The sequence below is a fragment of the Dendrobates tinctorius genome, unplaced genomic scaffold, assembly GCF_039654945.1.
Source record: "Dendrobates tinctorius isolate UK_male_01 unplaced genomic scaffold, ASM3965494v1 ptg000083l, whole genome shotgun sequence".
Classification (NCBI taxonomy): domain Eukaryota; kingdom Metazoa; phylum Chordata; class Amphibia; order Anura; family Dendrobatidae; genus Dendrobates; species Dendrobates tinctorius.
Window position 1 is genome coordinate 30,145,323 of NW_027361751.1, and position 144,179 is coordinate 30,289,501.

A 144,179-nucleotide genomic window follows, 5' to 3' on the forward strand; every position below is an offset into this window, starting at 1 on the left:
AGTTATGTCAGTGAACGGCATATAGGATGAAGTGTGGTAGTAACTTGTTCCACATGCTGATGTGGAAGCATCCTGTTGTGAGTCTACTAATAATGATGAGGAAGAAGCCGTCTGTTGTTGGCGGTGATGGCGTGTAGAGGCTTCTTCAGCCAATGTAATAGATTTAGAGTTAGGGGATTCATGTGTGAGACAACGGCTTTTATAAGCCTTAATCTTGTCAAGTCGATGCTGTTTTTCCTCAGGAGTCTCATTAGCACGGCGTTGTTTTTGTCGTAGTGCTAAAGCTGCTTTCCTTTCACTGGCATTGGCATACTGTGCATCGGTATTGAATGGTGGTATTGATAGGGCAGAAACAGATTGCTGATTAGTTATGTCAGTGAACGGCATATGGGATGAAGTGTAGCAGTAAATTGTTCCACATGCTGATGTGGAAGCATCCTGTTGTGAGTCTAATAATAATGATGAGGAAGAGGCGGTCTGTTGTCGGCGGTGACGGCGTGCAGAGGCTTCTTCAGCCAATCTTATGGATTTAGAGTTAGACGATTCGTGTGTGAGGCGACGGCGTTTATAAGCCTTAATCTTCTCAAGGCGATGGTGTTTTTCCTCAGGAGTCTCATTAGCACGGCGCTGTTTTTGTCGTAGTGCTAAAGCTGCTTTCCTTTCACTGGCATTGGCATACTTTTTGTTATGACTCATGTTGGCACAGGTAAAGGAGTCTATTTGGCAGTTATCTGGCAGTGAAGAAGGCGTCCTGGAGTATTGTAGAGTAAACAGATACTAATTGACCCTGTAATTGCCCAGCAGTAGTTATGAAGTGGTAGTGGCAAATTGGCCCTGTAGTTAGACACCGGCAGAGGAGCAAGGCAGCAGTAGTTATGGCGGTAGAGGCAAATTGGCCCTGTAATTAGACACCGGCAGAGGAGCAAGGCAGCAGTAGTTATGGCGGTAGAGGCAAATTGGCCCTGTAATTAGACACCGGCAGAGGAGCAAGGCAGCAGTAGTTATGGCGGTAGAGGCAAATTGGCCCTGTAATTAGACACAGGCAGTGAACAGTCAGAGGAGCAAGGCAGCACTACTTATGGCGGTAGAGGCAAATTGGCCCTGTAATTAGACACCGGCAGAGGAGCAAGGCAGCAGTAGTTATGGCGGTATTGGCAAATTGGCCCTGTAATTAGACACCAGCAGAGGAGCAATGCAGCAGTAGTTATGGCGGTAGAGGCAAATTGATCCTGTAATTAGACACCGGCAGAGGAGCAAGGCAGCAGTAGTTATGGCGGTAGAGGCAAATTGGCCCTGTAATTAGACACCGGCAGAGGAGCAAGGCAGCAGTAGTTATGGCGGTAGAGGCAAATTGGCCCTGTAATTAGACACCGGCAGAGGAGCAAGGCAGCAGTAGTTATGGCGGTATAGGCAAATTGGCCCTGTAATTAGACACCGGCAGAGGAGCAATGCAGCAGTAGTTATGGCGGTAGAGGCAAATTAGCCCTGTAATTAGACACCGGCAGAGGAGCAAAGCAGCAGTAGTTATGGCGGTAGAGGCAAATTAGCCCTGTAATTAGACACCGGCAGAGGAGCAAGGCAGCAGTAGTTATGGCGGTAGAGGCAAATTGGCCTTGTAATTAGACACCGGCAGTAAACAGGCAGATGACCAAAGCAGCAGTAGTTATGGCGATAGAGGCAAATTGGCCCTGTAATTAGACACTGGCAGAGGACAAAGGCAGCAGTAGTTATGGCAGTATAGGCAAATTGGCCCTGTAATTAGACACCGGCAGAGGACAAAGGCAGTAGTTATGGCGGGATAGGCAAATTGGCCCTGTAATTAGACATCGGCAGAGGAGCAATGCAGCAGTAGTTATGGCGGTAGAGGCAAATTGGTCCTGTAATTAGACATCGGCAGAGGAGCAAGGCAGCAGTAGTTATGGCGGTAGAGGCAAATTGGCCCTGTAATTAGACACCGGCAGAGGAGCAAGGCAGCTGTAGTTATGGCGGTAGAGGCAAATTGGCCCTGTAATTAGACACCGGCAGAGGACAAAGGCAGTAGTTATGGCGGTATAGGCAAATTGGCCCTGTAATTAGACACCGGCAGAGGAGCAAGGCAGCAGTAGTTATGGCGGTAGAGGCAAATTGGTCCTGTAATTAGACACCGGCAGAGGAGCAAGGCAGCAGTAGTTATGGCGGTAGAGGCAAATTGGCCCTGTAATTAGACACTGGCAGAGGACAAAGGCAGCAGTAGTTATGACAGTATATCCAAATTGGCCCTGTAATTAGACACCGGCAGAGGACAAAGGCAGTAGTTATGGTGGTATAGGCAAATTGGCCCTGTAATTAGACACCGGCAGAGGAGCAAGGCAGCAGTAGTTATGGCGGTAGAGGCAAATTGACCCTGTAATTAAACACCGGTAGAGGAGCAAGGCAGCAGTAGTTATGGCGATAGAGGCAAATTGGCCCTGTAATTAGACACCGGCAGAGGAGCAAGGCAGCAGTAGTTATGGCGATAGAGGCAAATTAGCCCTGTAATTAGACACCGGCAGAGGAGCAAGGCAGCAGTAGTTATGGCAGTATAGGCAAATTGGCCCTGTAATTAGACACCGGCAGAGGAGCAATGCAGCAGTAGTTATGGCGGTAGAGGCAAATTGGTCCTGTAATTAGACACCGGCAGAGGAGCAATGCAGCAGTAGTTATGGCGGTAGAGGCAAATTGGTCCTGTAATTAGACACCGGCAGAGGAGCAAGGCAGCAGTAGTTATGGCGGTAGAGGCAAATTAGCCCTGTAATTAGACACCGGCAGAGGAGCAAGGCAGCAGTAGTTATGGCAGTACAGGCAAATTGGTCCAGTAATTAGACACCGGCAGTAAACAGGCATAGGACCAAGGCAGCAGTAGTTATGGTGGTACAGGCAATGCCAAGCGTCCGCACAGCAAGTCGGCGTGAGGTAAATGACGCAATTTCACGAATGCAAGATGGCGTCGGCGAAATCTCGTGAGATTTCGCCGACGTCGTTAACACCTCTTGCCATGTTAACCCTCAACACACCACACCGCCTCAACACACACTCCTCTCACCTTTCACCTCCACTCATGTCCACTCACTCTTTCACTCCACATACGTTCCTTTCTCTCACTCCGTTTCTCATACTCACACCGTCATCGTCGCTGCCCCGACATCTTCCTCCGCCGCCGCGATCCAGGATCCAGACGTTCTCCAGGCCGCCGACATGTTCTTGCGGGACGCCATCTTGGATTTCGTGAAATCCCGCGATATTCAAGATGGCGTCGCCGCAACAACATGTCGCTGGCGTGGACGACATCGGGATCCAAAAAGATGGCGTCGGCAAAATCTCGCGAGATTACGCCGACGCCATTTTGGATCCCGATGTCGCCCACGCCAGCGACATGTTCTTGCGGGACGCCATCTTGGATTTCGTGAAATCCCGCGATATTCAAGATTGCGTCGCCGCAACAACATGTCGCTGGCATGGGCGACATCGGGATCCAAAATGGCGTCGGCGTAATCTCGCGAGATTTCGCCGACGCCATCTTTTTGGATCCCGATGTCGTCCACGCCAGCGACATGTTGTTGCGGCGACGCAATATTGAATATCGCGGGATTTCACGAAATCCAAGATGGCGTCCCGCAAGAACATGTCGGCGGCCTGGAGAACGTCTGGATCCTGGATCGCGGCGGCGGAGGAAGATGTCGGGGCAGCGACGATGACGGTGTGAGTATGAGAAACTGAGTGAGAGAAAGGAACGTATGTGGAGTGAAAGAGTGAGTGGACATGAGTGGAGGTGAAAGGTGAGAGGAGTGTGTGTTGAGGCGGTGTGGTGTGTTGAGGGTTAACATGTGCGTGTGTGTGGTGACGTCACCGGTTACAACTGGACGGAAGTTGTTACAACCGGAAGCTGGTTAGGGCATTTACTATTATAGATGAAATTATGAATTTATATAAATTAATGTAGACATACCCAAATGTACAAATATATATTTTTGAACATACTGATCGTGTTTCTTCATCATTGCCCAATAAAGTACTTTACTATGGTCAGTAATGTCCCTGAAAAAAAATATGTCTGCCAAGGTGAATGTAAGGGTACATTAACCGGTTTTCTGAGATCACAAAGACCATGACAATTATGCTTAGACACTGCAAATAGATTTTTATCATCATTTGGAAAGAGAGGTTGAAAAAATTATTTATGGCAAAATTCATGGTGCACAGTGTATATGTAGAGGTATTGAAACATGAAATTGAGCTCTGCAGTTTATAGGCTTTCATTGTCTAGTCCGTCTTCTGCAGCCTGCCTACAATTTCCTTGTTGATTACATTTCATAAAATATAAAATTCAGTGTAAAGTGTAAGTACGTCAAGCGATTTTCTTGCTTTAACCATTCTATCTATACAAAACAATACACCAACACTCTGTGCTCGCTTAAATGTATGCAAACATGGACTATATGAAATGTAGACTGCAATATTGCTATATAAAACATATTTGTAAAATGAAGGAACTTATTGCATAAATTGGCCAATTCATGAGAGCCCATCAGCCATGACAAGGTATATCTTTCTCTGATTGGACGCTAAACCTAATATTTACCAAACATGCCTCACTTGGGATAAAAGCCTATAAATTTAAAGGGCAGGTAGGATACTTCCCTATTAGGTATGAGCAAACGTGCTCAGATAACAAAATATTTCAAGAGTATATACTATTTATTATTATTATTTTATTTTTTTTGTAACTACAAATTTATTAAATATACATTTTGCTGCACATCCTTATTTGGTGTTCCTGCTCTGTGATATATAGATGTGGGGATTCTCTAACAAACAGACTGCCTCAACACATGCAGAGATTGTCTAACAGCCGCAAATCATTCAGCTGTGATGATGACTCAAACGTAATATACAAGCACCTCCAAGATACTCTGATAACACCTGATCATGCTTGGATAAGACGTTATTGGAGCACGTTCGCTCATCACTAGTGTTGAGCGATAACATTCGATACCCAAAAATATCGTATCGGATGGTATCGCCCGATACGAAAAAAATATCGGGTATCGCCGATTCCGATACCGGAAGTCCCATTCAAGTCAATGGGACTTCCGGTATCGGAATTAAAAAAAAGCCCTTTATTTCCTTGTTGGCTAATTCTACATAATTGAAAACAAATAAGAATCATGTAGAATGTATTGTGGGAGGTGGAGGAGACATTAAAGGCATAGTGGTTTATTCAAATCACATGGCATAGCATTAATTCCAATTTTTTTTTTCAAGACGTTGGGAGTTAAAAAGATATTGACTATGTTAACCTTTTTTATATTTTGTCAGATATGTATGTTTCACAACTTCCATGCTCTTCACCTTCTTTTGTACTTCTCCCACACTTTCTCCTTCATGATCCGCAGCAGTAGCATTTTTTTCATCAACTTTTTCTTCACCTTATTCATCTTCTTCTTCTTCTTCATCTTCTTCCCATTAATTTTTTTTTTCCATTTTTCATATTCTTCTTATTCAGCTATTATTAATTTTAATATGCTATTTCTTCATCTTCTTCCTATTCTTCTTTGTCTTCATTTTCTTATGGTGACAGGCATTCCTGTAGTACTTATCTATAAAAGTTATAAGATTACACCTTACGTTCTGCCTGTCACTAAAGATTTACAACAGGATTTGTCCGCGTTCAGTTTGGCCTGCAGCAGCAGGCATTTTCCAGGGGCACCACGAGGAGGAACGGACTCACCCCCATTTACTGCTTAGTCTTCTTCTGCTTATAATTTTGATTTCTTCTATGCTGATTTTTAGTCTTATGCTTAATGTTCTTCTGCTTTCTGTTCTTCTGCTTTTGCTTCTTCTGCTTCTTGCTCTTCTGTCTTTTGTTCTGTATCTTGGTGGTTGTCTTCATGTTCTTTGTCCTCTTGGTCTTATTATTTAGGGTCATATTTATGGTCTTCTTTGGTGTGGTCTTCAGGGTCGTTGTCATCAGGGTCGTCGTCATGGAGATCAATAAGGATTACCAAAGACAATTTCAAAAAGCTTGATCTTGGAAATGTAGCAGAAGGTACAAGAAGGCTGAGAAACTGGCGAGAACCAGCAGACAGTGCTGGCACCCGGATGGGTAGCAGAAGGAACAAGAGCCAATGGCACTACCGAGGACCAACTGACGGTGCTGGACCACGGTTACTAAGCAGAAGGTACCTGTGCTAAAAAGCACTACCAAGGACCAGCTGACGGTGCTGGACATCGGATACCGAGATGGAGGCACCTAGGCCAAAGGCTGTTGCGAGAACCAGCAGACAGTGCTGGCACCCGGATGGGTAGCAGAAGGAACAAGAGCCAATGGCACTACCGAGGACCAACTGACGGTGCTGGACCACGGTTACTAAGCAGAAGGTACCTGTGCTAAAAAGCACTACCAAGGACCAGCTGACGGTGCTGGAGCTCGGATACCGAGATGGAGGCACCTAGGCCAAAGGCTGTGGCGAGAACCAGCAGACAGTGCTGGCACCCGGATGGGTAGCAGAAGGAACAAGAGCCAATGGCACTACCGAGGACCAACTGACGGTGCTGGACCACGGTTACTAAGCAGAAGGTACCTGTGCTAAAAAACACTACCAAGGACCAGCTGACGGTGCTGGAGCTCGGATACCGAGATGGAGGCACCTAGGCCAAAGGCTGTGGCGAGAACCAGCAGACAGTGCTGGCACCCGGATGGGTAGCAGAAGGTACCCATTCAAAGCAAAGTAGCCAGGCCGCAAGCCGGCCGCAGTTACCGAAACCCACAGTCCTACAGGGGGTCCATGTCCCATTGGCACTACGGATCCAGCCTTCAGTGCCAGTTCCCGCAGACCACATAGGGGTCACCTAAACTGCAGGCACCGTAGAGTCGGCTAACCCGGCCGCAAGATCACAGGACAACGGATTGGTGGCATAGTGACCTTGACACTACCCGGAAACAGCAGGCGTGCTGAAAACAGGCTGGGCAACAGGGAGTACCCGTGCCAAAGACACTGCCGAGCACCAACTGGCATTGTTGGAGCCCAGGGACAATCATGGTGCAGGCCGAGGCCTACTTGGTGGCAGTTTTAGATTGTTTGTAGGCTACAACAGACTGTCAACGTGCTCCAATTAGGCATCTGTCTCCACTCTGTTTCCAGGATTTCACATGACCACCAACACCGCCAGTTTATGCGTACAGCAGCCGTCTACCCAATCCACACGTGTTCGTGGGTTACTGGGGTTCTGTAATGTCGGCAGATCCCCTGATGTGTGTCTGCCACTGTCTCCTGCTCTGTCCACTTTCCCACCGCTTGCAGTGGGAAGGTGGACAGCGCAGGAGACAGTTGCGGACACACATTGGGGGATCTGCTCACGTAACAGAACACCAGGAACACAGGAACATGTGTGGAATGCGTGGACGGCAACTGTGAGCAGGAACTGGCGGTGTTGGAGGTCAGGGGAAATACTAGAGACAGAGTGGAGACAGAGGCCAAATCAGAGAATGTTTAAATCTGAAGTAGTTACAATTTGGAGGCAGCAGCACTTTGCCCTCCACACAGGAGGGGATCAGCTGACGTTACTGACCCCCACTTTCACATGAACAAGTGTGTTTTTCTGTGTGGACAGCACTTCCGAGCACCAACTAGCATTGTTGGAACCCAGGGACAATCAGGGTGCAGGCCGAGGCCTACTAGGAGCCAGGTGTAAAGCTGAGGTATTTTGACTTTGGAGGGAGCAGGACACTTTGCCCTCCACACAGCAGGGGATCAGCTGACGTTACTGACCCCCACTTTCACATGAACAAGTGTGTTTTTCTGTGTGGACAGCACTTCCGAGCACCAACTAGCGTTGTTGGAACCCAGGGACAATCAGGGTGCAGGCCGAGGCCTACTAGGAGCCAGGTGTAAAGCTGAGGTATTTTGACTTGGAGGGAGCAGGACACTTTGCCCTCCACACAGCAGGGGATCAGCTGACGTTACTGACCCCCACTTTCACATGAACAAGTGTGTTTTTCTGTGTGGACAGCACTTCCGAGCACCAACTAGCGTTGTTGGAGCCCAGGGACAATCAGGGTGCAGGCCGAGGCCTGCTTGGTGGCAGTTTTAGATTGTTTGTAGGCTACAACAGACTGTCAACGTGCTCCAATTAGGCATCTGTCTCCACTCTGTTTCCAGGATTTCACATGACCACCAACACCGCCAGTTTATGCGTACAGCAGCCGTCTGCCCAATCCACACGTGATCCTGGGTTACTGGGGTTCTGTAATGTCAGCAGAGCCCCTGATGTGTGTCTGCCACTGTCTCCTGCTCTGTCCACATTCCCACCGCTTGCAGTGGGAAGGTGGACAGCGCAGGAGACAGTGGTGGACACACATTGGGGGATCTGCTGATGTAACAGAACACCAGGAACACAGGAACACGTGTGGAATGCGTGGACGGCAACTGTGAGCAGGAACTGGCGGTGTTGGAGGTCAGGGGAAATATTAGAGACAGAGTGGAGACAGAGGCCAAATCAGAGAATGTTTAAATCTGAAGTAGTTACAATTTGGAGGCAGCAGCACTTTGCCCTCCACACAGCAGGGGATCAGCTGACGTTACTGACCCCCACTTTCACATGAACAAGTGTGTTTTTCTGTGTGGACAGCACTTCCTAGCACCAACTAGCATTGTTGGAGCCCAGGGACAATCAGGGTGCAGGCCGAGGCCGACTAGGAGCCAGGTGTAAAGCTGAGGTATTTTGACTTTGGAGGGAGCAGGACACTTTGCCCTCCACACAGCAGGGGATCAGCTGACGTTACCGAACCCCACTTTCACATGAACGAGTGTTTTTTTCTGTGTGGACAGCACTTCCGAACAACAACTGACGATGTTGGAGCCCAGGGATAGTCATTTTGTAGGCTGAGGCCTACTTGGAGGCAGTTTAAGATAAGACGTTGTTTGAATTTGGAGGCAGCAGGAGAGTTTGCCGTACACACAGCAGGGGATCAGCTGACATTACCGAACCCCACTTACACATGAGCGAGTGTTTTGTCTGTGCGGACAGCACTTCTGAGCACCAACTGGCGGTGTCGGAGCCCAGGGAAAATCAGGTAGTAGGCCGAGGCCTACTTGGTGGCAGTTTGCGATTGTTTCTAGACTACTACTAACTGTCAACGTACTCCAATTAGGCCTCTGTCTTCACTCTGTTTCGAGTATTTCCTCTGGCTTCCAACCACGCCAGTTGCTGCTCTGAAATGCCGTCTGCACAACCCACACTTGTTCCTGTGTTACTGGGGTTCTGTAACAGCAGCTTCTCCCTAGAGGTGAGTCAGGCAATGTCTCCTGCTCTGTCCACATTTCCACTACAAGTAGTGGGAATATAGACAAAGCAGGAGACATTGCCGTGCTCACCTCTGGAGATGAGCAGATGTTACAGGACCCAGGTAACACAGGAACAAGTGTGGATTGTGCAGATGGCACTTGAGAGGAGAAACAGGCAGTGTTGTAGGCCGGAGGAAATACTCAAAACAGAGTGGAGACAGAGGGCAAATCAGAGAACATATTAAATCAGAGGTAGTCAGAAGTTGTAGGCAGCAGAAGAGTTTGCCGTACACACAGCAGGGGATCAGCTGACGTTACCGAACCCCACTTACACATGAGCGAGTGTTTTGTCTGTGCGGACAGCACTTCTGAGCACCAACTGGCGGTGTCGGAGCCCAGGGAAAATCAGGTAGTAGGCCGAGGCCTACTTGGAGCCAGGTGTAAATCTGAGGTTGTTTGACTGTGGAGGGAGCAGGACACTTTGCCATACACACAGCAGGGGATCAGCTGACGTTACCGAACCCCACTTACACATGAGCGAGTGTTTTGTCTGTGTGGACAGCACTTCTGAGCAACAACGGGCGTTGCTGTAGCCCAGGAAATAAAGTTCAGGTCATAGAAACATGAACACAACAGGAGACCTGGATCCTGTTGCCAGCCAATTATTTATTCTGGAAGAGGACTGGCAAATTCAGGTGAGATCCAGGCCTTGTTCATTTTCAGAAAAGTAAGCCGGTCAACATTATCGGCGGATAGTCGCGTGCGATGGTCTGTTACCACACCACCTGCAGCACTAAAGACACGTTCCGATAATACACTGGCAGCAGGGCAAGCCAGCACCTCCAATGCATACTGGCTAAGCTCTGGCCATGTATCCAGCTTAGAGACCCAATACTTGAACGGGGAAGAGCCGTCTGGGAGAACACTAACAGGGCAAGACAAGTAGTCTGTCACCATCTGATGGAAACGTTGCCTCCTGCTGACTGGAGCCGTCTGTGATGGTGTAGCCGTTTGTGGCGGTCCCACAAAACTTTTCCACATTTGGGACATACTGGCCTTGCCTTGTCCTGCGGCACTGCCTCTGCTACCTCTTTGTGCAGAGCTTCCTCCACTGCCTCTACCCACATGGCTGCTTTGAAAAGCACTACCAGCAACACTTGCGGGGGGAATGGAGAACATGATGGCCTGCACAAGTGTTTCTTGGTACTCCCGCATTTTTCGCTCCCGGTTCAACTGTGGTATGAGGCTTTGTAAGTTGTCCCGGTAGCGAGGATCTAGGAGGGTGTACACCCAATAATCAGCCGTGTGGAGAATGTTGGCGATGCGGCAGTCATTTAACAAGCACTGCAGCATGAAATCAACCATGTGCTGCAGACTGCCAACTGGACCGGAAACGCTGTCCCCTGCTTGAGGCTGCATCTCTGCCTGCTCAGCATCACCCCACCCTCTCTGTACACACTGACTACTAGAGCCTTGTGTACCTCCCTCCTCTGGAGAGATGTGTTCCTCCTCCTCCATTGACTCCTCGTCATCCTCCTCACTAAGTGTCCCCTGCCTGGGCCTTTGTGTGGAAGCACGTTGCGCAGACTTGCCAGAAGCAGATGGCATTTCTGACTGCTCATCCTCGACCTCTTCAAAAACCTCCTCACTTAGTGCTTGTAACGTTTTTTGAAGCAGACAGATGAGGGGGACAGTCATGCTGATTAGTGCATCATCTGCACTGGCCATCCGCGTGGAGTCATCGAAGGCACGCAAAACTTGGTAGATGTCCCTCATAGTGGCCCACTCAGTGGTGGTGAAGTGTGTCTGGCGCACAGTGCGACTTGTTTGCGCCTGATGCAGCTGGTACTCCATTACTGCTGCCTACTGCTCACACAACCGCTCCAACATATGTAACGTTGAATTCCACCTGGTGGGGAGGTCACATATGATGCGATGTTCTAGCAGGCGGAACCGGCGTTGCAGAGATGCTATGCGCGATCTTGCCATGCTGGAACGCCGCAAGTGAGCACACTCTAGGCGAACCTTGTGCAGCAGTGCATCAAGATCCGGATAGTCCCTCAGAAAGCTCTGCACGACCAAATTGAGCACGTGTGCCAGACATGGTATGTGAGTGTGGTTGCCTAGGCCCAGAGCTGCCACTAGATTTCGGCCATTGTCACTCACTACCAAACCTGGCTGGAGATTCGCTGGCACAAACCACACATCGCTCTCCTGCTCTTGGCATTCCAGAGCTCCTGTGCTGTGTGGCTCCGATTCCCCAAAGAAATTAATTTAAGGACGTTTGGCCACACCTGTGCTCATATCTGGCCTAACAGGCTCACGCAGTGCTGATTCCGAGGAACTAGAGTAGGAGGAGGACTCAATATGTACAGACTGCATTCCTGCAATCCTTGGAGTTGGCAGAATACGTACAGAGCCACTCTCCAGATCTGTACCCGGCTCCACAACATTGACCCAATGGGCAGTGAGGGAAAGGTATCATCCCTGTCCATGGCTACTGGTCCACGCATCGGTGGTCAGGTGGACCTTGCTACTGACGGCATTTAGTAGCGCATTTTTAATTTTTCCCTCCACATGCTTTTGCAGGGCAGGGACGGCTTGCCTGCTGAAATAAAAGCGGCTGGGCACATTGTATTGTGGAACTGCCAATGACATAAAGTTCCGGAAGGTGTCAGTCTCCACCAGCCTGAATGACAGCATCTCAAGGGCCAGTAGTTTGGCAATGCCGGCATTCAGAGCCAGTGCTCGGGGATGGTTTGCCGAGTATGGCCGCTTTTTCTCCCATGCCTGTGCTACCGATTGCTGGTGAGTGGCCTGGGAGTGTGCTGATGACTGCGAACGTGGTTCAGTGGGTGGAATTTCACTGGGTCTCTGGACAACAGTGGCAGTGGTTCTTCCATGGCGTTCCAGTGAGGAAGCCGAACCAGCTGTGTGTGAGCTGGAGGAAGAGGCCCCAACACGAGCTGAAGAGGTGGTAGGTGCTGCTGAAGGTTGGCCTACATCTTCAGTGTGTCTGTGTAGCTCCACCTCGTGCTTGGTACGCACATGTTTCCACATATTTGTGGTATTGAGGTTGCTCACATTTTTCCCTCGTTTCACTTTCTGATGACACAGCTTGCATTTGACAAAGCAAATGTCATCTGCAACTGTGTCAAAAAAAGACCACGCACTGCAAGTCCTGGGAGCGCCCGTTTTGTGTTTTGGAAGAGGATTGCTCCTCACGGGTGCCAAAGTGGAGGCTACAGGCAACCAAGTCTGCCCCCGCCCTCTCCCTCCTCTTTTGGCCGTTCGGGGAATCTCTTCCTCAGAGCTGCTCCCACCACCTTCCTGTGGCTGATGCCATGATGGGTCAAGGACCTCATCATTTCCACTCCCCTCTTCAAGCACCGGCTGGTCCTGGGTTGTCTCGCCAGCACCGTACGCACCAGAAATTGGCAACTGAGTCTCATCATCATCAGATGAGCACTGAGGTGTGCTGACAATAGGCACTGGCCCACCCGCCTCTTCAGATTCAGAGGGACAAAGCAGTTGCGCATCACTGCATACTCCCTCTTCTTCACGCTCTAGAATGCTGCTTGGCTGGCCACCTCTTTCCAAGCCAACAGATTCTGAGAACAGAAGTAAAGATTGAGATGGCTCCTGTCCAGGGCTCTCAGACTGCCTGGGCAATTTGGCAGGTGGTGAAGAGACAGATGGTTGCTCTTCAGTGCTCTGGCCTTGGGAGGATGCGGAAGTCATTGAAGTGGATGTGTTAGCTGCCATCCATCCGACAACGGCTTCAATTTGTTCGTCACGCAGCAGTGGGGTACGGCGAGGTCCTACAAAGCTGCGCATGAAGGACTGTTGCCTGGTAAAAGTGGGGGATGCCGGGTCACTGGTGGCCGCAGCAGACACCGAATCCCCACATCCTCTCCCTGCTGAATCCCCCCGTCCTCTCCCTGCTGAAACTCCGCGGCCACGACCACGTGCCTTACTCCCTGCCTTCTTCATCTTGGTAGACTGATAAAGATAGGCAGAAAAGTAAAAAAGGGGTGGCTTAGTGTTCTTATTCCTGAACACCTGCTAACCAGTATAAGAAACACTAATTTGGCTAAGAGTGTGTGTACTACACTTTAATATGATCTAATGTGGCCTAGACAACTGTAAAGTGGAGTGTTTGGTGAACTTTGTTTCCTTTTTTTTTGGGGGGGGGGGAAAGAAAAGGATGTGACCAAAGTTTGAAAGCTATAGTATCACAAACTTTTTGGAGCGATTACAATGCAGGAAGCTAACCTACAATGCAATTGATGAGGCTCCAAAAAATAGGGTGATACTAGTCTGGCTGGCTCTGAAGGGCACAAGCCAGCAAAAAGGCTCCTCTATCTAATCCTATATAGTGTTTGCAACCAACCAATGACAATGGATGCAGTTGGAAGCACACTAATATAGGAGCAAAAATCTGGCTAAATTAGCTGCAAAAAAAGGACTATGTAGGAGGCAGTGACGGACTACAGCTAGCAGTGGCTATAGAACACACTGCAACGTGAGCTGCACTCACACACAGAGAGACCTATCAGACAGCCAAAAACAGTGCAGAGAAATGGGCTATAGCACTGAAAGGCTGCTGAAAGGCTCCGCTGTCCACTCCTTTAGTGTTTGCAACCAACGTATATGGATACGTATGGAAGCACACTATACAGGAGAAAAAAAAAGCAGCTATAAAAGAAAAATGTGTATGAGGCAGAGACACACGCTGGGCGGCCTACAAGCAGACGTGCCTTCAGGACACACTACACAGCGTGGGTCTGCACTCACACAGCCCTTGCAGACAGCTATTAAAACAGCGCTGCTGGGCTACAAAAATGCTACAGTGGTGGATTATGTAGCCTGGGTAGAGCAATAGATATTTTGGATGATCGCTATTTCTAACTGTCCCTCACAGTCTTCAACAGCAGCCTGTCCCTAACTGAATTCACAGCAGAGTGACCAGAAATGGCGGCTGCAGCGGTTTTTATAGTGCATCATGACATCATTTCAGCAGCCAATCACAGCCATGCCAGTAGTTAACATGCCTACATGCCTAACAGGATGTGCCCACACTTCTGAGGATCCCCATTGGCTGAATCAAATCGAGCGGGCTCCTAGCATTATGGGAACTTCCGATTCCGGTATTCGATATGAAAAAAGTATCGGAACTAAGTATCGGAATTCCGATACAGCTAATATCGGCCGATACCCGATACTTGCGGTATCGGAATGCTCAACACTACTCATCACTATTCGCTATCTCTCTATGAATCTAGATATCCAGAGATTGAGGGCAGCACACCATTCAGAGTGAAAAAGACTTCTGTTTAATGGCCCAAACAGAGGTCTTTTTCACTCTGAAAGGTGTGCTGCCTCCAATCTCTGGATATCTAATTAAGGTTTGGTGGTTACCTGGTGAGGGACTTTGCACCCGTCTTCTGATTGTTATTTCTTCAACATTTTTTAATCTATTTATCTAGCTAGCTAGCTAGCTATCCCATATCTATCTATTTATCTATCTATCTGTAAGGGGATACAAAAAGGGTTCCAATACCCTTCCCCCTTAAAGTAGAGTATAATGTGTTGCTGCTATATACTGTACACTGCTCAAAAAAAAAAGGGAACACTAAAATACCACATCCTAGATATTTCTGAATGAAATATTCCAGTTGCAAATTTGTATTCATTGCATAGTGGAATGTGTTCAGAACAATAAAACATAACAATTATTAATGTAAATCAAAATGAATGTCCCATGGAGGTCTGGATTTGGAATGACACTCAAAATCAAAGTGGAAAATTAAATTACAGGCTGATCCCACTTCAGTGGAAATGCCTTATGACAAGGAAAAGATGCTCAGTATTGTGTGTGGTCTCCACGTGCCTGTATGACCTCCCTACTGTCCAACACCTGGGCATGCTCCTGATGAGGCGGCGGATCCTCTCCCTTCTGGACAGTCTGTGGTGCAACATGACGTTGGTGGATGGAGCTAGACATGATGTCCGAGATGTGCTCAATCGGATTCAGGTCTGGTGAACGGGCGGGCCAGTCCATAGCTTCAATGCCTTCATCTTTCAGGAACTGCTGACACACTCCAGCCACATGAGGTCTGACATTGTCCTGCATTAGGAAAAACCAAGGGCCAACCGCATCAGCATATGGTCTCACAAGGGGTCTGAGGATCTCATCTCGGTACCTAATGGCAGTCAGGCTACATCTAGAGAGCACATGGAGGGCTGTGCGACCCTCCAAAGAAATGTCATCCCACACCATTACTGACCCACTGACAAACTGGTAATGCTGAAGGATGTCGCAGACAGCAGATCGCTCTCCACAGCGTCTCCAGACTCTGTCACATCTGTCACATGTGCTCAGTGTGAACCTGCTTTCTTTTGTGAAGAGCACAGGGCGCCAGTGGCGAATTTGCCAATCCTGGTGTTCTGTGGCAAATGCCAAGCATCCTGCATGGTGTTAGGCTGTGAGCACAACCCCCATCTGCGGGCAAAAAGAGGTCCATGTGCCTGCCCCAACGCGCATTTCAGAACGCCTTCTTGGGGCGGGCACATGGACCCTCTTTTTGCCCACACTTGCCCATTTTATCAGGTGATGTTTTCTGTTATCTTATTTTGTTCCTATATGTAACATGGAGATTAGTCTTATACTATTTATACAATATTTTGTGTTCAGCATTTGCTTCAATATAGTATGCAATCTAATGTACTTATCATGTTTAATTAATCTAGGGACTATATCATATGACTTGCACATACTATGGGCAATTATGGTCTGCTTTGCCCTTATTTTGGTGGATGATGTATCGGTCGTATCGGTCCTTTTAGCATGTAAAATTATTCCTTGCCCTTCCACGAATAAAGCAATTTTAAGTACTAGACCTATGGTTGTCGTTTTGGATTCCCCCATATATACAGAGGAGGTGACATACAGGTATATACTATATACAGGGGAGATGACATACAGGTATATACTATATGCAGGAGGAGATGACATACAGGTATATACTTTATACAGAGGAGAAGACATACAGGCATATACTATATACAGGGAAGATGACATACAGGCATATACTATATACAGGGAAGATGACATACAGGTATATACTATATACAGGAGGAGATGGCACACAGGTATATACTATATACAGGAGGAGATGACACACAGGTATACATTATATACAGGAGGAGATGACTTGCAGCAACAATTTATGTGTAATGTAATCATTATAATTTGTTATAACTAACCCCAGTTAGTCACTATGCCGGGGCAATGCCGGGCTCTTAACTAGTAATAATAATAATAAAAATATATATTCTTGAAATGTTTGGGCACTTTAACTTGCAATGCTCTCTTCTCTCTAATCTACAGCATTTGGTCCATCTCTTGCTCCATAAGTGTCAGTCTGCCATAACTATTGTTGGGGTGTAAGACGGCGAGGGTGGTAGTCGTGGCAACTACCTGATCTGTCTCCACACCCTAGCACCCCACAGATGAACTACAAAGTTCCTTCAGCTGCACCTGCAGCATAACACTCATAGTTGCTATCAAGTTTCCCTCAGCTACTGTCCCGCCAGCTCCATATCCATGAGCCCCATAAATCACTTCAGAGTTAAGGTCTGTTACCAACAGATTAACTTTACTGAACAGCAGTGTATTCATCACATAGGCAGCACAAGTTAAACACAGAGACATCTTATCTGCATTCATCACACAGGCAGCATAAGTTAAACACAGAGACATCTTATCTTTCCCTGCCTTCCGGGCAGACTCGGTTCTTCCTGTGAACTCTGTCTATATCCTTGCAGCCTCTGTCTTACTCTTGGTCAATCTCTGACCCACTATTGGACAATCCCTGTCCCACCAGCTTCCTACCAGTCCCAGGTCCCGCTGCAAGTTATGGGGTGACGGGTAGAGTTGAGCGACTTTGGTCGGATCGGGTTTCATGAAGCAAAATTTGTTTCAGATGAACTGGTCCGACCAGGGGAAAAAAGTCGGAGTTTCATCCGAAACCCGACCCCAATGCAAGTCAATGGGAAATAAAAGTGGGCATTGAGCGGATGACATTCATCCACTCAATGCCGACTTTTAATCCCCATTGACTTGCATTGGGGTCGGGTTTCGGACGAAACTCCGACTTTTTTTGCCCTAGTCGGACCAGTTTCATCTGAAACAAATTTTGTTTCATGAAACCCGATCCGACCAAAGTCACTCAACTTTAGTGACAGGCTGTCTGACATACCTGTGTCCTAATCCCAGCCATTAGCTTTGAATCCTTCCTTGGAATGGTTCTGTCTAAGATGGTGACTGCCTGCACGATTCTCAGCCTGAGGCCCCTTACTGCAACAGCCTTATCCCCATGGCCTGTAATACTCTGCTTACATGTCCTGCCCTTGGGCAAGCTGCCCCGGCATCTGACAGAACCGGGAAGTATCTGTCCTATACCCCTCTGAAGAACAGAGAGGGAGAGAAAGAGAAAGAAAGAAAAAAAGAGGGGAAAGAAAGAACAGAGAGAGAAAGAAAGAGGGGAAAGAAACAACAGAGAGAGAGATAGAACAGAGAGAGTTGAAAGAAAGAGAACAGAGAGAAAGAAAGAGCAGAGAGAGAGAGAAAGGAAGAGCATAGAGAGAGAAAGAACAGAGAAAGAAAGAGAGCAGAGAGAGAAAGAGAGGAAAGAAAGAATGGAGAGAGAAAGAAAGATTAGAGACAGAAAGAAGGGAAAGAAAGAACAGAGCAAAAGAAAGAACAGAGAGAGGGAAAGGAAGAGGGGAAAGAAAGAAACAGAGAGAAAGAAATAAAGATTATATAAATATACTATAGCAGCCCAGCTCCCATTGTAGTGCCCACCTGAGCCTCCCGATGCAGGACATATCATGATCCGCTCACATGGCCAGCATCCCCGAGTCCAAGGCGATCCCGCTGTCCATGCAGTTGGAGGAGGACACGGTGATGGATCTGAAGCATTCCCCAAAGTGCCTCCATGGTTCCGTCACAATCTCCTCCCAAAATTACCTAATTTCCAGTCAGCTTCCAGCATGTCACTTCCGGTGGAACGTCACGTGCGAATTTTAAAGTGCTCCTCGGGGCTCCGCCGTGTACTCCTGTGTCCACAGGAAAAGTAACCTCCTGGCCGGGGCAGTGGGGCAGACTCAATATCAGGACTGTCCTGCTGGATCCGGGATGGTTGGGAGGTATGAATGCTCCCCACCATACATCTTGCACATGCATGGCTCCACACACCTCATACACACACGGTTCGGCTTTGTATGACTCATACACACATGGCTCCTCACCGTACACCTCGCGCACACACATGGCTCCACTCCATAAACCTTGTACACATGTGGCTTTGCTCCATACACCTCGTACACACGTGGTTCCACTCAGTACACCTCGTACACATGCTGTTCTGCTCCATTCACATGCAGCTCCACTCTGTACACCCCGTACACACACGGCTCCGCTCCATACACATGCGGCTCCACTCCGTAAACCCCGTACCCACACGGCTTTGCTCAGCTCCGTAAACACATGGCTAAGCTCCATACACTTTGTACACACAGGGCTCCGCTCCGTACACCTCGCACACACGCGGCTCCATTCCGTACACCTTGTACACACACGGCTCCACTCCATACACTTCATACACATACGGCTCCGCACACGTCATACACACACGGCTCCACTCCGTACACCTCGTACACACACAGCTCCACTCCGTACACCTCATACACATGCGGCTCCGTACACCTTGTACACATGCGGCTCTGCTCCATACACCTCGTACACATGCGGCTCCGCTCCGTTCACCTCGTACACACGCGGATCCTCTCCATACACCTCGTACACAAGTGGCTCCTCTCCGTACACCTCGTACACACATGTCTCCGCTCCATACACCTCTGCTCCGTACACCTCATACACACACAGCTCTGTACATCTTGTACACACTCGGCTCCGCTCCGTAAACCTCGTACCCGCGTGGTCCGCTCCGTACACACGCGGCTCTGCTCCGTACACCTCATACACATACGGCTCCAATCCGTACACCCCGTACACATGCGGCTCTGCTCCGTACACCTCGTACACACACGTATCCGCTCCGTACATCTCGTGCACACTCGGCTCTGCTCTGTACACCTCGTACACACACGTCTCCACTCCGTACACCTCGTACACACTTGGCTCTGCTCCGTACACCTCATACACACATAGCTCTGTACACCTCGAACACATTCGGCTCCGCTCCGTACACCTTGTACACATGTGGCTCTGCTCCATACACACACAGCTCTGCTACATCCACCCTGTAAACCCCTTCTAACCCCACACATAAACTTCCCTCATCCAGCACCATGACAACCAGCACAGCAGAGTCCAGCAGACACCAAAGCCCCTGATCATGTGACCCCTGAGCCCTGACTCCTCCCCTCCTATGACCTCATCACAGGTCCTGTGCACATAGAAGAGAACACAGCCTAGCGACATTGTTGCAGGCTGTGAGGGGCTGCGGTGTGGTGGGTCTCTGGGAGGGCGAGGATGGGGTCAGTGCATGGGGGTGTGTGCAGCTTATCTCCCTGCAGTGCGAGAAAATTAGAGTCCCGGGTGGGACAGCGAGTGGGCGGGGCAAAAACGGGACTGTCCCACAGAAAATGGGATGGTTGGGAGCTATGCTATTGCCCTAGATGTGTCCTTCCCCCTGTGCACCTTCACGTGACTAAACCCTGACTGGCCCTAAGTTTTAGCTCTAGAACATGAGCTGGGCAGCAAGACACTGGTCTTAGGCTAGTTTCACATTTGCGCCATTTTGCGCAGCGTTTCGTGGGCACATAAAACGCAAGCAAAAAACGTTTGTAAACACTGCGATTTTTTTAACGCATCAGCGTGCGCATGATGACAAAAATATGCAGCAGCTGTATGCGTTTTCATGCTTTTTAGCATGCGTTTGCGTTTTTTATGCGCATGTGAGGTCTAGGTGTCACATTTTACAGGAGGAAAATCCTTGCAAAATTCTTGAAACAGACTCCACCAATGAGACATCAGTGGGCGTGTCATGGGAATTCTTTATATATACCCTGTTTACAGCTGAATTCTTCAGATTTACTTACTTTTTTCCTTTGTGAACATGGATCTGCTTTGGAACACTTTTCACTTCAACTTGGATCTGGACATCGTGCTGGCTAAGTCTTTTGCATTTGCTTGCCAGCAACAAAGGGAGAGAGAGAGACAGCGAAGACAGCAGCGGGGTCGTTTGTGGATACATCCGATTATTGAACTCCGGGAGAGCCGTGGAGCGTACTACACCCTCTACAGCGAGCTCCAGGCAAACCCGGAGAAATTTAGTGACTATACCCGGATGTCCCAAGAAAGCTTCAGGGATTTGCTTGCTCGTGTTCAAGAATCCATCCGGAGACAGGACACACAGCTCCGTCGTGCGATTCCGACTGAGGAACGACTCCTGGTCACATTACGGTACGTAATATTTACAAACCAATGCCTGCATAATTTTCTTTGTTCTGCCATGTACTATTCTCAAGCCTGCAGAATTATTGTTCTGCCATGTAGTAAACAAAAGCCTGCATAATTATTGTTATGCCATGTAGTTAAAAAAAGCCTACAGAATTATTGTTATGCCAGGTACTATTTTTTTTTTATTTTATTGGTTTAAAAAAACATATACATAAATAGTAATTTTTGTTACAGTATCTCTCTGTTTTGCAAATTCCTGGCTACTGGAGAGACCCTCTCTTCACTCCACTTCCAGTACCGGATTGGAATATCCACCTTGTCGGGAATAGTTGCGGACACCTGCCAGGCTTTGTGGGATGTTTTCTGTCCAGAATTTATGCCCCTGCCCACCGCGGAAAAGTGGATAGATATTGCTGAAAAATTCTGGACAGTCTGCAATTTCCCCAACTGTTTGGGAGCGGTGGATGGGAAACACATCTGGATTATCAAACCCAAAAGAATAGGCTCTGAGTACTATAACTACAAAAAGTACTTTTCTACAGTACTCATGGCCATTGCGGATGCAGACTGTGTATTTGTTGCAGTGGACATTGGGTCATTTGGCCATGGGAATGACTCCCAGGCTTCTAAGAACTCGGACATGGGCCAGAGGTTGTATGGCAACCATTTCAATTTCCTCATGCCACGGCCTCTTCCCCACACCATTTGTAATGGTTGGGGATGAGGCCTTTCAAATGTGCCGAAACCTTACTCCAGCCCGAACATGGATCACAACCAAAAAATCTTTAATTACAGACTGACCAGAGCACGAAGAACTGAAGAGTGTGCCTTTGGTATTCTTGTCTCCAGATGGCGCATTCTCGGCACAGCCATTAATCTGAAACTGGAAACAGTGGATGAGGTGGTAAAGGTGTGTGGTTCTTCATAATTTTGTGATGGCTAAAAAGCACCCTAACTTTGAACTCGATGATGCAGCTCCAAACCCATCGCCTGAATTCACTCGGCAACCCACTCCGGTCATCCGTTGAAGTTGGCCAAATGAGGGACCAATTTGCGGCCTACTTTATCTCAGATGTAGGACGTGTGGAATGGCAAGATCAAATCGTGTAAAAATGTTTTCTTGTGTGTATGTTAATAAAAAACCTGTTTTGATACTTGTACTGAGTGTTTTTATACACTCCAATACAATAATCACCTGCCCAGGTGTACCAGTGAATTCATGATGCTGTGGTTTGTGCATCATGAATTTACTAGTACTCCTGACTAGAGATGAGCGACTTTGCCTTTTTTTTTTAGGGTCGAGTCGGGTTTCATGAAACCTGACTTTCTCAAAAGTCGAGTCGAACGAAATCGGCCGACTATAGTCGGGAAACACGAAACCTAATGCAAGTCAATGGGGAGAAAAGTCGGCAGTGAGTGGAGGACTGTAAACACACCTGGCATGAATTTTAACCCCAGAGGTGGCGAAATCTCTCTCTTCTCTCTCTCCCTCTCCCACTCCAGCTACGCTCCCGCTCTTCTCCACTCCTCTCATTGTCTGAAAAAAGTCACGTGCCAGCATTCGGCGAAACCCAACTTTGACGCTTGGGTCGCCGACCGCATGGCCAACTTCACACTGTGGTCGAGTTTCGTTTCATGAAACCCGACTTTGGTGAAAGTCGGCGACTTTTGAATCTGACCGACCTGTTTCACTCAACTCTACTCCTGACCAGGTGACTATACATACACACAAATTGTATGAACTTTATCATCTCTCCAATTTGTGTTCAATTTGCAGCGACGGTGGAGATAATGCAACTAATATTTGTATCACCTGGCCTGATGTTAAAAATAGTGATTTTGCGATGCACTAGCATCCTTCACTCTTTATGACACCTGACCATGTGAGTATAAATATTATTTGTAGGATCACCACTGTGGCTTGAGTATGAATGCAGACTGGAGAGATTATAAAGTTTATACAACTTCTACAATCCCCAGGCCTGGTGTCATGCTGAAGTGAGGATGGCCAAAATAGCACATCCTGACTTCAAAATGTTATCACAAATGGGCAGGTGAATACACATATGAGTGAACCTCCAGCATCTCTCCAGTCTGCGTGCAATAAATATGAGTTAACCGGCAGCGTCACTTCAGTCTGCATATGTGCATTCACCTGCCCAGGTGTGATAAATAGTTATGATACAAGGCCAGGGTATTGTACATATGACGTTTATTTTCTCCATCATCTCCTCAGTTTATACACTGCACACTGAATAGAGGATGTGGTTAATTACAAGGTATATCTAGAATCCTCTGGCCTTGTGTCACAAAGAGTGAAATGATGATGGTAAAAACACACCATCGTCAATTAACTTTTTTTGATAACTGGCAGGGTAACAATAGATATGCCTTGCACTCAACACCATCCTCTATTCAGTCTGTGCAATATTAGCAGACTGAAGAGACTGTTGGTGAAAATACAAGTCATATTTTTGTTTTTGACAACACATATCTCCAGAAATGACTCAAGAAAAATGGGTCATTAATGCAGCTATGTGGTGGCAAAAAACACAAAGTGTACAGTGCAGTGTGTGTATGGCGCAGTGTGTGTAGGCGGCGAAAAAAAACAATCAAACAGTATTATGGGAAACCATGTTTTATCATTTTTTTTTTAAATTAAAGGTTTCATTGGGAACGACGGTGGCACGTTGGGGGTGTGGAGAGACGAGGAATGGCTGGAAGGCGAGGAAGGGGTGAAAAAAGTTGGGGGGGAAGGGAGCTCAGGGATGGAACGAGAGGCAGGTTGAGACAGTGGTAGGTGAGGGGGGAAAGACGCTCAAACCTCTTTCTGTCTCTTTTTGGTTTGTGTGTCCTGCCTGGACCTTTTGGAGCTGCCTGACTGCCTTTCTGACCGCCTGGAGCTGGGGGACCTTTGCTTCATTGGAGCAAAAAGAGAATGTTGGTCCCCACTTTGCTGCTGCTGGGTGGTGGTGGCAGTGCTGGTCCAGGCGGTAGGATTGGTGGCGGCAGTGCTGGTCCAGGCGGTAGGAGTGGTGGTGGCAGTGCTGGTCCAGGTGGTAGCAGCAGTGCTGGTCCAGGCGGTAGCAGTGGTGGCAGCAGTGCTGGTGCAGGCGGTAGCAGTGGTGGTGGTGGCGGTGGTGGTCCAGACAGGAGCAGCACTTGCCATGGTGGTGGCTGTGGAGTGTCCAGCAGCACTCGGACTTGGGGTGGTGTTGTGGTGTCCGTCTTGGCTTGGAATGCAGGTGGCCGTGCAGTGGTAAGCAGCAGAAGTCGGTAGTGAGGTGAAGCGAGTCAGTGGTGGCACGGTTGGAAATGACACCACTGACTGCTGCCTGTACTGACTCTGCTGCATAGCCTGCAAGAAAGCAGTGTTGCAGGCCTGCATCACAGTCAGCTGTTGATCAGGACTAAGGTGTTCCGCCATGGCCCGTTCAATTTTGCTGAAAAAATGGTGCGCTGGTCTGGTGAGGTCGGCTTCCAAATGGTCAAGGCGCCTGTCGACAGAGTGGAAGCGGTGGTCAATGTGGTTAAAACCGCGTTCCATGAGGGAAAAACTGCTTTCCACTCTGTCTGCCAGCGCCTTGAGGGCATTCTGAAAGGCCGAGCTCAAGTGAGGGAACTCGGGCATGATATTCCTGTCCGAGGCCCTCTGCTGCTGGCGGGAAGTGCCCGCAAAACCAGTGGCAGAGACCTGGGACAGGGGAAGACCTGACATACCAGCTTCCTGGTCTCCAGTTGTCTGTGTTGCCGACCTGCAAGCTGCTTCCTGGCTGTCGGATGGTTGGGACGGATCCGAGGTCGTTCGATGAAGGACCACTCCAGGGACAGGTTGCAGGGTGCTGCTCCAGGTGCTGTGAAAAGAAAATTAGTATCATGCATTTACAAGCGCCAACTGCTGTGGAATAGAAAAGCACAGATAAAAACAATACAATACAACAAAATACTTACGCTCTGGTGGCAAGGACCGGTCTAAGGAACGCCAACTCCCGATGATATCTGTATTTCGTTCTCGTCCTCGCTGCTGAACCACTCCGAACCTGTCCCTCAGCACGAACATCCCTGTTGAAGTGGTCCTTCATCGAGCGGCAACGGGTTCTGACTTTGTTCACTGTGGGAAAAAGAAAGAAAAAAAAAATTATACAATGCACTGATGGCAAAATCTCTATCATCACACACACCTGTGTGAGCACAGCCAAGAGTCAAAGTGGCATCACACAGCAATACAATAGACAATGCACTCACTGTTGGCCATGATAACACAATTGTGTATCAGGCTAGAATATATCTAGTATGACACATACCTGTGTGAACATGGCCAACAGTCAATGCGGCATCACACAGCAATACAATAGACAATGAACTCACTGTTGGCAATAACACAATTGTGTATCAGGCTAGAATACTGTATATCTAGCATGACACACACCTGTGTGAACATGGCCAACAGTCAATGCGGCATCACACAGCAATACAATAGACAATGCACTCACTCTTGGCCATGATAACACAATTGTGTATTATGCTAGAATATATCTATCATCACACACACACACACACACCTGTGTGAGCACAGCCAAGAGTCAAAGCGGCATCACACAGCAATACAATAGACAATGCACTCACTGTTGGCCATGATAACACAATTGTGTATCAGGCTAGAATATATCTAGCATGACACACACCTGTGTGATCACAGCCAAGAGTCACTGCGGCATCACAGAGCATTAAAATACTTACAAAAATCCTTGCGGACCCTGGTACAGGTGTTGTCCCAGCCATCCATCAGTGCTGCGGCCACCTCATTCCACTGCTGCCGGGTCACCGTGGTGTCCATGTGCTGCGGATCTCTGCTGTCCCACAACAGGACACGCTCCTGGACCAGGCGAATCAGGGCGTCATTATCCAGAACGATGTCTTCATCCCGTTGTGGAACCTAGGAAAAAAAAAAACATTAGAATCTTTGAAATATTTGTAAATGAAAAAGATAGAAAAACATGCAGAAAAGAAGAAAGATTAAAGATGAAAAACAGGACAGAAAAAAAAGCAAGGGGAATTAAAAAAAAAAAAAAACAATGGACACTCACAGTCAGTCTATACTTACACGCCGTCTCACCGCCGGCACTTAGCTTGGCTGCTCCTGCACTGCGGACTCTGAAACTGTGTCCGATGATGTCTGAAAAAGAACAAAAATTAATTTTCCACATGTGTAGATGCAGCAGCTATACTTACACAAAATGTCGGGCAGGAAGATACTCACATCACACTCTGTTTGGGCCAGGCCGGGACGGCCGATATTCACCCCAAAAGACATGCTGCAATAAAAAAAATAAAAGGCATAAGTACATAATACATTTAAAAGGACAGGCAGACATTAAGTTTTAGAATACTTACATTCTTGATGTTGCAGCTTTGCTCCAAATTCAGAAAGGACTCTGGTCTCTTGCAGGCTGTAGAGTATTGTTCTGCCAGTGCAAACACCTTCTTTTATCTACACAGTCACCAAACAATGTTGCTTTGTGTAGGAGGAGGTTTAAACCAGTGTCTAGACATTGTTTACTCAAAAATCGCATGCGCTCAAAAGCGCTGGAGTGCGCGTGACCAAGCGCATGCCTGCGCTCCCACAGACTGTAATGTGTTTCTTTGGCGCATTCCGTGTGCATGCGATCGCATGCATTTTTTTACGAGGTTGGGTGGAACAAAAAATGCAACCTGTAGCGTCTAGACGCACAACTGGAAAAAGCACATGCACATGAAAACGCTGATGAACGCGTGAAAGCGCTAAACCATGCACCCGCCATGTTAAACATAGGGGCGCATGGCGCATGCGCCCGATAGCACACTATGCACTGCACGCAAAAACGCTATTGTGAAACCAGCCTTACTACTACAATAAGACAACACGGAGAAAGGGACAGACAGAGGAAGCTCACAAACAAATGGATATTCACAGGAATCAAAAGGAACACAAACAACTTCTCCAAGAATGCTACAACTTCTCGTGGAACACAACAGCTACTCCAGGTAGGTAAGGCACTGTTAGGGCTGGCGGAACGCACCAAATAAAATAGTAAGGTGCGTTCGCAGCCTGGGGTCCACCGTGCACGGGTGGTAAACTGCTGCTCAGTAATGGCGGAAGTATAAATCGGTATACAAAAGGTCACACGTGGGTTAACGTCACCCAGTGTGAACAGGGAGAACTCTGTTACCTCACAGAACCGCATTACCGCAGAACATAAATTCCGGAGCCTGTTTAGCTCACAGAGCTCGGCAACGTAACGCACAGAATGCGGTCACAGATCTCTGCCCCAAGGACACGGGTCAGAGTCCCTCTAGACCTTCTGAGCACGCGGCATCGCACCTGCGGACGTCACTATAGACACTGACTATGGTGGAGTGTCGAGCACATGCATCGTGGCGTGCAGAGCCACCGGTGGACACTGATGCCAGTCTTAGATTCTGTCTCTACCTACACTTAAGCCTGGGCGCTTAACAGGCTAGGCTGCACAACACATGCTTACCAAGGGTAGGGGTTTCTTAATGAGCCATTCACCAGAGACATTCATACATGCATACAACACTCACTCCTCATAGTCTGGTAATGCAGTCTATACTAGCGCATGGCCAAGCGGCCATGCAAACCTTTTATAGCAGCGTCCTTCTGGGATCTTCCTGACCTTCCAGATGGTCCAATCCGAGCTGGAGAAGGACCTGAGCATGTGACCTCCAATCTCCAATGAGAGATCGTCCTACGGACATGCTCAGTGGACCAAAAGGAGGACTTAGTCCCTGGAGTAGCTCGCTGCTGACCAGCATGCGTTGCTATAGCTGGACCAGAGGTGGCAGCAGCAACCAAACCCACAGAGCTGGTCTGAGCAGCATGCTGGGATCGACGAGTCTGCTGAGCAGCCTCCTCTGCGGCCGGAGAGGAATGGGAGACTGCCGAATGGAGATCATCAGCTGATCAGCTCCGGTTTTCACGCAATGGTGCCGTAAGTGAGAGCACTGGAGCTGATGAACTCCAGTGAACTCTCATGGCAGCGCAGTGATATACTGCGAGAGCAATTACCTCCTGTCAGTGTATCACTGGTGGCTGGGTAGAGCGGTCACATCTCCAGATGTATAAACAAATTAGAACATAATACATTGTAAATATATTGCAAGTGATCCACAATTGGATCAAATTACATGGGGACAGGGACATTTCCCAATTGGTACACTCCTTCAGACACGATTACCAAAAAAACTGAGTGTAAATCCAAATTTTATTTAAATAATAAGTAAATCATACAAAATATAAATAAATATACATACAGACAAGTTCATGAATAGGGAAAGGACAGACAAGCAAGTAAATAAGACCGGGCCTTAGAAAGACATCAAGAGGTGGGAAGGTGGTTATAAAATACCACTAATCTCATATAAAGTTATACACGGCTTTAAAGTGCATGTGCCCAAATGTAAACCATGAAAAAGATAATCAATCGATATGCCGTAACATATTACAGGATCACCCATCCATAAGGGTATGTGCACATTGCATCTTATTTTAGGCGGATTCTGCCTGAAATCTGTCTGAAAATGTACCAAATCACCACTAAAAATGAACACAGCAAACAGCAATATAAGAACAACATTGTTGTACACATGTTCTGTCTCTTATTACCTCTTTTAACCACTTCAGGGTTCAGAACCCGTGAACTGATTAAAAGAATTAAAATGTCCATTCTTGGATAGTTAAAACACCACTATAACTATGGAATAACGGGATGGCCGTTATGCTGCTTCTTTAGGACAAAAATTGTCTTATTGGGAAAAATGTGTCCACTTGTTCTTGCAAAGTTGTTGGAGCGGGACAATGTCTTGAATCATTGGGTGAAGGTGTCTGCCTCCAGAAATAGACTGATTGGATCTATAGTGGATGAAAGGGATAGGGCAAAATGGATGCCTTTTGAGACATAAGCCAACTTTTATTTGCTCACTCTTTAGATCAAGATTAGAGAACAAGAAAAAAAAAGAAGGGGAACGTATCATAGTATGTCCCTTCTTGTAACATCAAACACAATAAAGCATTTCTGTAAAATTCTTTTCTCTGCAGCTGCATTTTGTAGTATCCTCTGCTATGCGCCAAGCAAATAACTGTTTTGCCTAAAAAAGATGGAAAGCTCATAGAGAAATAAAAAAATGAGGCCTCGATACTTTGTAGCCGTCCGTATGGAATGCAGAGCGCTGAAGATAAAGGAACGACTTTAACTGGCAGCCATAATAATAGAAATTAAGTTTTCCTTTATTATCACTTTTACAAAGACCATGGTAAATAAAAGCCTAAAGAATAGAAATGCAAAGCCCAGCAAAGAAGAAAGAGGCATTTACAGCTAGTCTCCACAGCAGTGTGCAGCAAAGGTATAGCAATTCACCGGCAGTATGGAGAGCATTGTAATGCTGGAGCTTGTAGAGCGTAATACAGCAGATAACATTTTAGCAGGATGCAAACATTTCCCCCATGAGACCAAAAGCAATGTCTTGAAGATGAAATGCTTTTTTCTTATTTTTTTTCTACTTTGTAAGATGTCATTTTTTATTACCGTCCGTGTACACATACATGTGCTCGGAGACAAGTGGAGATCAGCATTTTAATAGGATTGGAAAACTTCTTTTAGATGCAGATGAACATTTTTAAAAGCTTCCACAATAGACTAGTTGCTTATTTATTAGTCTCAAGGCTCAGGGTAAGGACAGGAATATTGTACCATTTTATATCCAGCTAGGCTCCTTGTAGAAATATGGATAAGCTGTATGCACACACTGGTCATAAATTGGCATATGGGATAGATACGGTATAAGCAGTATATGGCGGCATACATACAAGTTTGAAAAAAGGTAATGTGCCATGTTTCTTGCGTAAAAAGTAAGGTGATCATATTTATATTTTTTTATATGGCTTCATTTAGCGTATGTGCCATATTGCAAAAACTGTGCCTTTTAAAAGTTTATTCATAGGTTATAAAATAGGGCTAGACGTGAAAACTGTGTTATAATAAGCAAACTGCAATTAAGTTGCCTTTTCTATATTGCATAGTTCTCCTGCTATCTTTGTTTAGTATGCCAAGAAGACCAGCCATCGCTGCTATCTTGGAGAGGTAGTCATACTTGTTTATTTGCTACAATACAATATGCAAATTGCCTCTCCAAGGAGGGAGAGGGCTTGAACTCTGGTTCCAACTACCGAATGTAGCAATCCTGAAAGTCAAGTCCACCCTTGCCACATAGCTTACGATAAAAGCCAAACCAGATTCTCTATTTGCAGAAACATGTTTCAGGTTGTTTGCTCCTCTTCAGTGCAAAGAAAGAGATCTGGTTTTACTGATTCTTAAGACTCTGACTGAAGTCACTGCTTATACTGGCATGTCAGGACGTCACTCTCCACAAGGAGAGAGTTGTAGCGCTGCACAATTTTACATTGCAGCCAGTCGACATATTAAGAGAGCTTGCTTCTGATTCCAAACACCTCTCTTCTTTACATTGATTTCTTTAGATCTGCTCTCCTCTCACTGTCAGGCTGTGTGCCCACGATGCGATTTTTAAGAGTTTTTGCCGCGATTTTCGGCGCAAAAACGCTGTGAAAACGTTTAAAAATCTTGTACATGACGCCCCCCATGCATTCCTATGGCATTCCGCACATGCTGTGCTAATGCTGCGCTTTTTTCCGCGGCGGAATCGCATCGCGGAAAAAATCGCAGCATGCTCATTGTTTTGTGCGGAATCGCAAAGAATTGCCGCGATTCCGCACCCATAGGAATGCATGAGAATCGCTTACTTCCCGCATGTGGCTATGCCCACCATGCGGGAAGTTAAGCGTCTCATGTGCGGTTGGTACCCACGGTGTGGAAGAGAGGAGACTGTCCTCCAGGCCCTGGGTACCATACCCCTGTAAAAAAAAGAATAAAAAATAAAAAATCGGGGTATATTTACCTTCCGGCGTCACGCGCTGCATTCCCGGCCTAAGCGTTCCCAGTAATGCCTTGCGGCAAGGTCCTGTGATGACGTGGTCTCGCGAGATCGCTATAGTAACGCGAGACCAACGTCATCACAGGTCTCGCAAGGCATTACTGGGAACGCTGTGGCCCGGGATGGCAGCGCGGGACGTCAGAAGGTAAATATACCCCGATTTTTTATTTTTTTTATCATTTTTAACATTTTATCTTTTACTATTGAGGCCGCCTATGTAAAAAGCTGCTCACACTTGTCAAACACTATGTTTGATGAGTGTGACCAACCTGTCAATCACTTTCCAAGCGATGCTTCAAATCGCTTGGAAAGTGCTTGAGAAAATCGCGGCAAAATCGCGAACAGAATCGCGGTAAAATTGCGGTGAGATTGCGAGATTTCTGGGAAGGAGTCCGGTTTTCATTGTGCGTTTTAAAACGCTACATGGGCCCATAGCCTCAGCTTTGCATATCCTCCCCTTCTCATAAATGATCCCTTAACCCCTCTTGTGCTCCCCCATTAACCTGCTGCTTTGGGCCATCAGCCTCTGAGTACTTTTGACAGGTTTTACAGGATAGTACACCATATCCATGAGGCTTACCATAGTGGGATATCACAATAACAATGCTTGTGATGCTACAGAGGCAGATTAGGCTGCTTTTTACAGCAGTATCACAGCACAAGCAGTTCAAGCCGGCAGCACGATGATGCTTGCAAACTGAGCTGTCAGACAGGAGTGCCTGTTCCTCCAACAATCAGGAAGTTTGCTGGCTATGGAGTTGGGTGCTCCTGAAGACTGACGATGAGAACATTCCTTTACCATCTATTCCTATGATAAAACAGAGAAATGGAATTAAGGGGTCTTTAAAATAATAACTTTAAACAGTTGAAAAATAAGAGATGGTGATGCATACTATTGACCTATTTAGTGCATACATTTGGAGCGTATTTTTCCTTGTTTATAGCCAGTAAGTGCAAAAAAATTGATGGTGAACGTGTGAACATTTGCCAATGTCTGCTTTGTAATGTTGTTTATAGAGAAACATGAATTTAACTTTCTTTTCTATCTAGTTGCCATGGACTTCCACTGTGAAAAAAACAGAATCCTTCTTTTCACCAGGAAACACATACATATATATATATATATGTATATATATAGGTATATACTGTATATAACTTTATTACAAAATCTTCATTTTTTTTCTCAAATTAATTGATGCAAAAATAAATACACCCTACCTAAAAACTACTACATCTAGTATTTTGTATGACCAGCATGATTTTTAATGACAGCTCAGTCAATGAAATGTTTCTCCCCGACACCAGCAGCACTCTTGCAAACCCACGTAAGAACACTCACATCACCATCTTTCACTGTAGACTCCATGTATTTTTCTAAATTCATTTTTATAAATGCATGAAGCCTACATGCCTGCATGAGCGCTGGTGGTGTTGGGGAGAAACATTTTATTGATGGTATCATGAATTCACAATCGTTTTTATAAATTCATGAAGCCTACAGTGAGACATGGTGGTGGAAGTATCCTTATGTGGGGCTATATGAGCGCTACTGGTGTCAGGGAGAAACATTTCATTGATGGCATCATGAATTCACATTCTTTTTTATAAATACATGAAGCCTACAGTGAGACATGGTGGTGGAAGTATCCTTATGTGGGGCTGCATGAGCGCTGCTGGTGTCGGTGAGAAACATTTCATGGATGGTATCATGAACTCACAGGTGTACTGCTCTATATTGAAAGAGAAGATGTTGCCCTCACTCCGTGACCTTGGTAGATGTTCACTTTCCCAACATCACAATGATTCAAAATATGCATCTGTTGTATTTCTGAAGTAGAACAGGGTGAAAGTGACTCAGAGGCCAAGTGTCTCCTGATCTAACCCCAACGGAACGCCTATGAGGAATACTGAAGAGACAAGTTGAGCATGACTCTCCATCCAGTATCAAGGCTCTAAAAGAGATAGATGTTGCAACATGTCACCAACTTGTTAATTCCTTGTCTAGAAGGCATGCTGTATTAAAAAATACTAGATGTAGTAGTTTTTTGATGTGGGTTTTCAGAATTCTTTCCAAAAAACATGATGAACACTGCAAACAGAGCAAAAAGAGTACCACACATATGCAGCCATATCAACAGCTACAGAGCTGGAGGCTTGTAGTGCACAATCAGTTTCAAGATTACAGTTTTGTTATTCCTGTTTTGGAAAAGTCACGATGTTGGCAGTTATTTAGTGCAAGCTTGTGATCTTTCTTTTGTGCAGTACATCAGATGTATGATGATCTGATGAATGACACCATCTGCTGCCACTGTTTACTGCCAACATAGAGATGAGACTAGTCCAGCTGTGCTAGAGGCCATAGCTTCCCGGCACCACTGCAGGTGATTGACAGGTCTCTCCTTTATGTGTACCTTCGAAAGGATCTATCAACTACCTTCAGCAGTGATGGGAAGAGGTGGCCAGGTGCAGAGCCGGACTGGCTTAGTCTCCAGCTTTGGTCCCTTGCTAGATCATTAAAGTATATCTTTTCTGAAATGCTGGAGTATGTCAGAGAAAATATTCCTGGCTGCAATTTGTGCTGCCACGATGCTATTCATGCTGCTGGCGGTTTAAGCAGCATGACAGTTCCCCTTTAACGCATAGATATTCAATAAATCCATGTTACATGTGGACGTCTTGGAAATTATCTGTGGCTGTTCTTTTGTTTATGTCGTTAATCTTTTTAATTGTCTGGTAATTTTGTTCATGTTTTTATATTATTATTCCCCTTGACTAAAGGTAGATATTACCCCCCACTCAACATTCGATGTGAGCGACTCCCACCTTGCTACGTTGAAGCTTTAAAATCATAAGAAAGTACGTTATATTGGCAAAAAAATATTCCAACAGTCAAGAAGAGGTAGCGCAATGTAAGCAGATCAGAGCATTGATAGAATAACAAGCGCTTACTTCTGTGCCTAGGTTCATACTTGTATTCTGTGGATTCATGTCGCAGTTGGATTTCCCGGGGTGTGATTGACAATGCTATTATTTTTATTATTAAATAAATATATTGTAATGGAGTTGTGTCTATTATTAAACATAGATTTGCAATTTATCTCTTTTGACTGCTAAGTCGGAAGTGATAGTTGAAGGCTTTATAACATGTGACAAGAAATATAAGATGCTTTATTATCTGGTTTATTCTTTTTTATTTATGTTATATGTTAATTAAATTGAGCCTGTAGGATCTTGTGAATTTCAATTTTCCCTGAATAATTTCATTACATTGCAAAAGGCGATGCATTTTTCAAATTATAATTGGCATTTTCAGTAAGGTTTCCTTAAAGGGATTTTGTCACTGAGAGAGGTCCACTTTCGATTCAGACATTTGCTGGTACTTTTATTATTATTATTATTATTATTTAGAGGCCTTCGGCTTGATCTTGAGCCATGGCAACTTGATGGATGAATGATCTGTCAGAGGATCCAAATTGTGCAAACCTAGATAGGTTCACCAGGGTTTTCTCTGCTGTTATCGTTATCTTGATAGTATCCAGCAATTGGGTTGTTGATCTTCCTCTTCACCTTGTTCCTTCTATTCTTCTGACCTTGATGTGCTTCTTCAGTGATCGCTCTTTTCGTATGATGTGTCCAAAGTAGGTAAGTCGTAGCTTGTTGATCCTTACTTTGAGTGACATGTCTGGCTTGATTTGTTCCAAAATTGATTTGTTTGTTCTTCTTGCCATCCATGGTATTATTATTATTATTTATTTATATAGTACCATTAATTCCATGGTGCTATACATGAGAAGGGGGGTTACATACAAAATTATAGATATTGTTAACAGTAAACAAATTTACAATGACAGACTGGTGCAGAGGAGAGAGGACCCTGTCCTTGCGGACATACATTCTACAGGATAGTGGGAAGAGACAGAAGGTCGGGGTGCAGCAGCTCTGGTGGTGATGAGGCGACAGCTCAGGCGGTGGTGAGGCGGCAGAAAGGTTATTGCAGGCTGTAAGCTTTCCTGAAAATATGGGTTTTCAGGTTCCGTTTGAAGGATCCGAGGGTGGTAGATAACCGGAAGTGTTGAGGCATGGAGTTCCAGAGGATGGGGGATATTCGAGAGAAATCTTGGAGGCGGTTGTGTGAGGAACGAATAAGTGTGGAGGAGAGTAGAAGGTCTTGGGAGGATCGAAGATTACGTGAGGGAAGATATTAGTTCTGAGATTAGTTCAGAGTTCAGAGATATAGGGAGGGGACAGGTTGTGGATGGCTTTGTACGTCAGTGTTAGTAGTTTGAACGGGATTCGTTGGGGAATTTGGGGCCAGTGAAGGGATTTGCAGAGGGGAGAGACAGGGGAACAGCGAGGAGAGGGGTGGATTAGCCGGGCAGCAGAGTTGAGGACAGACTGGAGTGGTGCAAGAGAGTTAGCAGGGAGGTCACAGAGGAGAGTGTTGCAGTAGTCAAGGCGGGAGATGATGAGGGCATGTACAAGAGTTTTAGTAGATTGAGGGCTGAGGAAGGGACGGATTCTGGAAATATTTTTGAGTTGGAGGCGACAGGCGGTGGCAAGAGTTTGGACGTGTGGTTTGAAGGACAGAGCAGAGTCGAGAGTTACTCCGAGGCAGCGGATTTCAGGTTCTAGAGAGAGCTTGATGCTGTTTACCATAATAGATAGATCGGGTAGGGAAGATACGTGAGATGGAGCAAAGATAATGAGTTCAGTTTTGTCTACATTGAGTTTTAGAAAGCGAGAGGTGAAAAAGGAGGATATGGCTGAGACTCACTCCGGGATTCTGGACAGCAGAGAGGTGACATCTGGGCCAGAGAGGTAGATCTGAGTGTCGTCCGCATACAGGTGGTACTGGAAGCCATGGGACTTTATGAGTTGTCCTAGGCCAAGGGTATAGATGGAAAAAAGTAGGGGCCCCAGGACAGAGCCTTGGGGGACTCCAACAGAGAGAGGGTGGGATGAGGAGGTAGTGTGGGAGTGGGAAATGCTAAATGCGCGGTCAGAAAAGTATGAGGCAATCCAGGACAGGGCAAGGTCTTTGATGCCAAGGGAAGAAAGAATCTGTAGCAGTGGGCAGTGGTCGACTGTGTCGAAGACAGAGGACAGGTCGAGAAGGAGGAGGATGGAGAACTGTCTGATAGCTTTGGCTGTGAGTAAGTCATTAGTAATTTTGGTCAGGGCAGTTTCAGTGGAATGGTGGGGGTGGAAGCCAGATTGAGGATGTCAAGGAGGGAGAAAGATGAGAGGTGGGAGGAACGTTGAGCATGGACATGATGTTCAAGGAGTTTGGAAGCAAACAGGAGCAGTGATATGGGGCGATAGCTGGGCATAGCAGTTGGGTCAAGGTTTGTTTTTTTGAGGATGGGTGTGATGGTGGCATGTTTGAAGGCAGAGGGGAAGGTACCAGAAGATGGCGATAGGTTGAAGAGCAGGGAGCAGGGGAGCAGGTTGGAAGGGATGGGGTCAAGTGCACAGGTGGTGAGGTGTGATTTGGAAAGGAGATGAGTAAGCTCTCCTTCAGTGATGTTGGAGAGGGAGGTTATTAGGGAAGGGCAGAGGTCTGGTATGTGGAGTGGGTGGTTGGGGTGGTGGAACAGTAAAGGTTTGCCTTGTTTGGTCGATCTTGTTTTTGAAGTAGGTGGCAAAGTCCTTGGCAGAGATAAGGGGAGTTTGAGGTGGCAGTGGTGGGCGGAGGAGAGAGTTAAATGTGCTGAACAGTTGTTTTGGGTTGTGGGATAACGAAGATACAAGGTTTGAGAAATAGGTCTGCTTAGCAAAGGTGAGGGCTGATTTGAAGGCAAGTGTAGATTGTTTGAGAGCAGTGAAGTCATCCGGCAGGTGTGCTTTCTTCCAATGCCGCTCCACGACCCTGGATGCTTGTCGAAGTTTTTTGGTGATGTTGTTGTGCCAGGGTTGCCTATTGACTCGTCGCACTTTGCCATGCATGAGAGAGGCAACTGAGTCTATGGTTGATGTGAGTGCGGTGTTGTAGAAAGCGGTGGCGGAGTCCACATCGTGGAGTGAAGATATGTAGGACAGAGGTAGAAGAGAGTCTGAGAGTCTGTGATTGTCTAGATGTGCGAGGTTTCTGCGAGGATGTGCTAGTGGCTGGACATTGGGGGCAGGTGAGGAGGACAAGGATGAGAAGTTGAGTAGATGGTGGTCAGATAGGGGGAAGGGAGAGGTTGTGAGATTGGGTAGGGAACAGAGGCGGGTGAAGATGAGGTCTAATGTGTGGGTGGCTGTGGAGGACCACTGAGTAAGTCCAAAGGATGAGGTATGTGAGAGGAGTTTGGAGGCTGCTGGCTGGTGGGTGTCAATGGGGATGTTGAAGTCCCCCATGATGATGGAGGGGATGTCAGCAGAGAGAAAGTGGAGGAGCCAGGTGAATTGGTCGATGAAGGCAGTGGCTGAGACCGGTGGTCAGTATATGACAGCCATTTGGAGATTAGAGGGAGAGTAGATACGGACAGAGTGAAACTCAAAAGAAGGGAGGATAAGGGAGGGTGGGGGTTGGATATGGTTAAATGAGCAGTTTTTTGAATAAAGGAAACCCACTCCTCCACCATGTCTGTTGCCAGGGCGAGGAGTGCGGGGAAAGCGGAGGCTGCCGTAGCTCAGTGCGGCAGGGGAAGCCGTGACAGGGGGTGTCAGCCAGGTCTCAGTGAGGGCCAGGAAGGAAAGGTTTCGGGAGGTAAAGATTTCATGGATCACGTGGAGCTTATTGCAGATGGAGCGGGCATTCCAAAGTGCTCCCCAAGGTATTGATAACATCCTTCTCTAGCACCACATTTCAAAGGTGTCGATTCTTCTTCTGTCTTGTTTCTTTACAACAGAAAAGACCAAACTATGTATGAGCCATGTCTTCATCACCAGTGAAATGTTGCTTGATTTGAAGACCTTATCCAGTGAATTATTGTTGATTTGCCCATAGCTATTCTCCTATTGATTTCAGGTGTTGTCGCTGCATCTTAAGTTATCATGGATCCAAGTAAGTTGAAGTAAATTTACAACTTCCAATTTGTCGCCGTTCATTTCAAATATATTCTGGTCATACCTGGCAGAAGGCAATCATTTTGTCTTCTTTGTGTTGAGTAGCAGTCCCATGTGCGACCTTTCAATGTTCTTAATCAGGTGCCTGATTCCATTCGGTATCATCCCGAGACAAATGGACAGACTGAGAGGATGCAGTACTCTGTGCCAGAGGAGAAATTTTCTTCCCGATTAATAAAAGTCTGGTGGGAGACCAAAAGGGGTCTTTTGGTGATGGAAATAGTAGGCCTAGAAAGGCCCCTGTCTTCAGGGTGGGGGAGTTTGTGTGGTTATCTTTGAAGAATTTAGATCTTAAGGTGGCTTCTAAGAAGTCTGCTCCCCAATTTGTATGTCTTTAAAGGATTACCAAAATCTTGAATCCCGTGATGGTTAAGCTTAGAAAATACATGAAGTCCTCAACACATTATTGAGGTGGATCTGATGGAGGATGGAGAATATGAAATAGAGCGAGTTATATGATCCAGGTGAGTCAGGTGCTGTTTGCAGTATCTTGTCATATGGAAAGGTTATAGATCTGCAAACTGATTGCATAATAAGTGAGTTCCATCAGCCTCATCAGGGTATGGAGTTTATGAGGGTCCAGTGACCCCTCATAGAAGGGGGGGTACTGTTATGGCTCGACTCCGGGAGTCGATCTGGTGATCTCTGGCTGTGTGTCGGTTTTCCTCTCTGTTTGACCACAGCCTGGTTTGTTTCTGTCCAACTGCTGATAATGCTCTTGTCTTTGCTTTTCTGTGTTGCTTCTATGCAGGTGTTTTCACTTCCTTGTTTTGGTGCGTCCTATCACAGGGGTGATTTATACTCTCCAAGCACATACAGTCTATGCTGGCTTTACTCCAAATTAGATGGATGTTTGTAATCCCAGCTCCCCAGTGAAGCATTACCTTGCTGAGGTTGTTTTCTATTGCTTCTCCTGTGGTTTATTTGCGCATTCCCTTTCTCTGTTCTTTTCCTATAGTATTACATTCAGGGCTTGGGGGTTTTCACGGATTCAAAAGGTCTATTTGGGTACCTTTCTTTTCAACTATGACTGTGTGATCATATCTTTAGCCCTGTGTCTCATGCTCTGTGTGCACGCCGTTCTGTTGTTGTGGTTTTGAGTTACACTCTGTGTATAGTTGAGGGTGCAGTTAAGGACACTCACGGTCAGGTGACGTTGAGTGGACGTTGCTTAATTATGGGTGCCAACCTCTGTGGTCAGGCAGGGACAAATCAAGGATAGGTTAGGGATTGCCTAGTCAGTGAACCTGTGTTGTGCAGATGTAACATCTCCCCTGGTTTGTTCATCCCATGTTTGTGGTAGGGCTCAGTCACAGCACAGGGCAGGGAAGAATCTGGAGGCCTCCCATGCACAGATGGTAGGTGAGTACCACCGATTTTATTCTAAAGAGCATAGGGCACATTGCGAACCCCAAAACTACCAAGATTGGACAGTTTTAATTAATTTGATTAGATCGTGGTAAAGAAGATATCTTTGGTAAAATGATCGACTTTCATTCATTCAGGCCAAAGATTCAATTTTCTCTTCTCCCCCACTTAATAAAGCACTGCATACAATTCCTGATGTGCTGTAGGAATTTGCAGTTTAGTGGTCCAATCCTCAGCTTCCTACTGGCCGCACTTTCCAAGTTAATGAACAATATTCCATTAGTATTAACATTCACACATTCACTTTTACTACATATCTCATCATTTCTGCACATTGTCCCCAAGGGATGATTGCTAATTGCTTTGCAACATGTTCAAACAGACCCCATAGGGAGAAAAGATGCTTAAAGAAATATCTTCAGAGAAAACAGTAGTGTTTGTTATTTCATTGGGTATTATCCAAGAAAAAATGTACTGATCAAATATTACATTTTGCGTATTATGTGGATTTGTAAAGACTTTCACAGGCAAAGTAACTTATTTGTGGCCCCTGACACCCAGCACCCAGGACAAATGCCCTTGTTGCTTTTCTGCTTGCTATGCCCGGTCCCCAATACTTCCAATTTCATGGCATGCTCCATCAGATACTGTATGATGGAAGTCTTCTCCTATAACATAGCTACAGAGGCACACTGCGGCAGCACATGGAGCTCCTCTTCTAGTAGCTCTTCTTTGAGATTGATACAATCAAGTTGAAGAAAAATTAATTTCTAAATTTAAATTGTCCATATTACATTTTTAGGACTCAAAAGTGGGAATGGTAGCTCGGTAAGAGTATGGTGTAGATTTACAAAAATTGACCCTCTTTTAGCCATAAATTGTGCAAGATTCACAAACCACTAACTCCCCACGCTTCAAACGATGGTTTAATCTAGGTGTGGATACTTGCTGCTGGAAAGAATCTGCCTCAATAAGTAAAATACCATTTGGAGTTAATTTTGGCTAAGCTAATTTAAATTTAATATCTGCACCGTTTATGTGTATGGTGTAGTCCCCAGGTTGGCTGGGCTTAAAAAGTCAACGACATGTAGAAAAAAACAGGCAACTAAGTAAGTTATGTGCTAGTCAAATGGAAATATTATATAAATCCACATCTGGTGCACTAAACTGTTTGGCCACAACTTGAGTGCGCGGATTGTTGCTTGATCATAGTGTTTGCACCCATTGACTTGTTTGAACAACCCTTTTATGCTGACAGATGCCATTTAAATGGAACCCGACAGGAGGCTCATGCTGCCCAAACCATGGCATAAATCAGACACTGTCTGTGCTATTTTAGTCATTTATGCTTTACTTATTTTTGAAAATCTGGCAGGGAACTGTATGTCTTGATTGACTAGTCTGAGGAGGCAAGTCTCCAATGACTTTTCCCCGCCCCATTTCCCTTGAATGACAGGTCTTGCTCTGCCTTGGACTAGTCCCAAAATATGATTTCTCAGCATTTCAGAGTAAAGCATACTCAGTCGCAATGACGTAACCAGTGTCCGATTTGTTCTGCTCATGTTGGAGCACCATGAATTTACTATCAAGTTCCATTTAACCTGAAAGGTTAAGTGTCTGCAAGAGAACAAGTCTACACCCTGAGTTCAACCAGAAGTGAATGGGGGGAGCCATCACTGCTACGATAAAAGTACTCAAACTGTATCTCTGACATTTCCAGTTGGGGCCAGCTGGCCTCTCTGTAAATAATGATAGGATATTTATTTGGAGAAAGAACTCCTAAGAGATAAGCGGATCTTTTGTAATTTTCTTAAATATTTCATTTGTGGTGAATAGATTTGCTGGAAGCTCAATACTGGAAAACTTGAAAAATACACAAGTGGGATCATAAGAGGTAACAGTCTACAGAAGAGAGAGAGAGGACCCTGCTGACCAAGACTTGCACTCTACATGAGAGACAGGACTCCGCTGAACATAAGAGCTTACAATCCACAGGATAAACTTGCCCAGTAACTCTGGAGATGGAAAACGACTTTACTGTACAAACTATGCTCCGATTGGGACTGATGATCTTTGATGACCCAGGTACTTACAACTGTACAAGTTATGATAATCCATAAGATCTTATAGCTGCAGGTGATTATGGTGAGGCCTGCTTGATAACACAAAATTATGTTTCTGCTTTCTGATTCAACAGTGTGGGAAATGATGTCCATAAAGTTTTATTTTTTTGCAAACCGTGAATAATCGAATCTCAAAATGTGCAAATTTGTGTAGTTCTGCAAATTTTAGGAAATTTGATTCAAACTTGATACTCTGCAAATCGATAGGCTCATCTCTACTCCTGAGTATTGCCTTACCACCTCCCAAGCTTATGGGTTTTGATTAATGGTGTGCAGACAAAGGAGACAGGCTTGGCTAGGGGGAATAGAAAAAGACAAGGACAAGCATGCCTGGCTCAGTGGATGTGAAAGGACAAGGTCCTTTATTGTGTTGATTGAATAAAGGGTGGCATGTGCCACAATTTCTGCGGTATGCGGTTGTCTATGTGTCTGATTGGGTTTCAGGGACGGGAATAGGGGGTTAACATGTTCACACCTTAAGAAGGAAGTAGAATTTTTCACCCCACTCTATTCTCATATCATTCTGCTTTATGCAGTCCTGTGACACACTCTCACATATCTGACTTGAATCTCACATAGCAGGTGATTTTAAATTGGAATCCATAGAGAATGTAATATAGAATAATCTAGACATCCTTCTGTGTGTTCATCTTATTCCACATCATCAAAATGCATGCACCGTGTTTCCATAGACACCTGGATTTATTTATTTTTTTAGTCTTCAAGGAATTTCCCGAGTTGTCTTCCTATTCTAACAAGACTTTGAATAGAAAATCAGAATGCCCTGGATGTGTTTTGAAATGTTTGTAATGAATCTGATTCATCTGTTTTTTTCCTTCCTTTACATGTTCATATCCATTAAAGAGTGCCAGGATTGGTATGGCGCTGTAATCATGCTGTAGAATGTTTGATAACATTGTTGGTTGGAGACATGGTCCCTTCTTTTCTTTTTAGATTTCTTTTGATCGAACGAAAAATATAACATCAGTAGATGAAACAGGAATATGAGCGGTCAGAGCGATTAGGTTAAAAGGATGTGGAGTCCATTAATGAGCCTATATATTTAACGTCTAGATGAATTGAATTTTATGATATTTCTATTAAAGGAAAATGTCCCGTATGTAACTAAATAAGATACAAACCAAAAAGTATACAAAATACTTCACATAAATGGTCATCAAAAATGGTCAAGCTCAGGCTAGTTTCACACTAGCGTTTCCTGGAGCTGCGTCGGGCTGCGCACGGCCGCCGTTAAGCTCCGCCCATGGCCGCGCCCCTGAGGGTTCAGTCACCACAGAGGTACTGCACCTCCTCCTGAGGTGTGGTACCCCACCATTCAGGTAAGGTGGAGACACTTGACCACGGTCCAACACCTGCATCCCACACAACATAGTAGTGTAGCAAAGCCCCCTTTGGTGGCTCCCCGCTTGGAACACGAAGTGTGCTGGGAGGCGGGTGGAGTTAGTTGGTACCAAAAGACCGGGAAGAGTTTAGGATTTAGTCAGTCTGACAGAGTCAGTGGAAGAGTGAAGATCCCCTGAGTGGGATGGATGAAGGAAGTGCTGCAGCCGACCTCAGTGACCTGGGTCCGCTGGCACAGGAAAGAGACATTGATGGAAAGCCTGACTCTCTCCATAAGAAAGTAGGATTAGTACGGAATGTAAGGAGAGGAGGACTAAGGATTAGGGTTAGAGCAGAACCCTTCCCAAGTTCACAGCGCAAGGCCGGGTTCCAGTCCCCGAGGTTGTATGGATACTAATGGTCCTGCAGCAGACACCGGAGGAATAGACGTTGTCACCACTTTATACCCACACAAGACTTGGGGGCACAACAGCAACGAGAGTGAGCCGGGACTTGGTAGCAAGGAGTCCCCGAAGCAGGCTACAGCTGTCTTCCGTACAAGTAGAGTTCATAGAAACATCTGACAGGAGGAACTCCAGTGTAATACAGTACTGAGAGTACTTCACTATAGGCGCAAAAGGGAGACGTTCAGAAAAGGCACATATGTTGGAGGAGTGTTGGAATGGAGTACTTCATCTTGCCTGGAAGTTGGCTGAGCCCCTGACCTGGAGGACACGGCACCGAGGCGGGCACCTGTATGCACAACAGACTGTGAGTAAAGCTTTGGAACTACATGCCCTGGTGTCCTCCGCTTATTACTGCGCCAACCCACTCCGCACTGCTACATCTCGGAGCCAGACACTACACCCTCTCCCTTAACACCTTTCTTCTTCATCTACTCTGCCCTGGGACTACAGCCCTGCCTGTGGAGGGCTACACCATCATTGCTGCACCCCACAATCTGTCCCAGAGGATCTGTCTGCAGCGTCGGCTTAACATCTTCATTGACGAACACCACAGGTGGCGTCACGAATCATTCACTCATAAACTCTATTCCATCACCCTTAACCCCCTTTTACAATGGACGCCCAGGGCCACGGACCAGGTCACAGCTACCGTGACATCTCCCATTGAAATCCACCGGGCCTGGCTCCGAGTACCCCACGGCCCTGGCACGGGGCGATTCATCACCTCCTCCTGTCAGCTCCGCCTATGGGTGCATGACGCTGCATATGACCTGCGTACCCTATCTTTAGCATTGGCTATGCAGGCCGTACGCAGGTATGCATTTGCCAGTGCATGCATCTTTTTGACAGTGCGCTAAGTGCACCAAAATGCAACACGTTGCGTCTGGCGCAGGTCGGCGCACCGTCAAAAAAACGCATGCACCGGCAAACGCATACCTGTGCACGGCCTGCATACCCAATGCTAAAGATAGGGTACACAGGTTGCATGCAGCGTCATGCGCCCATAGGTGGAGCTGACAGGAGGAGTCGTGGCTGTGGGCGGAGCTTAGCGGTGGCCGTGCGCGGCCCGACACAGCTCCAGGAAATGCTGGTGTGAAACTAGCCTTAGGGTAACATCGTATAGACTCATGTATAAGCTGAGTTTTTCAGCACCTTTTTATTGCTGAAAAAGACCCCCCTTCGGCTTATACATGAGTTACGGTCCAACATACCTCTCCGATGCAGTACGGAGGTCCCCAGTGTCTGCAGATCGTCTGCGCGCTCCCCTACAGCCTCAGTAAGTATTCTGATGGCTGCTGACAGGGCCGGCAGTCCGCGTTGGCACCGGGACAAGTGCAGAGGTCCTGAGCAGGTGGGGACACTGGCACGCTATGGGGGCCAGGTGCCTGTGCCTCCACTTGATGAAGTCCCCGGTACTTGCGATTTTCACCTGTCCCCATTCCACCGCCTCGCTGTGTCTTCCGCATCCTCTGGCTGTGACGATAAGGTCAGAGGGTGCGATGGCATGATTATTGTGCGCACTCTGCCTAAACAGTCACATCACAGAGCTTGGTGACACTGAGGAGCAGCGGTCAGCGATGATAGGTGAGTATGCTTTTATTTTGCAGCAGCAGCATTATACGGTATATGGTCATCTTATAGGGCCCATCATGAACTTTATGGAGCCTATTGTATGGGGCATATTTTCAATGGAGCATGGTATGGGGCCAATAATCAACTTTATGGAGCACTGTATGGGACATATTTTGTATGGAGCATCTGCTGCATTTCCCACCCTAGGCTTATACCCGAGTCAATAAGTTTTCCCAGTTTTTTTTAGGTAAAATTAAGTGCCTTGGCTTATACGCGAGTATATACTGTTATGAATGAGTCACCGTAGGAGGCAAAAACAGAAATACTAGCTAAGTCCAGAAAACCAGAGAAATTGGCAGCTATCGGATTGCAGACGCCTGAACCTAACAACAACAACTAGCAGTAGCCGTGGGGGGTTTCTACGGTGCCCTAGACCCCTCGATCACAGTAGGTGAACTACATAGCCTAAAGACAGAAAGGGAAATCTAAACTGCCCCAGAGCAGACCCCAAAGCAATAGGCAGCCCCCAACATATAATGACGGTGAAGCAAGATGAAAAAACACTCACACAGATAGAAAGATAGGCTGAGCAAATGATGGGGCCCAAGCTAACTAAATAGGACAGGATAGAAAAGCTGCTGTCTGCAATCCGCCAAAACCCTCTCAAAACAAGAGCCAACAGACTGATAGGGAAAAAAGCCCTGAAGACGCTAGGCTTCAAAAAGACTATATCAGTACTCAGGTATTTTCTGAAGACAGAGCAAAAAGGAATTCAGCTCACCCAGCAGGGGAAGGAAGAAATCCAGAAAAACAAGGCAAAACAAAACCAAAACACAAATGCAAAAAGCAGAGCAGAAAACTTAGCTTTTGAGGAGCAGAAATCAGACTGGTCTCCTAGAATCCCTCAGAGAAATCACCCGCAAGGCAGAAGGGCGTCGGCTGCCTTATATCCAGTCAGCAACTCCAGTCACCCAGTCATCATCATTCTGCTCAGGTGCTTTGTAATCAGCCTCAATACCTTCCTTCACCAGAAGAGGGAGTTCATCAGACCTCAATGGTGAAGGGGAAAATGAACTCACAATAGTACCTCCCCCTTGAGGAGGGGTCACCGAACCATCATCCACGCCACCAGGGCGATCAGGGTGAGCCCGATGAAAGGCACGCACCAATCTTTTGGCATGAATATCAGAGGCAGAGACCCAGGAATTATCCTCCTGACCATAACCCTTCCACTTAACCAAATATTGGAGTCTCCGTCTAGCCAGACGGGAATCCAGTATCTTCTCTACCTCATATTCCATGTTACCTTCAACTAATACAGGGTCCGGAGGTGCCACCCCAGGAACAACTGGTTCAACAAACCTCTTCAACAAGGACTTATGAAACACATTATGAACTTTAAATGTAACAGGAAGAGCCAAACGAAAAGAGACCGGATTAATAATCTCCAAAATCTTGTAAGGTCCAATAAATCTAGGCTTAAACTTAGGAGAAACCATCTTCATAGCGATATTTTTTGATGATAACCAAACCATATCACCAACCTTAAACTGGGGACCAATGGTCCTATGTCAGTTGGAAAACCGCTGGGCCTTTTCCTGGGAGACAACTTATCCACCACTTGGTCCCAGATCTGGTGCATTCTCTCCACCACAGTGTCAACACCTGGGCAGGCAGAAGGCTCCACCTGCCCTGGAGAAAATCGAGGATGAAACCCAAAGTTACAAAAAAAAGGTGACATCAAAGTGGCAGAACTAGCTCTATTATTTAAAGCAAATTCGGCCAAGGGCAAAAATGAAACCCAATCATCCTGATCAGCGGAAATAAAACATCTCAAATACGACTCCAAGGTCTGGTTTGTTCTCTCAGTCTGCCCATTGGTCTGAGGGTGATAAGCAGAGGAGAAGGACAACTGAATTCCCAGCTTGGAACAGAAAGTCCTCCAAAATCTAGACACAAACTGTACTCCTCTGTCAGACACAATGTTCTCAGGAATCCCGTGCAAGCGAACCACCTGTTGCAAAAACAGGGGCACCAACTCAGAGGAAGATGGCAACTTAGGGAGTGGTACAAGATGAACCATCTTAGAGAACCTATCACAAATCACCCAAATAACAGTCATTCTCTGAGAGACAGGCATATCAGAGATGAAATCCATTGAAATATGGGTCCATGGCCTCCTGGGGACCGGCAAAAGCATCAACAACCCACTAGAGCGAGAACAAGGTTTAGACCGGGAGCAAGTCCCACAGGACTGCACAAAATTCCTGACATCACGAGACAAGGCGGGCCACCAAAAAGACCGACTCACCAGATCTCTAGTACCAAAAATACCTGGATGACCAGCAAATGCAGAGCAATGAACTTCAGACATCACTCTCTTCTTCCACTGGTCAGGAACATACAACTTTCCACTGAGACAACGCTCAGGTTTGTCCTCCTGGAACTCTTCCAGAGCACGTCTCAAATCGGGCGAGATGGCAGAAAGAACTACCCCTTCGCCTAAGATGGTAGCAGGCTTGGTCACCACAGGAGAATCAGCAAAGAAGCTCCTAGAGAGGGCGTCTGCCTTGACATTCTTAGTGCCAGGAAGAATAGAGACCACAAAATCAAAACGTGTAAAAAACAAGGCCCACCTAGCCTGTCTAGGGTTCAAGCGTTTGGCAGACTCCAGGTAAATCAAATTCTTGTGGTCAGTGAGGACCACGACTTGATGTTTAGCTCCCTCCAACCAATGTCTCCACTCCTCAAATGCCCATTTCATGGCTAACAGTTCCCGATTCCCCACATCATAGTTACATTCAGATGGAGAGAACTTTCGGGAATAGAAAGCATAGGGATTCATTTTAGATGTTACAGGATCCTTTTGGGACAAAACAGCTCCTGCACCAATCTCAGAAGCGCCCACCTCTACCTGGAACGGGAGTGAGACATCAGGTTGCCACAAAACCGGGGCAGAAGCGAATCTTCGCTTCAGCTCCTGAAAGGAAGAAACAGCCTCCGGAGACCAATTCAACACATCAGCACCCTTCTTAGTCAGATCAGTCAATGGCTTGGCAATACTAGAAAATTTTGCTATAAATTTCCGATAAAAATTAGCAAAACCCAAAAACTTCTGGAGGGCCTTCAAAGAAGTGGGCTGAACCCAATCATAAATGGCCTGTACCTTGACCGGGTCCATTTCTATAGTTGACAGAGACAAAATAAATCCCAAAAATGAAATCCTCTGTACCCCAAAAAGGCATTTCGATCCTTTGACATACAGGGAATTCTCCCTCAAGATCCGGAACACAGTCCGAACATGTTCCACATGAGAATCCCAATCCTTGGAGAAGATCAAAATATCATCCAGATAGATAATCAAAAATTTATCCACAAAGTCTCGGAAAATGTCGTTCATGAAGCACTGGAAGACAGAAGGGGCATTAGTGAGCGCAAAAGGCATCACCAGGTACTCAAAATGTCCCTCCGGAGTATTAAACGCCGTCTTCCATTCATCCCCATGCTTAATGCGGATAAGATTATACGCCCCCCTGAGGTCAAGCTTGGTAAACCAGCAAGCACCTTTAACTCTGGAGAATAGATCCGAAATCAGGGGTAACGGATACTGATATTTAATAGTAATTTTGTTGAGGGCACGATAATCAATAAAAGGCCTTAATGAACCATCCTTTTTGGCCACGAAAAAAAAAACAGCACCAAAGGGTGAAGAGGATGGTCTAATATGACCCTTCTCCAACGCCTCCTTAATATAGGATCGCATAGCCTCGTGCTCGGGTACAGATAAATTGAAGAGCCGACCCTTGGGAAATTTACACCCCGGGCTCAGTTCAATTGCACAGTCATAACTCCTATGAGGAGGCAAAGACGCAGACTCATTCTCACCAAACACATCATAATAGTCCGCCAAATAGTCAGGAACATCATGCGACTGAGGAGAGGTGGAAAAAAACGGAGCCTCACTAAGGGCACACCGACAACCCCAACACACCACAGACACAGATTTCCAATCCAAAACTGGATTATGAATTTGCAACCAGGGAAACCCCAGAACAATGGTATCATGCAAATTATGCAACACCAAAAATCTGCAATTTTCTTGATGGTCTGGGGCGACCCGCATTACCACCTGGGTCCAAAACTGAGGTTTATTTTTCGCCAAATGAGTAGCATCAATCCCCCTCAAAGGGATAGGCGTCCTCAGAGGTGTCATCGGAAATCCACAACGTTTAGCAAAATCCAAGTCCATTAGGTTCAGGGCTGCTCCCGAATCCACAAAAGCCTTGGCGGAAAATGTGGACAGGGAGCAGATCAGAGTAATTGCCAGAAGAAACTTAGGTTGAACACCACCCACAGAAAACATGTGTGCAAAATGTTTCTCTCGTTTAGGACAGACAGAAATAATATGCGAGGCATCTCCACAAAAAAAAACACAGCTTATTACTCCTTCTGAACTCCTGACGTTGCTCCCTGGACAAAATTTTATCACATTGCATAGGTTCAGACACTTGTTCAACAGGTGGCAACACCTCTCGTGCAGTCCTGCGTTCACGTAAACGCCGATCAACCTGAATGGCTAATGACATAGAATCGTCAAGACCAGAGGGAACAGGAAATCCCACCATAGTATCTTTTACGGCTTCTGACAAACCCTTCCGAAAGAGAGCTGCCAAGGCATTATCATTCCAGGTAGTAAGGACCGCCCACTTTCGGAATTTTTGACAGTACAATTCTGCAGAATCTCGACCCTGGCTCAATGCCAACAGGGTCTTTTCAGCCTGATCAATAGCATTAGGTTCGTCATACAACAACCCCAAGGCTTGAAAAAATGCGTTCACATTAGTCAGAATAGGATCATCTGGTTTCAAAGAAAACGCCCAATCCTGGGGATCGCCACGCAGCAAAGAGATGACAATATTAACCTGCTGCGCGGAGCTCCCTGACGATTTAGGCTTCAAGGCAAAAAATAATTTACAATTATTTTTGAAATTCAAAAATTTAGACCGATCCCCAAAACACACATCAGGAGTAGGGATCTTTGGTTCAGCAGCATGTGAATGAGCAAGGTAGGCGGAAATTCCCAGCACTTCCGCAGTGAGCTGCTCCACACGATCAGACAATTGCTTTATCTCCATTGATAGAAAAAAAAATTCCCCCTATGGCCTCAGAGATATAGAGGAAAAAATCTACACTTTTTTTTTTTTTTACAATTCTTTCCTGCTATTGAGTACCCTAGGATCTGCGGTATGGCGGGTGATTCTGTTATGAATGAGTCACCGTAGGAGGCAAAAACAGAAATGCTAGCTAAGTCCAGAAAACCAGAGAAATTGGCAGCTATCAGATTGCAGACCCCTGAACCTAACAACAACAACTAGCAGTAGCCGTGGGGGGGTTCCTACGGTGCCCTAGACCCCTCGATCACAGCCGGAGAACTACATAGCCTAAAGACAGAAAGGGAAATCTAAACTGCCCCAGAGCAGACCCCAAAGCAATAGGCAGCCCCCAACATATAATGACGGTGAAGCAAGATGAAAAAACACTCACACAGATAGAAAGATAGGCTGAGCAAATGATGGGGCCCAAGCTAACTAAATAGGACAGGATAGAAAAGCTGCTGTCTGCAATCCGCCAAAACCCTCTCAAAACAAGAGCCAACATACTGATAGGGAAAAAAGCCCTGAAGACGCTAGGCTTCAAAAAGACTATATCAGTACTCAGGTATTTTCTGAAGACAGAGCAAAAAGGAATTCAGCTCACCCAGCAGGGGGAGCAAAAAGGAATTCAGCTCACCCAGCAGGGGAAGGAAGAAATCCAGAAAAACAAGGCAAAACAAAACCAAAACACAAATGCAAAAAGCAGAGCAGAAAACTTAGCTTTTGAGTAGCAGGAATCAGACTGGTCTCCTAGAATCCCTCAGAGAAATCACCCGCAAGGCAGAAGGGCGTCGGCTGCCTTATATCCAGTCAGCAACTCCAATCACCCAGTCATCATCATTCTGCTCAGGTGCTTTGTAATCAGCCTCACTACCTTCCTTCACCAGAAGAGGGCGTTCATCAGACCTCAATGGTGAAGGGGAAAATGAACTCACAACAATGTACGGTACATTATGTAATATAAATAACCTACCATAAAAACATAAATGTCTATCCATTGGCTAGGGGAGAATTGTGAGATCTATGTGAGACAGATCACTGGGACCTCCAGCAATCATTACCACAGTAAAATCTTGTTGTCTTTGATACTCAACCACATGACTGTTACCAGGAAGAGTTGAATGGGGCTCCTGGTCACTCATGCATCATTCAATGCTTATGGTACTAATGATAATAGTTAAAGGCTGGAAAATAAGTATCTGGTATACTGAATGTCACCTCACCATGGCCAATTATTTGTTCTTAAGGGACAGGACATTGGCAGAGGAGTCTGGCATCAGTTTTATCCCCTCATTCTATTCAAAACATACACACTAAATCGAACAATATGCTGTATATTGGAAATTTGTTAGGAATAGCTGATGGTAGAACACTCTTATCACAGCTAATAAAAGTGTATGTCCACCTTTAGGTTTTGTGGACCAGGAGGGACAGAATATCCTGAAAACAGTAAAAATTCAGGAACACTATTATGGAGTAGATGAAGGATAAAGACCTTAAATTAAGTGGAAAGAGATATGTTGCAGACAAAATGTCACAAAAGCTGAAAATCTTTCATCTGAATAACTTTAACATGTCAAATGATTTTTGGGTGTTATGTCAATTGCTTGCAACTAATTTTGCAAATCAGCCAATTAAGAAAGTGCTACTATCACTATAAATGGAATAGATGGATGTTGTGTGGCGCCCATGAGGGTCCAGTCACCACAGAGGTACTGCACCTCACCCAGAGGTGTGGTATCTCACAACCAGGTAAGGTGAGTGCACCCGACCAGATTCCAACACCCACATCTCACACACACCAGTAGTGTAGCAGAGCACCTTCATGGCCCCTGCTTGGAACACGAAGAGTGCTGGGAAGTGGGCGGAGCGTAGTTTGGGAGGGAGAATATTAGCATAAAATAGTTAGTTTCCCCAGAGGGAGGGAAGTAGATGGACGTGTTCTGAGCAGCTCCTGACTTGCACCAGGAGTTGCCAGACAGAGTGGACTTATACGGAAGGTTCTCCTTGGGAAGGATTAGTTCTTCTAGAGACACGGTTGGAAAGTATATCCCATGGGGCTTGTTCCACGCTGACCGCCGTCAGGGGGAGGAAGAAACCAGGCCACAACAAAGGGAACGGCCCCTAGCCTAGTTCACATTCCTAATGGAGCCACTAGCAGGTCGCTAGCTTTGGTTACTTTATGGACCATCGCCCCTACCATGGTTAGTCCGACTGGAAAGGTGGCTATATAGAATCAAAGAAACGGTGAGGCATTGTCTGAACAGGATTCGCAGCTGCTGGCCCAGAAAGATAACTGTGAAATGCTGGAGTGGAAGGAAGGAGTTAAAGCAGCATATTGTTTGGAGACGGCCATTAAAGGTACACACTGAGAGGGAAAGCTGGAAAGGTGCATTTCATCTTATCTGGAAGTTGGCTGGACCCCTCACCTGGAGGATGCAGCACCGAAGTCGTCACCTGTACTGCAGACAGACTGTGAGAAAAGCCTTTGGAACTACATGTGAACGTGTCTCTGCCTTTCAGCCTGTTACATTGAGGTGTAATCTCTACTGCATTATTCCCGCATCTACAAAACAGCTCTGCTACACCCTCCTCTCCACACCAACAACCTCATCTCAATTGCCCTGGGACTACAGCCCTAACTGTGGAGGGCTTCTACATCTCTGCTGCACCACACCATCTGTCCCAGAGAAGCAACACTGCAGCGCTGGTCATTCTGACCAGAAACCACAGGTGGCGTCACAAATCACTACATAAACTTTATACCCATTCAATTCTACCCCTTTTACTTGACCGCCTGAGGCCACAGACCGGATCACTGCCACTGTGACATTTCACATTGAAATTGACCGGCTCGGTGCCGGGTATCCCACGGCCCCTGGGGGTGCGTCAGTTGCATTTGCTATCCATGTTGCATTATTTGGTGCATGCTACGTACCATAGTTGTGATTTCACACAAGAACCTACAGCTCCATTTTTGAAAGGACGATATCTGTAAAATGTGCCACTGACAGGGACACCATCCACATACATTCTGTGGACTTCTACGGCGGATTGCAAACTTTGGATAGCAACACCAACCATAGCACAGCTGTGAAGAAGTTGGCAAATCCTTGGTTTCATGGGTTTAACAATTTTATGTGCACAACATTATCTTATTCTGTATTGTCAGTTTGCGCAAATGATTTAATGACCTTATATATTTTTTTGCATAAGCTGGAAATTGCTTTATGGTTTGGCAAGATCGCAAAGTGTAGATGTACAACGCCAGTTCTTTTCCACAATTCCATCTCAGCGTGTTACTGCTATGGTCAATCTGCACAAGTATTTTTGAAAATCAACCACCATTGTGGGTGAATATGGCTTTTAGTGTTGAGCATTCCGATACCGCAAGTATCGGGTATCGGCCGATACTTGCTGTATCGGAATTCCGATACCGACTTCCGATATTTTTTCAATATCGGAATTCGGCATCGGAATCGGAAGTTCAGTTGATTGACGGCCTGACGTCATCATGATGCGCGGTGTGTGCGCATCATGATGCGCCGTCATTTCGGGCCTTCCGGGGGTCTCTGCCGGCCTGCCGGGGGGCTGTGCCGGCCTGCCGGGGGGCTGTGTGGACTGCCCGGGGTCTGCACCGGCCTGCCGGGGGGCTGTGCCGGCCTGCCGGTGGTCTGTGCACCCTGTGGGGGTCTGTACCGGCCTGCCGGGGGGCTGTGCCGGCCTGCCGGGGGGCTGTGCTGATGTCCGGGGGTCTGTGCAAGCATCGTCCGATGGGACTACAAGTCCCATCGGGCGATGCCTGCTACCATGACAGTGATTGACACATTAGCCAATGATGGGACAGTAGTAGTCCCATCATCCGGCTAATGTGTTAAATGTTAAAAAAAAAAAAAAAAAAAAAAAATACTACATGCATGCTACATATATACTACATACATACTACATACATGCTACATACATACTGCATGCTACATACATACTACATACATACTACATACATACTACATATATACTACATACATACTACATACATGCTACATACATACTGCATGCTACATACATACTACATACATACATACTACATACATACTACATACATGCTACATACTGCATGCTACATACATACTACATACATACTACATGCATGCTACATACATACTACATATATACTACATACATACTACATACATGCTACATACATACTGCATGCTACATACATACTACATACATACTACATGCATACTACATATATACTACATACATACTACATACATGCTGCATGCTACATATATACTACATGCTACATACATACTACATGCATGCTACATACATACTACATATATACTACATGCATGCTACATACATACTACATACTACATATATACTACATACATACTACATATATACTACATACATACTGCATGCTACATACATACTACATACATACTACATACATACTACATACATACTACATACATGCTACATACATACTGCATGCTACATACATACTACATACATACATACTACATACATACTACATACATGCTACATACTGCATGCTACATACATACTACATACATACTACATGCATGCTACATACATACTACATATATACTACATACATACTACATACATGCTACATACATACTGCATGCTACATACATACTACATACATACTACATGCATACTACATATATACTACATACATACTACATACATGCTGCATGCTACATATATACTACATGCTACATACATACTACATGCATGCTACATACATACTACATATATACTACATGCATGCTACATACATACTACATACTACATATATACTACATACATACTACATATATACTACATACATACTGCATGCTACATACATGCTACATACATACTACATACATACTACATACATACTACATGCATGCTACATGCATGCTACATACATACTACATGCATGCTACATACATACCACATACATACTACATGCTACATACATACCACATATATACTACATACATACAATACATTCATACAATACATACATAGACATACAGTACATATAACATAGAGTAACATACTTACCAATACTTGTCACATTGTTCCCCGAAGCCATTGTCTATTCCGGGATAAATATTAACATAACAAACCACAAAAATACTCACCCACGATCCGAAGCAGTCCACGAGTGTGTCCCACGACGATCTTGGGTAGAGAACTGCAGCATCAGATGATGCTGCCGTTCTCTACGGGCTGTAGGAATCCAATGACGGAAGGTAGGTATCCTTCCGCACTGTATTCCTCCGCCACTTAAAAAAAAAAAGTCCCTAGTCTCACTTTATGCCATTGCTGTGTGGGAATTTCCCACACAGCAATGGCATAAAGTGAGACTAGGGACTTTTTTTTTTTTAAGTGGCGGAGGAATACAGTGCGGAAGGATACCTACCTTCCGTCATTGGATTCCTGCAGCCCGTAGAGAACGGCAGCATCATCTGATGCTGCAGTTCTCTACCCAAGATCGTCGTGGGACACACTCGTGGACTGCTTCGGATCGTGGGTGAGTATTTTTGTGGTTTGTTATGTTAATATTTATCCCGGAATAGACAATGGCTTCGGGGAACAATGTGACAAGTATTGGTAAGTATGTTACTCTATGTTATATGTACTGTATGTCTATGTATGTATTGTATGAATGTATTGTATGTATGTAGTATATATGTGGTATGTATGTAGCATGTAGTATGTATGTGGTATGTATGTAGCATGCATGTAGTATGTATGTAGTATGTATGTAGTATGTATGTAGTATATATGTAGTATGTAGTATGAATGTAGTATATATGTAGTATGTATGTAGCATGTAGTATGTAGCATGCATGTAGTATATATGTAGTATGTATGTAGTATGTATGTAGCATGCATGTAGTATATATGTAGTATGTAGCATGTAGTATGTATGTAGCATGCATGTAGTATGTAGCATGTAGTATGTATGTAGCATGCATGTAGTATATATGTAGTATGTATGTAGTATGTATGTAGCATGCATGTAGTATGTATGTAGCATGTAGTATGTAGCATGCATGTAGTATATATGTAGTATGTAGCATGTAGTATGTATGTAGCATGCATGTAGTATATATGTGTTATGTATGTAGCATGTAGCATGCATGTAGTATGTATGTAGTATATATGTGGTATGTATGTAGCATGCAGTATGTATGTAGCATGCATGTAGTATATATGTAGTATGTATGTTGCATGTAGTATTTATGTAGTATGAATGTAGCATGTATGTAGTATGTAGTATGAATGTAGCATGTATGTAGTATGCATGTTGTATGTATGTAGCATGTAATTTTTTTTTTTTTTTTTTTTTTTTTACATTTAACACATTAGCCGGATGATGGGACTACTACTGTCCCATCATTGGCTAATGTGTCAATCACTGTCATGGTAGCAGGCATCGCCCGATGGGACTTGTAGTCCCATCGGACGATGCCTGCACAGACCCCCGGAGCCTGCACAGACCACCGGCAGGCCGGCACAGCCCCCCGGCAGGCCGGCACAGCCCCCCGGAGCCTGCACAGCCCCCCGGCAGGCCGGCACAGCCCCCCGGAGCCTGCACAGCCCCCCGGCAGGCCGGCACAGCCCCCCGGCAGGCCGGCACAGCCCCCCGGAGCCTGCACAGACCACCGGCAGGCCGGCACAGACCACCGGAGCCTGCACAGACCCCCTGGCAGGCCGGCACAGCCCCCCGAAAGGCCCGTACAGACCCCAGAGAGGCTGTACAAGGGCAGGAAAGGGTTTTTCTTATTCCGATACCGGAAGTCCCATAGACTTGAATGGGACTTCCGGTATCGGAATCGGCGATACCGATACTTTTTTTAAAGATCGGCCGATACCATCCGATACGATACTTTGAAGTATCGGACGGTATCGCTCAACTCTAGTGGCTTTTCATTTATTGGCCATGTGTAATACCACAATGATGTGTGGAAGTTACCACTGTGCCATGGCAATGACATAAGCGAAAGGATTTGTGATGTCAGGGTGCACTTAATTATCCTCTGCATCCTGGTAAAGTGATGGATTGTGGTGCACTTGGAGGTCCAGTTACAGCTCCTTTCTCCTCAGCTCCACGCCATCACAGCATGTCTGCCGGGCATCTTTCCTCACGTACTTCTATTTGCTTCTTAGGCCTGGATCACACATGCGAGAAACTCGGACGAGTCTCGCATGTTAATACCCGACACTACCGCCGGTACTCGGATCGGAGCATGTGACCACATAGCAATCCATGCAGCTTCACGCTCCGCTCCCTAGTGCCGGCGGCAGTGCCGGTATTAACATGCGAGACTTGTCCGAGTTTCTAGCATGTGTGATCCCGGCCTTAGAGGGAGAATTCACACATGCGCACACTCACACACAATCACACACACACTGACTCCACTCTCTTAAGGGGGTAGGTGTACATGTAATGAGCAAATATGGTATTCATATACAGTTTGCTTGTGGAAGTTTCTTGGCAAACACCACCTCACCTTAACAGTCTATGGCTATATTCACACTTTGCGATTTTGCAGCGTTTTTTTTTTTTCTGTGTTATTTATGCAAATTTTTAGCTACCTACCACTAAAGTCTATGAGATTTCAGAATTCTCATGCACACAGCTGCGTTTTTGCCAATTGTAGCAGGTCACTTCTTTCAGTGTTTTTGAAGTGTTTTTCACCCGTTGACAGCAATGGGTATTTGAAAAACACACTGGAAAAAAAAGATATCAAGTTTTACTGCGTTTTTGGTGCCAAAACCTGATGAAATTGAATCAGATTATTTTTTTAAACACTAAATTTTATCAGCATGGACAAGAGGCAAATGTACCCTGACAAAAATGCAACAATAAAAACGCAGCAAAAACTAAGCAAAAAATGCAGCAAAAACTAAGCAAAACCTACTTTTTGTATGCAGCTTAAATTTTCCACTTAAAAAAAAAACACAGTAAAAACACAATGTGTGAACATAGCCTAACATATTATTAACCCAGTACTATCCTGAGCATAATAGTGCAAACATGAGTCTCTGTTAGTTATTATAGGTAGAGTTGAGCGAAACGGGTCGGTCATATTGAAAAGTCGGCGACTTTCGCTGAAGTTGGGTTTCATGAAACGAAACCCGACCATAGCGTGAGGTCAGCAACGAGTTCGGCGACCAGAGCGCCAAAGTCGCGTTTCAAAAGATGCTTCCAGAGCCGTTTTTCAGCCAATGATGGAGGACACACACTGTGGGCAACACATAGGCATCGGTCACCACCATCTTTGAGAAGGGCATGCAAGTGATTGGCTGGCTTTGTGTGGCATCACAGGGGCTATAAAAGGGCGTGAACGCCGATCGCCATATTACTTATGCCGATCTTAGCATAGGGAGAGCTGCTGCTGCTGCTAATTCTGTAGGGAGATCGTTAGGCAGGGAAGAAGAACCAAAAAACTGGTTCTGCTGCTAGCGATTTCCACAGTACAACACAACAGTTTGTGTGCAGTGACAGGGGAGGATATATTTTTGTGCATCAGCTCTGTTGGTTATTAGGCTGCCTTATAAGGCTCCCTGATAGCTGCATTGCTGTTTGCACACTGCTGTGCAAACTGCTTTTTTAAAAGCAAAAATACTTTTCTTCCTCTTTTCTGCACAGTTACCAAGCGTTCATTTTCCCACACTTTTGTGTGCAGCAGTCCTGCTTATCAGACTGCCTGCTGTCATACTTGGACTGAAAGCATCATTGTCAGCCTCCTAAAATCTCTAGTGAGATCCAAATTCTCACCAATACTATACAAATTGCCTCTTCAGAAAGAAAGAGGACTTTTACTCTACAGCGCCACCTATTGGTAGTAGCGATCCTACAAGTCACAATCAACCCTTTAACGAGTCTTGTAGTATGACTTAGGATACAAGCCAAATCAGAATCTCAATTTGCAGACACGGTGTTTCGAGCTGTTGGCTCTCGTCAGTGCAAAGTATGAGATCTGATTTGGCAAGGTGAGAGGCTCTGGACTAGGGTCTAAGAAGTAAGGTTTCTCCTTGCGGAGAGTGACATGCCAGACAAGCCACAGCTGGCATGTCACTCTCCGCAAGGAGAAACCTTACTTCTTAGACCCTAGTCCAGAGCCTCTCACCTTGCCAAATCAGATCTCATACTTTGCACTGACGAGAGCCAACAGCTCGAAACACCGTGTCTGCAAATTGAGATTCTGATTTGGCTTGTATCCTAAGTCATACTACAAGACTCGTTAAAGGGTTGATTGTGACTTGTAGGATCGCTACTACCAATAGGTGGCGCTGTAGAGTAAAAGTCCTCTTTCTTTCTGAAGAGGCAATTTGCATATTATTTTCCCAGAGGAGCATTGTACGGCGAATAAGTCTCCTTACCTTGACAAGCCACAGCTGGCATGTCACTCTCCGCAAGGAGAAACCTTACTTCTTACACCAATACTATATACACCCTCCACCTTGTCATACACCATCCAATTTCAGCCTGTTACATTGAGGTGTAATCTCTACTGGGCCTGAGACAATAGTTCTGCGCCAGCTCTGTTGGTTATTAGGCTGCCTTATTAGGCTCCCTGATAGATGCATTGCTGTTTGCACACTCTTGTGCAAACTGTTTTTTTAAAAGCAAAAATACTTTTCTTCCTCTTTTCTGCACAGTTACCAAGCATTCATTTTTCCACCCTTTTGTGTGCAGCAGTCCTGCTTATTACACTGCCTGCTGCCATACTTGGACTGAGAGCATCATTGTCAGCCTCCTAAAATCTCTAGTGAGATCCAAATTCTCACCAATCCTATAGACACCCTCCACCTTGTCATACACCATCCAATTTCAGCCTGTTACATTGAGGTGTAATTTTTCCTGGGCCTGAGACAATAGTTCAGAGTCTTCAAATCTCTAGTGAGATTCAAATTCTCACCAATACTACATACACCCTACACCTTGTCATACACCATCCAATTTCAGCCTGTTAAATTGAGGTGTAATCTATAGTGGGCCTGAGATAATAGTTCAGCCTCCTAAAATCTCTAGGGAGCTTCCAATTCTCCCCAATACTATATACACACCTTGTACTTAGTCATACACCAGTCAATTTCAGCCTGTTAAATTGAGGTGTAATCTATAGTGGGCCTCAGATAATAGTTCAGCCTCCTAAAATCTCTAGGGAGATTCAAATTCTCCCCAATACTATATACACCTTGTACCTTGTTTTACAGTACCATATAGCTGGTGGTATTTTGGGTACATTTTTCCAAAAATGAGGAAGTATGGTGGAAGAGGCCGTGGAAGTGGGCGGGGGTTGCCAGCTGGTACTGATGGTGGTGGGGGTGGTGGTGCATCTGCTGGTAGTGGCAAAAGCACAATAGCACCTAAGGCAGGAGGTGTTGAGCCTGCGTCATCATCTGGCTCCACAAGGCCTCGAAGGCTCTCTTTTCTGGGAGTAGGTAATCCACTTTTAAAGCCGGAGCTTCAGGAACAAGTTTTCGCTTACATTGCTGACACAGCCTCCAGCTCTATCGCCTCCTCTTCTGAAGTTTCAAAAAATAAAAGCACTGAGTCATCATTGGAGGCTCCTGGTCAGGAACAACACCTTTCCTTGTGTCCTTCACCCCTACCAAAAGTGAAGGATGTGGCAGGCCACACTACCGATTACTCCATGGAGCTCTTTTCACGTACCATGCCTGGGTTAGCAAGTCAAATCGTGAATTCCCCAGTCCAAGATGAATCTGACATGGAGTGCACTGATGCACAGCCACTGCTAGATTTTTCTGCTGGTACATTCACTCAGAGAACTACATTGTCCTCGCAGTGTACTGAGGCAGAATCAGACCCTGATGAAACTCAGGTGCCTCTTCCCGCATACTATACCACCTTACATGGTGAAACAGAGGAAGGTGCACATGAAATTGAAGAGGAGGTGATGGATGACCCAGTTGTTGACCCAGATTGGCATCCATTGGGGGAACAGGGTGCCGCTATCAATAGCTCAGAAGAGGAGGAGGAGGATCCGCAGCAGGCAACGACATCGCAACAGCTGTTATCTGGCATGACCGTAGCAGTCCAAAAACATGTTACAAAAACCAAAAGAGTTGCAGGACAGCTTGGCCAGACGGTCAAATTAGCACATCGTGCAAGGTCTCAAGATGTCTTCCATAGTAGGAAGAGTGCAGTGTGGCACTTTTTTGAACAAAATCCTAATGATCAGGCAAAGGTTATCTGTAAGAAGTGCTCAAAGACCTTTAGCCGAGGGAAAAATCTGAGAAATTTGAATACCAGTTGCATGCTTAGACATTTAACCACCATGCACTTGCAAGCGTGGACGGACTACCAAACCTCACGTACCACATGTGCACCTGCTCCGAATGAAGGTAGTCAGCCACGCTACATCGCTTCCCCCACTGTAAGCCCACCAGTTAGCACACCACCAGCAGCAAATGTCGAGGTGTCGTCGCAAGGGCAAAGCAGTCATGGAATCACAATGTTATTGCTGCGAAAGACTGAATCTAGGCCATCACACCATCACCAACCCTCTCTCAGTCCACCATGTCCACCGCTAGTTCCACCATATGCAGCCCTCAGGTCCAGCTCACCCTACCAGAGACTCTGAGTAGGACAAGAAAGTACTCATCCTCTCATCTGCATGCACTGGCTTTGAACGCCCACATTGCCAAACTAATCTCGTTAGAGATGATGCCCTACCGGTTGGTTGAGAGCAAAGCTTTCTGCGAGCTCATGGCCTACACAGTACCATGCTATGACCTACCCAGTCGGCACTTCTTTTTGCGAAAAGCCATCCCAGCCCTCCACGTGCATGTGATAGACCGCATTGTCCATGCACTCAAGCAATCAGTGAGTGGAAAGGTGCACCTCACAACAGATGCATGGGTCAGTAGGCATGGCCAGGGCTGTTATGTGTCCATCACTGCGCACTGGGTTAATGTGGTGGATGCAGGGTCTACAGGGGACAGCGGCGGTGGGACAGTGCTGCCTAGCCCATGGTATAGGAAACAGTTGGCTGTAGGTGTTCGACCCTCCTCCTCCTCCTCCAGAAGCGAAAGCTCGTCCACAGAGCGCAGTCGCACGAGCACTCCATCTGCTGCTACCAGTGTTGCACACTCGGTGTCCCACTATCGAACAGCTAGTGGGAAGCGTCAGCAGGCTGTGTTGAAGATGATGTGTTTGGGCGACAACAGACACACCGCGGAGGTACTGGCCGACTACTTGCAGCGACAAACTGACTCATGGCTGGGCAGTCTACATCTTGAGGCAGGCAAGGTAGTTAGTGATAATGGCCGGAATTTTGTGGCAGCCATAGCCCTTTCAAAACTCAGACACATACCTTGCCTGGCTCACACCTTGAACCTGGTGGTGCAGTGCTTCCTCAATAATTATTCGGAGTTAACATCCCTGCTCCATAAGGTGTGAAGACTGTGCTCGCACATCCGCCGGTCGCCAGTACGCTCCAGTCATTTGCAGAAGCTGCAGCGATTGCTCCACCTTCCCAAGCACCGCCTAATTATCGATGTTGCAACAAGGTGGATCTTCACCCTGCACATGGTTCAGAGGCTGTGCAAACAGAGGCAGGCTGTAATTCATTTGTGGGAGGATACACGGGCAGGCAGTTTGCAGGCAGACATGGAGTTGTCTGGTGTGCAGTGGTCGAAGCTGAAAGACCTCTGTAAAGTCCTTTAGTGTTTTGAGGAATGCACACGGCTGGTAAGCGCATCATAAGCATCCCACTTATACGTCTGCTCATGCAAACTTTGACGCACATTAAGGAGCTGGTGTCTGTAGCAGAGGAGGAAGAGGAGGAGGGAAGCCTTGATGACAGTCAGTCATTGTCTGCTCAGGGAAGTCTCGTGGACGAGGTGGAGGAAGAAGAGGAAGTGGAGGAGGATGATGGGGCTGATTATTTTGGGGAGGAGGATGCTTCTCAGGGGGCAAGAAAAAATGTTGGCGTGGCAAGGTCAGGTACAGGGTTTGTGCGTGACTGGAGGGATGTGGATTTGCCAGAAAGTGCTCCTCCACCCAGCACTCGCAGTGCATCATTGATGACCTGGAACATTGGCCCACATGTGTGATTATGCCTTGCAGGTCCTAAAAAGGGACCCACGCATTGCCAACATGATGAACGATGACGACTACTGGTTGGCCAGCATCCACGCTATAAAGGCAAATTCCAAAACATCATGCCACAGGAGAGCCTAGAGCTAATATTGGCTAACAAACAAGCAACTCTGGTAAACCGTTTGTTTGAGGCATTCCCAGCAAACAGCGGTGGTGATGTTTTTCCAATGAGCCGTAGGGGGCAACATGGAAGAGGTGTTCGTGGTGCACACAGCCAAAGTGGCGTTGGACACAGAGGTTTCAGGACCATGTTGTGGACTGATTTTTCAAGTACCGCTCACACGACTGGTAATACTGCATCGACCGAAAGTGACAGGAGACAGCAGTTGTCAACTATGGTAACAAACTACTTCTCCTCCCATATCGATGTTCTCCCTCACCGTCATTCCCCTTTGACTATTGGGCCAGTAAACATGACACCTGGCCTGAATTGGCACAATATGCCTTAGAGGAGCTCGCTTGCCCTGCTGCTAGTGTGTTATCTGAACGAGTCTTCAGTGCTGCTGGATCAATCCTGACAGAAAAAAGGACCTGTCTGTCGACCCAAAACGTTGATGATCCAACCTTCATTAAAATGAACCATGCATGGCTTTCAAAGGATTTTGTCCCACCCTCCCCTGCTGACACGTAGGTTGCCAGAAAAATGGCTTGCTTTTGTCCTCCTCTTCTGCAGACTTCTCCAATTACTCCATTTGCAGCTGCTGAATGTCCAACATCAACATATGCCAATTTTTCCACCTCCCTAACTGGGCTGCCTCCCCCCCACAGGGCCTGGGTCACCACCTGGCGCATGCACCCGTGCGAGTGCCGTTGCCCTGGACAGGTGGGTGGGCACACTCCTTGGCAATGGCACTGGCACAAGGTCCCTCATAGTACAATCAAGTGTCTCTGATGGTGGGGGTGCACACCTGCCGTCAGACACACTGGCGTACTATGAGGGGCCCTGTGCCAGTGCTGTCGCCAACAAGTGGACCCCCCTGCTTGCTCAGGATCACAGCATTTGCAAAGCTGAAATACTTACCTCTCCCTGCTCCACCGCCGTGACGTCTTCTGCGTTTCCTGACAGTGACATTCTGGTCAGAGAGCGCAATGACATCACGGCTGTACGTCCTCTGGCTAAACAGTCCAAGTGCAGTGAGATGGAAGATGGGGACGACGAGGAGTCCAGACTTGTACAGGGATTCCCTAGCGAGGAGACTTATTTAATTGTTTTCAATGTTGGGACAGCTATTTTTGGGGAGCACTATACTCTGGAGAATGATATATGAGGCCCACCATACACTGGAGCATTCCAAAGGTGGACATCAGACACTGGAGCAGCAATTACAGGGCCCATTATGCACTGGAGCATTAGAAATGGGGCCCATTATATATGGAGCATTATTTGGGCCCATAACACAGTAGAGCTTCATCCATGGGGACCAACATATACTGTAGCATTATGTGGAGCTCATCATATACTGTTTCAAACATTATATTGGACCAATGATTCTGTATGGAGAAATATATGGGCCTCATTACTCTGTATAGCGCACTATGCGGTGGCCATAATACTGTATGGAGTAATATACTGTCCGTTTTTGGAGCTATTGGAGAATTTAAAATGGATATCAGTCATGAGATGTAAGAAGTGAAGTATTTTTCAGTGTACTATACCGCTATTTCTCTGCCGTATCAGAGGATCATGAATTGTGGCATTTGTTAAAGGAGCCCAGTGACACTCTTTGGCCCTGGGCCCACGAAAATCTGGAGCCAGCCCTACCCCCCCCCCGACAACTTTAGCCAAATAACCCCCAGTTTTCAATGCCTAACTATTATTATAAAGTAAATTAAGGTTGACAAGCTTAAGTAATAAGAATTGATGTTTTTGGCATTAAAATAGGCACTGTAGGTGTGTTTCTTGTTCTCCACTCACTGCCGACTTTTCTTCCCCAATGGCTTGCATTGGGTTTCGTGTTTCAGTCGGCCTTCGACTTTTCACGATAAATGGCCGATTTCGTTCGACCCGACTTTTGAGAAAGTCCGGTTTCAGGAAACCCGACTTGACCCGAAAAAAAAAGCAAAGTCGCTCATCTCTAATTATAGGATATCTGCATCCTTGTACCTAAACTGCATTAACATTAACACAATGCAATAAAGGGTGATAGAAAGACATTTGCACTAAAAGATTACCGTGAACATTCTGTTGTACCCTCCTTTGGGGTACCCCACGTGCCCCATTGACTTCTGGTATGCTATTGCATTCAGGGGTGAATAGCCCTGTGCAAAAACAGAATACGGGCCCTTTCAAGACCAATAATGTGGCTGTGAGAGAATCTGTTTGGAGGTGCAAGTGGCCCCCTTAGTCCTGGACCTCTGTGCGGCTGCACTAATGGTGTGTGCACCCCTGATAGCATTAGTGCACCATTGCGCCAGACTCTGATCCTTTCCTCTGATACTTACCGTACGTAGCTCTTGGGTCAGGATCGTCATATAGCGGACACTTGACACTGCACTGCTACACTGGATTTTTCTCCTGCACGGTGTCCTGACAACTTTCATGTTTCACACCTAAATTTACATCTTTATCATTTCATATATTCATGCATCAGTAATTAGTTGTACATTTTTGCAATCCAATTTTTGCATCATACGGGAACAAATCTCACTGTAGAAATATTATGGCGTCTATGGTGTTTGTCAAGTTATAGAAGAATCTGTAAAGGAAGTCAAAGTATTATCAAAGCTAATGAAATATTACCAGTGATATGCAAACTATTAATATTAATATTTTTCTTAAGGTGACCATAAACAATAAAGGGAACATTGGACACAAATTTAGATTTTGTCCTGACCTGTCATCAACAGTCCAACGCCTTTATGATTAGGGATATAAAGGATTGGCCATATTGGATTTTAAGATTTCCCATACTTTGACATCACAGTAGGTAATCTGCCTCCAGAAGCATCTGCCAACAGCTCTTTGCATTGGAAAGCCATGCACACTCAACAGTGCAGAGCATGCATGTGTATGGGGCGGATCTAGAGGAACAGTCTGAGAAATGCTGCAAATTTACATCATATCGGTTTGTAAATGTCATCACCTTCCCTTCCCCATACACCCAATAAAAAAAACCACACACTAGACAGGAGTCTCTCCCGTCTTCCCAGAATTAGGCAACAGATGAACTTTGAAAGAATAGAATATTACTAGCAAATTTTACCTATTTTTTATGATTTTTGTTCTGAGATATCAACCATTGTCTAGCCAGCATATTATTATTATTTGTAAATACCGCAAATGCCGGACAATAGGCACCGAGGGCTACCGGAAAAATCTAGATGAAATGGACTGCTGCTCTGGTATTAGGAGCTGGGTATAAAGGCATCTCAGTGCTGGATGTAATGAAATCAGAGGCCAAATGTATTAGAGACTTTGACAAAAAGAAGAATGTTATTTTGGAAGCAGAATGTATATTTATTTTATTCTAGTTTTTTTAATGATACTGCTAGGAGGATAATTTCATCTGCTTTGTCATTAACCACCTCAGCATGTCAGATAAAAGTAATAAATGAATGTGTATTAATCAATGTGACAATGCTATGAAGAGTCTGGGAGGCAGCGGCGGTGATAATATTAATTAGTATTTAATTAAAAACTCCAGTCCCATCAATAATAAGAAAGCTGCCCACGGAAATTGCACGGCGGCTGGAGTGGGTAAAGGTAATTTCACCTCACATATTTCAAAACAATAAGGCTTCAAATCTGAATAAAAGATTGTTGACACTGCGGCTCGAGGATACAACAGCTTTATGAGTATTTCTTAATCTTTTGCTTACATGGGTGGGGGACATGGCGGCTCAGTGGTTACTACTGTTATTTTGCAGCACCGCGGTTACCTAACACTTTAACACTGAGTTTTAATGTCTGCTGAATACCACATGAGATCCTGCTAATATAAGTGGACTTGATTCTTATGAAATCAGCCAGAGTGCAAATGTACACAAGTCCGTGACAAGAAATTTCATTGTGGTGCCCCATGCACAGAAATGATGAAACTCAATTCACAGGAGCCAGTCACGTCAGTATTCTGTGGTTCCTGGATGGAAACCTTGAGAATTGACCTGCCCGTATCTGCGGCACTTCTTTTGTTTAGCCAGTCTGGCATGACATCATCATTGCTGTGTGATGCAAATGAGATGTCACACCAGGCCTGCTAATCAAACAAGGAGCCAGAGATGCCTCCAGGTAAGAGGCATTTCAATGGTCTCCCATCCGACGGTGGATGAGGTGATAACTGGATCGGGTCCTGTGATTTGATTTACACCATGTTTGCAATATCTTTGCGAAAGTGGGAAAGGGAGATTAAAGAGACCAGACCTGCAACAATGAGTTTATGATTAGAGTTGAGCGAAACGGGTCGGTCAAATTCAAAAGTCGGCGACTTTCGCTGAAGTGGGGTTTCATGAAACGAAACCCGACCATAGCGTGAGGTCGGCCACGAGGTCGGCGACCCGAGCGCCAAAGTCGCGTTTCAAATGATGCTTCCAGCGGCCTTTTTCAGCCAATGATGGAGGACGCACACTGTGGGCAACGCGATGACATAGGCATCAGTCACCACCATCTTTGAGAAGGGCATGCAAGTGATTGGCTGGCTTTGTGTGGCGTCACAGGAGCTATAAAAAGGTGTGCACACCGAACGCCATCTTACTTTTGCCGATCTTAGCATTAGGGTGAGGTTGCTGCTGCTAATTCAGAATAAGGGAGAGCGTTAGGCAGGGAAGAAGAACCAAAAAACTGCTTCTGCTGGTAGCGATTTCCACTGTACAACACAACAGTTTGTGTGCAGTGACAGGGGAGGATATATTTTGGTGCATCAGCTCTGTTGGTTATTAGGCTGCCTTATAAGGCTCCCTGATAGCTGCATTGCTGTTTGCACACTGCTGTGCAAACTGCTTTTTTAAAAGCAAAAATACTTTTCTTCCTCTTTTCTGCACAGTTACCAAGTGTTCATTTTTCCACCCTTTTGTGTGCAGCAGTCCTGCTTATTAGGCTGCCTGCTGCCATACTTGGACTGAGAGCATCATTGTCAGCCTCCTAAAATCTCTAGTGAGATCCAAATTCTCACAAATACTATATACATCCTCCACCTTGTCATACACCATCCAATTTCAGCCTGTTACATTGAGGTGTAATCTATAGTGGGCCTGAGATAATAGTTCAGCCTCCTAAAATCTCTAGTGAGATTCAAATTCTCACCAAAACTATATACACCTTCCACCATGTCATACACCAACCAATTTCAGCCTGTTACATTGAGGTGTAATCTCTACTGGCCCTGAGATACTAGTTCAGCGTCCTCAAATCTCTAGTGAGATTCAAATTCTCACCAATCATAGAATCATAGAATGGCAGAGTTGGAAGGGACCTCCTGGGCCATCTGGTCCAACCCCCTGCTCAAAGCAGGATTCGCTAAATCATCCCAGTCAGATGTCTGTCCAGCCTCTGTTTGAAGACTTCAATTGAAGAAGAACTCACCACTTCTCGTGGCAGCTTGTTCCACTCACTGATCACTCTAACTGTCAAAAAGTTTTTTCTAATATCTAAGGCTGGTTTCACACTTGCGTTTTTTTTCGCGGGATTTTAGCGCTAAAAAACGCATGCGTTTTTTTTCCTATACTTTGCATGGGATGCGCTTATGTGCGCATACACATGCGTTTGTATGCGTTTTTCCGCGCATGCGTTTTTTTGCGGTATGCGCTCGGGCGCACAAAATGCATCCTGTTGCATTTTTTGGGCGTCCGACTTGCCTCAAAAAAACGCATGCGCGCGCAATGCATTTTTTTACAGCAAGACACCCATTATAAGTCTATGGGTGCGCATATGTGCGCATTGGCATGCTTATGTATGCGTTTTTTTGCACATGCGTTTTTTTTTTTTAACATTAGTTGGACAATGGAATTTAGGGGTTTGGGTTAGAGTTAGGGTTAGTTAAGGGGGTTTAGGGCTAGGAATCATAGAATCATAGATTCTATGGGTTAGGGTTAGCTAGGGTTTAGGGTTAGGGTTAGTATGGTTTGGTTAAGGGTTAGGGTTAGTATGGTTTGGTTAAGGGTTAGGGTTAGGCTTAGGGTTAGGGTCAGGGTTAGGGTCAGGGTTAGGGTTAGGGATAGTAAAGTAATGGTTTGGGTTAGTGTGAGGGGCCACCTAATGTTGGAAAAAAACGCAAACGCGGTAAAAACGCACTAAAAACGCATACAAACGCATAAAAACGCTGCGTTTTTTTCATGCATGCTCATAAAAATGCTTGAAAAAAACGCAGCATTTGTATGCGTTTGTATGCGTTTTTTCAATGCGTTTTTTTGCGGGAAAAACGCGCTGCAAAAAAAAGCAAGTGTGAAATTAGCCTAATCTGTGTCTCCTCCCATTCAGTTTCATCCCATTGCTTCTAGTCTTTCCTTGTGCAAATGAGAATAAAGTTGATCCTTCTACAATGTGACAGCCCTTTAGATATTTGTAGACAACTATTAAGTCTCCTCTCAGTCTTCTCTTTTGCAAACTAAACATTCCCAAATCCTGCAGCCTTTCCTCATAAGACAGGGTTTGCAGACCGGTCACCATTCTGGTCGCTCTTTTCTGAAATTGCTCCAGTTTGTTGATGTTTTTTTTTAAAATGTGGTGCCCAAAACTGGACCCAATATTCCAGATGAGGTCTGACCAAAGAGGAGTAGAGGGAAATAATGACTTCACGTGATCTAGACTGTATGCTTCTGTTAATACATCCTAGAATTGCATTTGCCTTTTTTGCTGCTGCATCACACTGTTGACTCATATTCAGTCTGTGATCTATTAGTATACCCAAGTCTTTTTCACATGTGCTGTTGCTTAGCCCTATTCCTCCCATTCTGTATATGCTTTTTTCATTTTTATTGCCCAGATGTACTACTTTGCATTTTTCCCTGTTAAAAAACATTCTGTTAGTTGCTGCCCACTTCTCCAGTTTATTTATATCTTTTTGAATCCTCTCTCTCTTCTCTAGTATTAGCTATCCCTCCTAGTTTTGTGTCATCAGCAAATTTAATCAGTTTACCCTCAATTCCTTCATCTAAATCATTGATAAAGATGTTGAACAATACAGGGCCCAGGACAGAGCCCTGTGGTACCCCACTTGAGACATTCTTCCAACTGGATGTGCAGCCATTTACGACCACTCTTTGGGTCCGATCACTAAGCCAGTTATGAATCCACCTAACAGTTGCCTTGTCCATTGCATACTTAGTCATTTTTTCAATAAGGATTGTATGAGATACTTTGTCAAATGCTTTGCTGAAGTCAAGATATACTATATCTACAGCATTTCCTTGATACACCCAATCAGTGATTTCATCATAGAAGGAAATTAAGTTAGTCTGACATGACTTATTAGTTACAAACCCATGCTGACTCTGTTTAATCACTTCATTCTTATCCAGGTATTGACATACATGTTGTTTAATAATTTGTTCAAAGATCAATACTATATACACCCTCCACCTTGTCATACACCATCCAATTTAAGCCTGTTACATTGAGGTGTAATCTCTACTGGGCCTGAGACAATAGTTCAGCATCCTCAAATCTCTAGTGAGATTCAAATTCTCACCAATACTACATACACCCTACACCTTGTCATACACCATCCAATTTCAGCCTGTTAAATTGAGGTGTCATCTATAGTGGGCCTGAGATAATAGTTCAGCCTCCTAAAATCTCTAGGGAGATTCAAATTCTCCCCAATACTGTATACACCTTGTACCTTGTTTTACAGTACCATATAGCTAGTGGTATTTTGGGTACATTTTTCCAAAAATGAGGAAGTATGGTGGAAGAGGCCGTGGAAGTGGGCGGGGGTTGCCAGCTGGTACTGATGGTGGTGGGGGTGGTGGTGCATCTGCTGGTAGTGGCAAAAGCACAATAGCACCTAAGGCAAGAGGTGTTGAGCCTGCATCATTGTCTGGCTCCACAAGGCCTCGAAGGCTCCCTTTTCTGGGAGTAGGTAAACCACTTTTAAAGCCGCAGCTTCAGGAACAAGTTTTGGCTTACATTGCTGACACAGCCCCCAGCTCTCTTGCCTCCTCTTCTGAAGTTTCAAAAAATAAAAGCACTGAGTCGTCAGTGGAGGCTCCTGGTCAGGAACAACACATTTCCTTGTGTCCTTCACCACTAATAAAAGTGAAGGATGCGGCAGGCCACACTACCGATTACTCCATGGAGCTCTTTTCACATACCATGCCTGAGTTATCAAGTCAAATTGTGAATTCCCCAGTCCAAGATGAATCGGACATGGAGTACACTGATGCACAGCCACTGCTAGATTTTTCTGCTGGTACATTCACTCAGAGCACTACATTGTCCTCGCAGTGTACTGAGCCAGAATCTGACCCTGATGAAACTCAGGTGCCCCTTCCCACATACTATACCACCTTACACAGTGACACAGAGGAAGGTGCACATGAAATTGAAGAGGAGGTGATGGATGACCCAGTTGTTGACCCAGATTGGCATCCATTGGGGGAAGAGGGTGCCGCTGCCAATAGCTCAGAAGAGGAGGAGGAGGATCCGCAGCAGGCATCGACATCGCAACAGCTGTTACCTGGCATGACCGTAGCAGTCCAAAAACGGTTTACAAAAACCAAAAGAGTTGCAGGACAGCTTGGCCAGACGGTCAAATTAGCACAGCGTGCAAGGCCTCAAAATGTCTTCCATAGTAGGAAGAGTGCAGTGTGGCACTTATTTGAACAAAATCCTAATGATCAGGCAAAGGTTATCTGTAAGAAGTGCGCAAAGACCTTTAGCCGAGGGAAAAATCTGAGAAATTTGAATACCAGTTGCATGCTTAGACATTTAACCACCATGCACTTGCAAGCATGGACGGACTACCAAACCTCACGTACCACATGTGCACCTGCTCCGAATGAAGGTAGTCAGCAATGCTACATCACTTCCCCCACTGTAAGCCCACTGGTTAGCACACCACCAGCAGCAAATGTTGAGGTGTTGTCGCAAGGCCAAAGCAGTCAGGGAATCACAATGTTATTGCTACGAAAGACTGAATCTAGGCCATCAGCAAGACCACCAACACCATCACCATCACCAATCCTCTCTCAGTCCACCATGTCCACTGCTAGTTCCACCATATGCAGCTCGCAAGTCCAGCTCACCCTACCAGAGACTCTCAGTAGGACAAGAAAGTACTCATCCTCTCATCCGCGTACACAATGTTTGAACGCCCACATTGCCAAACTAATCTCGTTAGAGATGAAGCCCTACCGGTTGGTTGAAAGTGAAGCTTTCCGCGAGTCCATGGCCTACGCAGTACCACGCTATGACCTACCCAGTCGGCACTCCTTTTCTCGAAAAGCCATCCCAACCCTCCACCTGCATGTGAAAGACCGCATTGTCCATGCACTCAAGCAATCAGTGAGTGGAAAGGTGCACCTCACAACAGATGCATGGTCCAGTAGGCATGGCCAGGGCCGTTACGTGTCCATCTCTGCGCACTGGGTTAATGTGGTGGATGCAGGGTCCACAGGGGACAGCGGCGGTGGGACAGTGCTGCCAAGCCCACCATATAGGAAACAGTTGGCTGTAGGCGTTCGACCCTCCTCCTCCTCCTCCAGAAGCAAAAGCTTGCCCACAAAGCGCAGTCGCACGAGCACTCTATCCGCAGCTGCCAGTGTTGCACACGAGGTGTCCCACTATCGAACAGCTAGTGGTAAGCGTCAGCAGGCTGTGTTGAAGATGATGTGTTTGGGCGACAACAGACACACCGCGGAGGTACTGACCGACTACTTGCAGCGACAAACTGACTCATGGCTGGGCAGTCTACATCTTGAGGCAGGCAAGGTAGTTAGTGATAACGGCCGGAATTTTGTGGCAGCCATATTGTCATGATCCAGGTTGGATCTGACAGAGTAAATGCACAAAGTAACCTTTTTTTTTCCCTTGGCTGTGTGCCAAAGGTGGTTTTGCCCCCGATAGCCATTAGGGTCATTGCACTGTGGTGATTTCAGTTGTAGTTTTCCCCCCGGTGGCCACTAAGGTTATTGCACTCTGGTTACCTTAGTTTGTGCACGTTATTATGTAACAGGTGTGATAGCTCTATAAGAGAGCATCAGGTGTGTTAATCACTGTTGGTGATAAAGTATTCATTTGCAAGCAAGCCTGGGTGAAGGATGGAGCTAAAGGAGAGTCATGGGCAGCTCAGTGAGATTCCTGGAGTGTCAGCTATGGTGTCGGCAAGTTCTTGCATGGATTCGTGGAGTGGCAGCTATGGTGTAGAGCTGCACTCAAAATGCTGGATGTTGTTGCTGAGAGCTGGACTCAAGCATGCTGGACTTTTTGACAGAAAAGCTGGACTCATTTGCGGGACTCTGTTTCTGGACATCTGCAGGCAGGTGTGGACTCTGTTTGCTCCAAGGCTGCACTATGATGCTGAGAAGGTCCGTTTCTGGACAGCACACCCAGGTGTCGGACACGGTGGAGGAAAAGATGCACGCAGGTGGTGGGCTCTGTTGCTGGGAGCGTAAGCAACAGAGCAAAGCTAAGTGGTGTTCCCCTGTTTTGTCATTTTTCCTTATGTGTGTTTAGTGCAGTGGTGGGATTAGTTTCCGCACCGACCAATTCCCTAGTGAGGGTTTAGGTGCAGGGCGAGTCAGGGTTTTGAGGTTCCTGATCTGCGCCCGGTGCGGAACCGGCCTAGGGAACATTAGGAGTGTAGAGACACTGACTCAGGGGAGTGCAGCAGGTCACTTCCCCGTTTCCCTATCGCAGGGTCACCAGTGTTATTGTTACCCAGGTTTTCCCTATTCCCTTTGTCTTATTGTGTTAGTTACCGGCCTGCTGGCCGTGTCACTCAGGATGGGGCACGTGACATTTAGCCCTTTCAAAACTCAGACACATACCTTGCCTGGCTCACACCTTGAACCTGGTGGTGCAGTGCTTCCTCAATAATTATCAGGAGTTAACAGCCCTGCTCCATAAGGTGCGAAGACTGTGCTTGCACATCCGCCGTTTGCCCGTACACTCCAGTCGTATGCAGAAGCTGCAGCGATTGCTCTACCTTCCCAAGCACCGCCTAATTATCGACGTTGCAACAAGGTGGAACTCCACCCTGCACATAGTTCAGAGGCTGTGCGAACAGCGGCAGGCTGTAATGCATTTGTGGCGCCCCTGAGGCTCAGTCGCCACAGAGGTACTGCACCTTCTCCTAAGGTGTAGTGCCCCACCACCTAGGTAAGTTGGGAGCTCCTTTCCTCGCTCCAACACCTGCATCCTAAACACAGGATAGTTCAGCACTGACCACACTGCGGCTTCATGCTTAGAGGGTAGCCGAGCACCTTTCGTGGTTCCTTGCTTCGTAACACGAGATGTGCTGGGAGGTGGGTGGAGTTTATATAAAAGAGTGGGAAAGTTTAGAATTGGAGGTCAGATCAGTCTGGAGGGTGAGTCTGACAGAGGGTCAGAGAGGAAGGAAGCCACTCGGAAGGAGTGGGGATCCCTGGAAGAAGGGATGGAGGAAGGAGTGCTGCAGCTGCCTCAGTGACCTGAGCCAGCTGGCACGGGAAAGGAACAGAAGGAGAAAGACGTAGAACTGCAACCTAAGCTTCCATAAGCGAGAGAAGGAACAGCATGGAACGAAGGAGTAGGAGAACAGAGAGGAGTTGTGGGTTGGAAGAGGAACCCTGCCTATAGATTCTCAGCGCAAGGCTGGGGCCCGGTCCCTGAGGTTGTATGGACACTTATGGTTCTGCAGCAGACACTGGTGGAGTAGTTGGCTGTAAATGCACTACTCCCATCCAAGACTTGGGGCACAACAGCAACTGAATAGAGAGCCAGGACTCCGGAGAAGGGAGTCCCCAAGAGAGGCTACAGCTGTCTGTCATACAAGTAGAGTTGTTAGGAACATCTGACAGGAGGAACTTCAGAGTAACACGGTACTGGAGCTCTTCACACTACAAGGCGCAATAGAGGAGTCGTTCAGGAGAGGTACATGTTGGCGGGGTGTTGGAGAGGAGAATCCTGACTTGCCCGGGAGGTTGATTGAGTCTCTACCCCGGAGGACACGGCACAAAGGCAGGCACCAGTGTGTACCATGAACTGTGAGTAAAGCTTTGGAACTGCAAACCCTGGTGTCTTCCATTCATTTGTGCGCCAACACCGTCAGCACTGCTACATTTGAGTACCAACATTCCTCACACCGCCTGCGCCTATACACTGCCCTGGGGTTACAGCTTCACCTGTGGGGAGCTACACTATCTAAGCTGCAACACACCATCAGCCCCAGAGGATCTGCACGCAGCGTTGGCTAAATATCTTGCTTGCCAAACACCACAGGTGGCGTCACGAACTATCACATAAACTGTATCTCAAACCACCATTGATTTGGGCACCCAGGGCCACGGACCGGGTCACAGCTGCCGTGACACATCCCACTGACACCGGCCCAGTACCGAGTACCCCACAGCCCTTGGACGGGGCGACCCACATTAGTGGGAGGATACATGGGCAGGCAGTTTGAAGGCAGACATGGAGTTGTCTGGTGTGCAGTGGTCGAAGCAGAAAGACCTCTGTAAAGTCCTTCAGTGTTTTGAGGAATGCACACGGCTGGTAAGGGCAGACGACGCCATCATAAGCATGAGCATCCCACTTATGCGTCTGCTCATGCAAACTTTGATGCACATTAAGGAGCAGGCGCCTGCAGCCAAGGAGGAAGAGGAGGAGGAAAGCCTTGATGACAGTCAGCCATTGTCTGCTCAGGGAACTCTCCTGCACGAGATGGAGGAAGAAGAGGAGGTGGAGGAGGATGATGGGGATGATTATTTAGGGCAGGAGGATGCTTCTCAGCGGGCAAGAGAAAATGTTGGCGTGGCAAGGTCAGGTACAGGGTTTGTGCGTGACTGGAGGGATGTTGATTTGCCAGAATGTCCTACTCCACCCAGCACTCGCAGTGCAGCATTGACACGTGGAACATTGGCCCACATGTGTGAATATGCCTTGCAGATCCTAAAAAGGGACCCCCGCATTGCCAAAATGATGAACGATGATGACTACTGGTTGGCCAGCATCCTGGATCCATGCTATAAAGGCAAATTCCAAAACATCATGCCACAGGAGAACCTAGAGCTAATATTGGCTAACAAACAAGCAACTCTGGTAAACCGTTTGTTTGAGGCATTCCCAGCACACAGTGGCGGTGATGGTTCTCCCACGAGCCGTAGGGGGCAACATGGAAGAGGTGTTCATGGTGCACACAGCCGAAGTGGCGTTGGACACAGGGGTTTCATGACCATGTTGTGGACTGATTTTTCAAGTACCGCTCACACGAATGGTAATACTGCATCGATTGAAAGTGACAGGAGACAGCAGTTGTCAACTATGGTTACAAAGTACTTCTCCTCCTATATCGATGTTCTCACAGGTCATTCCCCTTTGACTATTGGGCCTGTAAACTGGACACCTGGCCTGAATTGGCACAATATGCCTTAGAGGAGCTCGCTTGCCCTGCTGCTAGTGTGCTATCTGAACGAGTCTTCAGTGCTGCTGGATCAATCCTGACAGAAAAAAGGACCCGTCTGTCGACCCAAAATGTTGATGATCTAACCTTCATTAAAATGAACCATGCATGGGTTTCAAAGGATTTTGTCCCACCTTCCCCTGCTGACGCGTAGGTTGCCCGAAAAATGGATCGCTTTTGTCCTCCTCTTCCTCGGACTTTTCCAATTCCTCCATTGTCAGCTGCTGAATGTCCAACATCAACATATGCCATTTTTTCAACCTGCCTAACTGGGCAGGGGTCACCACCTGACGCACCCACCCGTGCGAGTGCCGTTGCCCTGGACAGGTGGGTGTGCCCACTCTTGGGTGACGGCACTGGCACAGGATCCCTCATAGTACAATCAAGTGTCTCTGATGGTGGGGGTGCACACCCGCCGTCTGACACACCGCCGTACTATGAGGGGCCCTGTGCCAGTGCCGTCGCCAACGAGTGGGCCCCCCCTGCTTGCTCAGGATCACAGCACTTGCAAAGTTGAAATACTTACCTCTCCCTGCTCCACCGCCGTGATGTCTTCCGCGTTTCCTGACAGTGACATACTGATCAGAGAGCGCGATGACATCACGTGTGTATGCCCTCTGCCTAAACAGTCCAAGTGCAGAGAAATGGAAGATGGGGACGACAAGGAGTCCAAACTAGTACAGGGATTCCCTAGCGAGGAGACTTATTTAATTGTTTGAAAGGTTGGGAGCAATTTTTGGGGAGCACTATACTCTGGAGAATGATATACGGGGCCCACCATACACTGGAGCATTCCAAAGGTGGACATCACACACTGGAGCAGCATTTACAGGGCCCATTATACACTGGAGCATTAGAAATGGGGCCCATTATATATGGAGCATTATTTGGGCCCATAAGACAGTGGAGCTTCATCCATGGAGACCAACATATACTGTAGCATTATGTGGAGCTCATCATATAATGTATGGAACATTATATGGGACCAAAGATTCTGTATGGAGTAATATACTGTCCGTTTTTGGAGCTATTGGAGAATTTAAAATGGATATCAGTCATGTGATGTAAGAAGTGAAGTACTTTTCATTGTACTATACCGCTATTTCTCTGCCGTATCAGAGGATCATGAATTGTGGCATGTGTTAAAGGAGCCCATTGCCACTCTTTGGCCCTGGGCCCACGAAAATCTGGAGCCAGCCCTACCCCCCCACAACTTTAGCCAAATAACCCCCAGTTTTCAATGTCTAACTATTATTATAAAGTAAATTAAGGTTGACAAGCTTAAGTAATAAGAATTGATGTTTTTGGCATTAAAATGGGCACTGTAGGTGTGTTTCCTGTCCTCCACTCACTGCCGACTTTTCTTCCCCATTGACTTGCATTGGGTTTCGTGTTTCAGTCGGCCTTCGACTTTTCACGCTAATCGGCCGATTTTGTTCGACTCGACTTTTGCGAAAGTTGGGTTTCATGTAACCCGACTCGACCCGATAAAAGGCAAAGTCGCTCATCTCTATTTATGATTATGCTAGCTTTTATCTTAAAAGTATTGTCTGAATTAATCTTCACATTCAAGAGACAATGGGACTGATTCAGTAAGACAGGCATTGTGCATGCCAGTCCTATTGAAACGGTAGGGTGGTGTAAGTTACGCCAAAATTATTAAGAGGTGCACACCACTTAATTCATTTGGCACATCATATTAATAGCATCTTCTGGAGTAACATTTCTGGAGTATTTTTTTCCACCAAAGTAGTGTAACTGTTGATGAACTCAGTGGGAAGGAGCGCTGTGCCTCGTCCCATCCAAGCCCTGCCAACTTTGTTGAAGTTCGTGTGAAAACAACAAAAGGTGCAAGATGTTTGTGCACCTTCACGTTGCAAAACAATTTTGTGACTTTTCAGAGTGTTTTATTCTACAAAACTGGAAAACTGGAGTCTTTACTTTGCTGAATCAAACCCCATATGTGTTCTGTATGTTGAAGATTTTAGCTTTCAGCAGAATTATCAGCATTAAGTCATTGTGGGAGAATGGACTGTTATCCTTGGGGGGGGGCATTATCTTCATCATGACAAAATGGAGGATTACAGGGAAAAACAGATACAAATAAACCAAGAGAGGTCATATAGTAAAATATTATCCAACTCTAACAAAGCACATCCACCTTCTTTATGATCAGCATCCCCTCCTCTAAAACATGCATAAGCCTGCAGCTGTTGTATACTCCAATACTTTGCATCAGAAAATGCAAGACCTCTTCTTCCAAGGATAATATAAAACACGGTGTAGATCGCGCGTCATATTGGGAGCTCTAGACATTGATCACTCCCTACAATAGTAGAAGGGAGAATGACTTTACTGCACAGCTCTTGCACGGTTACAGATAAAACAGCAGCTCCAAGCTTCCTCAGAGATGCTCCCAAAAGCTGTGAACAGACAGTGCTGACATATATCAAGTAGTAGCCAGCAGAATTGTGACATTAAGAAGACAAAAACACTCCTGTAAATGCTTAATTAATAATAGCTGCCTCACAAATAAGAAGTTCAGACAAAGGAAAATGTAAAATACCATCCTGCAAAGCAGCATGAAAGAGAGCAGAACATTCATGCAGGACAATGCGCCTTTCATGTATTATGCTGTTTAGCTGGACAGAAAAGGATCTGACCCTTCCATACTAATGTTGCCGTTAGCAGTCATTCTTTATATGACTGAATGTGAACAGCTGATCCTTGGACATTGCGTTTTACCTGTAAGGCTGAGTTCACACGTGGCGTTTTTTTCGCGTTTCCGCGGCGGTTTTAACTGCGCGATTTTGCCGCGAAAACGCGAAAAATAAGCATCCCATGCATTCCTATGGGATTCCGCAATGCTGTGCTAATGCTGCGGTTTTTACCGCGGCGGAATCGCTTCGCGGTAAAAACCGCAGCATGCTCATTAATTTGCGGAATCGTGGCGATCCCGCACCCATAGGAATGCATTGTTCCGCTTACTTCCCGCATGTGGCTGTGCACAACATGCGGAAAGTAAGCAGAACAATTGCGGATGGTACCCACGGTCTGGAGGAGAGGAGATTGTCCTCCGGGCTTTGGGTACCATATCCCTGTAAAAAATAGAATTTAAAATAAAAAATATTGTTATTCTCACCTTCCGACGTCCCACGCAGCCTTCCCGCCTCTCTCCACGCTCCCGGTCCCAGTAAGCCTTTGCGAAAATGCCCGCGATGGCGTCCGTTCTCGCGGGATCGCGAAGTCTCGCGGTCATTCGCGCGACGTCATCGCGAATTACCACGAGACATCGCGATCCCGCGAGAACGGACGTCATCGCGGGCATTTTCGCAAAGGATTACTGGGAACGGATGCGCGGGACGTCGGAGGGTAAGAATAACACCATTTTTTATTTTTTTTTACATTTTATCTTTTACTACTGATGCTGCATAGGCGGCCTCAGTAGTAAAAAGTTGGTCACACTCGTCAAACACTATGTTTGACGAGTGTGACCAACCTGTCAATCAGTTCTCCAAGCGATGCTACAGATCGCTTGGAAAACGCTAGCATTTTGCAAGCTAATTACGCTTGCAAAATGCTAGTTTTTCCGCGGGAAAATCGCGGGAATTTAAAATGCGATTTTCCCGCGGAATGGAATTACGGAATTCTCGCGGTAATTTCCGTGAGAGTTCCGGTACGTGTGCACTTAGCCTAAGGGTATGTGCACACTTTGCGGTTTCTGCTGCGTTTCCGCAGCGTTTTTGGCTCTGCAGAAACGCAGCAGATTCTGCTGCGTTGTACAGTACCTTTATTTCCTATGGAAATAAAGAAAAGCTGTGCACATGCTGCGTTTTTTTCCACGCGGTTTTGCTGCGATTTTCAAAACGCAGCATGTCAATTGTTTGGTGCAGAAACGCTGCAGTTTTACACCTCATCCATTATGAGGTGTAAAACCGCAGGGCAAAACCGCAGATAAACCGCAGATAAACCGCAGAAAAACCGCAGCACTTTGTCCTGCGGATTTTCTGCAGTTTTCTCTACAAAATCCGCAGAGACAAAAAACTATGTGTGCACATACCCTAAGGGCTCATGCACATGACCATACTATCGGTCCTAGTGCAATCAGACAAAAGATAAGATTGCACCCAGACCAATGTTATGCTATCGGAGCCATGCAGATGTCCAATTTTTCCTTGAACAGAGCTGGTTTTCGGAAAAAAAAATTGCAGCATGCCTGAGTTTGATCCAATATCGGATCACCCTCAGATATACAAGTCAATGAATCCACAGAAAACATCTGACTACATTCGGATGACATCTGAAATCAGATTACGCTATAATCACACTCTGATCAGAGTGTGATTTGCATAATCGACTGGTTCGCCCAGATAAGAGAATACACGGTTGTCTGCACCTATCCCTGTATGTAAAAATCTTTCTTGTCACCTCTAGTTTGCATAAAAGTTGATTCTATTTGTGTGGTAGAAGGTGAGGAGAACCTTTTATAGACGATGATGCCCCTTCCAAAGTACAGGATACAATGGTCAATGGAGGTAGGTGGGGATCCCCACGTAGCAACAGGTCAACAATTTTACATCTTGGGAAGCAACTTGGTTGATGGTAGCAGACTGTTTGTTGAGACAATGTGAGTGATTGGTTGCAGAATTTCCGAAGAGACATTAGGCTTTAACAGAGGTAGACAGTTGGTATTATAACAATGGTGACACTTTATTGTCCCAGTGACAGTACGAGATGGCTGGTATCAATGTCTTTTTCCAGCAATGTTCTGTAGTAGTTTTTGTTTAGCTATTGGTCCTCTCCTGCAGCTCGCTGATTCAGTTACCACCTCAGTTTTCCGGACACACGAGCACCAGCATCCAGCAATTTGTAGTGTGCCGATCCTCTTTCCACTAAAGCACTAATACTGAGACGCTTCTGGAAAGTCAATCCTCAGATTTGGGATTCAGCCTATATGATCCCTTCGCTGTGGTAATCCTTGCCCTCCCTCAGTAATGGCGATACTCTCATGCAGGTGGGCCGATTTTCTCCCAGACAAACTACTTGTCATGCTCGCCATGTCTGTCATGTCCGCCATGTCTGTTTTGCCTCTTGACCCCTGGAGCGGTGTGCACGCGCATCTCATGTCTGCTATCCTGCATATTCCCTAGAGCAGTGTGCACACTCACCTCATGACTGTTGAGCTGCGGGAAGCCTGCATTTCTGCTCTGCCTTCTGTGATCGTCTCGTCATGTTTAGAGCCCCTGATCATGTGTCCTTCCTATGTTCTAGCAGAGGCTGGTTCTGCATTCATCTCTGCATGTCTGGAACTCTGATCATGTGACCTGCCTAGGTTTCAGCACTGGTTCTGCTATCATCTCTGCATGTCTGGAATTCTGATCATGTGACCTGCCTAGGTTTCAGCACTGGTTCTGCAATCATCCCTGCATGTCTGGAATCCTGATCATGTGACTGCTCCCTGTGATCCTGGAGGATCTGAACTGGAAGTTCTTCCCTGGTCCTGACTCGGAAGTGGAGGTGCTATGCCCTATATCAGGCCGCCCCTTCCTATGCTCAGGGCTTGAGTATTGTGTTGCTTCCTTGCATGGCTGCTTGGTCTGCTGGGTTGCTCCCTCTATTCTGTGCCCTTGCACTTTGCTCTGTCGTGCGTCTCTGCAAACGATCCGTGCTCGTATTCCATCTCTTGTCTCGTGCTTTGTCTCGTGTTGTCCGTCGTGCTTTGTTTGTCCTCGCTATGCTTCCTTGTTATGCTATGTTCTGTACCCTGTCCCTGATGTGTCTTTCTACACATGCAGGCCACCACTCTGTACCCTGTCCCTGACGTGTCTCTCTACACGTGCAGGCCTCTGCTCTGTACCCTGTCCCTGACGTGTCTCTCTACACGTGCAGGCCTCCGCTCAGTACCCTGTCCCTGACGTGTCTCTCTACACGTGCAGGCCTCCGCTCTGTACCCTGTCCCTGGCGTGCCTCTTGCATGGAACCCTGGTTTGCTTGCCGGATGTCCGGAACCTGCCGATCACCTTCAGAGCTACAGAACCTGATGTCCCGGTTGATCGTTGTCTGCTGTCCGGAGTCCGATGTCCTCGTGTCTCTGCCTACCATCTGCATGTACCATGCTTTGGACCTCGGCGTGCCCTTGCACGCATCTTGCTTTATGTACTTTGTGTGTTCATGTTTTGCACCTGTTGTACCCAGAAGTGTTTCTTAATGAAGTTTCCTTGAACTAACGTCTTGTCTCGCCTTGTCTTGTTTCCCTGAGCCAGCCGTCTGGTCCAGTTGCTGTGGTGGCTCACCTCCTTGGTCTTGCCCCTGACACTCCCTGTATAGGGGGTGGATTCTCACAAGGTCAGCTCGCCCTAGGTGGGTGGGTGCCACGGCCCAGAGGGTCCACTCATTCAAAAGGAAAACGACTCAGCGTAAGCTGACTCTCGTCACACTACTTCACAGACTCCTCGGGCTGGAACCCTTTGCATTTTCATATGTGACTGTCTCTAAAAACTATGCAAAAAAGCTGAGGAGAAAAAAAATAGCTCAAGACTAAGATCATATCTGGTTGATACGAGATACGTTGAAACTCGTAAGTAACAGAAGTCGTATTTTTATATGCTGACCATAACCAGGGTTGTAAGGCTGCTGAAGATCCACAGGTGATTTCACCAAAAGAGCAGATAAAACATGGAAAATTTGTGGTTCATATCCGCGATGGTGAATCTAGCTCAGTCTCTATGAGACTGATGCAACGCAAGGGTTCTTCCCTCAACCCACACACAGATGAAGTCAGCCTCCAGCAGAGCAGACTAGTATTCAAAAGGTGTTTCCACCTCTACTCATAGACCAGAGGGTCTAAAGGAGTGTGGACACTAATCTGTTTGGCCGATAGTGCGAACATGAACCACAAACTTTCCATGTTTTATTTGTCTCTAAAGACTGGAGAAGCACACCTTAAAGGGAGCCTATCACCTGAAAAAATAAAAGCGTATTAACCTGCAGATATGGGGGTTAGCCTGCAGGTTAATAGCGTTATGAACCTGCCCGGCACCTACACATAGAACCTCCTGCTGGGAGAAAATTAACTTTATTCCCCCAGCAGCTTTCCAGCTTCTGTCACAGGGGAGGTACCGGATTCGGGTTCAGTCACCGCCCAGGTTATAGAGAGTGTCGGTTGTAACCGTAGCCCCTCACTGACTGACAGCAGCTCAACATTAGGGCAGGTTGCCAGTCAGTGTGTGGGGGGTGCAATTACCACTGCCACACTCTTAATGCTGAGCGGTGACTGATCCCGCACCGCGTCGCCCCGTGACTGAAATCGGAACGCTGTTGGGGGAATTAAGGTCATTTCCTCACTGCAGCAGGGCTTTAAGTGTCATCACCAGGCAGGTTCACAATGCTATTAACCTGCAGATTAACTTCATATCTGCAGGTTAATAGCGTTTTCTCAGATGACAAGGTCTCATTCAGATATCTATGAAATACAGTTTCAGTGTGGACTGTGATGCGCCGGCGGGCTTCAGGTCTTCGGGCTTGAACTCATCAGCCTCAAAGGCATATATGAGGTTGCTAAATGTGGATAAGGAGAACTGTGGCCAGTGCTTACATCACTGCCCATACATAAATCGTGTTTCATGGATGTCTGCTTATAGCGAGTACATTAAAGGGGTTGCCCACTACTCAGACAACCTCTTCTCAACTGCCATACTCCCTCATGGAAAATAAAAAAAACAACTTGTACTCACCTCCAGTGCCGCCACCGTTCCATCAATGCCAGGTCTACGGGGGATCGCATGACAATCAGTGGTCACTAATCAATTAGCAGTCACTTCTTTTGGCTGAAACTGACATCTGGAAGAAGTGATAACTGTTGCTGCTCTCTCACGTCCCATGGATGTCTTTTAATTAGAAAAAGGTGAGAGTGGAGAGGACCATTAGTGATCACTGGCTGCAGGGCTCCCGAGAAACAAAAATGGCACGTGAATACCATGAGACCCAGCGCTGACATAGCTGGAATGGTACTAGCAGTGGAGGTGAGTACAGATTGTTATTATTTAACATGGGGGAGTGTGATAATTGAGAAGTGAACATTAGTAGACAACCCCTTTAACTAAAGGACACAGTAAAACCATTGCTATTAATGAGCAACACTTCAAACTTCACCACTGCTTCCCAGGGGCACTTTTTACACCTGGTATGTTTTTACCATACTATGCAGGACCGCCATCAGGGCATTACTGCCCTGACTGGCGTATGGGGCCCGATCAACAGAGGGGGTTTGCTTTGGGCCCTGTCACCTCTACCCATTGGGCCCCACTGCCCCACCCCCAGCGGCAGGATTCTGCCGATCAAGTAACTGAATGTCACGCTCACCTGTTGTAGCCGTCAGGAGTGGCGTGACAGGCAAGCATCAGCGGGCCCTGAAGATGCTGAGACTCCAGGGGAAGGTAACTCTTGGTAGCCGGGCAGGGGCGCAGTATCTGAGATCAGTAAAACGGTCACAGGACCTGCGGGAGGGGAGGAGCGATGGAGAGGCACTCAGTACCCGCAGGACCTTCCACCATGTGACCGCTTGTCAGAGGAGGGGGCGGGGCTTACCCCCGGGATGCAGCGGTGACAGGCAGGAGACTAAGTCACACAGGGGCTGAGCAGCAGCGATAGTCAGATAAAGCAGGGGGTCATACACAAATCTAGCAACGCAGTACAGACTCAGAATGGCAGAGGATCGTCAGGTGCAGCAGAGGGTCAGACACGGGTCGGGCAATGCAGTACAGAATCAGGATGATAGAGAGCAGTCAGGGGAAGCAGAGGGTCATACACTGTTCGAGCAGTACAGTACCAAATCAGAAACCAAGAGACGTAAACCAAGTCCAGAACAGATCATACAACAAACAACGTACGAGAACAGGCGAGAGGCACTAGCGATGCAGGGTCGGGCACACTCTAGTTAGGAGTATAAACGACAGGGAGGGGTGCTCACCTGAGGCTATAAAAACCCTCCCTGGCGTCAAAGAGAGGCTCTCCCTATTAACCCCTGCACCATCTGTCCAGAATCCTGAATAACTCATGACACTGAACCTGCGTCCAGGATGCAGGTTCAGTTACTCTATTGCCATGCGGGCTCACACACGGCAATAATTAAAGCCGCCAGTCAAACGGAGGCTGGCAGATGACGTCAGTGTAACCTTTGCCGGCACTGTACTTGCCACGACCACTGGTGAGGGCAGGGCGGCTGCGGGTGGTGAGGAACAGGCCGCAGCCTCAGGCTGAGGTGAGGCGGCAGCGGCCGCGGGCTTGTGCAGGGCAGCAAGTCCCGGATTATCGTCTTGGCGCCGTCCCTCTGGAGTCCTCAGTGAGCATCTTCCCTAGCACTGGCAAGTCGCTCTAGCTCTCGGTCGCTCCCACTGTCTCCTGCTGCCTCTGTCCCGGTCTGCTGACTCATCGTCCCGGGGATTCCCCGCCCCCTTTATACTGGTCCCTCCCCCAGCCCATCTGTCTGTCACAACGGTCCGTCCCTGAACTCTGTCCCCCGGGAATCGTTTCCTCCAGAACCTATATGACGGCTCCCTTGGTCCCGGCCCGGACACTCGACGGGGGCCATTCCTCCCACAACTGGACCGAGGCAAGGTAAGGAGAAAGGTGGTTTTCTTTTTAATTAGTATTGAAAGCGGCAAGCCGGCAGGATCGAGACGGGGCAGAAATGGAGACACTGGGGGCAGGATTGGAGACACGGGGGCATGATTGGAGACATGGGGGCATGATTGGAGACACAGGGGCAGAATGGAGACACGGGGGCAGAATGGAGACACGGGGGCAGGATTGGAGACACAGGGGGCAGGATTGGAGACACAGGGGGCATGATTGGAGACACAGGGGGCAGTGTTATGAATGGGTCACCGAGGAGGATAACAGGAATAGGCCAAGCCACAGAAAACCAGAGAGGTTGGAAACTAAGTGAATTGCAGACTCCTGATCCTATCCACACAACTAGCAGTAGCCATGGAGCGTACATACGATGCCCTAGACGCCTCGACACGGCCAGAGAACTAACTCAGCCTACAGCAAGAAAGGTGAAATCTAAACTGCCCCAGAGCAGAACCCAAAGGAATAGACAGCCCCCAAACATATATTGTCCGTGAGACAAGATGAAAACACATACGCAGGCAGGAAAATAGACTGAGCAAATGATGGGGCTCAAACTGACTAGACAGAACAGGAAAGGAAAGACACTGTCTGCAATCACGCAAAAAACCCTGAAAATTCCAACATGTCTGATGCACAAAAAACACTGAAGTCGCACGACTTCGCCCCCACTATATCAGCACTCTGGTATATACTGAAAGCAAGGCAAAAAGAGACCAATATAACAGGGGACAAACCAAACTGACACAAGCAGCAACATATGGGCAGTGAACCAGCACAGCCCTAGCAGGAGCAAGCTGACCCGCACAAAGCAGAGATAGACAAAACCAGATCAAATGCAAAAAGATTAGCAAATGAGCCACTTAGCTGAACCATGCAGGAACAGAGCAGGAGACATCAGACATCAGACCTCAGAAGGCACAGGAAGAAAATCACCAGCAGGGATTGAAGGAAGTCAGCTGTCTTAAATACACCAGTCAGAAACCCCAGATCTCCACTCGTCATCATCATTATCAGGTGGCAAGCCTCCGTCAATCTGACCAGCTCCACTACCTTCAGTAACCACCAGAGGGATCCCAGGAAGAGAATTCACAACAGTACCCCCCCCTTGAGGAGGGGTCACCGAACCTTCATCCACGCCACCAGGCCGGTCAGGATGAGCCCGGTGAAAAGCACGTACCAATCTTTCAGCATGAATGTCAGAAACAGAGACCCAAGAATTATCCTTCTGTCCATAACCCTTCCATTTGACCAAGTACTGGAGTCTCCGTCTAGCCAAACGAGAATCCAATATCTTCTCTACCTCATACTCCAAATTACCTTTAACCAATACAGGGTCAGGAGGCGCCGCCATGGGAACTACTGGCTCCTCAAACCTCTTCAACAAAGATTTATGAAAAACGTTATGAATCTTAAATGTAACTGGAAGAGCCAAACGGAAAGAAGCGGGGTTAAGGATTTCCAAAATCTTATAAGGTCCAATGAATCTTGGCTTGAATTTTGGAGGTGCAGCTTTCATAGGAATATTCTTTGAAGACAACCAAACCATATCACCCACTTTAAACTGGGGACCAATGGTCCTATGCCTGTTGGAAAACCGTTGGGCCTTTTCCTGAGAGTGGGACAACTTATCCACTACTTGGTCCCAAATCTGCTGCATTTTCTCTACCACAGAATCCACATGTCATGATCCAGGACGGGATTTCGCTTTGACCCGTCCTGGTTATACTATGGGTTAATTGTGCTGCCTCTCTCTGGCAGCAGGAGGCTATTTAGTTCTCACTGGACCTGGGTCCGGTGTCAGTTATACTCCTGCCCTCGGCTGAGTTAAGTGACCTCTTGTATACGTGTGCCTTGTGCCTGATATCTTGCTTGCTTGTTCGGTTTTGATTTGGTTCTGTCCCTGTTACGAGTTCTGCCTGCCCCTCTTGTACTGCGCTACCTCTCGTGTATGACTCTCTGCTTGAGACCCGACTCCTCTCTGCTCGTCCACTTGGTACCACGTCGCCCTCTTGTGTATGACCTTTGGCTCTGTCTGACTACCCATCTGTTTGTCCCTCCTGTACCTTGTTTGCCCGTACTGCTGTGACCTCTGTTTTGCCTGACTCTGAGTTGTTGTATGGTGTCCTGTCCTATCTGAATACAGGACGCTAAGCCCCGCCCCCTTGCAGTCACATGACCATAGGTCCCGTGCAGACTATTCAGTTTCAGTGTCCGCAGGTCCTGTGCCTCTTTACCTTCCAGCGCTGACTGGACCCTGACACTATTAGCCTGAAGCACGCATGGTCACCTCTGCTGCCCTGCTCCCCAGGTAACTCTTAGCACTGCTTCTGTACTCAGGACATGCGCACTGGCTCTATGAGCAAGTGCAGTGCGGTGTCTCTGACATTATAACTGACCCATACCATTTTTTTTTCTCTGCTCCCATTCACCTGTGTGTGTGATGGATCCTGTGCACGCTCTTTCTGAGCAGGTTAAGCATCTGACGCAGATGTCTCAGAAACTCTTTGGAGAACAAAGAGTCCTGGCTCAGTCTCAGCAGCTGATCGCTGACACTGTGCAGGGGGTTCTTTCATTGGGGGCTCGGGATGTTACATTAATTTCCCCTGAGTCTCCAGTGAAGTTACCAGATACCTTTTCTGGAGATAAAAATGACTTCAGAGTTTTCAAGGAGGGCTGTAAGCTTTTTTTTTTCCTTAAGACCACACTCTTCTGGGGATGAAAGTCAGAGAGTGGGGGTCATTATGTCTCTGTTAAGGGGAGCCCCCCAAGCTTGGGCTTTCTCCCTTCCTACCACGGCCCCTGAGCGTATGACTGTGGATGCATTTTTTGAGGCCCTGGGACATATTTATGATGAGCCTGATCGGGTGCGTATGGCTGAGGACAGGCTGATGAATGTTTGCCAGGGGAAACACTCAGCCGAGTGGTTTTGCTCAGAGTTCAGACGCTGGGCTGCTGAGGTCTGCTGGAACGACTCCGCTCTCCGGGGGTTGTTCCGTAGAGGCCTGTCTGAGCATCTGAAAGACGCCTTGGCTCTCTACCCCCCACCTGATGCCCTGGAGGAAGCTATGACACAGGCCGTCCGAATGGATCGCAGGTTACGGGCAAGGGGAGTGATACAAACCGAGACATCATTATTCTCCCAAGGAAGGGGAGCCAGTTCTTCATTGAAAATCACGGAGATGGGAACCATCAACCTTAAGGAGAAAGAAAGGAGACAACGGCACGTGAGAAAATGCTGTGTTCACAGTGGCGAGTCTGGACATGGGAAAAAGGATTGCCCCTCCCGGCCACTAACCAACAAGCGACTGAGCCCGGGTGATTATCGTGGAGGTCACCCAGGCTCTCAGGTACCCTTTTCTGCATTTTCTAAAATGTCATTTCAAGTGGAACTTTGTTCTGGGGGTGTCTCCACATCCACTTCTGCCTTCGTGGATTGCGGTTCATCATTGAACTTTATTGACTCTGACTTGGTGGCCAGGTGTAAGTTAGGGACAGTTAGGTTGGAGACTCCGATTCACCTTGTTGCTATTGACAAAACACCACTGGTTAAGAATGACATTATGTTTTGTACTGAAGAGTTTCTCCTTAAAGTGGGTTCCTTACATCAGGAACGTATTTCATGTTTTGTAATGAACAACCTGCCTGCGGGACTGGTGTTGGGGTTCCCCTGGTTACAGCTGCATAATCCTGTGATTAATTGGGAATCTCGGGATATTGTAAAATGGGGTCCCTATTGCTCTGAGAAATGTCTTGTTTCTGTGTCTGTGTCGTCCGTGGGTCTAGAAGGCATTCCGGAGTGCCTGATAGATTATACTGACGTTTTCTCCGAAAAAGAGGCTGAGGTTTTACCAACACACCGCCCATTTGAATGTGCCATTGACCTGGTTCCAGGTGCTAAATTGCCCAAAGCCCGCCTGTATAACCTCTCGGGTCCGGAACGGGTTGCGATGAAGGAATATATTTCCGAGAGCCTCCGTAAGAGACATATTCGTCCTTCTGTTTCTCCTGTGGCGGCAGGGTTCTTTTTTGTAAAAAAAAAAAGACGGTGGTTTGCGCCCATGCCTCGATTTTCGTGAGTTAAATAAAATAACTGTGAGGAATACTTATCCCCTTCCACTTATTCCTGATTTATACAATCAGTTGTCCGGAGCTAAGTGGTTTTCGAAATTAGATCTACGGGGAGCGTATAACCTTTTCCGAGTCCGGGACGGAGATGAATGGAAGACCGCTTTTCTCACTACTGAAGGGTTGTTTGAAAATTTGGTCATGCCCTTCGGCCTGACCAACGCTCCAGCGGTCTTCCAAAATTTCATAAATCATGTGTTCTCCGATTTGATTGGACGTTTTATGGTGGTGTATTTGGATGACATTTTAATCTACTCGCCTGATAAACAGACTCACATTGGTCATGTTCGGGCAGTTCTCCAAAGGCTCAGGGAGAACTGTCTGTTTGCTAAACTTGAAAAATGTTTATTTTTTGTTCAGGAACTGTCCTTTCTGGGGTTCATCGTGTCTGCTAAAGGGTATCGCATGGATCCTAATAAGGTGCAGGCCATTCTCGAGTGGGTTCAACCGTGTGATATGAAGGGTCTGCAACGGTTCCTAGGGTTCGCTAATTATTATCGGAAATTTATAAGGGGGTTTTCACAGGTGGTTAAACCCCTGACAGACATGACTCAAAAGGGGGCCGATATCAAGAATTGGTCAACCGCAGCGGTAGCGGCATTTCAGTTTTTGAAAAAATGTTTCATGTCGGCCCTGGTTCTTATCCAACCGGACCCCTCTGAACCATTTATTGTTGAGGTAGACGCCTCAGAGGTGGGGGTGGGGACGGTATTGTCCCAGGGACCCGCCACTTTGACCAATTTAAGACCTTGCGCCTTTTTCTCAAAGAAGTTCTCCCCTGCGGAGAGAAACTATGATGTGGGGAATCGGGAACTTCTGGCCGTAAAATTGGCTTTTGCAGAATGGAGGCATTTTTTGGAGGGGGCTGTTCATCCGATAACGGTAATCACGGACCACAAAAACCTAGCTTACATTGAGTCAGCTAAAAGGTTGACTCCCAGACAGGCTAGATGGTCACTTTTTTTTTCCCGATTCAACTTCTCGATCACTTTTCGGCCAGGATCCAAGAATATCAGAGCGGATGCGTTGTCACGCAGTCTTGATCCGGTGTCCCCCCGGAACCTCCATCCTCCATTCTTCAGCCTGGGGTGGTGGTGGCAGAGGTTTCTAATGTGTTGGAACGGGAGATTCGAGAAGCCCAGGCTCTTGCACCTCCAGCTAAGCCAGTGAATAATCTTTTTGTGCCAGCTCAGTTTCGTCTCAAGGTCCTCCAGGAGTTCCATGACTCAGTTCTGGGTGGACATCCAGGGATCTCAGCGACCCGGAAGGCCATTGCTAGAATATTCTGGTGGTCTTCTTTAGCCTCTGATGTTGGGGAGTATGTGTCTGCGTGTGAGGTTTGTGCCCGTGCGAAAACTCCCCATAACCGGCCGGCCAGGGAATTGGTACCACTGCCAATTCCTGAGAGACCATGGACTCATCTGTCCATGGATTTCATCACCAACCTTCCCCCTTCCAAGGGTAATACCGTGGTCTGGGTCGTAGTGGACAGGTTTAATAAGCAGGCACATTTTATACCTTTGGCAGCTCTACCTAATGCGGAAACATTGTCCAGATTGTTTGTGGAGCATGTGGTGCGGTTGCATGGGGTACCCCTGAATGTGGTGTCTGATCGGGGAGTGCAATTTGTGTCCAGATTTTGGAGAGCCTTTTGTAGGAGGTTGGGTATTGGTCTGTCATTTTCATCCGCCTACCATCCAGAGACTAATGGGCAGACTGAGCGGACCAATCAGTCTCTGGAGCAAATTCTGCATTGTTTGACCTCAGCCCGACAGGATGATTGGTGTTCTGTGTTACCATTGGCTGAGTTTGCATTTAACAACCGCACTAACCAGTCTATGGGTACATCTCCTTTTTTTTGCAATTATGGGTTTCATCCTCATTTTAGAGAATTTTCCCGCTTGAATTCTGGGTGTCCTGGGGCGGACGAGACGATCCAGCGGTTGGGGGAGGTATGGCGGGAGGTCCAGAATAACATTACGAAGGCCCAGGACAAATTTAAATTTTTTGCGGACAAAAAACGATCCGTGGGTCCAGTGTTTCAGGTCGGAGATAAGGTATGGTTATCCAACAAAAATATAAGGCTCAAGGTCCCCTCTGCGAAGCTTGGACCCAAGTTTATAGGTCCCTATGTAATTACCGAAGCAGTTAACCCGGTGGCTTTTCGGTTGAGTCTTCCGCCATCTCTAAGGATCCCTAATGTTTTCCATAAGGCCCTTTTGAAACCTGTGAGGTCCGGTGGGGAGGGATCAGCATCTTCCCCGACACCGGTTCTGGTAGATGGGCAGGCTGAGTACGAGGTGGAACGAATTGTCGACTCCAGGTTGGTCTGTCGCGCCCTTCAATATCTGATACATTGGAAGGGCTACGGTCCTGAGGAACGCTCGTGGGTTCCTGCTCGATCAGTTCATGCGGATTGGTTGATCCAAGCCTTTCACGCCAAGTACCCTGAGAGACCTGGGGGTCCGGTGGCCCCCCATTGAGAGGAGGGTACTGTCATGATCCAGGACGGGATTTCGCTTTGACCCGTCCTGGTTATACTATGGGTTAATTGTGCTGCCTCTCTCTGGCAGCAGGAGGCTATTTAGTGCTCACTGGACCTGGGTCCGGTGTCAGTTATACTCCTGCCCTCGGCTGAGTTAAGTGACCTCTTGTATACGTGTGCCTTGTGCCTGATATCTTGCTTGCTTGTTCGGTTTTGATTTGGTTCTGTCCCTGTTACGAGTTCTGCCTGCCCCTCTTGTACTGCGCTACCTCTCGTGTATGACTCTCTGCTTGTGACCCGACTCCTCTCTGCTCGTCCACTTGGTACCACGTCGCCCTCTTGTGTATGACCTTTGGCTCTGTCTGACTACCCGTCTGTTTGTCCCTCCTGTACCTCGTTTGCCCGTACTGCTGTGACCTCTGTTTTGCCTGACTCTGAGTTGTTGTATGGTGTCCTGTCCTATTTGAATACAGGACGCTAAGCCCCGCCCCCTTGCAGTCACATGACCATAGGTCCCGTGCAGACTATTCATTTTCAGTGTCCGCAGGTCCTATGCCTCTTTACCTTCCAGCGCTGACTGGACCCTGACACTGTTAGCCTGAAGCACGCATGGTCACCTCTGCTGCCCTGCTCCCCAGGTAACTCTTAGCACTGCTTCTGTACTCAGGACACGCGCACTGGCTCTATGAGCAAGTGCAGTGCGGTGTCTCTGACACCACACTTGGGCAGGCCGAAGATTCCACCTGCCCTGAAGAAAATCGAGGATGAAACCCAAAGTTACAGAAAAAAGGCGACATCAAAGTGGCAGAACTAGACCTATTGTTTAGCGTGAATTCGGTCAAGGGGAAAAATGAGACCCAGACATCCTGATCAGCAGATATGAAACATCTCAAATAGGATTCCAAACTCTGGTTTGTTCTCTCAGTCTGCCCATTGGTCTGAGGATGAAATGCAGAGGAGAAGGATAACTGAATTCCCAGTTTGGAACAAAAAGCTCTCCAAAATCTGGAAACAAACTGGACTCCTCTGTCAGACACAATGTTCTCAGGAATCCCGGGCCACCGAACCACCTGTTTTAAAAACAAGGGCACCAACTCAGAAGAAGATGGCAAGTTTGGGAGTAGTACAAGATGGACCATCTTAGAAAATCTATCACAGATCACCCAGATAACAGTCATTCTCTGAGAGACAGGAAGATCAGAAATAAAATCCATTGAGATATGGGTCCATGGCGTCCTGGGCACAGGCAGGGGCATCAACAAATCACTAGAACGAGAACAGGGCTTGGACTGAGAGCAAGTCCCACAGGACTGCACAAAATTCCTGACATCACGAGATAAGGCAGGCCACCAAAAAGACCGACTTACCAAATCTCTGGTACCAAAAATACCTGAATGACCAGCCAACGTGGAGCAATGAACTTCAGACATTACTCTTTTCCTCCACTGGTCAGGGACATACGTACAATTTTCCCATAGGGCAATGTTCAGGTTTGTCCTCCTGAAATTCCTCCAGGGCACGTCTCAAATCGGGTGAGATGGCGGAAAGAACTACACCCTCATTTAGAATGGTAGTAGGCTCGGTCACATCAAGACAATCAGCAAAGAAACTCCTAGAAAGGGCATCCGCCTTAACATTCTTAGTGCCCGGAAGAAAAGAGACCACAAAATTAAAACGCGTGAAAAACAAGGCCCACCTAGCCTGTCTGGGATTCAAGCGTTTAGCTGATTCAAGATAAATCAAATTCTTGTGGTCGGTGAGGACCAAAACTTGATGTCTAGCTCCCTCCAACCAATGTCTCCACTCCTCAAATGCCCATTTCATGGCCAACAATTCCCAATTCCCCACGTCATAGTTACGTTCAGATGGGGAAAATTTTCGAGAAAAGAAGGCACAGGGATTCATCTTAGAAGTCACCGGATCTCTTTGGGACAAAACGGCTCCTGCACCAATCTCAGAAGCATCTACCTCCACCTGAAATGGGAGTGAGACATCAGGTTGCCGTAGAACTGGAGCAGAAGTGAATCTCAGCTTGAGCACCTGAAATGCCGAGACTGCCTCTGGAGACCAATTCACCACATCAGCGCCCTTTTTGGTCAAATCAGTCAATGGTTTAACAATAACAGAAAAATTACTTATAAATATACGGTAGAAATGAGCAAAACCCAATAACTTCTTGAGAGCCTTCAAAGAAGTGGGCTGAACCCAATCATAAATGGCCTGTACCTTGACCGGGTCCATTTCAATAGTAGACAGGGACAAAATGAATCCCAAAAATGAAATCCTCTGTACACCAAAAAGACACTTCGATCCCTTAACATACAGTGAATTTTCCCTCAAAATCCGGAACACAGTCCGGACATGTTCCACATGAGAATCCCAATCACTGGAAAAGATCAAAATATCATCCAAATAAATGATCAAAAACTTAACCACAAAGTCCCGGAAAATATCATTCATAAAAGATTGGAAGACAGAAGGGGCATTAGTGAGCCCAAAAGGCATCACAAGGTACTCAAAATGTTCCTCCGGGGTATTAAATGCCGTATTCCATCCATCCCCGTGCTTGATGCGAATCAGATTATACGCCCCCCTGTGGTCAAGTATGGTAAACCAACAGGTACTTTTGTTTTCAAATAATTTTATTGGTTTTTTGGAAATAAACAGGGTAGGGAAAGGAAGGTAGGGAGGGAGGGAAGGGAGTGGGGAATAAACAACCTTGTACAGGTACGGAAAAAAAAATTAAAAACTAGAGAACCCACAAACAGGCATAGAATAACATATATCGAATAACAACATAAAAGAAAAAAAAAAAAAATCGACAATCCTTATTATGGGGTAACATTCTTGGAAGGAGATACAGCTCCCAGTACTAAAGCGCCCAGGTTTAAACTTCAAAATATAGTGCCTCTTGTTAAGTCTAGTTGATATGAAATTTGTTGTTCCAGGTCTTCCATTTTTTTGAGTATTTGTGAATGTGATTGTTGTTGATCGCAAATCTGCATTCTAAATCGCTGTGTTGGCCTATCTTGTCAAGTAGGTCTGAAAACTTGGGAACCTCTGTTTTCTTCCACCATTGTGCTAACATGGTCTTGGTCACTAAGAGGATGTGTATGATAATGTGTCTTACCGAATCATCAAATTGTTCCATGTCTAAAGAAAGAAGTGCTCTTTCGGGTGTAATTATGAAGTCCTTAGCAATGAGGTTAATGTGCTGTGTGACTTGAAGCCAGAGGTTTTTGATTTTTGAACAACCCCAGAAAATATGGTAGAGGTTCCCTTGGTGTCCACAATCTCTCCAGCACAAGGAAGATAGCTCTGTGTTAAAATGCGATAACCTCGTCAGGGTATAGTACCATCTATTTAACAATTTGAAATAACTCTCATGAAGACCCATTGATATGTTGGAATTGTAAGTGTTTTTGATGGCATCGTTCCAGTTCTCGAGACTGATATCAGCACCAAAATCGGACTCCCATCTCTTCATGTATATGTTTTTGTGGCTCGTTAGGTCTTTGACAACAGATCTATACAAATTACGCAGACTCCAGAGGTTTTTATTTTTAAGGTTGCACAGTAGTGAAGATAGCATTTCATAATTCAAAGTCTTCCCTTTTATGAATTTCCAAATTCTGTCTTTCAACATGGTGTAAAAGACTAGCTCAGATGACGGTAAATTATATTTAACCCTGATCTCACCGAATTTCAGGAACTCCACTCCACTAAAAACATCCCCCACCCTTTTAATTCCAGATTTCCCCCAAACCTCCGGTATCGGGAGATCATCCATCAGTGCCAATGAAGATAGAGGCAACTTTAAGATTTGCTCTGCTTTTTTGATATTTTTAGTCGGTTTAATGAGATCCCTCCAGGCTGAGATTATCTGCCGGAATATAGGATGAGATGAGTTCGCACTGGGCTTTTGCAGAAGGAAGTGAAAGAAAAGTTTTTGAATGGAACCTCTATCACTAGCATCTCTCTGCAAGCCATACCAAGCTGGATGTGTCATGTTTTCAGTAAACCAGTGCCAGCTCTGTTTGATGAGCGAGGCCTGATAATAAGCGTATATGTTGGGCAGTCCTGCGCCCCCATGTTTTTTATTTTTGTACATCAAGTCTGCAGATATTCTTGCTTTTTTACCTTTCCAAATAAATAGTCGGGTGAGCTCTTGAGCTCTATCAATGGTTTGGCGCTGAAAGCTAACTGGTAAAGTCCTAAATATGTATAAAATTTTGGGAAGGATAAAAGTTTTGACTGCCAGAATCCTCCCAAAGATGGAAGTCTCTAGCTGAGCCAAAAAGGATAGATCGCCTGTAATAGTCTTTATAATGCTGTCTAAATTGGCCCTAACTGTGGCTTGGATTGATCCTGCTATTCTAATCCCTAGATAGACAATCTCTTTCTCCTCCCAAATGAACTGGGTTTGGGCCTTTATTTCGCTAATTTCAGATTGTTTCATGTTTAGAGTTATAAATTTTGATTTGTTTGGGTTTATCTTAAAATAAGATGCTCTAGAGAATTTTTCTAGTTCAACTGAAAGGGCTTTAATGGAGTCTGCAGGATCCAGTAGCGTGAGGAATAGATCATCTGCGAATAATCCAATTTTAAAATTTCATGATGGCAGTTCAAAGCCTTTAATATCATTGTTTATTCTTATTTTTTTGGCTAGGGGCTCTATGGCAAGCACAAATAGAAGGGGGGAAAGGGGGCACCCCTGTCTTGTGCCATTGGTAATGTCGAACGGGTCGGAGAGGAAATTGTTTGCATAAATCCTGGCACTCGGACCTGAGTACAAGGCGAAGACTGTTGATAGAAACTTCTCATCAAAGCCAAATCTAGCGAGAGTTGCTTTTAAGTAAAGCCAATTTAGCCTATCAAACGCCTTCTCGGCGTCCAGTGCCAGAAAAGCAGTTTGGGTTCTCAGGTTGGTCGCTAAATTTATCAGATTCAACACCCTTCTAGTTCCGTCTGAGGCCTGGCGGCCCTCTGTAAAGCCTATTTGATGATCCACCAACAGACGTGGAAGGATGTTTTTTAATCGGTTTGCAATGATCTTTGAGTAGATTTTAATATCGCTATTTATGAGCGATATTGGCCTATAGCTCTGTATCCTCTCGGGGTCCCCCCCTCCTTTGGAATCATGATAATTGTTGCCTCTAACATCTCCTTTGGGAAGGAACCCCGAGAGGACGCCAGATCAAAGACGGAAGCCAGCTGTGGAGCCAGAACTTTTGAAAAGGATTTATAGTAGTCTCCAGAGAAGCCATCCGGCCCTGGTGATTTTTGGGACTGCAGTTTCTTGATTACGTCAGCAATTTCTCTCTCTGTAAAGGGGCTATTGACATAACTCAAGTCCAGCTCATCGACTCTTGGTAGATCAATACTCTGTAGAAAAGAATCTACAAAATTCGAGTTAACCACCGGTGTTTGGGGGTCATCTTTCAGGTTATAGAGATTTTTAAAGAATTCTGCAAACGAGTTGACAATGTCCCTAGGGTGAGTTTTGGGGTCACCCGAGGGAGATACTATCTTATTTATTCTCCTTTTAATTCTTTCTCTTTTTAATTTCCTCATCATAAACCTGGTAGGCTTGTTAAGAGATGCATATGATTTGTACCTAGATGCTTTGACGACTGCATCATATTCCTGGTAGATTTCAGATCTCAAACTCTTTCTAAGTCTCAAAATCTCAGCCTGGACGGTCTGGGAAGGAACTTTTAAGTTTGTTTGTTTTTTCTCTAGATCATTAATTTGGGCCTGTAGGTTTGAAATATTTTCCCTATTTCTCTTCTTATGTTTAGAAAGAATTTGCATAAGACACCCCCTCAGGACCGCTTTATGGGCGTTCCAGACCGTGAACTGATCTACTTCACCAGATACGTTTTCCTTGAAGTAGTTTAAGAGAGCGTTTTCTATCTCTTGTTTGTAATCTGGTATATATAGTAAAGCTGAGTTAAGCTTCCAGCGGAATGGTTTGTCAGGGGGAGGACCCACAAGGAAGTCAATGAGAACCGGGGTATGATCCGAGATGGACTTCTGCATGAAGCGAATGTCCTTAATTTTGGACAGAGTGAATATGTTAGTAAGTAGAAGATCTATCCTGGATGCTGTCTTATGTACATCTGAAAAGTGGGAATACTCACGTGACGATGTATTCAAGCAGCGGAAAGCATCATAAAGCTCATTTTGAATTAACCAGTCTTTTAAAGCTGGGACCTTGTGGCGAACTAAAGAGGATGAATCAATGCTGCTATCTGGGACAATATTAAAGTCGCCCAATAAGATGAGTTCGCCTGTTTTAACTTTGTCAATTTTTTTGATAAGCTTGTTCAAGAAGCGAATGTGTCCCTTGTTGGGTGCGTATACATTCACTATTGTGCATGGCCTTTCATGGAGTAAACATATGAGTATATGAAACCTGCCCAAGGAGTCTGGTATCTCTTTGATGAGCTGAAAAGGAACGGTGCCACCTACCAATGTGATGACCCCAGCCTTTTTCTTTGTGGAAAGTGACTTGTACATGTGTGGGAAGTTCTTGTGCTGGAAGACTGGGTGTCGATCGGAAGCCAGTTTAACCTCCTGAAGGCATACCAATTCTGCCCGGGTTTGGTTGATCTCCTTCCATACCGCATACCTCTTATTCGGACTGTTGAGCCCCCTAACATTGTACGATAAAATTTTCATCATTAGAATACAATATCAAAACAGGAAAGGGAAACAAATAGAACAATGAAATACAGAAAAAAAAAAAAAATTACGAACTTGAGAGTTCTCCTGGAGGACTCCAAACTGTTTGGTGTCTCACCTTTGATCGGGGGAAAAACGAGAAAAAAATTAAGTGGCAAGTTCCCACAGTGACAACGATAAACTGTAATTACGGGTACTAATATTCATGTTCAGGAAAAGGAAATAATAGTGACCCCCTAATAAATTCAAACATAAGACAAAGGTCAATCCTAATCCCTATCTCTAAAGGATGGCTCATCCATCAGGAATTTAAGAAACCTCTGACCCTCGTGAGGAGTATAGATGGGGTAGTGTTTATCTTTATACCAGACTAAAAGCTTGGTAGGGAAACCCCATCTATATGACACTCTAAGTTCCCTAAGTTTAGAGGTCAAATCTCTGAAGGAGCTTCTTGCATCCATAGTCTCTTTGGAAAAGTCTTGGAAAATCTTAAGATCCTTATAAGGCTCAGGGGGTGAACCTCTCTCTCGCAAAGATTTTAAAACCTTCTCCTTGGTTTCAAAGAAATGGACCCTGAGGATAGTGTCCCTGGGCTTTTCCTGTGGGACCCCTTTGGGACGTGGGAGGCGGTGTATACGATCGATATTGACTTCTAATTCTGTCAGTTTTGGCGATAATTTTTTAAACAGATTTTTGGTGTAATCAGAGAGATCTGCCTGGGAGACCGACTCAGGGATACCTCGTATCTTTAAGTTATTTCTCCTGCTTCGGTCTTCCAGATCCGTCAATTTGTTTTTAAGGGAAATAACCTCCTTTTTGAGGAGTGAATTCTCCTTTGAGAGGTAGACTATATCCCTCTCCGCCTGTACCATCTTTACCTCATATTTCTCAACCTTTTGGCTAAGATTTCTGCAAGTTTCCTGTAGGACCTTGGCCTGAGTCTCAAACCCTATTTTTAGGGCATCACTGAAGGACTGGAAGAGATCCGCCATGAATCCTTCAGTGGCTTGTTTGTTGGACCCCTTGTATTCCCCCAGGTTAATGGATGGAGGAGGAACCTCAAACGAAGGGAATGGACCTCCATTATCCCTCCTAGGCTTCTGCCTTTCAGGGCTTGTGTTTGGAGTATAGTCAGCTGAGACACTGTCGGAGTCCTCAGATGAGAGACTCCCATTCTTTCCCTGATCGCCTGGTCCCTTCCTTTTGTTTGATTTGGAAGTGTCCATTTCCTCCGTAAGAGACTCAATTGGAAGGGGGGGTTTAATGTTGCCTCCTAAGTTTTTATTTTTTTGAGGCGTTTCAGGTTGTGTTTTAGATAGGGTTTTGGTCAATGAGCTATTAGTACCTGATCCCCCTTTTGCAACTTTGACAGATGCAGGGTTCTGAGATTTTTTTAGATAAGACATTTTTGGCTCATCTCCTTTCAGGGGTGACCTAGATTTTATTGGGCTTAACAAATTAGAGATATCGTTGTATGATTTAGAGTGTGCCCCAAAATTGTGCCTCGTGACCCTGTGTGGGCTATTGGAAGCTCTGCCCCTACCTGACTGCATCTTGGTTTGCCACAAACCCTTCCCAGACATCAGATCTATGACCCCTTTAAATTATTCAAACAAGTTAAGAAAAATGGTCAAAAAGCAAGTTTCCCAAAGGAGTTAACTGAGAGACCCGTAGTGAGCGCGAGTAAAGTCACACAATTCTGCAGTATCAATATCAGCAGCCCACTGTATCTCTGATCCTCAGTTGAAATAAAGGTAATCTTCTGTTATAATTCACTGGTCAGATGGATACCAGGCACCGGGACCACCAGCCATGAACTGCAGACTCTGTTATATTGTATGCCTGCACCGCTCATATGCTGAAAGCAGCCAGTGAACAATCCCTAGGGACGCTATATGGGGATAAAGAGTGCCTCCCAGATGCCTGTGTCCTTTCCCCAGTACCCCTGTGGTGAAGTCTCTGCTGTGTTGTACAGTTCGTGGGAGTATCTGTGCCTGTCACAGGGGAGACCGCTGACTGAACGCTGCAGGGCCTGTGACGTCAGGTCTGCTCAGTGCTGACAGGCTGGAAGCTGGGAGCGGTCGGATCTACTTCCCATTGAAGTCTATTGTGGCTGTGAGCACTAATCAGCAGCCGGATCTAGTGGCCCAAACTTGGATGTGCCTCACCTCTGCTGTATTCAGCGGCTCCCCCTGTGCTTGTCGCCCCCTGTCCGGTCCTCAATGTGGCTGTGGAACGCTGTTCTTAGCCGTTCTGATGTCTGTTCAATGGGTCCAGTGGTATCCCTCCGCCTCTCTGCTCTGTGACAAGAAAGTAGTCCCCGCCGGTGTCCTCTGCTTATATTCTCGGCGTGTCAGTCCAGAAAGGGTCCAGATCAGCTCCTCTTCCCCTGCTCTCCTCGCAATGGCCGTGAAACTTCCTGATTTCGGTGGCACTCAGTCAGAAATCCAGAGGGGAGATTGTGCATAGTTCCGTATCCCTCCGCCGCAGCAGTGCCATTATCCTCTACACCCCGCAGGCAAAAAACATTGCAGTCAGTTAGAATCAAGTTGTGCCTTACCTGGAGGATTCCAAATAAAGTCCTTATTGTCCTTATTACTGGCGATGAGCCTCCAGATCAGTCCTGGCTTATATACAGCCCACAGTAGCACTCCAGTCACTTCCAGGAAGGCAGATGGTGGGAGGGTGATGTCCCTCTGTTTCTCCTGCACCACTACTGTCCCAAACTTTTAAAAGTTCATATCTTCGGTCTCCTTTGGACCAGGGTCCTAGTTTTAGGCTCAGAATGTGCACCAGAGTTTCAGGAATAGAATAGGGTCCAGTATGGGTTGTTTTTGTTAACCCTTTGCACGCTTTTTTGTTGCTTTAGTGTGTGACTGTGGGAGCTTAGAGATCTTGCCTCCTACATGCTCAGAGCCCAGGCCACGCCCCCCCACCAACAGGCACTTTTAACTCTGGAAAATAAATCAGAAATCAGGGGTAACGGGTACTTATATTTAACAGTGATTTTGTTAAGGGAACGATAATCAATACATGGCCTTAATGAGCCATCTTTCTTGGCCACAAAAAAATACCAGCACCTAAAGGTGAAGAGGATGGTCTAATATGACCCTTCTCCAACAACTCCATGATATAAGATCGCATAACATCATGTTCGGGTACCGATAGGTTGAAAAGCCGACCCTTGGGAAATTTACACCCGGGCATCAACTCAATTGCACAGTCATAACTCCTATGAGGAGGCAAAGATGCAGACTTTCTCTCACTAAATACATCAGAAAAATCAGCCAAATAGTCAGGAATATCATGAGTAGTGTTGAGCGATACCTTCCGATATCGGGAAATATCGGATAGAATTGGATCGGACTGATACCCCAAAAATATCGGGTATCGACGATTACGATACTGGAAACCCATGCAAGTCAATGGGGCACAAATATCGGAATGAAAATAAATCCTTTCTTTCCTTGCACATCCAGTTCGGGAGGGGGGAAGAGTGTGGGCGATGCGTGGGCAGAGACTGTACGTGTGTGTGCGGGCGGGGTCTGTACAGGCCTCTCGGGGGTCTGTGCGGGCCTGCGGGGGGTCTGTGCGAGCCTGCCGGGGGTCTGTGCGGGCCTGCCGGGGGTCTGTGCGGGCCTGCCGGGGGTTTGTGCAGGCTGCCGGGGTGTCTGTGCGGGCCTGCTGGGGGTCTGTGCGGGCTGCCGGGGGTCTGTGCGGCCTGCCGGGGGTCTGTGCGGGCCTGCCGGGGGGTTGTGTGTGTCCAGGCATCGTCTGATGGGACTACAAGTCCCATCGGGCTATGCCTGCTACAATGACAGTGATTGACACATTAGCCAATGATGGGACAGTAGTAGTCCCATCATCCGGCTAATGTGTTGAATGTAAAAAAAAAACAAAAACATACATACTACATACATAATACTTATATACACCATTCACACAACATACATACATACTAAATACTACATACATACTGAATACTACATACATACTACAGATATACTACATTCATACAACATACATACATACTACATATATTCTACATTCATACAACATACATGCATACTACATAATACATACATGCTACATATATATACTACATTCATACAACATACATACATGCATACTACATACTATATACATACTACATATATACTACATTCATACAACATACATACATACTACATACATACTACATATATACTACATACATACTACATACTACATACATACTTCATATATACTACATTCATACAACATACATACATACTACATATATACTACATATATACTACATTCATACAACATACATACATACTACATACTACACACACACTACATATATACTACATTCATACAACATACATACATACATACTACATATATACTACATTCATACATACATACTACATACATACTACATACAGTATATACTACATTCATACATTCATACTACATACATACAACATACATAAAACATGCTACAGACATACAACATACATACTACATACATGCTACATACTACATACAATACATTCATACAATACATACATATAGACATACAGTACATATAACATAGAGTACATACTCACCATCACTTGTCACTTTGATCCCCGATGTCAGTATCATCTGTAAAAAATATTAAAATAACAAACAACCTATATACTCCCTGATCCGCAGAAATCCACGAGTGTCCCACGACGATCTCCTGTGGAGAACAGCAGCATCAGCTGATGCGACCGCTCTCTAGGGGCTCCAGGAATACAATGACGGGAGGTAGGTATCCTTCCGCACTGTATTCCTCCGCCACTGAAAAAAAAAGTCCCTAGTCTCACTTTTGGCATTGCTGTGTGAGAAAGTTCCCACGCAGCTTTTGCCATAAAGTGAGACCAGTGAACTATAGTAACCTCTCAGTGATGCACTGCAGGAGATCATTGTGGGACACTCGTGGATTTCTGTGGATCAGGGAGTATATTGGCACTGGCTTCGGGGATCAAAGTGACAAGTGATGGTGAGTATGTACTCTTACTCTATGTTATATGTACTGTATGTCTATATGTATGTATTGTATGAATGTATGAATGTATTGTATGTAGTATGTAGCATGTATGTAGTATGTATGTTGTATGTCTGTAGCATGTTTTATGTATGTAGTATGTATGTAGTATGTATGTAGTATGAATGTATGAATGTAGTATATATGTAGTATGTATGTAGTATGTATGTATGAATGTAGTATATATGTAGAATGTATGTAGTATGTATGTATTGTATGAATGTATGAATGTATTGTATGTAGTATGTATGTTGTATGTATGTAGCATGTTGTATGTATGTAGTAAGTATGTAGTATGTATGTATGTTGTATGAATGTAGTATGTATGTAGTATGTATGTATGTTGTATGAATGTAGTATATATGTAGTATGTATGTAGTATGTATGTATGTTGTATGAATGTAGTATATATATGTAGTATGTATGTATTATGTAGTATGTATGTATGCTGTATGAATGTAGTATATATGTAGTATGTATGCATGTATGATGTATGAATGTAGTACATATGAAGTATGTATATAGTATGTAGTATATATGTATGTTGTATGAATGTTGTATATATGTAGTATGTATGTAGTTTGTATGTAGTATGTATGTTTTTTTTTTACATTCAACACATTAGCCGGATGACGGGACTACTACTGTCCCATCATTGGCTAATGTGTCAATCACTGTCATTGTAGCAGGCATCGCCCGATGGGACTTGTAGTCCCATCGGACGATGCCTGCACACACACAACCCCCGGCAGGCCCGCACAGACCCCCGGCAGGCCCGTACAGACCCCCGGCAGGCCCGTACAGACCCCCGGCAGACCCGCACAGACCCCCGGCAGACCCGCACAGACCCCCGGCAGACCCGCACAGACCCCCGGCAGCCCGCACAGACCCCCCGCAGTCCCGTACAGACCCCCCGCAGCCCGCACAGACCCCCGGCAGGCCCGCACAGACCCCAGGCAGCCCGCACAGACCCCAGGCAGCCCGCACAGACCCCCGGCAGGCCCGCACAGACCCCCGGCAGCTCGCACAGACCCCCGGCAGGCCCGTACAGACCCCCGGCAGCCCACACAGACCCCCGGCAGGCCCGCACAGACCCCCTGCAGCCCGCACAGATCCCCGGCAGGCCCGCGCAGACCCCCGGCATGCCCACACAGACCGCACATCATGATGACATCATTTCAGCAGCCAATCACAGCCATGCCATTAGTTAACATGGCTAACACAACTGGAATTTTTGACAATATAACTCTGCAGAATACTGACCCTGGATCAATGCATTAGGTTCATCATACAAGAACCCCAGGGCTTGAAAAAATGCATCCACATTAGCCAGAATAGGATCTCCAGGTGTCAAAGAAAAAGCCCAATCCTGGGGATCGCCGTGCAGCAGGGTGATGATAATTTTAGCCTGCTGCACAGAGCTCCCTGATGAGTTAGGTTTCAAAGCAAAAAATAATTTACTATTATTTTTAAAATTCAAAAATTTAGACCGATCCCCAGAAAACACATCAGGAGTAGGGATCTTTGGTTCAACAGCAGATGATTGAGCGAGATAGGCAGAAATTCCCCGCACTTCAGCAGCGAGCTGCTTAACACGATCAGACAATTGCTTAGTCTCCATTTAGACAAAAAAAATCCTCCTACGGATATAAAAAAAGAGGAAAAAAATATGCAAAGAAAATTATGACACTTTTTTTTTTTAAATTCTTCCCTTCTTTAGAGTACCCTAGAGTTTACAGTTTGGCTGGTGATTCTGTTATGAACGGGTCACCGAGGAGAATAACAGGACCAGGCCAAGCCACAGAAAACCAGAGAGGTTGGAAACTAAGCGGATTGCAGACCTCTGATCCGATCCACACAACTAGCAGTAGCCGTGGAGCGTACCTACGATGCCCTAGACACCTTGGCATGGCTGGAGAACTAACTCAGCCTACAGCAAGAAAGGTGAAATCTAAACTGCCCCGGAGCAGACCCCAAAGGAATAGATAGCCCCCAAGCATATATTGTCGGTGAGACAAGATGAAAACACATACGCAGGCAGGAAAATAGACTGAGAAAATGATGGGGCCCAAACTGACTAGACAGGAAAGGAAAGACACTGTCTGCAATCACGCAAAAAACCCTGAAAAATCCAACATGTCTGATGCACAAAAAACACTGAAGTCGCACGACTTCGCCCCCACTATATCAGCATTCTGGTATCTACTGAAAGCAAGGCAAAAAGATCAGCATTCTGGTATCTACTGAAAGCAAGGCAAAAAGTGACCAATATAACAGGGGACAAAGCAAACTGACACAAGCAGCAACATACTGTATGGGTGGTGATCCAGCACAGCCCCAGCAGGAGCAAGCTGACCCGCATAAAGCAGAGATAGACAAAACCAGATCAAGTGCAAAAAAGATTAGCAAATGAGCCACTTAGCTGAACCATGCAGGAACAGAGCAGGAGACATCAGACCTCAGAAGGCACAGGAAGAAAATCACCAGCAGGGATTGAAGGAAGTCAGTTGTCTTAAATACACCAGTCAGAAACCCCAGATCTCCACTCATCATCTTCATTATCAGGTGGCAAGCCTCCATCAATCTGACCAGCTCCACTACCTTCAGTAACCACCAGAGGGATCCCAGAAAGAGAATTCACAACAGGGCAGGATTGGAGACACGGGGGCAGAATGGAGACACAGGGGGCATGTTTGGAGACAGGGGGCATGATTTGAGACATTGGGGGCATGATTGGAGACACAGGGGGCATGAATGGAGACACAGGGGGCAGAATGGAGACATAGGGGTCAGGATGAAATACATGGGGGCAGGATTTCAGACACTGGGGGCATGATTAGAGACACTGGGGGCATGATTAGAGACACTGGGGGCATGATTGGAGACACGGGGCAGGATTGGAGACACGGGGGCAGGATTGGAGACATGGGGGCAGGATTGGAGACACGGGGGCAGAATGGAGACACAGGGGGCATGATTTGAGACACTGGGGGCATGATTGGAGACACAGGGGGCATGATTGGAGACACAAGGGGCAGGATGAAAGACATGGGGGCATGATTGGAGACACAGGGGGCAGAATGGAGACATAGAGGGCAGGATGAAATACATGAAGGAAGGATTGCAGATGCAGGGGGCAGGATTGGAGACACAAGGGGCATGGTTGGAGACACTGGGGGCATGACTGGAGACACTGGAGGGATGATTGGAGACACTGGGGGCATGAATGGAGACACGGGGGCATCAATGGAGACACGGGGCGGGATTGGAGACACAGGGGCAGGATTGGAGACACGGGGGCAGGAATGGAGACACAGGGGGCAGGATGAAAGACATGGGGTCAGGATTGGAGACACGGGGGCAGGATTGGAGACACGGGGGCAGGATTGGAGACACGGGGGCATGATTGGAGACACAGGGGGCATGATTGGAGACACAAGGGGCAGGATGAAAGACATGGGGGCATGATTGGAGACACAGGGGGCAGAATGGAGACATAGAGGGCAGGATGAAATACATGAGGGAAGGATTGCAGATGCAGGGGGCAGGATTGGAGACACAAGGGGCATGGTTGGAGACACTGGGGGCATGACTGGAGACACTGGAGGGATGATTGGAGACACTGGGGGCATGAATGGAGACACGGGGGCATGAATGGAGACACGGGGCAGCATTGGAGACACGGGGGCAGGATTGGAGACACGGGGGCAGGAATGGAGACACAGGGGGCAGGATAAAAGACATGGGGTCAGGATTGGAGACACAGGGGCCAGATGGAGACATGGTCTGGGATGGAGACAGATGGGGCAGGATGGAGACAGATGGGGCAGGATCATGGGGCAGAATTGGAGACACGGTTGCAGGATTGGAGACACGGGGGCAGGATTGGAGACATAGGGGGCAGGGTTGGAGACAGATGGGGCAGGATTGGAGACAGATGGGTGAGGATTTTAGACAGATGGGGCAGGATTGAGACAGATAGGCAGGATGGAGACAGATGGGGCGGGATCATGGGGCAGAATGGAGACAGAGGGTGCAAGATCATGGGGCAGGATTGGAGACACAGGGGCAGGATTAAAGACATGGGATCAGGATTGGAGACACAGGGGGCAGGGTTGGAGACAGATGGGGCAGGATTGAAGACAGATGGGGCAGGGTTGGAGACAGATGGGGCAGGATTAGCGACAGATGGGGCATGATTGGAGACAGATGGGCAGGATGGAGACAGATGGGGCAGGATCATGGGGCAGGAAGGAGACAGATGGGGCAGGATGGAGACAGATCATGCAGGATGGAGACAGATCATGCAGGATCATGGGGCAGAATTGATTCTATGGAGACAGATGGGGCAGGATGGGGAGATCATATGGGGCAGAATGGATACTCATGAGGGCAGGATGGGAGAACATATGGCTGAAGCCAGTAAAGAGACACACGGGGGTCAGGATGGGGGATATTATTACCATAGAGGCTAATTAAGGGATATTATTACGGCAGTGATGTATTTATTTCATTTTTTGAGTATCCTGTTTTAAATGGGGGGTGGTCCTGTTACTGTGCAGAGTGATACTATGTTGCCTTTTTTTCTTCATGTGGTGTAAGGTAGAAGATGGAAAAAAATAAGTAATGTGTTCTGCAAGCGGAGCTCTAGATAACTGTTATTTCTTGCAGACAGTGGCGTAATTTGAAACTCATGGGTCCCGATGCCAAAGTTCCAATGAGGCACCAAAATATTTTAAATCTTTAATAGTAAATAGTCTTTTCTATAGGCCAAAGGGACTATTAGGGCCCCCTAGGCTCCAGGGCCCAGGTGCGATTGCAACCCCTGCACCTGTTGTAGTTACACCCCTGCTTGCAGAGACGAGCCATGGCTGGAAGAAGTGATGGCGGTCTGTGCTGGATGAAAGATGAAAAGCGAAGATTAAGGACTTCACCTAGAGACGTTACTGGTGAATCAGTGTGTTACCTATACACTGACACTATACACTGTATTCTATATACAGAGGTCCTGTGTATAATGTCACCAGCGATCACTGTATTACCTATACATTACACAGTTTGCAGAGCTCCTGTTTATAATGTCATTGATCACTGTATTACCTGTACACAGACACTGCATACTAAGTACAGATCTCCTGTGTATAATAGCACTTATAGTGATAGTATTGTGTTTTTTAATTACTATACTGATCAGTAGAGTTGAGCGAAACGGGTCGAAAAATTTCAAAAGTCGCCGACTTTTGGCAAAGTCGGGTTTCATGAAACGAAACCCGACCCTAGGATGAGGTCGGCCACGAGGTCAGCGACTTACGCGCCAAAGTCGCGTTTCAAAAGTTTGTTTAGTTTGATTCATGGACACTGTGGGCAACAAGATGACATAGGCAGGGGTCACCACCATCTTTCAGAAGGGCATGCAAGTGATTGGCTTGCTTTGGTGGGCGTCACAGGGGGTATAAAAGGGCGTGCACGCCAACCGCCATCTTACTTCTGCCGATCTCAGTATAGGGAGAGGTTGCTGCTGATTCTGTAGGGAGAGCGTTAGGCAGAAAAGAAGACAAAAAAACTGCTTCTGCTGCTAGCGATTTGGCCTGCACAACACACCAGTCACTGTGTGTGCAGTGCAAGGGGAGGCTATATAGTGGTGTATCAGTGGTGTTGGTTGTTGGGCTGCCTTCTAAGGCTTCCTGACATTCCTGCATTGCTGTTTACCCACTGCTCCGCAAACTGCTTTTTTAAAAGCAATCCCAATTTTTTTTTTTTTGTCCTGCTGAGAAGAAAAAAAAACTGCTTCTGCTGCTAGCGATTTGGCCTGTACAACACACCAGTCACTGTGTGTGCAGTGCAAGGGGAGGCTATATAGTGGTGTATCAGTGGTGTTGGTTGTTGGGCTGCCTTCTAAGGCTTCCTGACATTCCTGCATTGCTGTTTACCCACTGCTCCGCAAACTGCTTTTTTAAAAGCAATCCCAATTTTTTTTTTTTGTCCTGCTGAGAAGAAAAAAAAACTGCTTCTGCTGCTAGCGATTTGGCCTGTACAACACACCAGTCACTGTGTGTGCAGTGCAAGGGGAGGCTATATTGTGGTGTATCAGTGGTGTTGGTTGTTGGGCTGCCTTTTAAGGCTTCCTGACAGGCTGGCATTGCTGTTTAACCACTGCTCTGCAAACTGCTTTTTTAAAAGCAATTCAATCTCCCTTATCCTCTAGTCACTTTTGTCACAGCTGTGCCATCGAGCCTGTGACATAGCGCTCAGATATCAGTGGCCCTCACACAATCCAAAAGTGTCCAGTGTCCACAAGTGTGTGCAGAAATTCAAAATCTCTCTTATCCTCTAGTCACTTTGGTCACAGCTGTGCCATTGAGCCTGTCACATAGCGCTCAGATATTCATTGGGCCTCACACAATCCAAAAGTGTCCAGTGTCCACAAGTGTGTGCAGAAATTCAAAATCTCCCTTATCCTCTAGTCACTTTGGTCACAGCTGTGCCATCGAGCCTGTCACATAGCGCTCTGATATTCATTGGGTCTCACACAATCCAAAAGTGTCCAATGTCCACAAGTGTGTGCAGAAATTCAAAATCTCCCTTATCCTCTCGTCACTTTTGTCACAGCTGTGCCATCGAGCCTGTGACATAGCGCTCAGATATCAGTGGGCCTCACACAATCCAAAAGTGTCCACTGTCCACAAGTGTGTGCAGAAATTCAAAATCTCCCTTATCCTCTAGTCACTTTGGTCACAGCTGTGCCATCGAGCCTGTCACATAGCGCTCAGATATTCATTGGGCCTCACACAATCCAAAAGTGTCCAGTGTCCAAAAGTGTGTGCAGAAATTCAAAATCTCCCTTATCCTCTAGTCACTTTGGTCACAGCTGTGCCATCGAGCCTGTCACATAGCGCTCAGATATTCATTGGGCCTCACACAATCCAAAAGTGTCCAGTGTCCACAAGTGTGTGCAGAAATTCAAAATCTCCCTTATCCTCTAGTCACTTTGGTCACAGCTGTGCCATCGAGCCTGTCACATAGCACTCAGATATTCATTGGGTCTCACACAATCCAAAAGTGTCCACTGTCCACAAGTGTGTGCAGAAATTCAAAATCTCCCTTATCCTCTAGTCACTTTGGTCACAGCTGTGCCATCGAGCCTGTCACATAGCGCTCAGATATTCATTGGGCCTCACACAATCCAAAAGTGTCCAGTGTCCAAAAGTGTGTGCAGAAATTCAAAATCTCCCTTATCCTCTAGTCACTTTGGTCACAGCTGTGCCATCGAGCCTGTCACATAGCGCTCAGATATTCATTGGGCCTCACACAATCCAAAAGTGTCCAGTGTCCACAAGTGTGTGCAGAAATTCAAAATCTCCCTTATCCTCTAGTCACTTTGGTCACAGCTGTGCCATCGAGCCTGTCACATAGCACTCAGATATTCATTGGGTCTCACACAATCCAAAAGTGTCCAGTGTCCACAAGTGTGTGCAGAAATTCAAAATCTCCCTTATCCTCTCGTCACTTTTGTCACAGCTGTGCCATCGAGCCTGTGACATAGCGCTCAGATATCAGTGGCCCTCACACAATCCAAAAGTGTCCAGTGTCCACAAGTGTGTGCAGAAATTCAAAATCTCTCTTATCCTCTAGTCACTTTGGTCACAGCTGTGCCATCGAGCCTGTCACATAGCACTCAGATATTCATTGGGCCTCACACAATCCAAAAGTGTCCAGTGTCCACAAGTGTGTGCAGAAATTCAAAATCTCCCTTATCCTCTAGTCACTTTGGTCACAGCTGTGCCATCGAGCCTGTCACATAGCGCTCTGATATTCATTGGGTCTCACACAATCCAAAAGTGTCCAGTGTCCACAAGTGTGTGCAGAAATTCAAAATCTCCCTTATCCTCTCGTCACTTTTGTCACAGCTGTGCCATCGAGCCTGTGACATAGCGCTCAGATATCAGTGGGCCTCACACAATCCAAAAGTGTCCACTGTCCACAAGTGTGTGCAGAAATTCAAAATCTCCCTTATCCTCTAGTCACTTTGGTCACAGCTGTGCCATCGAGCCTGTCACATAGCGCTCAGATATTCATTGGGCCTCACACAATCCAAAAGTGTCCAGTGTCCACAAGTGTGTGCAGAAATTCAAAATCTCCCTTATCCTCTAGTCACTTTGGTCACAGCTGTGCCATCGAGCCTGTCACATAGCACTCAGATATTCATTGGGTCTCACACAATCCAAAAGTGTCCAGTGTCCACAAGTGTCTGCAGAAATTCAAAATCTCCCTTATCCTCTTGTCACTTTTGTCACAGCTGTGCCATCGAGCCTGTGACATAGCGCTCAGATATCAGTGGCCCTCACACAATCCAAAAGTGTCCAGTGTCCACAAGTGTGTGCAGAAATTCAAAATCTCACTTATCCTCTCGTCACTTTGGTCACAGCTGTGCCATCGAGCCTGTCACATAGCGCTCAGATATTCATTGGGCCTCACACAATCCAAAAGTGTCCAGTGTCCACAAGTGTGTGCAGAAAATCAAAATCTCCCTTATCCTCTAGTCACTTTGGTCACAGCTGTGCCATCGAGCCTGTCACATTGTGCTCAGATATTCATTGGGCCTCACACAATCCAAAAGTGTCCAGTGTCCACAAGTGTGTGCAGAAATTCAAAATCTCCCTTATCCTCTAGTCACTTTGGTCACAGCTGTGCCATCGAGCCTGTCACATAGCGCTCAGATATTCATTGGGCCTCACACAATCCAAAAGTGTCCAGTGTCCACAAGTGTGTGCAGAAATTCAAAATCTCCCTTATCCTCTAGTCACTTTGGTCACAGCTGTGCCATCGAGCCTGTCACATAGCGCTCAGATATTCATTGGGCCTCACACAATCCAAAAGTGTCCAGTGTCCACAAGTGTGTGCAGAAATTCAAAATCTCCCTTATCCTCTAGTCACTTTGGTCACAGCTGTGCCATCGAGCCTGTCACATAGCGCTCAGATATTCATTGGGCCTCACACAATCCAAAAGTGTCCAGTGTCCACAAGTGTGTGCAGAAATTCAAAATCTCCCTTATCCTCTAGTCACTTTGGTCACAGCTGTGCCATCGAGCCTGTCACATAGCGCTCAGATATTCATTGGGCCTCACACAATCCAAAAGTGTCCAGTGTCCACAAGTGTGTGCAGAAATTCAAAATCTCCCTTATCCTCTCGTCACTTTTGTCACAGCTGTGCCATCGAGCCTGTGACATAGCGCTCAGATATCAGTGGGCCTCACACAATCCAAAAGTGTCCAGTGTCTACAAGTGTCTGCAGAAATTCAAAATCTCCCCTGTCCTATAGACACCTTGTACCTTGTTTTACATTACTATATAGTTTGTTGGATTTTGTCTACATTTCTACCAAAAATGAGGAAGGCTGGTGGAAGAGGCCGTGGAATTGGGCGGGGGTTGGCAGCTGGTAATGATGGTGTTGGTGGTGGATCTGATGGTAGTGGCAAGAGCAAAATTGGACCGAATGCAGGAGGTGTTGAGCCTGCGTCATCGTCTGGCTACATAAGGCCTCGAACGCTTAGTTTTCTAGGAGTTGGCAAACCGCTTTTAAAGCCAGAGCATCAGGAAAAAGTTTTGTCTTACATTGCTGACTCAGCCTCCAGCTCTATCGCCTCCTCTTCTTCAGTTGTAAAAAGTAAAAGCACTGAGTCGTCATTGGAGGCTCATGTTCATGATCCACACCTTTCCTTGTGTCCTTCACCCCAACCAAGATTGAAGGATGACGCAGGCCATACTACTGATTACTCCATGGAGCTGTTTTCACATACCATGCCTGGATTATCAAGTCAAATGGTGAATTACCCAGGCCAAGATGAATCTGACATGGAGTGCACTGATGCACAGCCGCTGATGGATGATTCTGCTGGTACATTCACTCAGAGCACTACATTGTCCTCGCAGTGTACAGAGCCAGATTCTGACCCTGATGAGACTCAGGTGCCCCTTCCCGCACACTATACCACCATACACGGTGACACAGAGGAAGGTGCACATGACATAGAAGAGGAGGTGATGGATGACCCAGTTGTTGACCCAGATTGGCATCCATTGGGGTAAGAGGGTGCTGCTTCCAATAGCTCAGATGAGGAGCATCCACAGCAGACATCGACATCGCAACAGCTGTTATCTGGCAGGCCCGGAGCACTCCAAAGACAGGTTCCAAACATCAAAAGAGTTGCTGGACAGCTTGTCCAGAGGGTCAAAAGATCACAGCGTGCTAGGCCGCAAAATGTCTGCCAAAGTAGGAAGAGTGCAGTGTGGCACTTTTTTGACCAAAATCCTCATGATCAGGCCAAGGTTGTCTGTAAGAAGTGCGCAAAGACCTTTAGCCGAGGGAAAAATCTGAAAAATTTGAATACCAGTTGCATGCTTAGACATTTAACCAGCATGCACTTGCAAGCGTGGACACAACACCAAACCTCAAGTGCCACATGTGCAACTGATCACAACGAAGGTAGTCAGCAACGCTACATTGTTTCCCCCACTGTAAGCCCACCGGTTAGCACAGCAGCAAATGTTGAGGTGTCGTTGCAAGGCCACAGCAGTCAGGGAATCCCACTGTTATATCAACGAAAGACTGATTCTAGGCCATCAGAAAGAACACCAACTCCATCACCATCATCAACCCTCTCTCAGTCCGCCCTGTCCACCGCTACTTCCACCATATGCAGCTCTCAAGTCCAGCTCACCCTCCCAGACACTATGAGTAGGTCAAGAAAGTACTCAGTCTCTCATCCGCGTACACTGGGTTTGAACGCCCACATTGCCAAACTAATCTCGTTTGAGATGATGCCCTTTCGGTTGGTGGAAAGCACAGCTTTCCGCAAACTCATGGCCTATGCAGTACCACACTTTGACCTACCCAGTCGCCACTTCTTCTCTCGCAAAGCCATCCCAGCCCTCCACCATTATGTGAAAGACCGCATTGTCCATGCACTCAAGCAGTCAGTGAGCGGAAAGGTGCACCTCACAACTGATGCATGGTCCAGTCGGCATGGCCAGGGCCGTTACGTGTCCATCACTGCGCACTGGGTTAATGTGGTGGATGCAGGGTCCACAGGGGACAGCGGTGGTGGGACAGTGCTGCCTAGCCCACGGTATAGGAAACAGTTGGCTGTAGGCGTTCGACCCTCCTCCTCCTCCTCCTCCAGAAGCGAAAGCTCGTCCACAGAGCGCAGTCGTACGAGCACTCCATCTGCAGCTGCCACTGTTGCACACGATGTGTCCCCCTATCGAGCAGCTAGTGGAAAGCGTCAGCAGGCTGTGTTGCAGATGATGTGTTTGGGCAACAGACACACCGCCGAGGTGCTGGCCGAGTACTTGAAGCGACAAACTGAGTCATGGCTGGGCAGTGTACATCTTGAGGCAGGCAAGGTAGTTAGTGATAACGGCCGTAATTTTGTGGCAGCCATAGCCCTTTCAAAACTCAGCCATATACCTTGCTTGGCTCACACCTTGAACCTGGTGGTGCAGTGCTTCCTCAAAAATTATCCGGAGTTAACAGCCCTGCTCCAGAAGGTGCGAAGACTGTGCGCGCACATCCGCCGGTCGCCTGTACACTCCGTTCGTATGCAGAAGCTGCAGCGATTGCTCCACCTTCCCAACCACCGCCTCATTATCGACATTGCAACAAGGTGGAACTCCACCCTGCACATGGTGGAGCGGCTGTGCGAGCAGAGGCAGGCCATAATGCATTTGTGGGAGGATACACGGCCAGGCACTTTGAGAGCAGACATGGAGTTGACAGGTGTGCAGTGGTCGAAGCTGAAAGACCTCTGTAAAGTCCTTCAGTGTTTTGAGGAATGCACACGGCTGGTAAGCGCAGACGACGCCATCCTAAGCATGAGCATCCCACTTATGCGTCTGCTCATGCAAACTTTGACGCACCTTAAGGAGCAGGCGTCTGCAGCCAATGTTGATGAGGAGGAAGAGGAGGAGGGAATCCTTGATGACATTCAGCCATTGTCTGCTCAGGGACCTCTCCTGGACGAGGTGGAGGAAGAAGAGGAGGAGGAGGAGGATGATGGGGATGATTACTTAGGGGAGGAGGATGCATCTCGTGGGGCAAGTAAAAATGTTGGCGTGGCAAGGTCTGGTACAGGGTTTGTGTGTGACTGGAGGGATGTGGATTTGCCAGAAAGTGCTCCTCCAACCAGCACTCGCAGTGCATCATTGACACCGGGAACATTAGCCCACATGTCAGATTATGCCTTGCAGATCCTAAAAAGGGACCCACGCATTGCCAAAATGATGAACGATGACGACTACTGGTTGGCCAGCATCCTGGATCCACGCTATAAAGGCAAATTACAAAACATCATGCCACAGGAGAACCTTGACCTAATATTGGCTAATAAACAAGCAACTCTGGTAAATCGGTTGCTTGAGGCATTCCCAGCACACAGCAGCGGTGATGGTTCTCACACGAGCCGTACGGGCCGGGGGCAGCTTGGCAGAGGTGTTCGTGGTGCACACAGTAGAAGTGGCGTTGGAGACAGGGGTTTCATGACAATGTTGTGGACTGATTTTTCAAGTACCGCTCACACAACTGGTAATACTGCATCGATGGAAAGTGACAGTAGACAGCAGTTGTCAACTATGGTTACAAACTACTTTTCCTCCCATATCGATGTTCTCCCACACAGGTCATTCCCCTTTGACTATTGGGCCGCTAAACTGGACACCTGGCCTGAATTGGCACAATATGCCTTACAGGAGCTCGCTTGCCCAGCTGCAAGTGTGCTATCGGAAAGAGTCTTCAGTGCAGCTGGATCAATACTGACAGAAAAAAGGACCCGTCTGTCAACCCAAAATGTGGATGATCTAACCTTCATTAAAATGAACCACGCATGGGTTTCCAAGGATTTTGTCCCACCTTCCTCTGATGACTAGAGTTGAGCGATACCGTCCGATACTTCAAAGTATCGGATCGGAATGGATCGGCCGATCTTTAAAAAAAGTATCGGTATCGCCGATTCCGATACCGGAAGTCCCATTCAAGTCTATGGGACTTCCGGTATCGGAATAAGAAAAACCCTGTTTTTGCCTTGTACAGCCTCTCTGGGGTCTGTACGGGCCTTTCGGGGGGCTGTGCCGGCCTGCCAGGGGGTCTGTGCAGGCTCCGGTGGTCTGTGCCGGCCTGCCGGGGGGCTGTGCCGGCCTGCCGGTGGTCTGTGCAGGCTCCGGTGGTCTGTGCCGGCCTGCCGGGGGGCTGTGCCGGCCTGCTGGTGGTCTGTGCAGGCTCCGGTGGGCTGTGCCGGCCTGCCGGGGGGCTGTGCCGGCCTGCCGGTGGTCTGTGCAGGCTCCGGGGGGCTGTGCCGGCCTGCCGGGGGGCTGTGCCGGCCTGCCGGTGGTCTGTGCAGGCTCCGGGGGGCTGTGCCGGCCTGCCGGGGGGCTGTGCCGGCCTGCCGGTGGTCTGTGCAGGCTTCGGGGGTCTGTGCAGGCATCGTCCGATGGGACTACAAGTCCCATCGGGCGATGCCTGCTACCATGACAGTGATTGACACATTAGCCAATGATGGGACAGTAGTAGTCCCATCATCCGGCTAATGTGTTAAATGTTAAAAAAAAAAAAAAATACTACATACATACTACATGCATGCTACATACATACTACATGCTACATACATACTACATGCTACATACATACTACATGCTACATACATACTACATATATACTACATGCATGCTACATACATACTACATGCTACATACATACTACATGCTACATACATACTACATATATACTACATACATACTACATACATGCTACATACATACTGCATGCTACATACATACTACATACATACTACATACATACTACATGCATGCTACATGCATGCTACATACATACTGCATGCTACATACATACTACATACATACTACATACATACTACATGCATGCTACATGCATGCTACATACATGCTACATGCATGCTACATACATACTACATGCTACATACATACCACATACATACTACATACATACTACATACATACTACATACATGCTACATACATGCTACATACATGCTACATACATACTACATGCATGCTACATACATACTACATGCATGCTACATGCATGATACATACATACTACATGCTACATACATACCACATACATACTATATACATACTACATGCTACATACATACTACATATATACTACATGCATGCTACATACATACTACATGCTACATACATACCACATACATACTACATACATGCTACATACATACTACATATATACTACATGCATGCTACATACATACTACATGCTACATACATACCACATATATACTACATACATACAATACATTCATACAATACATACATAGACATACAGTACATATAACATAGAGTAACATACTTAGCAATACTTGTCACATTGTTCCCCGAAGCCATTGTCTTTTCCGGAATAAATATTAACATAACAAATCACAAAAATACTCACCCACGATCCGAAGCAGTCCACGAGTGTGTCCCATGACGATCTTGGGTAGAGAACTGCAGCATCAGATGATGCTGCCGTTCTCTACGGGCTGCAGGAATCCAATGACGGAAGGTAGGTATCCTTCCGCACTGTATTCCTCCGCCAATTAAAAAAAAAAAAAGTCCCTAGTCTCACTTTATGCCATTGCTGCGTGGGAAATTCCCACACAGCAATGGCATAAAGTGAGACTAGGGACTTTTTTTTTTTTTAATTGGCGGAGGAATACAGTGCGGAAGGATACCTACCTACCTAGTTTTTGTGGTTTGTTATGTTAATATTTATTCCGGAAAAGACAATGGCTTCGGGGAACAATGTGACAAGTATTGGTAAGTATGTTACTCTATGTTATATGTACTGTATGTCTATGTATGTATTGTATGAATGTATTGTATGTATGTAGTATATATGTGGTATGTATGTAGCATGTAGTATGTATGTAGTATGTATGTAGCATGCATGTAGCATGCAGTATGTATGTAGCATGCATGTAGTATATATGTAGTATGTATGTAGCATGCATGTAGTATATATGTAGTATGTATGTAGTATGTATGTAGTATGTATGTGGTATGTATGTAGCATGTACTATGTATGTAGCATGCATGTAGCATGCATGTAGTATGTATGTAGCATGCATGTAGTATGTATGTAGCATGCATGTAGCATGCATGTAGTATGTATGTAGCATGTAGCATGTATGTAGTATGTATGTGGTATGTATGTAGCATGTAGTATGTATGTAGCATGCATGTAGTATATATGTAGTATGTATGTAGTATGTATGTAGTATGTATGTGGTATGTATGTAGCATGTAGTATGTATGTAGCATGCATGTAGTATATATGTAGTATGTATGTAGCATGTATGTAGTATGTATGTAGTATGTATGTGGTATGTATGTAGCATGTAGTATGTATGTAGCATGCATGTAGCATGCATGTAGTATGTATGTAGCATGCATGTAGTATATATGTAGTATGTATGTAGCATGTAGTATGTATGTAGTATGTATGTGGTATGTATGTAGCATGTAGTATGTATGTAGCATGCATGTATGTATGTAGCATGCATGTAGTATATATGTATGTAGCATGTAGTATGTATGTAGTATGTATGTAGTATGTATGTAGCATGCATGTAGTATGTATGTAGTATGTATGTAGTATGTATGTAGCATGCAGTATGTATGTAGCATGTATGTAGCATGCAGTATGTATGTAGCATGTATGTAGCATGTATGTAGCATGTAGTATGTATGTAGCATGCATGTAGTATGTATGTATGTAGTATGTATGTAGCATGCATGTAGTATGTATGTAGTATGTATGTAGTATGTATGTAGCATGCAGTATGTATGTAGCATGTATGTAGTATATATGTAGTATGTATGTAGCATGTAGTATGTATGTAGCATGCATGTAGTATATATGTAGTATGTATGTAGTATGTATGTAGTATGTATGTGGTATGTATGTAGCATGTAGTATGTATGTAGCATGCATGTAGTATATATGTAGTATGTATGTAGCATGTATGTAGTATGTATGTAGTATGTATGTGGTATGTATGTAGCATGTAGTATGTATGTAGCATGCATGTAGCATGCATGTAGTATGCATGTAGCATGCATGTAGTATATATGTAGTATGTATGTAGCATGTAGTATGTATGTAGTATGTATGTGGTATTTATGTAGCATGTAGTATGTATGTAGCATGCATGTATGTATGTAGCATGCATGTAGTATATATGTATGTAGCATGTAGTATGTATGTAGTATGTATGTAGTATGTATGTAGCATGTAGTATGTATGTAGCATGCATGTAGTATGTATGTAGCATGCATGTAGTATGTATGTAGTATGTATGTAGTATGTATGTAGCATGCAGTATGTATGTAGCATGTATGTAGCATGCAGTATGTATGTAGCATGTATGTAGCATGTATGTAGCATGTAGTATGTATGTAGCATGCATGTAGTATGTATGTATGTAGTATGTATGTAGCACGCATGTAGTATGTATGTAGTATGTATGTAGTATGTATGTAGCATGCAGTATGTATGTAGCATGTATGTAGTATATATGTAGTATGTATGTAGCATGTAGTATGTATGTAGCATGCATGTAGTATATATGTAGTATGTATGTAGCATGTAGTATGTATGTAGCATGCATGTAGTATATATGTAGTATGTATGTAGCATGTAGTATGTATGTAGTTTTTTTTTTAACATTTAACACATTAGCCGGATGATGGGACTACTACTGTCCCATCATTGGCTAATGTGTCAATCACTGTCATGGTAGCAGGCATCGCCAGATGGGACTTGTAGTCCCATCGGACGATGCTTGCACAGACCCCCGGACATCAGCACAGCCCCCCGGCAGGCCGGCACAGCCCCCCGGCAGGCCGGTACAGACCCCCACAGGGTGCACAGACCACCGGCAGGCCGGCACAGCCCCCCGGCAGGCCGGTACAGACCCCCACAGGGTGCACAGACCACCGGCAGGCCGGCACAGCCCCCCGGCAGGCCGGTACCGACCCCGGGCAGTCCACACAGCCCCCCGGCAGGCCGGCAGAGACCCCCGGAAGGCCCGAAATGACCGCGCATCATGATGCGCACACACCGCGCATCATGATGACGTCAGGCCGTCAATCAACTTTGAACTTCCGATTCCGATGCCGAATTCCGATATTGAAAAAATATCGGAAGTCGGTATCGGAATTCCGATACAGCAAGTATCGGCCGATACCCGATACTTGCGGTATCGGAATGCTCAACACTACTGATGACACATAAGGTGACAGAAAAATGGCTTGCTTTGGTCCACCTCTTCCTGGGACTTGACCTATTTCACCTTTTGCATCAGCTGAATGTCCAACATCAACATATGCCACTTTCTAAAACTCCCTAACTGTGCTGCCTCCCCCCCATGGCCGGGGTCACCACCTAGCGCACGACACCGTGCGAGTGCCGTTGCCCTGGACAGGTGGGTAGGCCGACTCTTGGGCGCGGGCACTGGTACAAAGTCCTTCATAGTGCAATCAAGTGTCTCTGATGGTGGTGGTGCACACCCGCCGTCAGACACACCGCCGTACTATGAGGGGCCCAGTGCCAGTACCGACGCCCACGAGTGGGCCCCCCTTGCTTGGGCAGGGCCCCAACATTTGCAATCTTTACCTCTCCCTGCTCCTCCGCTGTGTAGTCTGGGCCGTCAAGTCCATACTGTGCCTGACACCGTCTGAGCCTGCCTCCTGATGTATAGACATATATTTTGAATGTGTACGCTATCCATACATATTATCCGGGGAAACGGTACCCTTTCTAACCTTTGTGCAATCACGTGCAATCCATACTGGGCCTAACACCGTCTGAGCCTGCCTCCTGATGTATAGACATATATTTTGAATGTGTACGCTATCCATACATGTTATCTGGGGATACAGTACCCTTTCTAACCTTTGTGCAATCACGTGCAATCCATACTGGGCCTAACACCGTCTGAGCCTGCCTCCTGATGTATAGACATATATTTTGAATGTGTACGCTATCCATACATGTTATCTGGGGATACGGTACCCTTTCTCACCTTTGTGCAATCACGTGTAATCCATACTGGGCGTGAGAACGGCTGGCGAGCTGTTAAGCAAGCTACAGCACCTGTGGTTTGCACACGTAAGTTTTTCATTTTTTCAGGAATGACGGTTAGGCCTAATTCCGGAACTGCGGTTGACCTGCACTTACTGGGAAATCATTGTTCGCGGGTAATAATTGTAATCAGTGATCCCCATCACTAACGTTGTTCAGCGGGTTATCTGCACCTGTAAGGGACAAACGCTGGCCTTTTCAGTGTAGCGCACATGCAGCCACGGACATGTAAGGGCATGACACACCAGTTATTGGCCAATCTCATGTGCCAGAGCCTCACGTGTCCCTCTAGTAAGCCGGACTCGGACCACGGGGCATGACGGAGTCTCATTCGTTAACGGAATTAAGCTTGCAATGTGTGCATCTGTTCTGTAGCTGGCATGGTTGAGGTTTCCCAGGTGGAGTCGAATTTAACTGTAGGCTCCACTCCTGGTGGTGCCCTTCTGGACATTCCTTTAAGGTTCAGCTTTGCAACCATACTGCCCACGAAAAACAAACACTTTGCCTTCATGAACGCTGTTTGGAGGGTCATGACTCGTGGGAATAACGCCGCCCAATCAGTTAACCTGCTAGAGAGATCGTTCGTTGCTCCCAAGCATGACATCACACTCCCTAGGAAGAAGGTAATGCCACTGTGGCGACCGTACTCCTGGGGGCAACACAAGTGCACTGATGCCCAGCCACTGCTCGATGAATCTGCTGGTACATTGACCCAGACCACTACATTCCCCTCGCATGCTACATGACCTGAATCTGACCCTGATGAAACTCAGGTTACCCTTCCCATATACAGTTCCATCTTACACGGTGACAAAGAGGAAGCTGCAGATGAAAGTGCAGGTTCGGCCCACCCGCCATCAGACACACCACCGTACTATCAGGGGCCCTGTGCCAGTGCCGTCGCCAACGAGTGGGCCCCCCCTGCTTGCTCAGGATCACAGCACTTGCAAAGTTGAAATACTGTGCAGTGAGATGGAAGATGGGGACGACGAGGAGTCCAGACAAGTACAGGGATTCCCTAGCGAGGAGACTAATTTGATTGTTTTCAATGTTGGGACAGCAATTTTTGGGGAGCACTATACTCTGGAGAATGATAGTTGGGGCCCACCATACACTGGAACATTCCAAAGGTGGACATCAGACACTGGAGCAGCATTTACAGGGCCCATTATACACTAGAGCATTAGAAATGGGGCCCATTATGTTTGGAGCATTATTTGGGCCCATAAGACAGTGGAGCTTCATCCATGGGGACCAACATATACTGTAGCATTATGTGGAGCTCATCATATACTGTTTCAAACATTATATGGGACCAATGATTCTGTATGGAGAAATAGATGGGCCTCGTCATGAGATGTAAAAAGTGAGGTATTTTTCATTGTACTATACCGCTATTTCTCTGCCGTATCGGAGCATGATGAGTTGTGGTATGTGTTAAAGGGGCGCTCTTTCGCCCAGGGCACATGAAAACCTGCAGCCAGCCCTCCCCCCCCCACAACTTTAGCCAAATAACCCCCATTTTTCAGTGCGTAACTTGTATTATGAAGTTAATTAAGGTTGACAAGCTTAAGTAAGAAGAATTGATGCTTTTGGCATTCAAATGGGCACTGTAGGTGTGTTTCCTGTCCTCCTCTCACTGCCGACTTTTATTCCCCATTGACTTACATTGGGTTTCGTGTTTCGGGACGACCCCGACTTTTCCCTATAATCGGACGATCTTGCTCGACCCGACTTTTGGAAAAGTCGGGTTTCACGAAACGAAATGCGACACTAAAAAACCAAAAGTCGCTCAACTCTACTGATCAGTATTGTAGTATTCAGTCACTATGTGGTGGTAATATGTTGTCCGGCAATGGTTTTGAGGTATTTGTCCCTTGTATGTGCTATTATTTGGTCTGGTCATGGTGCTGTGATATTTTTTTCCTTGTATGTGATATTATTCGGTCACTGTTGGGGTAATATGTGGTCTGGACATGGTGTGGCGGTATTTGTTCCTAGTATGTGGTATTATAGTTCACTATGTGGTTGTAATATTGTGTCTGGTCATGGTGCGGTGGTATTTGTCCCTTGTATGTGATATTATTGATCATTGTAAAAATTGAAAAATAAATAAAAATATACCTTGTATTGGATATTTTAACAAATATTTGATAGGTTACAGTAGAGTAGAGGTCGGCCAAAAGTGTCTACTGTGTTGTGGTGGCGGCTTAAAAAATCTTTTGGCCAAAACAAAAGCTGCGGGCTATATGTGTGATCTGGTGAAGGAACTGTTATTGTGTGATTGATGAGAAGTGGAGTTTTTCCAAGAGAGAGCGGTGGGGCTGTTGACAGTTTGAGGGGTGGAGGCGGGGCTGGGGTGGAGCCTCGGCAGAGTCTCAAGGGGGCCCCGAAAATTTTTCCAGTATGGGGCCCCGAAATTCCTAGTGGCAGCCCTGATATGTGCTATCATCCGAGTGCAGTCCGATATAAACCGAGACAGACAATAGAGAAGATGGAGCGATTAATCTCTCCATCTCCTCGCCTGTCATCTGATTCTTACATGCAAGACAGTCGGTTCACAGTAGCATGACACTCAGCTCAAGCTCGGAGCAGAGTTTGAGTCAAGTTTCATTAGCATATCACATCCGATACCGTAATGTGAACCTGACTGCTGATCCGTTTCACCGATCCACAAACGGCATATATCAGGCACTTGCTGTATGACCGCAGCCAGGTATGTTTGACTCTGAAATGCTGAGGCATTTCAGAGAAAATTTGCTTATAGACCTTTTGCACGCTTTGCCCCAGAAAAAAAACATCTATTTACTGTATTAGCAAAGTGAATGATATTTCTGAAATGTCATACACATGTTGCTGATTTTTTATTTTCAGATTTTAATTATGAAAGTATTTTTTTTTCAAATCTGCAGCATGTCAATTCTTTTAGTGTTTTATTTTCACCCATTCAAATGAATAGGGGAAAATCGCAAGAAAAAAAGACATAAAAAACTCATGAAATGTGTATATTTTACACAGCATTTTTCCTGTCAACGTTCTCTCTTTTGCTGCAAGAAATCTGCTTCAAATAATCAACGTGGGAAAAAGCCTTATTGCTCTTGGTTCCTTCTTTCTATTTGGGACATCGCTTTAGGTGGTATAGTGATAGATGTCTCAACTGGAGCCTCATGGGGTCGACACAATACAGTAGGATCCTCTGACACAAAATCAACCCACCACTATAATGATGGAACATGGGAGGTCGGAGACTACAATAAAGCCTCAGCTTTCTAGCTCCTGCCTGGCATTAATGTAAAAACAGCCTCCACTAAGAACCTGGGCCCTGCAGCATGAAGATTCCAGCAGCAGATACAATGTTTTCTAATATTTGCAGATTTCTATTTTGTCCTCTAATCTTCACAGCATCTCCGGCATCCTCCTGACATCCATCTCTGATTGTGTACAGGTTGATAAATGACTAAATATTATTACTTTGATTGCTTTTAAATGACACAGATATCACAGCAACATTTTGTGTCGTCCACTAGATTATTAATTCTTCTGTAGAAAATGTGAAATGATGGACAGAAGAACAGTCGCTGACAGTAAAGCTTAGTACCGCTTTTTTCAGCTGTTCAAACTATGATACCATCACAAAGCCGCATCATAAATATGTATGTCACAGCCATTCATTTATCTCTGTATATATTATTCCAGCAATAATTACTTTATTACAAAGAAAACATGAACAGAAAATCCCAGTGTTCACCAGTCTAGGAAATCCACAGCCAGTAATTGATATTTTTGATGAGAGGGTCCTGATTCACAATATCTGAATTCCTCAGTCATTTCCTCTGGATGTACAAGATCATATCATTCCATTAAAAGACATCTGAATGGTTTGGTATCTACATTTTACTGAATGGATCATATGTAAAGGCGAACCTATAGCAGAGGAAGACCAGGCGGCTGCATTAGGGCTTGTGGTGTAAGGGGGTCCAATGCCAATAGGTCACAGCATTCACAATATACCCAAATATTGACACGTTTGACTGGAATAGACCCTGGAGAAGCAAAATGACACTAGAACAGAATTGGTGATGAATATTAAGTTGGGGACACAGGCTCAGTACAAGGGGGCAGAAGGTTCATTACTAAGGACGGCACAAGGAGGCAAAAGTCTTAGTATAAGTGAACATATGCAGAGCAATATCAAAACGACTTGCTGATCCTACTGTATGCTCAGACTTTTTCAGCTTCTTTTAACTGCTTAAAGGGAATTTGTCACCACATTTTCGGCCTATAAGCTGCCAGCACTGCCATCAGGGGCTTATCTACAGCATTCTGTAATGCTGTAGATAAGCCCTCGATGAAACCTGAAAGATAAGAAAAACACGTTAGATTATACTCACCGGGGGGCGGAGTTGGGTGTGGTGGGTGTGCCGGTCCGGTCCGGCGCCTCCCATCTTCATACGATGATGTCCTCCTCCTTGCTTCTCCCTCGGCTCCTGCACATGCACACTTTATCTGCCCTGTTGAGGGCAGAGCAGAGTACTGCAGTGCGCAGGTGGCAGGAAAGGTCAGAGAGGTCCGGAGCGTGCGCACTGCAGTACTCTGCTCTGCCCTCAACAGGGCAGATAAAGTGTGCATGTGCAGGAGCCGAGGGAGAAGCAAGGAGGAGGACATCGTCGTTTGAAGATGGGAGGCCCCGGACCAGATGGCGACATCCATCGGACCGGACCGGACGCAGGGGTGAGTATAATCTCTCTTTTTTCTTATCTTTCAGGTTACATTGGGGGCTTATCTACAGCATTACATAATGCTATAATAGTTTCATGAGAAAACACCCCATTTATATAAGTAAGATGGAAAAATGCAAGTGTAAGGCTGGTTTCACATTTGCGTTAAAACAATGCTGCGCCCTGCGTCGTTAAGCCCCGCCCCGAGCCGGCTCCCTGCCCGCCCCATCCGGGATCACCGCCTACTTTTGCATTTGCACGCATGCGATCGGCGCACCCTATCTTTAGCATAGGGTGCGCAGATCATGCGCTGCCAGTGTGAAAGTAGCGTGCTGCGCACTTTTGACGGTGCGCCGTGCGTGCCGAAATGCAGCATGTTGCAAATGCGAAAGTAGGCGGTGATCCCGGATGGGGCGGGCAGGGAGCTGGCTCGGGGCGGGGCTTAACGACGCAGGGCGCAGCGTTGTTTTAACGCAAATGTGAAACCAGCCTAACACTACATGAATGGGTCTTACTTTGGACATTATAGGACAATCGCAAAAATAACTATGGAAAATATATGAGAGAGAAAACACACGAAAAAAGTCCCATACAACAATTTTATCAAAATTACCAAGATGATTTTATTAGAAATAACAGAAATATAGGAAAAAGGGTGGTATATAAGTCAGTTATGACCATAAATAGCATATGGGCAAAAAATACATAGGGTACACCACAGGTAATGGACAAAGGGATATAAAAAATTATTTATCCATGCTTAATACAAGAATTAAATATTCAACATTATCCCACAGTAATATAGGTAATATTATGTAGTGACTTCATTTGGTGTGATTACTATATTTATCCTCATTTGGTTGCAGGCTCCACCATATGTGTTGGCCATAATTGTCTTTTTAGTCTACATACCTTGACTGGTTGTTAAATATTACTGTGGGATAATGTTGAATATTTAATTCTTGTATTAAGCATGGATAAATAATTTTTTATATCCCTTTGTCCATTACCTGTGGTGTGCCCTATGTATTTTTTGCCCATATGCTATTTATGGTCATAACTGACCTATATACCACCCTTTTTCCTATATTCCTGTTATTTCTAATAAAATCATCTTGGTAATTTTGATAAAATTGTTGTATGGGACTTTTTTCATGTGTTTTCTCTCTCATATATTTTCCAGCATTACATAATGCTGTAGATAAGCCCCTGATGGCGGTGTCGGCAGTTGATAGTCCAAAAATGGGGTGACAGATTCGCTCTAAAGGGGTTGTCAACTACTAGGACAATCCTTTCTCGATTGGAATGTTTGCCTCAAGAAAATAAAAACACTTATACTCACGTCCCATGCAAGTGCTGTTCCAGCAGTGTCGGCACTCATGTTCCTGGGGCTTATGAGCGATTGTTAAATCACGTGAACTGTCAGCCGCAGCTCTCACTTCCTCTTGATTACGCATACGTCCAAAGGTGGGACAGTGAGAGCAGTGTTGATTGGGTGTTTTTGGATGGGTTCGGGGCTGGCGTAACAACCGCATGCGAGCCACAGGAACGTGAGTGTAGACACCGCTGGAACAGCACCGGCACGGGAGGTGAGTATAAGTATTTTTATTTTCATGGGGGTAGACATTCAGATTGGGAAGGGGTTGTCCTTGTAGTGGACAACCCTTTTAAGGCTTTAAAAGCCATGAAGTGGCTAGAAGCAGTGACCTGACCATTCTTCTTCTGGCCAATATTCTATATATAATATTTAAAAAAATAAAGATAATGCCGCAGCAAAATTAACTTGAAAAAATACCAAAGAAAACGTTTCAGGAAAAACACCTCTGACATTTTCCTGATGTGTATTCCTATAGCAAAAACTCAGCAGGTATGCGGACATCTATAAAATGCAGTGTGCACACATCCTTATGCCAGGGTCACATGACCATTTTTCTCTCATCTGAGAAAATCGGTTTGATTATGCTAATCACACTCTGCTCTGACTGTGATCATGGAGAGATCTGATTTTCTTGGATATTGAGAATAAAACAATGACATTCAGTTTGTCCATGAGAATAGGAATGCACTCAGATATCATCCAAGTGTGGTCCAATTTTTTTCGTGGACCCATAGATTTGAACAGTCAAGTGCGTTCCCGCAGTCATCATATTATATAGCACTGTGTACTTACAATTGCTCATTTTTACTTTCTACTCAAATAAGTCTTCCATTTTCCATTAGATCTATGACATCATGTGATTATAAACTGACTATCTGAATCCTTCTAACCTTTATGTAGAAACAGGAGGTCAATTTTCCCTGTATGACTCATCAGTCACTGCAAAACTCATGGTGAGGGAGGAGGGAGCAGCTGGGTTAGGAGGTAAAGAGAGGAATGATAAATGCAGAGACAAGAGACTTCCTGTTTTTACATAGAGCAGAGAAAAGAGGAGTAGCTTTGTAGAAAGGCAAAATGAGCAATTGTAAGTACACAGTACTATATAGTATGCTGACTGCAATATATTAAGAAAATTAAAACTTTGATGGGAGGTTTTTTCAAGGAGCTTTTTAACGCATTTGGAAGCTGAGTTTTTCCTGAAGCGTTTTTTGCTGTGTTTTGATTAAACTGTGCATAGTTGGAGCGTTTTTCATTAGGATCTGCTTCAAAGACATCCACTTTCTTTTCTCCCACCAGGCTTTTTTCACTATCTGAGGCAGAATGCTAAAAACACTGTCCCTATGAACAAGTGTTTTTCTAGCTTGGTTTTTGAAGGAAACTCGCTCCAGAAGACTCCTCAGAATACTGCATCTTCCCATAGCTTAAGGCATACCATACAGATTACCTTAAAGTTTTTCAGTGGAACTGACCATCATATGTGCATGGAGGCCTTATGGGCCAGTTACTGCCACCAGAGGGGTCTGGTGATTAATTAATTCACTCTCCCTATTGAAAACACATGCAGTCCAGATCCAGTTGCATGTGTATGAAGGGGTTCAGCAGAAATAGCTGTTGACCGAATTCATTCATCTAACATCGAGATATGTGGGAAGTTTTAGATGTAAGCCCGCAAGGGCAGATACCTCTCCTTTCTGTACCAGTCTACCATTGTTAGTTTGTTCTCTGTAATTTCCATTTGTATTTTGTATACAACCCTCCTCATGTACAGCACCACGGAACCAACGGTGCTCCAAGAGTAAATTATAATAAGGGCGGTTTCACACGTCCAGATATTTCCGGTACTCTAAAACATGGTACCGGAGATATCCGTGTCCATGTAGAACATCCGTGTGACACACGCGTGCTGCCCGTGTGCCGCATCAGTACCACACGGACGGCCGCCGGGGAAGAAGCGCTACAGTAAGCGCTGTTCCCTTGCATGTGGTACTTAACGTGTCTGTCATTCTCCCTGCTCTACCGGCAACAGCGCAAGCAGGGAAGAATGAATGAAAAAAAATGATGTGGGGTCCCCCTTTATATTTTGAACCAACGCGGCTAAACTAACAGGAGCTGGCTGCTATTCTCAGGCTGGTAAGGGGCCATGAATGTGGGCCCTCCCAGCCTAAAAACAGCAGCCCGACACTGCCCAGAAAAGGCACATCTATTAGATACGCCTACTCTGGAGCTTTGTGGGGTTCTTCCCACTTGCCCTGTAGTGGTGGCAAGTGGGGTAATAAGGAGTTAATGTCCCCTTTCTATTGTAAGCCCGGCTTAATAATGGAGAGGTGTCAATAAGACACCTATCCATTACTAATACTATAGTAAGTAAAGGGTTAAATAAACACACACACAGTAAGAATAGTCTTTTAATGAAATAATACACCACACATTTTTTCCATCTTTATTACACTGCTAATCCCATCTTGAATCCCTCAATCTCCTGTAAAAAAGGCGAAAAAAACCCCAACAATATACAATACCAGTCCAGTGCTCAGTCAAGTTCCACGGCGTAAATCCATATCTGGAGGTTAATCAGTTTACAACCGGAGCAGTGCTAAGGCAACCGCTCAGGCTGTAAACTACTGGGAAATGAATGGGAAGCAGCGCGCACAGGCTCAGTGACTAGGGGTGACGTCACTGAATCTGTGCTCGCTGATGGCATAAACTCCTGTGACCTCAGCACCGTTATTCCCCAATATTGTTGTTTTTTTTTTACAAGAGATTGAGAGATTCGAGATGGTATTAGCAGCGTAATAAAGATGGAAAAATGTGTGGTTTATTATTTCATTAAAAGACTTTATTCTGTCTTTATTCTTACTGTTTGTGTGTTTATTTAACCCTTTACTTACTATAGGATTAGTAATGGATAGGTGTCTTATTCACACCTCTCCATTACTAAGCCGGGCTTAATGTCACCTTACAATAGAAAGGTGACATTAACCCCTTATTACCTCACTTGCCACTGGTACAGAGCAAGTGGGAAGAACCTGACAAAGCTCCAGAATAGGCGCATCTATTAGCTGCGCCTTTTCTGGGCAGCTGAGGCCTGCTGTTTTTAGGCTGGGGGGGCCATATTCATGGCCCCTTACCAGCCTGAGCATAGCAGCCCGCACCTGTTAGTTTTGCCGGGTTGGTTCAAAATATAAGGGGGACCCCACGTCGTTTTATTTCCATTCATTCTTCCCTGCTCGCCCTGTTGCCGGCAGAGCAGGGAGAATGACAGCCGCATTCAGCACCACATGCAGGGGAACATCGCTTACAGTAGCCGCCTCTTCCCCCGCGGCCGCCTGTGCTCACGGAGGACAGTGTACACTGTTCTCCGTGTGCACGTGTGCTGTGCGTGTTGCGCTCGGTCAGTGAAAACACGCTGACATCTGCATAGACCCATTCATATGAATGGGTGTTGTGAGTTAATTTTCCCCTTCACCATTAAGGTCTGATGAACTCCCTCTTCTGGTGAAGGAAGGTAGTGAGGCTGATTACCAAGCACCTGAGCAGGATGATGATGACTGGGTGACTGGAATTGCTGACTGGATATAAGGCAGCCGACGCCCTTCTGCCTTGCTGGTGATTTCTCAGAGGGATTCTAGGAGACCAGTCTGATTCCTGCTCCTCAAAAGCTAAGTTTTCTGCTCTGCTTTTTGCATTTGTGTTTTGGTTTTGTTTTGCTTTGCTTTTCTGGATTTCTGCCATCCCCTGCTGGGGTGAGCTGAATTCCTTTTAGCTCTGTCTCCAGAAAATACCTGAGTACTGATATAGTCTTTTTGAAGCCTAGCGTCTTCAGGGCTTTTTTCCCTATCAGTCTGTTGGCTCTTGTTTTGACAGGGTTTTGGCGGATTGCAGACAGCAGCTTTTCTATCTTGTCCTATTTAGTTAGCTTGGGCCCCATCATTTGCTCAGCCTATCTTTCTATCTGTGTGAGTGTTTTTTCATCTTGCTTCAACGTCATTATATGTTGGGGGCTGCCTATTGCTTTGGGGTCTGCTCTGGGGCAGTTTAGATTTCCCTTTCTGTCTTTAGGCTATTTAGTTCTCCGGCTGTGATCGAGGGGTCTAGGGCACTGTAGGAACCCCCCACGGCTACTGCTAGTTGTTGTTGATAGGTTCAGGGGTCTGCAATCCGATAGCTGCCAACTTCTCTGGTTTTCTGGATTTAGCTAGTATTTCTGTTTTTGTCTCCTACGGTGACTCATTCATAACAGAATCATCAGCCACACCGCAGATCCTAGGGTACTCAATAGCAGGAAAGAATTATAAAAAAAAAAAAAAAAAGTGTGTATATTTTTTCCTCTATATCTCTGAGGCCGTAGGGGGAATTTTTTTTTTCTCTCAATGGAGATAAAGCAATTGTCTGATCGTGTGGAGCAGCTCGCTGTGGAAGTGCGGGGAATTTCCGCCTTCCTTGCTCATTCACATGCTGCTGAACCAAAGATCCCTACTCCTGATGTATTTTTTGGGGATCGGTCTAAATTTTTGAATTTCAAAAGTAATTGTAAATTATTTTTTGCCTTAAAGCCTAACTCGTCAGGGAGCTCCGCGCAGCGGGTTAAAATTGTCATCTCTTTGCTGCATGGCGATCCCCAGGATTGGGCGTTTTCTTTGAAACCAGATGATCCTATTCTGACTAATGTGAACGCATTTTTTCAAGCCTTGGAGTTGTTGTATGATGAACCTAATGCTATTGATCAGGCTGAAAAGACCCTATTGGCATTGAGCCAGGGTCGAGATTCTGCAGAATTGTACTGTCAAAAATTCCAGAAGTGGGCGGTCCTTACTACCTGGAATGATAATGCCTTGGCAGCTCTCTTTCGGAAGGGTTTGTCAGAAGCCGTAAAAGATACTATGGTGGGATTTCCTGTTCCCTCTGGTCTTGACGATTCTATGTCATTAGCCATTCAGGTTGATCGGTGTTTACGTGAACGCAGGACTGCAAGAGAGGTGTTTCCACCTGTTGAACAAGTGTCTGAACCTATACAATGTGATAGAGTTTTGTCCAGGGAGCAACGTCAGGAGTTCAGAAGGCGTAATAAGCTGTGTTTTTTTGTGGAGATGCCTCGCATATTATTTCTGTCTGTCCTAAATGAGAGAAATGTTTTGCACACACGTTTTCTGTGGGTGGTGTTCAACCTAAGTTTCTTCTGGCAATTACTCTGATCTGCTCCCTGTCCACATTTTCCGCCAAGGCTTTTGTGGATTCGGGAGCAGCCCTGAACCTAATGGACTTGGATTTTGCTAAATGTTGTGGATTTCCTATGACACCTCTGCGGACGCCTATCCCTTTGAGGGGGATTGATGCTACTCCTTTGGCAAAAAATAAACCTCAGTTTTGGACCCAGGTGGTAATGCGGGTCGCCCCAGACCATCAAGAAAATTGCAGATTTTTGGTGTTGCATAATTTGCATGATACCATTGTTCTGGGGTTTCCCTGGTTGCAAATTCATAATCCAGTTTTGGATTGGAAATCTGTGTCTGTGGTGAGTTGGGGTTGTCGGTGTGCCCTTAGTGAGGCTCTGGTTTTTTCCACCTATCCTCAGCCGCATGATGTTCCTGACTATTTGGCGGACTTTTATGATGTATTTAGTGAGAATAAGTCTGCGTCTTTGCCTCCTCATAGGAGTTATGACTGTGCAATTGAACTGAGCCCGGGGTGTAAATTTCCCAAGGGTCGGCTCTTCAATTTATCTGTACCCGAGCACGAGGCTATGCGATCCTATATTAAGGAGGCGTTGGAGAAGGGTCATATTAGACCATCCTCTTCACCCTTAGGTGCCGGTTTTTTTTTCGTGCCCAAAAAGGATGGTTCATTATGGCCTTGTATTGATTATCGTGCCCTCAACAAAATTACTATTAAATATCAGTATCCGTTACCCCTGATTTCGGATCTATTCTCCAGAGTTAAAGGTGCTTGCTGGTTTACCAAGCTTGACCTCAGGGGGGCGTATAATCTTATCCGCATTAAGCATGGGGATGAATGGAAGACGGTGTTTAATACTCCGGAGGGACATTTTGAGTACCTGGTGATGCCTTTTGGGCTCACTAATGCCCCTTCTGTCTTCCAGTGCTTCATGAACGACATTTTCCGGGACTTTGTGGATAAATTTTTGATTATCTATCTGGATGATATTTTGATCTTCTCCAAGGAATGGATTCTCATGTGGAACATGTTCGGACTGTGTTCTGGATCTTGAGGGAGATTTCCCTGTATGTCAAAGGATCGAAATGCCTTTTTGGGGTACAGAGGATTTCATTTTTGGGATTTATTTTGTCTCCGTCAACTATTGAAATGGACCCGGCCAAGGTACAGGCCATTTATGATTGGGTTCAGCCCACTTCTTTGAAGGCCCTCCAGAAGTTTTTGGGTTTTGCTAATTTTTATCGGAAATTTATAGCAAAATTTTCTAGTATTGCCAAGCCATTGACTGATCTGACTAAGAAGGGTGCTGATGTGTTGAATTGGTCTCCGGAGGCTGTTTCTTCCTTTCAGGAGCTGAAGCGAAGATTCACTTCTGCCCCGGTTTTGCAGCAACCTGATGTCTCACTCCCGTTCCAGGTAGAGGTGGACGCTTCTGAGATTGGTGCAGGAGCTGTTTTGTCCCAAAAGGATCCTGTAACATCTAAAATGAATCCCTGTGCTTTCTTTTCCCGAACGTTCTCTCCATCTGAACGTAACTATGATGTGGGGAATCGGGAACTGTTAGCCATGAAATGGGCATTTGAGGAGTGGAGACATTGGTTGGAGGGAGCTAAACATCAAGTCGTGTTCCTCACTGACCACAAGAATTTGATTTACCTGGAGTTGGCCAAACGCTTGAACCCTAGACAGGCTAGGTGGGCCTTGTTTTTTACACGTTTTGATTTTGCGGTCTTTTTTCTTCCTGGCACTAAGAATGTCAAGGCTGACACTCTCTCTAGGAGCTTCTTTGCTGATTCTCCTGTGGTGACCAAGCCTGCTACCATCTTAGGCGAAGGGGTAGTTCTTTCTGCCATCTCGCCCGATTTGAGACGTGCTCTGGAAGAGTTCCAGGAGGACAAACCTGAGTGTTGTCCCAGTGGAAAGTTGTATGTTCCTGACCAGTGGAAGAAGAGAGTGATGTCTGAAGTTCATTGCTCTGCATTGGCTGGTCATCCAGGTATTTTTGGTACTAGAGATCTGGTGAGTCGGTCTTTTTGGTGGTCCGCCTTGTCTCGTGATGTCAGGAATTTTGTGCAGTCCTGTGGGACTTGCTCCCGGTCTAAACCTTGTTCTCGCTCTAGTGGGTTGTTGATGCCTTTGCCGGTCCCCAGGAGCCAGGCCATGGACCCATATTTCAATGGATTTCATCTCTGATATGCCTGTCTCTCAGAGAATGACTGTTATTTGGGTGATTTGTGATAGGTTCTCTAAGATGGTTCATCTTGTACCACTCCCTAAGTTGCCATCTTCCTCTGAGTTGGTGCCCCTGTTTTTGCAACAGGTGGTTCGCTTGCACGGGATTCCTGAGAACATTGTATCTGACAGAGGAGTTCAGTTTGTGTCTAGATTTTGGAGGACTTTCTGTTCCAAGCTGGGAATTCAGTTGTCCTTCTCCTCTGCTTTTCACCCTCAGACCAATGGGCAGACGGAGAGAACAAACCAGACCTTGGAGTCATATTTGAGATGTTTTATTTCCGCTGATCAGGATGATTGGGTTTCATTTTTGCCCTTGGCCGAATTTGCTTTAAATAATAGAGTTAGTTCTGCCACTTTGATGTCACCTTTTTTTTGGGTTTCATCCTCGATTTTCTTCAGGGCAGGTGGAGCCTTCTGTCTGCCCAGGTGTTGACATTGTGGAGGAGAGAATGCACCAGATCTGGGACCAAGTGGTGGATAAGTTATCTCTCTCCCAGGAAAAGGCCCAGTGGTTTTCCAACCGACATAGGACCATTGGTCCCCAGTTTAAGGTTGGTGATATGGTTTAGTTATCATCAAAAAATATCGCTATGAAGGTGGCTTCTCCTAAGTTTAAGCCTAGATTTATTGGACCTTACAAGAATTTGGAGATTATTAATCCGGTCTCTTTTCGTTTGGCTCTTCCTGTCACATTTAAAATCCATAATGTGTTTCATAAGTCCTTGTTGAAGAGGTTTGTTGAACCAGTTGTTCCTGGGGTGGCACCTCCGGACCCTGTATTGGTTGAAGGTAACATGGAATATGAAGTAGAGAAGATACTGGATTCCCATCTGGCTAGACGGAGACTCCAGTATTTGGTTAAGTGGAAGGGTTATGGTCAGGAGGATAATTCCTGGGTATCTGCCTCTGATATTCATGCCAAAAGATTGGTGCGTGCCTTTCATCGGGCTCACCCTGATCGCCCTGGTGGCGTGGATGAGGGTTCGGTGACCCCTCCTCAAGGGGGAGGTACTGTTGTGAGTTCCTTTACATGGTGCAGAATGATTCCCATCCCATGCATGAGACCGTGACAAAGATGTGCAGTGCTGTCAGTGACCGGCTACTTCATCCTAAATGTGAGAGGGAGCGCTATCAAAAGTCCTTCCTTCCTGCTGCAGTTACGCTGTATAACCAGCACTGTCCAAAACGGAGAACGACCCAAACAGTGAACTGATAGATCCAAAGTTGTGACAGTCCGGTTACATTTTTTTTTTTCCCCGTATATGTACCTACCTACTGTCAATGTAATGCCTTTATGCATCTGTATCTGTACTTGTTCCTGCCTTGCTGCTGTAATGCTCTGAATTTCCCCATGGTGGGACGATTAAAGGATTATCTTATTTTCCCCTTCACCATTGAGGTCTGATGAACTCCCTCTTCTGGTGAAGGAAGGTAGTGAGGCTGATTACCAAGCACCTGAGCAGGATGATGATGACTGGGTGACTGGAATTGCTGACTGGATATAAGGCAGCCGACGCCCTTCTGCCTTGCTGGTGGTTTCTCAGAGGGATTCTAGGAGACCAGTCTGATTCCTGCTCCTCAAAAGCTAAGTTTTCTGCTCTGCTTTTTGCATTTGTGTTTTGGTTTTGTTTTGCCTTGTTTTTCCGGATTTCTGCCATCCACTGCTGGGGTGAGCTGAATTCCTTTTTGCACTGTCTTCAGAAAATACCTGAGTACTGATATAGTCTTTTTGAAGTCTAGCGTCTTCAGGGCTTTTTTCCCTATCAGTCTGTTGGCTCTTGTTTTGAGAGGGTTTTGGCGGATTGCAGACAGCAGCTTTTCTATCCTGTCCTATTTAGTTAGCTTGGGCCCCATTATTTGCTCAGCCTATCTTTCTATCTGTGTGAGTGTTTTTTCATCTTGCTTCACCGTCATTATATGTTGGGGGCTGCCTATTGCTTTGGGGTCTGCTCTGGGGCAGTTTAGATTTCCCTTTCTGTCTTTAGGCTATTTAGTTCTCCGGCTGTGATCGAGGGGTCTAGGGCACCGTAGGAACCCCCCACGGCTACTGCTAGTTGTTGTTGATAGGTTCAGGGGTCTGCAATCCAATAGCTGCCAACTTCTCTGGTTTTCTGGACTTAGCTAGTATTTCTGTTTTTGCCTCCTACGGTGACTCATTCATAACAAATGGGTCTACATGTGTCAATGTCTCCGGTACGTGAGAAAACTGTCACTACACGTACCGGAGACACTGACGTGTGAAACAGGCCTCATATGACATTTGGAACATCACAGAGGGTACAATATTGGGTGGAGTAGCAGGATAAATAATTGCATTCATAGCTGAAGGGAGCCTTGATTAACATTTGGATCTGATGCAAAAGAGAAGTCAAGCAACTGCAATCAGGGACATCAACAATTCTGAGTTTTTATTGGGGCAGACAAATCTGAAGTTTGATAAGGAATCCTGTGATTTCTATTTACACCCCTGACACCAATTAACCCTCCAGCTAGATGGTCAGGCTATAGCACCAGAGAAGGAGAATTGGAAATGCTTTGAACATACTTTCATTCTTTTCATGATTCTTGGCAACTAATTAAATCATTGTTGAGTGATTCCAACATTAATGCAGAGAAAAATGAATACAAATTCCTACTGTGATTCTGGCTCCTAGAAATGTTGGAAGAATATACCTGGCAAGAGATCCACTGAAGTCCCACCAAGCACAACTGGATGGAGCAATACTCACAGCAGGTTTTATTTGTCAAGCTACTGCAAATGTGGCACTATGAGAAACGGCAGGTCAAGCTGCATTCAAAATTGTATTTTCATTAAGGTAAACTCAATAACTAAATTCAGAAAGTTATTGATAGTGAAGTTGCAGAAGTCACATACAGATTTTAGGCTCTCAGAATCATTACCTTTGACAGGCTAAAGGAGCCCAGTCCAATGTAGGCTGTGATCCATTGATCTATTACCCTTTTTTTAACTTAAGATTTCTCTTTCTCAATTCCCTTTATTTCTGCCTGTTTGAATTGGCGATAGGTGCATGGTTATATCAACAGGATGTTAGCACCATGCCGGGTTTCCGGCGTGCCAGTTCACTCACCCGCACTGAAGTTGGTTCCTCTCTCCCGCATGCTCCCAGCAACACTTCCAGCCGGGCCTCTGGCCATTTTCTAAGGGCATGCGTGTGCGCGCGCTCCCGCCCTCTTAAAGGGCCAACGCATGCACTTGCTATTTCCTCCCCAGCCAATGGTTTTGAGGTATTATTTATATATTGCTTCCTCTCCACTGGGGAGGTACCTGAGCAACCTTCGTGTTTCAGTCTATGTTGTGTAAGGTCGCATACCAGTGCAAGTCCTGCCTATAGTACACTAAGTACAAATCCTGCCTGCTGTACTATAAATGCAAATCCTACCTGCTGTACTCAGAAGCAAATCCTGACTGCTGCACTCTGAAGCAAATCCCGCATGCTGCACTCTGAAGCAAATCCTGCTTGCTGCACTCTGACACAAACTCTGCCTCTGACACAAACTCTGTCTGCTGCACTGTGATACGAACTTAGTCAGCTGCACTCTGATACAAGCTCTGCCTGTTGCTCTATCCAGTCTGTCCTTCGGGTCCAGCTGCTGCACGACTGTTGGTCTGCCCTGGAGTGGCATCTGGCGTTCATCGAGAGCCAAGTATAACCACACCTTCAGAGGATCTAGTGTATAGTCAGGTGATTGCTTAGTTATGCCCCTCCAGGCTCTCCGCCATTCCACAAACCACGACCGTCACACAGGAATAGCTGCTGCCCATTGTAGCAACATGCACCAAGGTGGAGGGCCCAAGATTATGGACATCATGAACACCGGGTGTATGTCACGCTGTCATGTGTATGACAGCGTGGCAAACACTGCTTCTGATCGGCAGTAAAATCATCATCGCCAGTCATACAGCCACGTTTCCCATGCTGTCAAATGACAGTATGAGCATGTGGGTCTCCCTCCCAGGGCTGTGGGGTACTCGGTACCGGGCCGGTATCGGCGGGATGTGTCACGGCAGCGGTGACCCTATCTGTGGCCCTGGGCGCCCAAGTAATAGGGGAGATTGAATGGTGGAAATGCAATGGATTAGATGAATAGTTCGTGACGCCACCTGTGGTGTTCGGCAATTGAGGTGTTGGGCCAACGCTGCATGCAGATCTTCTGGGACTGGTGGTGTGGTGCAGCAAAGATGTTAAAGCTCTCCACAGGTGGAGCTGTAGTCCCAGGGCAGTGTAAAAAGGGGATAATAGCTGGGAGGCGTGGATGGTGCAGAAATGTAGCAGTGTTGAGGATGTTGGCGCCGGAATGAGTGGAGGACACAAGGGCTTGTAGTTCCAAAGCTTTACTCACAGTCTGTAGTACGTACAGGTGCCTGCCTCCGTGCTGTGTCCTCCGGGCCAGGGGCTCAGTCAACCTCCAAGCAAGATGGAATGCTCCCTTCCAACACTCCGCCAACATGTGCCTTTCTGAACGTCTCCTCTATAGCGCCTTTGAGTGAAGTACTCCCAGTACTAAGTTACACTGGAGTTCCTCCTGTCCGATGTTCCCAAGAACTATACTTGTAGGGCAGACAGCTGTAGCCTGCATCGGGGACTCCTTACTCCTAAGTCCCGGCTCACTATTGATGTTGCTGTTGTGCCCTCAAGTCTTAGATGGGAGTATTGCATTTACAGCCCACTACTCCACCGGTGTCTGCTGTAGGACCCTTAGTATCCATACAACCTTGGGGGCTTAGAACTTCTAGGCAGGGTTCTCTTCTAACCCACGTCCTCTGTTCAGTTTTACTCCTACGTTCCGTACTAGTCTTTCTTTCTTATGGAAGATCAGGTTTCTCTTCAATGTCTGTTTCTCTTTCTTTCCTTTCCCGTGCCAGCAGACCCAGGTCACTGGGATCTGCTGCAGCACTTCCTTCCTCCATCCCTCTCTCAGGGTTCTCCTCTCTCCTCACTCCCACTGACTGACTGACTGACTCACTGACCGAAATCCTAAACCTTCCCGCTCTTTTATGTATTCTAACTCCACTCGCCTCCCAGCACGTTTCGTGTTCCAAGCAGGGAGCCACCAAAGGTGCTCTGCTACACTCCAAGCAGGGAGCCGCAATGTGGCTTTGCTACACTACTTTGTGATGATGGGTGCAGGTGTTGGAGCGTGGTCAGGAACCTCCAACTTACCTGGATGGTGGGGCACCACACCTCAGGAGGAGGTGCAGTACCTCTGTGGTAACTGAACCCTCAGGGGCACCACACTCCCCCCATTAAACACAGCATGTCCACGGGCTGCAAGTTAAACAGAGTTGACAATACAGGAGCATACAAAAGTTTTTGTAATGCTGAATAAACATTTCTTATACTAAACTTTCCAATGTGGGAGGCACGGTTTCTTGAATGTTGCAAACAGTTTTAACTATCTAAATTCAAAATTATGCTACCTAATTTAAAGTGCTATAGGAGCAAACTCAATATCAATTCACATTTTCTAGCAACACATCTCTTTTCTGTTACTTGGCATATTCTCTACTTTCTTCCTTACATGACAACTGCTGGTGTCTGGTTCACCTCCTGTACTTCAATTCTTTATTCACATTTAAGGAGTATACCATGTACTATATATTTCTTTCTCATTATAACTCTATAAAATCTGTTATTAGTACTTTTCAATATACACTATCACTTCTTAATTCCTATTCAAAATAACTAAGCATTATCAACAAGTGCAATTGTAGACACTGGTCCAGCCAACATGTCTGGAAATGTCCTTATGGCGAGGTAGTTCTTCTTCTATGAAGAGAGTCCTATATAAAACCAAGAGAGAGCACCTAAAGAGGTGCAAACTATATACAGTAACAGTTCTGGACCATTCAGCGTTCATGATCTCTGCAGTTCGATATGAAAGCTGCCAATATAACTGGGCAACACTGGAAAAACAAAACTAGAACATGATGATCAAAAATAGAAAACAGGTAAAAAAATAGAAAACAGTAGGCACAACGGTGCAAATACCCTCCTGGGTAACGAGAGTTATTTTCCTGCAGGTTACTAGTAGTGGTACCCTCCTGGGGTTCTGGAAACTGGTTGCTGGGGCTGTTTCCAGGGGAGATGCTTTGGGTGTCTTGATGGGTTGGTGGATTCATAGGAACCTTGGGAGTAACTGCTACCTGAGGTACAACAAGGGTGGCGTCTCTCGGTTGTGGGACTGGTGCTGATGTAGCCTGGCTTGTGGGGACAGGTACAAACACTGTCTTTTCGATGACTGTAGTTGGAGAGGCAGCGGGCTTCTTCTGCTTGTGGACCCCAATGAAATCCTCTGGGATTCGCCTTATGTTCATGGCGTACCATCCTCTTAGCCCCTCATGCCAGGTGAAAGTGACGTGTTCTCCCGGGTGCAGGTCTCTGGCAGGGTGTCCTTTCTTCAAGTGGGACTCCACATCCCTCGGGTTAAAGAATAAATGGAAGACTCGGCTGGGGTCATGGATAAAGACGAACTCATGGTTCACATTTAGGATGCGTCTCCAACCTGCTGAGTCCCGGGGACCGTAGTGACCGGCACGGACCTGCTCTTTCCGGTCCAAATCAGGGCCCAGCACAGCCAACCTCCGTTGCTCCCTCTCCCTCTGCTCGGCTGCCAGCTGGTGGAGGGTTTCCTGACAAGAGGCCCATGTTTTATCTTCCTCCTCTTCCTCCCAGGACCTGCTCCTGCCCACCGTGGACCGTGGGACCACTGTCAGGGGTTCCGGTGTTTCCCCCTGGGGACTGATATCCTGGTCCCAAACCAAGTCCAGCACTATCTGTCCGGCCGCAGTAGCCGGCGGGCACCCAGTGGCTTCCCCAACTGCAGGGGCAACGGGCCTACCTGGCGCTTCCTGGCGGTATGGTTTCTGCTCCGGTGCAGGCATGGTGCAGTTCCCGGTGGCAGCGGTGGTAGCAGATGGCGACTCCCGGTCCGCGGGGGTCTCCGGTGGGACCTGCGCGGCCGCGTCAGGTCCAGACGGGAACTCCTCTTCAGCTCCCAAAGTCTCATACAACCCCTCTGCTGGTGGCGGCAGAGAGGGGACTATGGGTGCTGCCAGTGGTACGGCAGCGGTCGCAGGTTCCATAGAGTCTGCCTGGGGGAGATCCGATGCAGCAGCGACGGGTACCGGTGTTGCGGGTACCACCGGTGTAGGCCCCTCCTGGGCGTGCTGCCAGTTCATCCTCCATAACGCCTCCTGCCTCAGCTGCAGATGGTGTGTCAGCTGGGTGATCTCTTCTTCCAGCTGCTGGCGGTTCATCTCGGGAATTGGGTTGGAGCCTTCAGCCATGGTGCCGGGGAGATCCAGCATACCCTCCTCGCACTCCGCAGGCCTCCTCCCTTCTCCTTCCAAGATGGCGTTCTGGCGTTCTTCTTCCTGTCTGGGCTCTTTTCCCGCCACTGGCTTCCGCTCTTCCTTCTGGGGACAGCGTCTTCTTCCAAATCCTCCATACCAAGCCAGTATACGAACCCCTCGGGGGGTGGGCCATGTTGCCGTCGCATAGTAATTCAGGCAGGGGAGGCCCAGGACAGTTCGCGGTCTCTTCTTAGGACCTCCCATGTTATCACGCCATTCTTCACTACGCCAGCGGCCATTTTTAGCGTTCATTTTACAGTCTATTAAATTGGGTCTTCTGCACATTTTCAAAAACTTTAAGTCTTAGGCTCATAGAACCCGATGGCATCGGGTCTCGTCATCCTGTTCGTGACACCAAGTTGGGTCGCCCTCCCAGGGCTGTGGGGTACTCGGTACTGGGCCGGTATCGGCGGGATGTGTCACGGCAGCGGTGACCTGGTCTGTGGCCCTGGGCACCCAAGTAATAGGGGAGATTGAATGGTGGAAATGCAATGGATTAGATGAATAGTTCGTGACGCCACCTGTGGTGTTCGGCAATTGATGTGTTGGGCCGG

General features: G+C 46.3%; 1 long non-coding RNA gene across 1 annotated transcript; it reads right to left on the reverse strand.

Moving 5' to 3' along the window:
- Nucleotides 1–28,065: 28,065 nt before the first annotated feature.
- On the reverse strand, nt 28,066–82,073 carry LOC141097238 (uncharacterized). Its single transcript, XR_012233896.1, has 3 exons — nt 81,750–82,073; nt 31,382–31,609; nt 28,066–28,705 (listed from the first exon to the last, which is right to left on the reverse strand). It is a non-coding gene; the product is annotated as an uncharacterized lncRNA (long non-coding RNA).
- Between the last annotated feature and the right edge of the window lie 62,106 nt (nt 82,074–144,179).